This window comes from Crinia signifera, chromosome 7, assembly GCF_055691185.1.
Source record: "Crinia signifera chromosome 7, ASM5569118v1, whole genome shotgun sequence".
NCBI lineage: Eukaryota > Metazoa > Chordata > Amphibia > Anura > Myobatrachidae > Crinia > Crinia signifera.
Window position 1 is genome coordinate 124,285,966 of NC_139223.1, and position 144,179 is coordinate 124,430,144.

The 144,179-nt window shown below is 43.6% G+C and overlaps 4 protein-coding genes across 10 annotated transcripts; 2 read left to right on the forward strand and 2 right to left on the reverse strand.

Annotated features, from left to right (window-relative positions):
* The first annotated feature begins 692 nt into the window (after positions 1–692).
* Positions 693–65,268, forward strand: PLCD4 (phospholipase C delta 4). Of its 2 annotated transcripts, XM_083153712.1 has the most exons (17): positions 693–794; positions 25,389–25,526; positions 30,133–30,211; positions 30,470–30,628; positions 41,421–41,649; positions 43,328–43,457; positions 47,064–47,295; positions 47,763–47,964; positions 48,830–48,974; positions 51,345–51,497; positions 53,490–53,654; positions 54,895–55,051; positions 57,063–57,179; positions 57,767–57,945; positions 58,440–58,575; positions 60,737–60,886; positions 64,779–65,268. In XM_083153712.1, the coding sequence occupies exons 3-17, from the start codon at positions 30,190–30,192 to the stop codon at positions 64,892–64,894; spliced, it is 2,292 nt and encodes a 763-aa protein (XP_083009838.1). In that variant the 5' UTR covers positions 693–794; positions 25,389–25,526; positions 30,133–30,189; the 3' UTR covers positions 64,895–65,268. The 2 variants fall into 2 exon arrangements, with proteins under 2 accessions (XP_083009838.1, XP_083009839.1); XM_083153713.1 differs by lacking the exon at positions 51,345–51,497.
* Positions 65,269–71,089: 5,821 nt separating this feature from the next.
* On the reverse strand, positions 71,090–90,767 carry ZNF142 (zinc finger protein 142). 5 transcript variants are annotated; one of them, XM_083153717.1, is made up of 9 exons: positions 90,533–90,767; positions 86,646–86,956; positions 85,955–86,563; positions 83,910–84,089; positions 82,572–83,390; positions 80,565–80,742; positions 76,964–80,096; positions 73,548–73,653; positions 71,090–72,250 (listed from the first exon to the last, which is right to left on the reverse strand). In XM_083153717.1, exons 2-9 carry the CDS (start codon positions 86,893–86,895, stop codon positions 71,778–71,780), a joined length of 5,748 nt encoding a protein of 1,915 aa, XP_083009843.1. In that variant the 5' UTR covers positions 86,896–86,956; positions 90,533–90,767; the 3' UTR covers positions 71,090–71,777. The 5 variants fall into 5 exon arrangements, with proteins under 5 accessions (XP_083009843.1, XP_083009844.1, XP_083009842.1 ...); XM_083153718.1 differs by having other exon boundaries at positions 90,529–90,767; XM_083153716.1 differs by having other exon boundaries at positions 90,432–90,767.
* Positions 90,589–103,694, forward strand: BCS1L (BCS1 ubiquinol-cytochrome c reductase complex chaperone). 2 transcript variants are annotated; one of them, XM_083153720.1, is made up of 8 exons: positions 90,589–90,884; positions 91,335–91,697; positions 94,758–94,897; positions 96,549–96,743; positions 99,747–99,810; positions 99,990–100,159; positions 101,807–101,924; positions 102,725–103,694. In XM_083153720.1, the coding sequence occupies exons 2-8, from the start codon at positions 91,378–91,380 to the stop codon at positions 102,975–102,977; spliced, it is 1,260 nt and encodes a 419-aa protein (XP_083009846.1). In that variant the 5' UTR covers positions 90,589–90,884; positions 91,335–91,377; the 3' UTR covers positions 102,978–103,694. The 2 variants fall into 2 exon arrangements, with proteins under 2 accessions (XP_083009846.1, XP_083009847.1); XM_083153721.1 differs by lacking the exon at positions 90,589–90,884 and having other exon boundaries at positions 90,902–91,697.
* A 635-nt stretch (positions 103,695–104,329) lies between these two features.
* Positions 104,330–141,010, reverse strand: LOC146020525 (sterol 26-hydroxylase, mitochondrial-like). The gene is made up of 9 exons (XM_083153722.1): positions 140,703–141,010; positions 138,102–138,292; positions 134,368–134,567; positions 128,883–129,080; positions 125,079–125,242; positions 122,746–122,912; positions 112,785–112,866; positions 111,215–111,415; positions 104,330–105,629 (listed from the first exon to the last, which is right to left on the reverse strand). Exons 1-9 carry the CDS (start codon positions 140,907–140,909, stop codon positions 105,513–105,515), a joined length of 1,527 nt encoding a protein of 508 aa, XP_083009848.1. The 5' UTR covers positions 140,910–141,010; the 3' UTR covers positions 104,330–105,512.
* Positions 141,011–144,179: the final 3,169 nt, after the last annotated feature.

Genomic DNA, 144,179 nt, shown 5'->3' on the forward strand with positions numbered 1-144,179 from the left:
GGCATAATGTCTGTAATGTGCATTACAGTGTGTGTGGCATAATGTGTGAGGGGATTTACGATGTGGGGCATAAGTGTAATAAGCATTATGTTGTGGGGCATAGCGTGTAAGGGGCATTATGATGTGTGGCATATTGTCTAATGAGCATTACTGTATATGCAGAAAGGCCACACGTCTTGCAGCAATGCCATGCCCTTGCAGTGAGGCCGCACACCCTTTTTGGTATGGGCATGATGCCATAGGTACGTACAAATTCTTTTTTTTTTTTACTGTTCACATTGTGAGCCAAATTGCCAATTAGTAAAATGTGTGTACCAAAACAGTTACGCCACTGTTCAGGTGGAAATGCGAATTCCGGTTTGATTGGTCAAACTATATAAATATGACCAAAGTTGAATTGTTCTTAAAGAAAATCCTCAGTAAATTGATGTACAGTATACAGAAAAACAGAAAAGCAACACTATCTGAAAATAATACTGATTCAATATTATTAGCATTATTATTATTATTACTGCTGCTACTACCTTCACCCTAAACAATGCGAATACCCTCCAGAGAATTACTACCTCCAGAAGATATACTGTCTGCTTCCTGGAGCATCTGACACTTGATAGTACTGTATGTCTTTAAGAATGTATAGAGGATGGGCAGGGCTGGGATGGAGCATTAATGTCCTCTCCCTCATTTACACTCACTCACACACACAGTGCACAGAGAGAAAGCCACAAGGAAAGGACCTCTCCATGCTGTACTGAGAGTCTGCTGAGCTGTCAGTGAGGATGTCCTTGGCACAGGTAGAGTACACTGGTATAAAATATCATTGCTGCTTTTATAGTGCGTAACTAGGTAATAGGGATCATGTAGTGTGTTAAGTAAATAAATAGCCCTCAGTGTATGCAGAATTATGCTCAGGTTTACACACATGTAGCTGTTGTATTTTGTACTTTTACAAGTAATTTGCCAAATTTTCACCATTATAGCACACTTGACTCACTTTGGATACTGACAAATTACTGTATCTTTTTATTGCACATTTAGTGGGAATCATGAGACTGTTTTCAGGGATGGTGCTCTATTGTGACATTATATGAATGTAATTTGTTAAATAATAATTTTTGGGATATCTTCCCTGTCCCTGATCATATAAGCATTTGTCTGTATCTGGGTTACGGCAAGATAATGAGTTTATCCAAGTTCATGATGCCCAAAGCTGGGCAGGAAAGAGCCTAAACTCCTCAGCCTGAGTTTCAGGTTCACGGGGAGATTGAGGCTCTGTTCCTTGACATAAAATCCAGCATGTCTTACAATGTAATATACCCTGCAGCAAGTCTCATGGCTTCTGGCATCTTATTACTAGATGTTGCTGTCACTGCAGAGTCTCCTCCCAGCAACTACATAATAGCATTTTATTTCTATCCCATCTGCCCAGCATCAGTATTTCCACTAATTACAAGATAATCCAATGACAGCTCCAGAACTGGGGAAATAAATGAGGCACAGTAGTGATTTTGGTAATTTGTTATGTCTGGATTATATTTCTGTAAACCACATGTGTGTATATTTTACCATGATATACTGTAGCTCCTGAACTGTTAACCTGGTCATTAGTATCCTGTGCTTATAGAGCACCATCAGCACACTGTACATAGCACTGTACAATTTGAAAGTGGTGCACAGACATTTCATGCTAAACCATTACAAAAGTGGGACGAGAGCCGGATTATTTGCTGTAGGTATTGGCAGTGCTTTTGGTGGTACACAACAGTTTGCACTAACTGGCATTTATTAGGGATTATGCTTCAGGTGCCTCAGGCACCCGAAGAATAATCCGCGAAAAAGCCGACCCACAGAGCTGCGATAACACTTGGGATCGTCAATTAATCCCGCTTACCATGTGTTATTGTACAAAAACGGGTCATTTTTCCTCAGACAAAGAAATGTTCTATTATTGGATAGCTCGATAATGACCACCAGGCTAAAATTGCGATAATAACCATTTTTTGGGGAGTGAATACTATACTGGCCTTATACTGATTCTAGAACAGAATCAATGGGAACAAATAAGTGCGTAAGGACTTGTCCTGAGTATGGAAGCTGGTATAAATCTTGTATCAACAACATGTAACCTCATTGGTGAGAACCGTTATCTGACATTTCACAGAAAAAAAATGCACTGGTATTAAATTAAAGATATGGAGGCAGCCGTGTATACCTTCCCTGACACACAAGTTATGATATTATGCGTATAAGTATTTTCATGCAACTTTGTCAAATACATAGGTGCTTAATACATAAATATAAATACATATGTGTATATGATATTACTCCTTGATTTGTATATAATATAGCCCTCTTAAATCCAATATATGTGTGTATATATATATATATATATATATATATATATATATATATAGGAAAAAAGGAGGAAGTCCTTTTGTGACGAAACATGTTGGGCAGCTTCTGAAATCCTACCTCATCACACTAAGTTAAGCCTCCTTTTATATCACATTTCACATGATACTTGTTTTATGGTTCCTCGTTTCATACATTTTTTTATGACTTTTTATGTGGTTTTTAACATATTACTGTTTTTTACCCACATAGTCAAAAAAGTTTTTTATTGTGTCATCTTATTCAATTTTTCTACCAAACGTGTTGTTCCCCTCCATTTTATAGTGGTACATCCCCCCCTTTTTTAATAGATATATTTCTTATATATGTTTTACATGTCCTGTTGGTGAAAATAAATTTTTCATACCCGTACCATCTTGCATATCCTTGTCCACTCAGTCGCCGGGTTCTTGAATTCTTTTTTCCCATACCTATACTCTAAAAGGCGGGACACCACCGCTTCCCACCAAGACCTGTGCTGACACCCCATATACCTAAGGGGAGTTAGTGTGTCAATTACCCATTTTTATTATCCGTCTCCCCTGTTCACTAGTACTTGGCGCTGAATACCCTTATCTTTTTTGTATCCATATATATATATATGCAGTGGGATGATGCGGCACTCACTTTGTAATAAACGACGCAACAATAAATTGGTCTTATTGGTCTTGTTGCGACATTTGCTACACTGTGAGTGCCGCCTCATCCCACTGCACCTATCTATGTACCGGAGGTGAGAAGGGATATACAGTAGGTAAGCACTTGGATTTTGTTCAATTGAGCTTGAAAATGGTCGATTAAAGACCAAAACGTTGCTAGACCTGTGTGTCTGTCCATTCTTTATTGCAAAGTCCTGAGAGTGCCACCATTGGATTATACTTGTATATATGTATGTATATGTGTATATATATATATATAGACTGTGGTGGGAAACACTGCACTCATACGGATTTGCTCAAAAGAAGACGCCACACAAGGGAGCGTCTGGTCCCCCCTTCTACATACATATATATATATATATATATATATGTATATATATATTGCATGGGTTCTGCACTCAATAAATTAACTAATTTTAATAAATAGTGGAGATTTAGTTCATGTATTGATCAATGCAATTAAGTCTGCAGCCCCCAGCATGGGACCCCACTTTTCTGCAGGTCCTAACACTATTGCTCAAAATTATTACAATAAACATAGCTATTACATTGTTGCAAAGCATCTAGGGAAATAGTTCAGAGTTTCCCTAGATGCTTTGCAGCAACAGGTGTGTAGTAATTGCTCCCCTTTAAAAACATAGTCTGTTGTGAGCATTAGACCAGATAGCATATACTGTATGTATATATATATATATATATATATATATATACAGTATATATATATATATAGAGAGAGAGAGAGAGAGAGAGAGAGAGAGAGAGAGAGAGAGAGAGAGAGAGAGAGAGAGAGAGAGAGAGAGAGAGTAGCCAGGCACAACCTCTGTAAATAGTTCCAATCTGGGTGCCCGCACAAATGAGTATAATATAGAGTCCAGAACGTGCAGCACTCTAATCACGGTAAACGATGCAAAGTAGCTTTATTCAACAACGTTTCAATATCGCCCAGATATTGTCAACCCGAAATGTTGGTATGTTATTTTGCTGAATACACCTGTTTGAAATCCCTACAAGAGTGCCGCTGTTTGTTTCACTTCTATATATACATATATATATATATATATATATTTATATAAGCAAAAGTTTTGAAAGATAGTCTGTTACCAACAATGGTAAGATGGCGCCCAATGGTGTGAATCCTTATTCAATATAACCTTAACACCTCAACAATAAAAAGTCCCCAAATCCTTGAGATTGTTTATTTGCATAAAAAGTATTTCGTTCATAAAAGTTGATAATATTTCACTTATGACAGACCCTACTTTGACACAGTCACGCTGCAGAGCACATCTCTTATGGTCTATTGTGTTGGAGTTTAACTAGCCCTTATACTATCTGCCAACTTTGGATGGTAATTGCAGCTATGTCATTGATTTAAAGCTCTTTCTACACGATATGGCACATCAAATTTGGATCCAGTAGTAGGAACTTTGATTTTGTCTATTATTAACACTTTAAGGGGGGTATTCATTCCTTGTCGTGCTCCCGCAGCCATCTCCCGACGGGGGAGATGGCTGCGGGGCCCTATTCAATGCTGTCTTCCCCGACAGCATTGAACAGGGTTTCTACGCAGAACAAGACCGACATCACAAGCTGTCGGGCTCATTCTGCCGAGAAAAGCCGGAAATAGGCGAGCTCCAGGCCGGAGCTCGTCTATTTCCGCCCTCATCTCGCGGCTACGCCCCTTTCTCACAGCTCGGCGGCCGGGACATTGAATCCCGACCGCCGAGCTCCAGTCGAGCAAAGCGAGAACGGGACAGGGGCACCGCTGTCGAGCTTGCTCGACAGCCGTTCCCCTGACATTGAATACCCCCCTAAGTTACCATTGTTCAATGTAAGTATAAAGATTTTTTGAAGCCATCCCATGCCAACATTACTATTGGTGGTTAACATTAAAGACGATCAATTGTACACATCACCCCCTGAGGGAAATTTTTTCTCTGATGGTGTAATGAGAGCATAAGCTTCAGAAATTGTTAAAAATTAAACATTGAAGCTCCTTGTATTGCCTCCTTGTAAACAACCTCTATGTTAATATACACACCACACTCAGAACTGAACAACACCTGATAAAGTCTTATATTGACGAAACGCGTTGGGTTCTTTGCTAATGTAAAAGTATTCCATCTATTCTTACAAGAGTTTAGCACATCATAACAGAGGATCTGTCATAAGTGAAATGTTATCAACTTTTATGAACTAAAGACTTTTTCTGAAAATAAACATTCTCAAGGATTTTGGGACTTTTTATTGTTTATGACCCTATAAGGTTATATTGAATAAGGATTCACACTATTGGGCGCCATCTCACCATTGTTGTTGTATTCTTGTAGTTTCCATGCCAATAGGAAACCGTGTGTGATAGGCTGCTTCTTTGAACATACAATATACAGTTATATATAGGTGCGCTTGAGGAGAATTGTCTTGTGTATCTCTTATATAATAGCCCAGAACTGTCAATCTGTGAGTGTGTGTATAACGCTGGGCAGAGTTGTTCACACAGTCACAGATTGAGCACCTGGAGCAGCCCCCCATATACATGTTCTGCACACATTATAGCTGCACACATTACAGCTGGAGCAGGGCACAAGACAAACATTACAGATATACATGCTTTTCAGATACATACTCCCCGGGAAGCCGCCGGAGCTCCTGTGACATTACCAGACCCGTGCCCTCTCACCCATTAGGGCCGTGTCCAGGGAGCGGAAGATGGACAAGTGAGAGCTGCCGGCATCATGTGCGGCCCACCGGCTACAGCTCCCCGAGTGTCCCCATTCTGTGCACTATGGCTTGCTGCGTCCTCCCTCAGCCCTGTCCTGGTGCGTGACCCGGCCCTTAGCTCCCGCCACCGCCGCTATTGCCGCCACTGCTACTGTCGCCCAGATCTCTCTGCCCTCTCCCTGCCCGGGAGTAGTGTAGTAGTTCTTTAAAGTAATCTATAGTTCCTTAAAGTAATCTATAGATATAAAAGGCTAACTCTCCTCACCTCTATGAGGTGAAGTACCACTACTGACCACTAGAAGCCACTGGACAAACCAAATTTCTTCTTAACAGAAAGCAAAAGCAATTTTTGCAGGGACACCGATCTGTTTCCAAATAGCTTGATATGGAGAGAGGGAGCTGCAAAGACAGAGATTGGAGGTAGGAGCAGATAGGGACTGGGGGTGGCATGGAGAGTTTATGGGTTAAAAATGTCACAGCTCAAAGTGAAAGTAAAAACCTCAAAGTGAAAGTACATTGCAGAAGACATCATTTGACAGGCTTTTAACTAGTAATTTATATAATCATTGTCCTTCATTTCCAGAATCAGTTCCATGCAAATGTTGAAAGGATTTCATGTATCTAGAACCCCACTTAATACATATCAGTAAATAACAGTTTAAGGGACCCATGTACTAAGCCTTGGAGAGAGATGAGTTTGAAAAAACTCAGGAGCCCGAGGTGTGCTCCCCACCACCAGTGCTGTGCCTAAACACGTGCAAAGGAGGCCGTGCGATCGAATGGGTCCGTCTCCGAAGAGACAGGGCCCCGTTTTTCCCCTAACCCCTCTCAACCATAAGGCCGAAGAGGGGAAAATAGGGAACGGTGGGTCCTCTTCGCCGAAGCTTAGAGAGACCCTCATTCCTCAACCCCCGAAAGGGTTAGGACGGTGGGTCCTCCGCACCCCGTGGTTTGGAGAGACCCGCTGTGGACTTCCCTCCACCTTGCGGCTCGGGGTCGTCCTCGGGGGGGCACGAAGCTCTCCCCAAAAGGCGAGAGCTTCGGCACATTGGGGAAATGGAAGGCCCGAAAGGGTCGACCACACTGCCCAAAAAAACGTGACAAACTACAAAAAAACAAGGAACGTGAAAAGTGACAAACGTGAGAGGGGGAAGAGAAATAAATAATAAAGGACCCTAGCCAGAAGGCCAGGGTGGGGGTGTGAAAAATTGTCCTACCCCATCCAAAAGGACGAGGTAAGGACGTGAAGCGCATACCTAGACGGAAAGTGCGCAGTGCTAGTGCTCAGCTTAGTATCTTAACCCTGGGAGCGGAGAAACACTGGAACTGAGTAAATTGCTCTTCCGAGGGGGGTGCAGCCCCTAAGGGAGCCTTTCGAAAAGCCCAGTGGAGTACCCATTCCCATGCCAGGGGCCGGAAAGTGCCTGCTGTTGAGACGGAGAAACACTTGGTCGGACGCTGACTGGCTGGCTGCTTGGAGTCCGAAGCTGCACTGTGCCCCCGGGGAAACTCGGGGGTGCCGAACATGCACGGGTGATCCCAAAATCACCATGCACTAGTAAGCACTAGCCTTGGAGAGAGATAAAGTACCAATCAGCCAGTAACATAGTAGTTGGGAGCTGATTGACTGTTACTTTAGCTCTCTCCGCCTTATCTCTATCCAAGAGAGACACAGTGAGAGTAAATGGGGGGAACGAAGCAGCATAAAGTGCCTTCATGGTAAATCTAATGCTGTCCATACACTAGTATGATTTTGTCACTTTTTATCGGATTCTGACAGATCGGGACGAGAAATCGAATGAAAATGGTAAAATTGCATGTGTTTAAGATCCGATTTCAATGCACTATTTACTGTATATTTATCGGATCCCGCAGCCCTTTCTGGGATGGCATACAGTACATCATATGCAAAAGGACCGCATATGATGTAATGCATGCAATTTTACCACCTAGGAAAAAGGGGTTAAAGAGGGATCTTATGCGGCTTCTGCCCTCTTAGAGTTCCCATATAGTGTACGGGGGCCTTATAGGTAGCAGTCTATGAAGCAGTGTATGCACATAGGCACCCTACTGAGGGGGCAATGGGGCAGATGTATTAAGCCTTAACAAGAGAAAAATGCAAGGGTGATAATGAGAGATAAATGTCCAGACAATCAGCTCCTTACTGACTTTTTTCAAACACAGCCTGTAACATGGCAATTAGCAGGTGATTGGCTGGACATGTATCTCTCTTTATCACCCTTGCATTTATCTCTTGTTAAGGCTTAATACATCTGCCCCAATGTCTGTTATGAGAGGAGTTGTAGCCAGATTACAGGGAGGGTAGGGCCAGCAGTGGCGTAACTACCTAATTTGCGCCCACCCATCGCAAATTTTTCGGCGCCCCCCCCCTCCCCTTCCCCTCGGCGCCCCCCCATGCCCTGACCTACCCGGCCGCATCTGTGGTCACGGTCCCGTCTCTCCTGGCGCCGGCTCCTGCTGCTATAAGGAAAAGTGACTCTTAAAAAATGACTGCCCCCATACTGCAGACAGAAAACTGTGTCAGTTTTCATTATAGCAGCAGGAGCCGGCGCCGGGAGAGACGGGACTATGACGGCAGTTAGCTTTAGCCCCGCAGACCCCCAGGGCCGGCGCCCACACTTCCTCTGCGCCTCCCTGCCATCGCCGGGGGCTGCAGCGCTATAGTTACAAGAAAAAACAAATGTTGCCAAGCAACAATACCAGGCGTTGGTCTGGGGTGCGTGTGCGAAGCAGCTACTTGAAGGGGTGAGTAATCCCTTAAAAAGATAGGTAAAGAAAGAGGAAAAAAAGTAGCGCTGATACACCAATGAACATTCACAATATTTAATATCAAGAATTAAAAACAAATAACAATAATGGTAAAACAACAGGATCCGTTCCTATGAATGCCACCGCTAATAGTGATTTGCTCCAATAATATCCAAAGGAAAATATGTAATGGGCACCAGTTAGTGGTATGCTGGTAGTGGGTGGAATTGAATAGTTACCACAGTTGCCACAGTTGGATCACCAGGAGGAATTGTTCCATTCGGAGTGCATAAACAGCACTGTCTCTCCAAAATAGGTGAAGGTGCCAGAGTCCAGTGGAATGAAATAAATGGAGTGCGCGGTTATGGTGCGGTGGGGTGGCTGGTCCGGATCCAGTAAAATAAAAGTGCTGGGTGCAATGTCCAGGGCTCCTGACGCGTTTCCCTGCAACTAGGTGCAGCTTTGTCAAAGGAATGTTCATCATGCTGGGTACCGCATCTTTGCTAATCACATATGCTGATAAGATATTGCATTACCTCCCAACTGTCACGATTTTAGAGGGACAGTCCCGATTTTCGGGTCCTGTCCCGCTGTCCCACCCGCGGCAGGCATTGTCCCGCTGCGGGGGGTGGCAGTTGGGAGACCCCCCAATCTAGTAGAATAGACGCTGTGCGCATGCGCACAGCGTCTATTCTCGTATGAAAATGAGGATGCGGCTAATTAGCATAAGCCGCACCCTCATTTGCATACGCCCCGCCCGCGCGAGTGTCCCTATTTCTTCAGGTCAAAAGTTGGGAGGTATGTGGCTGTCTTTTGCGATGTGGGTCCGATGCTGGACTTCCGGGTCTGAGAAAAACTCTGGCATTTTCACAATGTTTTACCAATGTTCTTTATCGGGCTAGCCAATATGGATCGCCCAATAAAAAGCATGAGTTCTCAGGAAAACAAACCTATTACCCGTGATCAGCAATCTCAGGTAATAGGCTATCCCTGTAAATGATGATGTGTTCCACCAATAGGTAGACCGGAGGTACTAATATATCACGCCCCTAAACACAAAAATTCTAATTTACGCAATAGGCAGTAATGAAACAGTAGAGTATGTTTTAGGGCCCCTTGCTACCACCAGTAATGAATAGGCCCCATATTATGTGTGTGTTGTGCTTATGTCCAGTCATGATGCTTCACTGAGGTAGATGGCTCTAAGAATGTGCATGGCACAATCTGTCAGCAATCTGGCAGTTGGGAAATAACATTATAGGATCTCTACATAAGACTGCTTTATTTGTAGAAATGGAAGTGTTTCATGCTACATGCTCCGGGACACAGATTATATTGATTAATACGACCATAAATCTTATTAGTGTTGCTGTTTCTTGCTGCGCCCAGAGGCAGGATGACAGGGCCCATACATTCATACACTTACAGTAATTGCTACTAACCAGGTTTCTTTTTTTTTCTGTTTTTGATGCAGGGAGTTGTCTGTTCATTATTTGATGCAGGGAGTGGTCTGTTCATTATTTGATGCAGGGAGTGGTCTGTTCATTGCACTCTGCTCAATGTCTCCGGAGGATGTATACTGTATACCATAGCTGTCTACCCTCCTGTTTTCTGCAGGAGACTCCCTGAAATAGCAGCAATCACCCTCATTAGTCTAGAAATCTCCCTCATTCCACCTAGCCCACATTACACTGTTACATTTTTGGGGAAAAGGTAATGAGATACAGGCGTTGATGAGATATCATCAGCGCCATTTCCCAGCACTTTAGCAAGCATAGTAGCTCTTACTAACTGCTTTGGGGCTCATCTACATTTGTATATAAGTCATTTTAAAAGATTCCTCTCAGATGTAGCAGTACACACCCATGCTTCTAGGTGCCACGTTCAAAATCTCTTTTCACACTCTCTCCATATATGGAGCTAGACATGCCCTTTGGGTGGAGCATGACACGCCCCCTCAATGGGGCAAAATTCTACTACCAACTATAATCTCTCTGAAACTAGTTTTCAAAAGTAGGCAAGTATGCTGTATATAGCACAGTGTCTGCACAGTGCAGACACTAACATAACCTAGTGGCTAATGCATAACCTTTTACCTTACTTATATACCTGACATACTGGGCAACACATTGTGTTGACTATTATTAATTATCCAGTTAACTAAAGCCTACCAAACTCCCACCTAATTCCACCCCCGCTCCCCCTAGTACACATATACTCCCTCTTGAAATATTTCAGTCACTAGCACACAGCTGTGTACTGGAAATGGGCATTCCAGCAGAGCCGGCCTTAGGCATAGGCAAACTAGGCAATTGCCTAGGGCATTTGGAATGCCTAGGGGCATCAGCAGCTTCTGCTGATTAAAATGATATGCAGCATGCCTATATTCTGTATGTGAGTGAAGCTGTATCTGCATATGAAATAGTGTATTCATGGAAATCACTGTAACATAGCATTCTGTATGCAGGTACAGCCACAGTCGCACACAGAATATATTCATGCCGCATATCATTTTAATAATCGGAAACTCCTTGTGTGTCCTGGTCACATAACAATGCAAATAAGACGAATTTTCAGCAAAAAATTCACCCAAAATTAGCAGAACTGGCCAGGAGCTGCATGACCTATTGAGGCAAGATGTATGAGGAAACATCTGTATCCAAGCAGAGGCAGAGGTCACAGTGTTAGCGGCTGTGCGAGTGCTGTCTTCGGGTGGGTTGCTTGTGCAATAGTGTTCGGCATATGTGTAAGGGGCATTATGTGTGTCATGTATAAATGCATTAATAATGTGCGACATATGTGTAACAGGCATTATGTGTGTCATGTGTATAAGGGCATTAATAATGTGCAACATATGTGTAATGGGCATTATGCGTGTCATGTGTATAAGGGCATTAATAATGTGCAACATATGTGTAAGGGGCATTATGTGTGTCATTATGTGTATGAAGAGCATTAATAAAGGTTGGCATAATGTGTAAGGGGCATTATGGTTATAAGGACATTAATAATGTGTGTCATGTGTAAGGGGCATTACTGTGTGGTATTATCAAGGGTGCCGAGTGAAAGGGGTAGGTGGTACAAATTGATGAGGGTTGATGGTGCTGGGAAAGGGGAGCAGGGTCAGAGGCGTAACTAGTGGCGGTGCTAGGGGCACCAGCCAAAATCTTGCCTAGAGCTTCATTTAGGCTAGGGCCGGCTCTGCATTCCAGTACACGGCTGTATGTATTCAGATGCATGGAGATGGTCCAAATAAGCACTCACAGACAATTTCTCACACTGGAGGCTATAATCAGTTGGAAAATCTGCATTTATAATAGGGTTAGTGCAAATTTCAATTGTGCATCTGATGGTGATGTCTAAAGACGCATCACAAAGTGGTTATCTGAGTTATTGCACAGCAAAAACATGGATATGCACCAGGAAGAGTAGTACATAAAGTAGCAGATATAGGTCCTGCAAAAAAACTATCCCCCCCAGCTGCAGCTTGACCCTAACCCACCTTCTAAGTGCCTAACCCTAACCAACCCTCCCTGCAGTCTAACCCTAACCTTCCTGTCCCCACAGCCTAACCCTAATCCCTACCCCCCAGTGCCAAAACCTAACCCTCCCCACATACTCACTGTTCAGGATGTCCTCTGTTGCTATTCCGGCGTCAGAATACTTATCCTTTCAGTGATCCACCACTAGTCTCCTGAAGGCATCTGGGAAGCCGGCAGAGGTATACTGAATACTGGCACCCTTACTGCCCATTGCGTACAGCCTCATATTAAGAGACATATTTTCCTACTGGAAACTGAGGATCACCGAAAACAAGCCATCCTCACCATCTAACCCCCTTGCCGGCCACTCACCCTATTCTATGTTCCGGGGGAAGGCTCAGAGGACAGCGAGGGGCATGGGAGTGGCGAGCCCACTGCATATAGTGGTGAACCATGACATTTTGACTACCTTGCTGGAAAAACCCAGTGAGGCGGAAACGGCGAGTGCGGTGGTGGTCAGTTGAATACTGACCCGCGAGCTGTAACAGCAAGCTATCGGTACTGCTCACCATCACAGCTCGACAAAGGGCATTGAATATACCCAATAGTATGTAAAAGGTGTACTTTAATATCCTATAGGAATGACCCTATCAAACCAACCTATACCTAAATTTAAGTTTTAGAGATGTGAATATGTTCTGTGCTCAAATCATTTGCTTATGTTGTAGGTGTTATGTGTTAGCTTCAAAGCAGAACAATGTGTTCCTTTCCTACTATAACTGGAGGTAGTTCCACAATGTACCTGACCAGTGAGGATATATTTATAGTCTATCTGCTATTATAAACATACATATAAATATGCCATTGTGCATTATGAAAAGTGTTGCAGAAATTAGGTCTATAAATTGATTCACTTTCTTTCAAGGCGAGGAGCAATTGTCAGTAGCACTTAGCATTTAGGTCATGTCCTAGTAAGTGCTGGGACTGAGTGTTCCACATAGAGTCAGACAAAGATTTGAGAGTCAGACAGACGTTGAATAGCAGCCTTGGGTCTCTTCAAACCTGTTAATGAGAACACAGATTATTTATATCAGCCAAATAGAGAGGCGACAAAATGATCTAAATAACCAAGCAGACATTTTCAGATTATATAAACAGCCATCAAATCTATGATGTGATGGCAAACCAGGAGAGGCGCCCAGATTATATACCAACAAACTAGGATATGTACCCATAGTATGTGCCAGCAAACCAGGAGAGTTTCCAAAGTATATACTAGAGATGAGCGGGTCCGGATCCCCGAGATAGGACAGATCCGAATATCGGGGATCCGGGCCAGATCCGAGCCGGCTCGGGAGTTCCCGCCTGAATTCCGGACCAATAACGAGGCCGAACGTCATCATCGCGCGAGAGCGGGATCTTATAAAAGACGCACGCGCGCCCCGCCATCTTCATTCCAATCTTGGAGAGGGAAGAGGGTGGTTGGGAAGCTCCGTGTGCTCCGTGCTGTGCTCTGTGCCATGTGCTCCATGCTGTGCTGTGCTCCGTGACCTGCCCTGTGCCCTCACTGCCCTGTGCTCCGTGCCATGTGCTTCATGCTGTGCTGTGCTCCGTGACCTGCCCTGTGCCCTCTCTGCCCTGTGCTGTGCTCCGTGACCTGCCCTGTGCCCTCACTGCCCTGTGCTGTGCTCCGTGACCTGCCCTGTGCCCTCACTGCCCTGTGCTGTGCTCCGTGACCTGCCCTGTGCCCTCACTGCCCTGTGCTGTGCTCCGTGACCTGCCCTGTGCCCTCACTGCCCTGTGCTGTGCTGTGCTCCGTGACCTGCCCTGTGCCCTCTATGGAAGTCCATTTATTTATATATGCAAAGTCTATCTAATTTATTCATGTCGCACGCAACCAATAAGCGAATGTCCAGAATTATAATCAATGAATATTGTTTATGAATGTAAGCAGATGAAACTGTAGTACAGATTGTACAATATAACAATACAGATATTATAATCAATATGATTAATTACTCCAGCATCCTTAAATACAATTAACCTCAGTGTTAAATAATGTGTATGTGAATACAGTGCTGGGGGGGGGCGTGGCTATGAAGCAGCAGCCATTTTAGATTAACCAAGTCTTTGTGTCCACCATTTTAGATACCGCCACAAGACACACAACGGAACCTTATTGTCGGCCATTTTGGCCAGAGCACATGTTGGTCTGCCGCATGGCATTCCGCCATTTTGTGGTAGACTATGATGAACACAACCCTGCATCAAACAACACTCACAATCCGGAATATAACTTGCACATTCAGCAAACACACTAAACCTGCAGCATACACAATTTGAATATCATTAAGCTACCATGTACTTCTCTGAGCAGAGCACCTAAATGGCACTATACAATCTATGGCCTTGCTATATCATACTCACATCACATGGCATTACACACACACCATCCGAGCACATGCTAACAACACTTGTTACATATAAGTTGGTTTTATCCGCCAGTTTATCTAGATATTCTCACTGGATATTACACAAAGCATTCACACACTTGATTTAGCACAGATGCTGGTATCCATACATGCTCACGCATAGCCAAACACATGCTTTCAAATACATGCATCCCTTTGAGCAAACACACACTTGATTACAAAGAGTCCATACAATATACTATAAAACTCTTCTACAACCACACTAGGACACACATGGGCTAGTATAAATATCACTGTTAACCGTTTACCTACACAAAGGTTATACTGTAGCCCGGATCCTGAGCACATGTTTACAATTGATTCCAGGCCTCCTTCATCCACCATGCTCAAATCAGTTGAATCACTACAGCTTATCCTTTCAAATACCAGTCTATATGTTTATCCATATTCTACCAACCGCTGCTATATGTAGCTATTGTGAAACACAATACAATCCATGATGATAGCACATGGCTGAGCACATGGCACACAGCCGATAGGCCTACACTTTATGGCCTAACAATCTTTCATGATACAGGGTTGTAAATCAATCTACCAAGCCAAACACATCCTCTCTGAACAGATCACAACACCACACTTCCAACACAATACATACCTCCATATGTCCAGGGGCAACATCCCATTGATCCTACTGATCCACAATATACTCCACTCACGATTCATAACTACAGGCTAATAACACAGCACGTTTCAACCATTAGATCTATGTATGATATATTATTACAATGCCTTATCTCAATGATCCTAGCTAATCATTGTTCACACAGGTCACTCTCAAACACAGACACAAGCTTTCTTTGTATAACTATATGTAAACATACTCTGGGCCTAAGCACATGTTAATATCCGAAAATAACTAAGAATGGAAGTTAACTGCTCCTACTTTCTAACATAATCAATGTTTCATAACCGTGGGTCCTGGTACACAATTCTAATAAGTCCTACAAGTATACATTACTCAAAGCCATGTAGTAGACGGTCACTCTTCCCGGAGAATCTAAATCCATCTTATCTTCTCTGCGTTCCAAAAGCAACTACTTGTCTGTGTTTCATTTACTATCCAAGAAGAACAACGTAATGGCTGTATAGGCATGCAGTGCATTAAACATGGATAGCTGGGTGGGTACCTGGTGAGCATGTGACACGGAGAGCCAATGACCTGGCTAGGTTTGTCAGCTTAGCTGAAATAATATCCCTGTCAGGGGGAGGAGTCTTCCTCTTTTCCTGAAGGTTCTGGTGAGTAGGAGTGTTTCTTCTTCTCTCTCATTCCCTGTGGTAAAAGAAAGGCAAATTTTTCACTTTTTGTGGTAAAAAGTTTGCTAAAAGTTAATAGTGATGCCCCGCTCAACCCCCCAGCGGCCCAGGCGCTCCATTCGGCTGCCTGCCCGTTTCGCCACCTCAGGGGCGGCGGGTGAGGAGGCCGCAGGTCCAGCTGAAGTGGCTGCTGATCCACCGGCAGGGCGTCAGGGCCGTGGGACGAGGCGCGCGGTGGCTAGCGGTCAAACAGGACCAGCCACAGGCGCGGCTTCTGATCCCTCTGCGGCGCTGTCTGGGCCTGCCGGGCGGGCGGCGCACGGCGGTGTCGCGTCAGGAGGACGCGCCCGTCGCGTCACCGGGCGGGGACCGCGGTCTGCACCCGCTGCTCGGTCCGTGTCAGGACACGGAGCAGCGGCAGCACGGGGAACGCCGCGCGCGAGGGGGGAGCGCCCGTCGACGAACGCTGCACGGGGGGCCGCGGCTGCGGCCTACCCGTCAGCGGGGTGTAGTCACGGGCGGGGGCGAGGGAGAGCTAGGGGCGCGCGCCGTGAAGCGCACGCCAGGCCGTTTGTGAATGAGCCCCCAGCTCCTCAGGGCGGCGGCAGTCGCCCTGTTAGTGCTGGGGGTAGGGGGCATCAGGATACAGATCACAGAGAGTTGTATGAGGTGCAGGAGGACTGTGACGCAGGGGATTATAATTTTGAGACACCAGCCCCTGACCCGGAAACCCCGTTTTATGGTTTTAAGCCATCATGGGAGCGTCAAGGAACTCGTGCCCAGGAAAGAGGTAGTGGGCAAGTTAATTCCGGTGGCAGAGGGGGAACAGCATCCCGTGGCGGACGCCATGGGGTGTCAGAGGGCAACAGGTCCCGTGGTGGGAAAGGATCCTCTGCCCCAGGGTTTGACCCTTCCTTGCTCTCAGCTGCGCTGGCCTCTGTTGCCGGGGCCCTGGCACCATTAGTAGATGAGGATGACGGGGAGGCCCGTGCCTCCGGATCGGGTCATCGGGGGTCAGGGGGCGCTAGGGGCCAAGCCATCCCTGGGTGTGCTGAATTTGTGAGGGCATTCAGGGACTTAGGTCACTCTGTACCAAAAGCTAGTAAGGGTAGAGATAAAAAAGGGGGGCAAACTAACCCTGGGCCCAGCAGGCGCGGGCTCGCGCATGAGGGGCCCGAGCGGCCCTCCAGGCCGTTGTTTAATGTCTCCTCAGATGTCGACGAGGAGGTATTGGTCGACGACGAGAGGGACAGGGCCGAAGGGGCTACGGGATCTGATGATGATGACACCTGGGAGGATCCGGCTGGAGTGACAGGTGAGGACTCCTCTGATGAGGGGACTGAGGCGGGGGCGTATTCCTCAACAGTGGGGTCAGGCTCTAGTCATGATTCTTCATCGTCATCCTCCTCTTCGGCTGGCGGCTCTGACGCGGGCAGTAAGAAGAAGGCCCGAAAAAGGGCGGCCAAATACGCTAAAAAGGAGGCGGGCCGTCAAGGCCGCAGCAGCAAGCGTAGACGCACTGCTGCTCTATCCCGCAGGGAGAGGAAGCGTAGGAACCTCCCCAGCGTGGTTCACTGCGATTATACGGCAGTGTTGAGAGGCCTTAGGGAAAGTTGCAGGATTAAGATTCAAAAAGGGGATTTTGTTGATCTGTTTAGTCTCACCGATGATTCAAAGAAGGCTTTTAAGGCGGCTAAAGCGAAAGGGGGGATTGGGGCAGAAACATATAGGTCATTTGATAACTGGCTATCTGGGTTTTGTGTTTTTTCGGCATGCTACTTAGAGGATAGGCCCGAGGAACACATGAATATCATTAGGTATATTCATATGGTCCACGATATGTACAGGTCCTATGGGGGCGTGGCTTGGAGGACTTACGATGAGCAATTTAGGCGTAAGCAGGACTGCTTGCACTTAATAGATTTCGGCTGCAAGGATGTCGAGGTATGGATGGGGCTGACCAGGGCAAGTAATGAAATGGGTGAGGGATCGAGGCCAGGTAACACAGCCTCCACCCCTGCCCCTACCCCTCAGCGTCCATCAGTTGAGGTTGCCGTCCCTAAGCGTTTCCAAGCGGGTAGCAGGCCTTTCACGCCGAGCTCGGCGAAGGGTAAGTGCTACGCATTCAATAACTCTTCCTGCTCCCTGGGGCAACGCTGCCGTTACAAGCACGTGTGCATCAATTGCTCAGGTAGTCATCCGGCAACTAGCTGCTTTCGCGGAGGCCGCCCCTCCAGGGGAGGGGCGGTTGGCCCGGCAGCAGCTAAGCCCCATCCCTCAGGAAATGCTCGCTAGAGCGCCCACCCCAGTGCTGGTGGACTCCATGGCTGCTTGGCTCCACCAGTATCCGGACAGGGAGGCGGCTGCCTTTTTGTTTGAGGGGTTTATCAGTGGTTTCCGCATTCCTATTCAAGGAGAGGTTCGTGGGGGTTCTTTTAGAAACTTAAAATCTGCCAGCGAGTTCCCAGACATTTTGCGTGAGAAAGTTGCCAAGGAGTTGCAGTTAGGTAGCATGTCCGGACCCTTCCCTTCACCTCCCCTGGCAAACATGGTTATTTCACCTGTGGGGGTGGTTCCTAAGAAGGTGGCAGGTAAATTCAGGCTAATCCAACACCTATCTTATCCTGTGGGTTTTTCAGTTAATGACGCCATTCCCGAGGAACTCTCATCGGTGGTCTATGAGTCTTTCGATGACGCTCTCTCATTGGTCAGGTTTTACGGCCGCGATGCTCTGATGGCAAAGATCGACATAGAATCGGCCTTCAGGCTCCTGCCATTGCACCCCGATGCATTTAGGCTGATGGGCTTCCGCATAGGGGATGATTACTTCGTCGACAGATGTCTGCCGATGGGGTGCTCAGTCTCCTGTGCATTTTTTGAGAGGTTCAGCACCTTCTTGCATTGGTGTGTTGAGAAATCAGTCAAGGTGCGCGGGATCGCGCACTATTTGGATGATTTCCTTTGTGTCGGCCCCTCAGGTTCCAGTCAGTGCTCTGTGCTGCTGTCAACCGTTCGTTCTCTTTTTAGGCAATTCGGGGTGCCAATTGCTGAAGAGAAAACGGAGGGGCCTGTAACATGTCTGTCGTTTCTGGGGATCCAGATAGACACAGTCATGGGCCATTGCTGTTTACCACAGGATAAAATAGCTAAGCTTAGGGATGCGATTGCAGACTGTTGCGCGTCACGCAAAGTGACTCTGAGACAAGCTCAGTCGCTCCTCGGTCAGCTTAATTTCGCGTGCCGCGTCATTCCTATGGGTAGGCTATTCTGTCGCAAGCTGGAGAGGTCCACGGCCGGGGTCAAGAAGGCGCACCACTTTGTGCGGCTATCCACGGAAATTAAGCGGGACCTAAAGGTATGGTCGGAATTTTTACAAGATTTCAATGGTACCCGAATATGGTTGGCCCCGGTAGTGGACAACTCCAGAGTGCAACTATTCACCGACGCTGCAGGCTCAACTGGTTTTGGTTGTTTCCTTAATGGCAGCTGGTGCGCTCAGCCTTGGCCGACCTCTTGGTTCGACAGGGGCCTTACCAGGGATATGCTGCTCCTGGAGCTATTCCCCATCATGGTTGCCATGGAAGTGTGGGGGGCACGGTTGGCCAATCGCAGCTTACTTTTCTGGTGCGATAACTTCAGTGTAGTGCATGCCATCAACAATCAGAAGGCTAAGTCCCTCCTGGTTCTGCGCTTATTAGCCCAGCTGTCCTTGCAATGCTTGCGTTACAACATCATGTTCAAGGCTAGACACGTGCCAGGCACGGAAAATGAGGTTGCGGACGCATTATCTCGTTTTCAGTGGGAGAGATTCAGGGAGCTGGAACCAAATGCTGATCTTGTCGGGGTCGCGTGCCCACTTTATGTTTGGCAGGTCATCGAGCCGGACTGGAGGGCCTAGCCGAATTGTCCGTAGCGCCGGCTACCCTTAGGACATACAGGCAGGCATGGTCGGAGTGGGAATCCTTCTCTGGAGGGTCTGCGCAGCAAGGTAGGCGGGGCCAGAATCTACTGCTTTCCTTCCTTTGGCAGCTGTATAGTGCGGGAAAATCCAGAGCGATAGCGGGGCGTTACTTGTCCGGGATATCCTTATTTGCGCAGCTTAAGGGTTTTCCTGACGTTACGAAAGGATTTTTAGTTCGCAAAGCAATGAAAGGTTGGCTAAGGGCGGCTCCCGCGGCTCCGGATTGTAGGCGCCCTATTGTTATCTCCATGCTTCCTTCCTTGATGGTTAGTGTTTATAGCTGTGCTGAGTCCGCGTTTGAGGCTCTGTTATTTAGGCTAGCGTTTACCATGGCGTTTCATGGAGCCTTTAGAATTTTAGAGCTTGTTGCTCCTTCTAAATTCAAGGAGGCAACTTTGCTGGCAGCTGACATTCGCATAGAGGAAAGGGCTCTTTGGTGTAGAATTAGGCGCTCTAAAACCGATCAATTAGCTAGAGGGGCATGGGTGTCAATGCCCCCGGCGGTACCAGATACAATCTGCCCGGTGGCCCTGGCCACACAATACGCTCAAGTAAGACCAGAGCGGGACGGTTCATGGCTGCTTCACTATGATGGGCTTCCTCTGACCAGGTACCAGTTTAACTGGATGTTGCGGAAATGTCTGGTCACCATGGGTTTGTCGCCGAGGGACTTTGGCACCCATTCCTTTAGAATAGGCGCAGCAACATCCGCCGCTAGGGCTGGATGGCAGGTTCAGGACATAAAGGCGTTAGGTAGATGGCGCTCTTCAAGCTACAGGAAATACATCCGTCCACACCTGATGCCTTGACTCCGTGAATGTATGGTTTCCAGCTGATTGGTTGTACTCCTGTGTTCCCCCCCCTCCTCCCGTTTCCTACTCGGGGATTAGCTACGCTCTGTTGTTGGGCCAGCGTCCGGAGTTTTTCACGCTTTTTGCCTGATCTGACGGACTGAATTCGGCTTAATCTGATTCGGCTAATTCGGCTTCAATTAAGAGTCCCTCAGCAGGTCCAGACGTTTTTTCCTCCGGCCGAGTAATCCGTTGTTTACCTATATCCCCCTCCACTACCCTTCCCTCCCCGGTTCGTCTCTTACCTTCTGTGTCTAGGAGTTGCTTCAATTGTGATTGAAGCATTGCTTTGCACTAAATTCGTGCACCAATTCATACATTTTTCTTTTGGCAGACCCTCTTAATATGTCCTACAGTTCTTGTCCCACAAAAACGTAATTTTAATACCCTCTACGATTCTTTCTTCATAGGTGTGGGCAGCGACAAACGGAAGGTGTGGATAGTGGGCCACTCTTTTATATTCTGGGCGGCTAAGATGGTGGCATCTGGTGGCGGACCAAGCTTGCAATGCGGCCGCCTAGTGCGTTGGTTAGGAGTGAGGGGTATGTCCTGGCGTGAGCTAAGGTCTACCCTTTTGAAGTACGTGAGGTCATTTGGAATCCCCGAAATATTAGCAATCCATCTGGGGGGCAATGACTTAGGAAAAATGTCCCAATTAGAACTGAGAGCCTTGATCATCGCCGACTTGGCTGCCATTAAATTAGCCTTGCCTTCATGCACCTTAATATGGTCATTCATAGTCCCTCGTTTGTGCTGGAGAGGTGCGAGGGACTGTAGAGCAATAGACGAATCCAGTAAGAAGTTGAACTCAGCAGTAGCCCGCTGGGTTCTGGAGGCGGGTGGTGCGGTGGTTCCACACGAACGTATCAGGTTCGGCCATCAACATCTGTACCGTCCTGATGGGGTACACCTGACCAGAGACGGTCTGTGCATCTTTATCGAGGGTCTGTTAGTCGTAGTGGAGTCACTCATTTAAGGGGTGGCTGGGCGTGGGTCTAGGAGCCCCCGCTCTGGCGGGAAAGAACGGCAAGTTCATAAATTTAAAGCGTTAGTAAGTTAGGTTTGCTGCGTAGTTTGCATTATTTCGGTGCACTTGGCTCTCATTGGCTTAGGCCTTAGCTATATCACCCGCCCGGGGATAGCGAGCCCACCCGGCCGGGTGGGCAGTCAATGCTGTAGTCTAAGTGGATACCGCCTGTTGCATTAGGCTGAACTGCGTAGGCTAGTTGGGGTGGAGTTAAATAATAGCCGTTCTTTCTTTGCCACCATTTAATTAATTTAATTAATTCAATTTAATAAATCCAAATAAAAAATTAGCTTAAAATTACTTTCAAATAAACTCAGCTAACAAGTCTTCTGCCAAACCTAAGTCTCCGTGTCTTTATTTCTTAGTTATATAAGTTAGTGTTAAGCTTATAGATGGTACATGCAAAGGTCACACACATCCGCTATTACAATGTTTAGAACAACGTAATGGCTGTATAGGCATGCAGTGCATTAAACATGGATAGCTGGGTGGGTACCTGGTGAGCATGTGACACGGAGAGCCAATGACCTGGCTAGGTTTGTCAGCTTAGCTGAAATAATATCCCTGTCAGGGGGAGGAGTCTTCCTCTTTTCCTGAAGGTTCCCCGCCCGCCCTTCCCAAGTTATGGTCTATTAGGGTGGGTTTTTTCTTTAAGCGCGTTAGCTGTTAGGCGGGAAAGAACGGCAAGTTCATAAATTTAAAGCGTTAGTAAGTTAGGTTTGCTGCGTAGTTTGCATTATTTCGGTGCGCTTGGCTCTCATTGGCTTAGGCCTTAGCTATATCACCCGCCCGGGGATAGCGAGCCCACCCGGCCGGGTGGGCAGTCAATGCTGTAGTCTAAGTGGATACCGCCTGTTGCATTAGGCTGAACTGCGTAGGCTAGTTGGGGTGGAGTTAAATAATAGCCGTTCTTTCTTTGCCACCATTTAATTAATTTAATTAATTCAATTTAATAAATCCAAATCAAAAATTAGCTTAAAATTACTTTCAAATAAACTCAGCTAACAAGTCTTCTGCCAAACCTAAGTCTCCGTGTCTTTATTTCTTAGTTATATAAGTTAGTGTTAAGCTTATAGATGGTACATGCAAAGGTCACACACATCCGCTATTACAATGTTTAAACTTTCTAGGGGGAGGGGTTGATCCTATTGTCTTTTCAGGAACCATTCATCACATTCTATCAATAGCCTATAGACACGCCCCTTTGTTTGCTGTATCCTGTATGGTTCACTGGTGTTTGTGAATGTTAATGACTTCATCTCTAATGCTGGTTTTTCTGTGATTACTCTAATGTGAACTTATAATTTGTTATAACATGTGAGTGCAACTTGATATGAAATTCTAATAACTGTCATCTGACAGCCAATATAATTCCACACATTTAGAGACTAATCATGGCATGTGTGCTGGAATGTGTAACTTGATATGCAATATTTCCTGGTTTATGTGATAAAGATTATTTATCTCTGACTATATTAATGTTATGGGCATGGTTAAAATTATAATTATGGAAATTATATGCTGGGAAAAATTAGGCATTGACACCTCACTGCCCTGTGCTGTGCTGTGCTCCGTGACCTGTCCTGTGCCCTCACTGCCCTGTGTTGTAGACTTGAGAGTCAGTGACTGTTTATAGGCCTGAGCCCTGTAGTGTGATTTAACTAACTAGGTGCTGCAGTGCTCACACACAGGGGCTGCAGTGTCCACTGTCCAGGGGCTGTCCTGTGGCCCGTGCCCTGTTGTGATTTATTTAGCCCTAAGCCCTGTGTTGTGATTTATTTAGCCCTGAACCCTGTGTTTTTTGTGATTTAACTAACTAACTCAGTGCTGCAGTGCTCACAAGCAGGGGCTGCAGTGCTGCTGAGTAGTACACTGTGTACAGGGGCTGCAGTAATACAAGGGGCTGTGTCCAGTGTGACGGCCTATATCTTATCCATTGTCCAGTGTCACGAGTCACTCACGACATATATCCTGTGTCCTGTCCTGTGTGATGACTGACGACATATCCTGTGTCCAGTGTGACGACATCTATCCAGTGTCCAGTGTGACGACAATATATCCTGTGTCCAGTCTCACAAGTCACAACATATATCCTGTGTCCAGTGTGACATGTAATGTGTGCCGGCATATATCCTGTGTCCAGCGTGACATATATCCATTGTCCAGTGTGACGACATATATCCAGTGTCCAGTGTGACGACATATATCCTGTGTCCAGTGTGACGACATATATCCTGTGTCCAGTGTGACAACATATATCCAGTGGCCAGTGTGACGGCTGTGTCCAGTGTACAAGAGCTGTGTCCAGAGGCTGTGTCCATTGTCCAGGGGCTGTGTCCAGGGTGACGGGCTGTGTCCAGTGTACAAGAGCTGTATCCAGAGGCTGTGTCCATTGTCCAGGGGCTGTGTCCAGGGTGACGGGCTGTGTCCAGTGTCCAGGGGCAGTGTCCAGGGGCTGTGTCCAGGGGCAGTGTCCAGTGTCCAAGGGGCTGTATCCAGTGTGACAGGCTGTGTCCAGTGTAAAGTAAGAAAAATAAATAAAAGTAATAAATAAAATAAAAAAACATTTTTGGAGGATGATGGAGGAGGAAATAGTGGGAGATCAGCAACCTGATAGAAGTGCTGAAGCTTCTACCACCAGTCATGACAAGGCCGATACCTCTTTGTATTTGCTCTTTGGAGCATTTCTCTTTTTTTGGGATAGTTTATTAAACTGCCACCCTGTCTGCCCCTGCAGTGCCGCTCTGCCAGGTTGGAAGTGTAAGGTCCACATGTACAGTATGTGATGCCGACTGCTGTCGCTTAGCTTAGTCATCCAGCTACCTCGGTATACCCTTTTGGCCCAACTACAGTAAATGAAAACTATTTTGTAAGCTGTTAAGTGATCAAAATTGACTAGGAATGAGTGGAAACTAATGTTATTGAGGTTAATAATACTTTAGGGGCAAAAACAGGCCCAAATTCTGTTATTTTAGCCATTTTTAGCATTTTTTCATAAAAATCCAGATCCAAAACCAAAACCCACAAGGGTGGTTTTGCCAAAACCAATCCAGATCCAAAGCACGAAGGAAGATCCAGATCCAAAACCAAAACCCGAAAAAGTGGCCGCCGCACATCTCTAGTATATACCAGCAATCCAGAAGAGGTGCCCAGATTATATAACAGCAGTACAGGATACAACTAGCAAATCAGGATCATAAAGGGGGTTATTTTGGTTCACTCTTTCTGATAAATTCCTTCTTAGATAGACAAAACCATGTGCACTGCAGGGGGACAGATGTAAAATGTGCAGAGATAATTGGATTTGGGTGAGTTATTTTGTTTCTGTGCAGGGAAAATACTGGCTGCTTTATTTTTACACTGCAATATAGATCTCACTTTGAAGTAAAACCCCACCCAAATCTAAATCTCTCTGCACATGTTACATTTGCCCCACCTGCAGTGCACATGGTTGTGTCCATCTAAGAAGGAACTTGTCAGAAAGAGTGAACCAAAATAACCCCCAAAGTCACAGGATTACTTTAGTGGATACTTTAAATGCTATGAAATTCCATGTTTATTTGTTTATTCATCCATCATTTAAGGCAAATGGAGGCCTGTTTTCCTCCTGATGATACAATTACAGGAGCCTGTTATAGTGGAATGTCAGCAATGGGTCCATTATCTATTAGTAGTAATTATGTTAGATCTCCTGTCCTAGTGGCCCCTTGGTGAACACCTACTGTATATCGCAGTTTTCCCGATCACATTGTATCAAGCTGTTTGTTTTTCATCTTGTCAGGTGGTGAGGCTGAAACTGGAGCCTTCTTTCCACTAGACCGACTATGTTACTGTGTAACCTTGTAACTGTACAACGAGCCCATCAATCAGCGAATCGGGGTATTCCCTAAATTCACTCTCGTCAAGATCCCTGCCGGATGTGAGTTTTCCATCTCCTACTTGTTATTGTGTTTACAGTGCTGGTATATATCTCCTTCCAAGGAAGCCACATTCTACCAAGGTCCATCCTAATTAAATGATAGGGAAAGGTAGATGTGATGCAGAAAGCTCATTAAGCTTCTGTTTATTAGAGCGTTGGATACATGATCCAGACGGAGTCCTGATACCTGGGAGGAAGCCAGCTCCCCTTTCTATCAGGTCAGTACGCTGCAAAGAATTGTATTATCAGTAGAAAGTAAAGGCAGTTACACCACTTACAATGTAGACAGAATACTAATAGAACTAGGACACAGAGCTGGTTGTACGGCTTATATGAGCCTGACCTGTATTTTATGCTTAAAAGACTATTAACCTTTTGTCAAAACATCAGCCCAAGTAACTGAACCTACATTAGTAGAAAGTATCCAGATGATCCAGCAACCCCCACAATTAATCTTTGGCCTAGATTAACCTTTTATCGAGCATTGTAATCCGCATCCAGGTAGGAATTATTATTAATGCCGGTCTTCTATACTTAGGGGAACGCTGTGTGGTTGGGAAATGAAACATGAAGCTTCCGCTAGTAATATCTGTCATATGATAAAGAAGTTACAGTGCATTAAATGAGTTGCCTTTTAAATCAGAATGTCTATTTTGTTTGATTTCTGCCTATTAAAATAATAATTAAAAAAATATATGTATGTTTTATAATGATCAAAATCACCAACATGGAGCACCTAATTTTTGCCCTTAATTGTACCATATAGCAAAAAGTGATGCAATATTGATTTATTTCTTTTATAATGCTATATACAGTACATGACATCTGGATACATTTCACATTCAGCAAAGGCCAACTCTGCTGTTAGGAAAGCCTTAGTGGTTGCCCAAGGCCTTAGGTTGTCCCCACAGCACCCCATAAACTCCCCCAGCACACGCACACTGAGTGCCGCTCGTCACTGATATGGAGGAGGAGCAGCTGGCAGCCTATTACATTATGTGCTGTCTCTTTCATGTCTGTGATTGGCTGCTGGGAGTGAGGCAATGGGACTATGATGTTACAGGCCATCTGCTTAGGAAATGTGTCAGTGTGGGGGGAGAAGCACAATAAGGTCAGTGCCTCTATGGCGCACCAAAGTTTCTGTCAGCACTGCCTTCTTCCAATTCATTATTTAGCCTCCGCAGGAGTGACAATAGAACTGGTAATACTTCCCTATCAGAAAGAGGGCTCAGTGAGATATATCAAATCTGGGTCTTACATATCATAAAGCACAACAACCTTGGGGTTGTAGGTGACAGCATGACCTATGGCTTATTACTGGTTTAAAACAGAGGAAAAAGTGGATGAGGGGTGTTGCTGTATGTTTTGGGGACTGTTTCACAGTATCCATCTTGCAAAACAATGTACGATGGTGTTTCCAGATATTGTGATGTGGGCATGAACCTTGTAATTCTTTTGGCACATAGAGAAGTTTATCGTGTCCATCAAAAAGTTTTATTTTGTGAAATAACACCCCCCCACACACACACACACACATACCTACTAGTGGGAATGCAGTGTTCCTATAAATGGAAGCTATACCTTGTCTTTGCTTATTACTAAGACTTTGCTAAGGCCTTCGATACAGTGCCTCATGAGAGGTTGATCCAAAAAATGGGGGAGATGGGTCTAGGAAATATCATATGTACCTGGGTGATGAACTGGCTGCAGAAAAAGGAACAGAGAGTAGTGAATGGTTCATTTTCAAATTGGGTTGCAGTATGACGTTGTGTACCATAGGGTTTTGTGCTGGGTCCACTTCCCTTCAATATATGTATTATATATAGAGGATGGGCTACTAAGTAAAGTGTCCATTTTCGTGGATGACACTAAATTGTGCAGGGTTGTTAAATCAAATTAGGATTTGTCTGCCTTACAGAGAGAATAAAGCAAACTTGAGGATTGGGCAGACAAATGGAAAATGCAGTTTGTGTCATACACCTCGGGAACAGAAATCAGCGTGCAACCTTTAAACTAAATGGGGTAGAACTAGGTGAATAACTAATGGAAAAGGACCTAGGGGTAAACATTGACAATCAACTTGGCTGTAGTGCTTAGTGTCAAAGAGCAGCAGAAAAGGCAAATAGGATACTAGCTTGTATAAAAAAGGTATAGAGGCAAGGGACGACACAGTAATATTACTGTTATATAAAGCATTGGTGAGGCCTCTGGGCATTTCTGGGCACCTCACCGTAAAAATAATATTAAATTGGAAAAAGTACAGATAAGAGCAACTAAACAGATCGGGGGTCCAGTGTCCTTGAGCTACGAGGAGAGGCCAGGTTGGGAATATTTATGCTGGAGAAAGGTTGTTTAAAGTTGGCCATACATCAGGACAGCCAGCATCAGATCCGAGTCAGCTAACGGTTTCTCCGGCAGCTTCCCAGACACACGGTAGATCTAATGTGTGTGTAATTTGTGTGTGTGTAAGATCTGCCACTTCCCGCATACTAGTCGTTAGCAGCATCTTCAGATATTGCATGTAGCACATAATATCTGATGATCAACCTCACGACTCCTGGGCACGCGCATAGTACCAAAACACCTCATGATGTGCACTCAAAACACACACAATGCATAACACGATCCATCAAAATTGTGCTTTTGGGCCTGATATTCTGATGTATTGACAGATTAAGAGGGGACATGATCAATATCTACAGGGGTCAGTAAAGGGAACTGTTGGGAGCTCTGTTTACTTATAGGACTATACATAGCACACGCGTTGAGATTGCAGGAGAGGAGATTCTTTTCTGTCAGGCAGTTAAAGTTTGGAATTCTCTGCTAAAAGAAGTAGTGTTGGGAGACGCAATAAATACATTAAAGAGAAGGCTAGACAAATGTCTATTGGACAAAAACATAAAGGGATACAACTCTCAGGGTAATGCACATTAGGGGGACCGGTCAGTGATACATTGGTCACTAAAAAAGTGGATGTCTAGCTTAAAATGAGTGATTTAATTTACCTATATTTAATATAGGTTGAACTTGATGGACAATTGTCTTTTTTCGACTTCACTACCTATGTAACTATATATATTACCATGTAACTATAATGACTTAGTCCTTTAGAGCTCACTGCTGGGAGTGTGCATCTGCTCCTGCAGACATATACATCCCTATACAAACCCTGTCCCACTGCATGTATCTGCAAAAAAGTTACATTCAAACTCCATACTTATATATTCATTATATAAGAGGTGTGAGCTTCTCCCAAGCCTGGACATGGGAACATCTGCGGTCATTAGGGGATTATGTTTTCATAAATCATAAGAGTGTGGAAACATTATGACTGTACTTATGATAATATATATTTTAATATATAGATAATAGATAATATAGTGTTTTTTTTCTAAATCCTTTTGGTATTATTAGCACAATTTAGGTAGAGAAGCAATAATGCCCATATTACTATTGCTGTCTGGCTTATAGACAGCATTATGTAATATGGGCATGATAGGTAAGATTTCCACCCTTTACATCAGAGAGAATTACCGTATTTGCCGGCGTATAAGACGACTGGGCGTATAAGACGACCCCCCAATATTTCCACTCAAAGGGGGGTATTCAATCGCCGTCGAGCATCTCCCGTGGGGGAGATGCTCGACGGGCCCTATTCAATGCTGTCTTCCCCGACAGCATTGAACAGGGTTTCCTGGCAGAACGAGCCCGACATCTCTAGCTGTCGGACTCGTTCTGCCGAGAACAGCCGGGAAGTGACGAGCTGCCGGCTGCATCTCGTCACTTCCCGGCCGCAACTCGCGGCCACGCCCCCTTCTCATCCCGCTGCAGGCGGGACATTGAATCCCGCCTGTATGTTCTCGGTCGAGCTGACCGAGAACGGGACTGGGTCACGGCAGGCGAGCAAGCTCGTCTGCCATGACCCGAAGATTGAATACCCCCCAGAATATAGAGTTTGTTATATAAGCGCACCCGGCGTATAAGACGACCCTCCCACTTGGAGGCATGTTTTTCAGGGGAAAAAAGTAGTCTTATACGCCAGCAAATATAGTAGTTTAAAAAAAATTCAATGTACATCTTTAATCTCATTTAAATTCCATCTAAATATATAGTTTATGTGAGTACAATACTATGGACACGAAAACCCCTATACCACATGTAATAAGGAATTCCCAAAACAACCCATTGTGAAATCGTTCACTTCATTAATGACATTTAGTGGTCAATCTTGCTATTAGAAATTCATTTTCTGATGTTAATCATCACGGCAGCAGGCCATCTTTACAGCAGCCAGATTTCGTGCAAATGTGTTTGTGCCCCATAGGCCCGTGAGCAATTTTGAGTGAATTCAGGCTGAAACCAGTCTGCAGATTGCGCATAATTGGGTGCTGTTGCTGGTGTTTAAATGCTGCAGCAATAGAACCTTTGCAAATAATAGGATCAACCCTTTAGTGTCTCCTTTAAAGGAAACAGCTTTACATCAGCAGTTGACAAAAATTATTTGTTTTAAAGGTAAATATACACTTTATTCACATATGTTTTTTTGTAGGCAGAAACTCTTTTCACAATACAGGTATATGTTTTTTTTCTTGTATATGTTCTACAGGCTCATGTACTTTTAAGTTGCCTTCAGATGCCGGGAACATTGTAGGTAAAAGACATCATGACCTCTCCACGCTCCGCTCGTAAGTAACAGGAATGATCATATACTGTAAGGGGACATAAAGGGACAGTTGGGTAGATGTATGAAGAATGGAGAAGTGTGCCATATTGCTATGTACCATTTTATAGATTACACTCGATTAATTGCACTTTTGAACTGATTAATTGCCATGGCAAACCTCCAAACGGATCATTATTTCATACATCTACCCAAGTATTAGAGGGAGGGGCATGTCTCTTTATGTATGGTGGTCATGACTGGGTTTGATTGGTCTCTGCAGGCCTGCAGCTGGATGAGAACCTGCAGCTCATGCAGGCCGGGTCTGTGATGAGAAAAGTCAAGTCTCGCAGCTGGAAAAAACAAAGGTACTTCAAACTCCAGGAGGACTGTATGACAATCTGGTATAAGTCCAAAAAGACGGGCAACACTAAGTCTACATGTAAGTGGTGTGAAATGCAATGTAGAATAAATTGTATATACTGTACATAAATAATATGTATCTTCTACAGGTAGCGATTATAAGACTGCAAAAGTGGATCAGTGGAGAAGTTGCCCATAGCAAACAATTAGCTTAGGTAGCATTTATCAAGTTCATTCTATAAAATTATGGGTAGAAGCTGGTTTGTTGCTATGGGCAACCTCTTAATTGGTTCCACTTCCCCACTCTTTATACTGTGTGGTACATCACCTCCTTAATATTGGATCTCACTGTCTATAAAGTAAGCCCTGCAAAGCATTTTGTACTCGTGATCTCAGTTTGTTATACAGCAAATGGAATAAAAAATAAGGTGGGAATTGTGATCCAATGGATAATAGCCTGATGCATACACAGGCATTTATAGTTGTCCAAATGACACTATACAGCATGCAATTGCTCTCCATAGGGATCAATCCATTTTACATTCCCCAATAATTTTTCTATTTCCATGCACTTACTGGAGTCTTCCAGAGAACCCACACTAAGTAGACTATTTACGAGGCTGGCTTGAAAAAAAGTTTTTTATTTTTGAACACATTTGAACACTTTTTTGTACATGATAACTCAGTTTATTTTCTATGTAATGCACTCTTCACTTTTCAACGTAGCCCCATCCCTTTCCACGCATGTGCGCCAATGCTTGATGAGTCATGCAAACCCATTAGAGAAGAAAGCTGGTGGTTGTCAACACGAGGACCAAAAAACAGTTTTCACCTCGTTCCTTATTTGAACTTCTCCACATCAACTTTTTCTGCATGAATTAATCTTTTATACAACAGTCTTCCACTTTTAGACACCCAGCCGCCTTACTTAGCTAATTAATGTGGTCCCTCCTCTGTTATAGATGGTTGTAATTCATCAGTAATTTTACTGACAGATAAAGTACAAAGAGATTTCCAACCACCCATCATTAAAAATATATTGTATTAAAAGTGTACCTTGTTCTTGTTTTCTAGACATTAACTTGCTGCATAAAGTATGATACAAAACATTTTAGACACTTAGGGGCAGATGTACTAAGCCTTCAAACACAGCCTATAACATGGCAGTTAGGAACTGGGAGTTATCAGTTTATCACCTCGCAACGATGTGAGGGGATGTTATGAAAACACTGGATGTTCCCGCAGTAGGCAAAATAATTTCATGGCCGCCTACCATCAAATTATTTCTTCTGGGCTTGCAAACATAAGTCAGTGGAGACAGGGCAGGCGGCTGATGTCATGTGATGTCAACCACCTGCACCGGCACAATGCGTCATGGGAACGCCCAGCGCTTGCATGGGGATGCCCATCAAATGCTGGGCATTCCCATGTCAAAGCGCCAACACTGCCCCCATCCGCACCCCCCTCCTTTGCAAGTGCCAAGGCACAAAGATCGGTCCCCCAAGCGAGCACTCGGGGGGACCAATCTAATTAGAATCAGGGCCTATGTGTATAAGGGCATCACTAATGTGTGGCATAATGTGTAAAGAGCATTACTGTGTGGTATTATGTATATAAGGTGCAATTATGAGTGGTGTAAAATATATAAAGGGCACTACTGTGATGTAATGTGAATAAACAGCAATATGGTGTGGTGTAATGTGAATAAAGAGAAATATGTAGTGTAGTATAATGTCAAGAAGGGGCAATACAGTGTAATGTGAATAAGGAGCAATATGGTATGGTGTAATGTGCATTATGAGCAATACGGTGTGGTGTCATTTGAATAAGGAGCAATATAGCATGATGTTATGTGAAAAAGGAGAAATACGATGTACTATAATGTAAATAAGGAGCAATACAGTGTGGTATAATTTGAATGAGAAGCAATAGGTTATGGTGTAATGGGAATAAGGAGCAATAGGTTGTGGTGTAATGTGAATAAGGAGCAATAGATTGTGGTGTAATGTATTAGGAGAAATAAGATGTGGTTTGATGTGAATAAGAAGCAATAGGTTATGGTGTAATGTTATTACACCATATAAAGACCAATACACCATATTAACACCATGAATACAGGAGCAACACAGTGTTGTGTAATGTGAATAAGGAGAACTACAATGTGGGGTAATATGAATGAGAAATACTGTGTGGGCAATATGGTTTGGTGTAATATAAAAAGGATAAATAAGGTATGGTGTTATGTAAATAATGGTCACTACTGTGGTGCATAACTTGAATAAAGGACTATTGTGTTATGTAATGGGAAAAAGGGACATTACCATGTGATATAATGTGAATACAGTTGCGTTACTGTGTGTCGTAATTTGAATTGGGGGTACTATGTTGTGGCACTGTCCTTATTTCAAATATAGGGGCGGGGTCACCAATGCTCTTGCTGGCACAGGGGACCAAAATGAGGATTGGTATGGGTGATGGATGTTGCTGGCTGCTACTGTGATCTGTGCTGTTGCTTCCTGTGCCGGGAGAGGATTGTTAAGTCAAAGGCAGAAGTAATGGCAAGGCTGGGAGGTACCAGCCAAAATCTTGCCTAGGGCATTAAATTGGTTATGGTTAGCTCTGCCAGTAATTGTTATATATTAGGCCTTGAGGAGAGCAGTGGCATCACTACATGATTCCTGCAGGCTGCACCCAGGTACTACCCGCCAAGGAGAGACACCAACATGCCGGCTCCTGCACAGTGGCATCAAGCAGGTTCGGAACTGTAATGCTGGCTTCATACTAATCGATATATCATTAGATTTATATAGTCAATGATATTGTGTGTATATTGTCCATAGTATGGTCAATATGCACAGGCCGTGGGTCTTTAACGTTCCCCCCTGTCATCCAAGGGCGTAACTACCACAGGTGCATGGGGTGCAGCTGCTATGGGGCCCAGAGCATAAAGGGACCCACTTTGCCTGTTAAAGTATCATGTGCTGTATACATTTTTTCACCATTAGGTGATAAATAGGGGCCCTTAAAAAACTTTTGGTATGGGGCCCACATCTATCTAGTTACGCCAGTTTCATCTGTATATGCAGCTTAATCTGACAATACCATCAGCGACTGCATGTACAGAGCAGGTGGTGAGTGACGTCACTGACCAATATTGTGAACGATATTGCCCAGTGTGGGCAATTGACAGTTAGGAAGTAGCTGACTGATACTTTATTTCTCTCCAAAGAGAACATAGAACCCTTACCAATATAGCCCAATCTTCAAAGATGTAATAGCCTAAATTAAATGTTGAAAGGATCCTTGGCTAATTCTTCTAAAATTCCCAGCAGTTAGTTTGATTGCAATGCTTTTTAATTTTCATGATTATGGCTTTTTTGGATGAAGTTTACTATGCTCATTACACTGATTGTCCTCAGTGGTGAAAGTGTGATCTGTTTTCTGCCAACTGAATTTGCATTGCAATTTTCCCATTAGACCCAAACATTGAAACTTCAGCAGTGGGCCCTGGGTACTGAATGTAAAGTTTCTCAGAGATGCTGGCCTGAGTTCCCTGTATTTCCAGTAATCAGGCTTCTGGAGAGGAGGCGCTTAGCCAGATCTAGGGCTGAGGTCAGCAGGGTTAATGCATTACAGCAGGCCATCATCAGTCTGATTCGCTTTAATGCCAGCTTTGGTTTTCCAGGGAAGTCAGACACATCTTTTGTGATAGACCGCAGCTTTATATCTATTTATGGACATATTGATCTAGTTATCTCTTGTCTTAAGTTTTTTTTAATTTACATGATAGCTGGGTCTTGTACTCCAGCAGAGTCATAGGACTTGAGGGAGAAATGTAATACCTGTAATGATCCCGTCTAGGGGAAGTTACCCTCATGCTTTCTCTCTGTTTAATAGTTTTAATTACAAAACACATAATATGCCTAGAGGAAATAAGATTATTTTAATGCAGTAGTTCCCAAACTGTGTGCCGTGGCTCCCTGGGATGCCTCGGGACACTTGCAGGGGTGTCACTGGTTGGTGGTCCAGGACCAAATCAAATCATTTATAATCAATTATCCATTGGTTCCCAAACTGTGAACCGTGGCTCCCTGGGGTGCCTCGGGACACTTGCAGGGGTGCCACGAGTTGGTGGTCCAGAACCAATTCTAATTATTTATGGTCAATTATTTAGGGACAAAACCAGTGCTGGCGGCTGCCAATCGTAAGATATGTGTACAAACCGAAGCAAATCCTGCCCTTTACCACATAACTGAACCTAAGACACACAATCCATTTAATTTCATGGTACTTGTTTCCTAGCCCGGCGCCCATCGTATGCCATCGCATACCACTAATTAAGGTATGCGATGGGATGCGATGGGACCCGATTTTCAGGTCCTAAGAGCCGCACTTTACAATTTTAATATTGCGTCACATCGCAGCAAGCGCAGCGAGCCCGCGAGGGGCGGTGGTACGCATCCTCCGACCTTTTCATACCGCCACTATCCACGTTGGGGTGGAGTTGATTTTATATAGTGTGGCAAGCGCAGCTCGCCACCGAGCCCGAAGCGTGGTGAGCGCAGCGAGTCCTGCGAGGGGACGCGGAATACATGTGAAGTAATCCGCGTCCCCTCACCATGCTTCGGGCTCGGTGGCCGTTTCTCGACAATATACAGCCATTTTCACTGACATGCCCCCTTTTTGATACTCGACAGGCGAAATATTGAATTCCCCATCCCCAACTCCCTTTCACAGTAGGCCACACTGGGGAGCTCCTGTGCCCACGAGTACAGAATGCGTATCAGCTTCACAAATGGCAGACGGCAACCAGGGTACCAGGCAACCAGGGTGAGATTTTCTTCCGCAAGCATACGTATGTAAAGTGGGCGCCCAACTAACATATAAGTACCATCTGAAGTTTTCTGTTTGAAAATTAGATTTATTTTTTTATACAAATGTTACTGTATTTGAGTTTTTTAAGACATTTCATTCTGTAAGCATTTAATCTACGTACAGGGTATAGCCCTATTGGGTACATTATGCACAAAGTGCTCTCTCTCACTGTGATATTCCCTCCCGAGAGGATCGGCCATTAGCACTAAGTAGTAGGAGGAACCCTGCCAGAATACAAGTTACAAGGGCAAATGTACTCTAGCCTTGAACAGCGGATAAAACAGAGAGATAAAGTAGCAGCCAGCTAGCTCATAATTGCCATGTTACAGGCTGTAATAAAAATAAAGGACGGGAGCTGATTGGTTGGTACTTTATCTCTATCCATTTATTACTTTACAATACTTAGTACCTCTGGCCCACAAACAGATGGAAAATAGTGCAGAACCCTATCCAATGTCATCCACTTTAAATGACCATAAGTACTTACAGTATCATTTACTATGAAAAGTTTAGTTCCCATGATGCTCTTTTCTCTTTCCCCCATTTGTGCATTAAGTATTTATTTAGTGACATACGTTTGTAGTGAATTTGATACATTTTTCTTATGAATAATGATTGGGTCAACGAATTGCTGCCTCTGCTATGTGAAGTCCAGAGGAACACATTCATCTGAGTCATAGGGGTACATATACAAAGATGGGATGTTGCCCATAGCAATCAATCAGATTCTATTTCTTATTTATATAGCAACTTCTAGATAATATATAGAATCTGGTTGCTAGCTGCCACGTTACAGGCTATGCTTGAAAGTAAGGAGCTAGTTGGCTGTTGCAGATCCCTCTCCACTTTTTTAAGCTTGGTGCATTTGGCCCATTGTATGAACATCTTGCGTAAGCTCCACAACTAGCTTCTATGAAAACACAAAATATGACCCTGCAGCCCCACTATCATCTGTATTCTCTTCTCTCTTTATATCAGCGATTTTCATCTGATGTGCTGCAGCACACTAGTGTGCCGAGAGCGGTTACCAGGTGTGCCGCGCCATCTACCAGTAGCCGCCCACCTAAAATTTCATACTTGGCTACCGCTGCTATCATTACACGCCTGTCGCTGCCACCCACCTGGCACATGACTAGCGAGGCAGCTCCTGCAGCACTGGGTGTTTCCAAAGTGCCTGTCTGCGCACCGCCGCAGCTCCTTTGTCCGCCACTACTCCTCTGTCTGCCACTGCCCCTCTGTCCGCCACTGTTCGTACATACTTATATATAATTGCTCTGGGGGACTGTGTGAGGAATTACCTGAGAGGGGGAGCAGTGTGTGGAATTATTGTGGGGGCAGCATGTGGAATTACTGTGGGGGCAGCGAGTGGCAATATGTGGAATTAATTAGGGGGGGGCAATGTGTGGAATTACTTTAGGTCAATGTGTTAGATTAATGTGGGTAAAATTTGTATTACTTTGGGGGCCATTGTGTTTGTGTTAATTTGGGTGCCGGTATGTTTTGTAACTGTGGGGGCCAATGTGTGTGTGTGTGTTGTTTTTCCTTGTGGAGGGACTGATGGTGTCCCTTGGCAATATTAGTATTGTCCGGTGTGCTGCAAGTTGAAAAAGGTGGAAAATCACTGCTCTACATACTTTAATAATAATAATAATAATAATAATAATAATAATAATAATAATAATAATAATAATTCAATAGCTCATATAGTTCTTATTTGTCTAGTTTCCATCAGTAACCCTCTTGTGTAAACTCCACAACTAGCTACTATGAAAATACAACATACTGTATGAACCTGTTTTGTACAGTACATTCCACAATTAGCTTCCATAATTACACAACGTATGACCCTCTTTATTTGTCCGACACTGTTATACTGACAGGGTGTAAATACAGATAGTCAATCTCCCGACAGGTACCTAATACCGACAGTTGAAATGCAGATACACAATATACCGTTCGCCATGCTTTGGGCACACTATTATATTCTCCCTCTGGGATGGTAAATTATGACTGAAAAGGTGGGGGGTCACGGGGTGACCAGAGAAAAGGAAGAACAACAAGGCTTTTTGGGGCACACTTTGACTAATGATGATGAAGAAATTTAAAACGTAACTTTTACTAAATAATGTATGCTAAAAATTGGGTACGTATCGACAATTAATAAATTAATGATTTAGACAACAATCAAGAATAAGAAAGAATTTCTTTGTCATGTGACGGTCACAATTTCGTCTGCGAAATTGTCAAATATGGGGATAAGGCTCCACGGTTCCTCAGTTGAGGTTATCAAGATTAAGTAGATCTCAAATAGTTACAATGCTTGTTATAATAACATATAATTGATTAGGAGGAGCCTGCAGGTCAAGGACGCTTTGACACTCAACCCCTGCTGGTTGAATATATTATCGTTCCCGGTGATCAATATATGATAAGTGTAAAGATAGAGTGCTACCTCCGTCTCCCAAAATGGTACTGGCCAGACCATTCACTGCTTAGCTTCTGAGTGCGAGATGGTATTCAGGCGGACCAGTGATGTGTGGCCGTATTGAACCAAGGATGAGAGTACCACAGTGTCTCTAGTCGGAAGCCAAGATGTGCTTCTGCTTTTTGTCCGGTAAAATCCAAATGGACCTGTTGCAGTCACGCATTGCAGGGAAATTCGGAAGTACTTGGACAAATTAGAGAATCACAGAAAATAAGTGATTAAGAGGTACAGAGGTGGATAACCAGGACTCTCCTTCTGCTATCTGCCATCAACCTAGGGAGTCAAATGACAGGTGAGAGTGATAAGGGTCATGGATGGATCCAGCCAGAAAAAGAGAATATACTCCAAAAAGTGTATAGGAATGTACCCTGATCTCCGATGGGGAGCAGTACAGATGGTGTCGGAACTGATATATCTGAACACCGGTCTGTGCTAAAGGGAGAGTTTGCTGGGTGATAATAGTTGGTCCACAAATAGATGATAATAAACGGGTGACCAGTAACTCTTAGCTGTTAGATATCAAACATGGGGGAGACATTTCTTGTCAATATTGTGCAACAGATCCAATATGCATTGCATCAGAAATAATCTACCAATGATGGTGCAAGTTATAAATTTGGCAGGTATATATCAACTATGCAAATGAGAAAGAAAGAATTTTGTTACAATAAGGTATTTAGATGTGCTATCAAACGTTGGTAAATCACATGAAACAAATAAGTACAGTACTAAATGCACATAATCCCAAATTGTATTTTGCAGATTGTATGGTGTGTAGGTAAACCAAATCTAGTCCACCAAAATAAATTATTGGTGAGAGAAAACTTCAGTGTTTAACCTATAAGAAATAGGAGACCCACTTTATAATACATATCTTAAGTCAACCCCCACACACATGAAGGGAGCCCTTTTAAAGACTGTAATGATGACTGCAATCTCATGTGAGGTGATTTGCAGCTGAGGCAACAGAATATCATATAACAGCCCCTAAACACAAACAGCACACTTTGTGAAGAGTATAATAGTCACTTGTGCTCATATACAGGGTAATTGGCAGCTAGAGCAGCTAAATGACACGAGGCAAACACCATACATATGCAGGGCACTTTGTTACACACAAAATGAATGACCCTGAGATATCAAAAAATGATCTGCAATGAATGTATGGTAAGAAAGAAATCAGCCCTCATGCATATCAGCTGGGAGCGGGGCTGGTGGGTGAGCGCCGGCAACAGGGACCGATTCCATGCTGCCTGAGCCTGTGATGACAGGGGCAGTCCGCGGTCTCCAGGTCCGGTTGACCAGTGGTGTTACCTGAGGGTAGTTCGGCTTGAATGCCGAGAGTCTCGTTATGTGGATGGGTGCCGCTGCTTGTCAGCTGGGAGCGGGGCTGGTGGGTGGACGCCGGCAACAAGGACCGATTCCACGCTGCCTGGGCCTGTGATGACAGGGGCAGTCCGCGGTCTCCAGGTCCGGTTGACCAGCGGTGTTACCTGAGGGCGGTTTGGCTTGGATGCCGGGAGTCTCCTTCTGTGACTAGTTGCCACTGAGACGCAGCGGTATGCTGTTTCGGATGCTGGGATGCACAGCTGATCTGACAGCTGATCCGGGAACGGCAGGGGGGATGTGTCAGGGGTGTGCACTTCACACGTGTTTCGCCTGGGGCGTGTCATGTGTGAACAAGCCCCAGGCGACACACGTGTACCTCTTAATCACTTATTTTCTGTGACTCTCTCATTTGTCCAAGTACTTCCGAATTTCCCTGCAATGTGTGACTGCAACAGGTCCATTTGGATTTAACCGGACAAAAAGCAGAAGCACATCTTGACTTCCTACTAGAGACACTGTGGTACTCTCATCCTTGGTTCAATACTGCCACACATCACTGGTCCGCCTGAATACCATCTCGCACTCAGAAGCTAAGCAGTGAATGGTCTGGTCAGTACCATTTTGGGAGACCATTTGGGAATACCAGTAGCTGTAAAATAATCTGGACAGCAGATAAATCTCTGTCTGACGGAGGTAGCACTCTATCTTACACTTATCATATATTGATCACCGGGAACGATAATATATTCAACCAGCAGGGGTTGAGAGTCAAAGCGTCCTTGACCTGCAGGCTCCTCCTAATCAATTATATGTAATTATAACAAGCATTGAAACTATTTGAGATCCACTTAATGTTGATAACCTCAACTGAGGAGCCTTATCCCCATGTTTGACCATTTCGCCGATGAAATTGTGACCGTCACATGACAAAGAAATTCTTTCTTATTCTTGATTGTTGTCTAAATCATTAATTTATTAATTGTCGATACGTACCCATTTTTTAGCATACATTATTTAGTAAAAGTTACATTTTAAATTCATTAGTCAAAGTGTGCCCAAAAAAGCCTTGTTGTTCTTCCTTTTCTCTGGTCACCCCGTGACCCCCTACCTTTTCAGTTCTAACGCTGAACACTTTTGGGAGCACCACCAACCAGATACCACTATTTGATTTACTATTGGTGGTAGTTATGTTGGTTCAATCAATTAATTTTTGTACGTGAATATTAATTTATCATAGTTTTCCAGTGCCACTCCCGACCCATATTGTACCAAATATGGTACATTATGAACAAATCTGCTTTTGTGAAAAAATCATGAAAAACTGTATTTGTTATTATTTGTTTCATTATTTTGGCTGTCTGCATTATGATTCGTCAGTGTTTTGTACTTGTCCATGTTTTCATTGTCAGTATTATGATGTTGTTGGCATTTAGATTGTTGATGTTTTGTACCTGTGGGGAATTTGTCCGTCGACATTTAGTTGTAGGGATTCTTTGAACCCGTATTTCGACAGTCTACTATGAAAATATAATGTATGAACCTTTTGTGTACACTCCACAACTAGCTTCTATGGATACACAACATATGACCCTCTTGTGTATATGCCACAACTAGATACTAGGAAAATATAACATATAAATCTTTTGTGTACACTCCACAACTATCATCTATGAATACACGATATATGAACCTCATATGTGCACTCCGCTACTATGAATACACATCATGCTATATGACCCTGTTGTGTATACTCAACAACAAGCTTCTAGGAAAACACAATGTATCAACATCCTGTGTACACTCCACAAGTAGCATATGTGACAACACAATATATGAAAATCATATATACATTCCAAAACTGGCTTCTTTGAATACACAACATATGATCCTCTTGTGTATGCTTCATATTGATCTTCTATCAAAATACAACATATGACCCACTTGTGTACACTACACACCTAGTTTCTATGAATACACACCATATGACCCTCTTGTGTACACTGCACTATTAGCTTCTATTAATACAAACCATAACACCCTATTGTGTACACTCTACTGCTAGCTTCTATGAGTACACATCATATACAACACATGACCCTCACCATATCTGTGTACCATCATCTGTATTCTGTTCTCTTTCTACATTCTTTTCAAGAGCTCATATATTGGTTACTTCATCTAGTTTCCATCAGTGACATTGAAACCGTACGGGAAGGACATCAGTCAGAGATTCTGCAGAGCCTCGCAGATGAGTTTGAACCTGAGCTTTGCTTTACCATTGTATTCTATGGTCGGAGGGGTAACCTTGACCTTGTCGCAAGTACCCCAGAGGAGGCCCAATGCTGGATCCAAGGCTTAGACAAACTCATAGAAACAGTGACCAACATGGACCAGAAGGAACTCCTCGATCAGTATCTTTTCAATGTGTAAATACGATTAAATATGTATCTAATGTTCTGTGACCATGCAGGCTACACCTGCTACAATACCTGCCAACATTCAAGGGGTTAAACCATGGTTTAAAAAATGAACCATGTATCTGGCTATGCATATTCCATATGTATGTGCACCAATGACCAATGTCAGCAAGTCCTATCCTGCATGAGCTCCAAAACTATGGAGGAGATCACTGGTGTGTTATTGATCATAGGGGCATTTGCTACAGATTTCCCCTAATATACCTTCTCTAAAGGAATAGAAAAACTTTAGATGGATTGCAATAAAGTCCCATTGATTGGATGTGAGCTGACCATGTAGAGTATCCATTCTTTAGAAGATATCTTTAGCCAGGTATGACACAGCTGTCTGTTATTGCTGTGTTTTAATATGTCAAAATGTAGCAAGACATTTTCTATCTCTCCAGGTATACAGTATGTAAGTTTATCTATGTCAAATGTAAGATATTGGTGTACAAATAGAGAGAACTCTCTAGTGGCCCCAGAATCACCTATTTTTAAAAATGCTAGTATTAAGTTGTGGAGAGCAGGAGCGTAACTTCCAGAGGCAATGGAGGCAATGGAAATTCCTGCCTCCGGGCTCCAAGCCCTAATTGGGCATCTGCTGGTTCACAGTGGGGTCCAAGTGTTACCGTAGCTCTTCCAATGGAGCTTTGTGGTGCACTCCCTGCTGCTGCACAGCTAATCAGTTCTGTCCCATGAGCCCAGGTAACATCTGCAATAGGAGAGAGGACAGCTCCTTCCTGGTACTGCTCAGCCTGCACTGCAGTCCACCCTCTGCTGCTGCTGGACTGTGAGATGCGACCCACCGGTGAATGCTGATTCATGCTGCAAATGGCTGAATCTTGTGAGTCTGACCCTGATCCACCGGCCATTGCAACACCTTTTTTAAGGTGCAACTGTGATGAACTTACATCTCTGGTAGGGAGGATGCACAGATAAGCTGGGTGCTAAATCTAGTGTCTGGTGGGGCGGAAATAGCCAAGAGGTCACCAGTTGGACATTGCTGCTCTTGATCTAAGCAGGGGTATAAGTTCATACTAGCAAGTAGGATGCAAGATATTTGTTAGTGCCCAACCGTTTCCAGGCACCAAGATGGCAGGGGGTACTAACTACTGGCTCATCTACTGAGTGGGATATTGTCCTCATTTGTGGCTGCCTCTGACCCCTGTACAGTTACAGGTAAGAGGGAGCTTTAGTGTGGAGTGTGCACACAAGAGGAAGTATCTCCCTATAGGTGTTGGCCTCTGTGGGAGAGGCCCTTTCTCTTGCAGCTCACATTCATATTCACCCTCTATATTCACATCCACCACCCCAGCAGCACCCAGAGAGGGAAGGGCATAGCACATGTCCTCTGAGCTCCCTGCTTATTCCTTCTCTGGGGCAAATAAAGCAGAACCGGGTGCAATGTAGAAGGTCAATTTGCTCCATGTGAAGGCGGTCGCCTTCACATGGAGGTGACCACCTTCCATTGTCTCCTGTATTTACGTCCTTGGATCTAAGGTAGGAAACATTTAGCTCCCAAGCTGCTGGGTAACTACAACTCCAGACATGTCTTTCTGCAGCACCTTAAGAGCAGATCTTTGCTTAATGTTGCTCTAAACAAAGGGTTTTACCTTGACTGGCCACTCAGATGGATCTGTGACTGGTTCATAAAGGCCGACAAGAACAGAGATGGGAGGATGAATTTTAAGGAGGTCCAGGATCTGTTGAAAATGATGAACGTGGATATGAATGAAAATCATGCGTTTCGGCTCTTCCAGGTGATTTATGCATTATATACATATTATTTAAGGTGGTTTGTTGACAGCGTCATTAAATAGCACCCAATAGCATATGTCTACCCAAATTTACATTACAGGAGTCATTCTATAAAAGTGTAGAAGAGAACAAGTGATTTTCTAATAAGGATAATATAGTGGGTATCTGTGGGTTTGCATTTAATGAATATGTGGTTTAAAAAGCTATTTTATTCTCAGCACCGAGAGTGATTTATGCATTTAATTAAACAGTAATATTGCAAACATATTCTTTATCTTAAACTAATGGATTTGTAACAGTCCATTTGGTTTATTAATTAATAGCTTTGCTTTTACTGTAATAATCTTTGCACATATTTTAGTTATTTGTGCAAAAAAAAAGATAAATAAATCCAATTTTATAGCATAAACCGTTAAATATTTTCTCATTTTTGGGGCTTTATAAAGTCATTTTTATTGAACTAAAGTCATTAAAAAGCAGAAATGTAGGTTATAAACATAAATTGATGGGGATTGTAGTACTCCCAGTTATACAGAGACTGTCAGGCTGACATACATCGACTCAATAGTAAAGTGTCCTTGGAAATTATTTTTAAATGTTGGCAGCAACACACCTGAGTACATGTGAGCATAAAGTCATCGGCCCCTGTCACACCTATTTTGGTCAAGTATGCTCCAGTGCTGCAGTGCTCTCTGGAGATTGAAATAAATAAACTTATTCAAACAGACTGTACAAATAATGCATAACAAGGTCACTTTAAAAAGGCATTCACTACCATATAATTTCACTGTACAGTTATTGGCACATGTTACAAAACCATGCCTGTCCCAAGTAGCTGTTAATATGGGCATATGTTTATTGCTGTGGTGCTGTGCTCATGTTATCATTTAACATATGTTTTATTGAAATAGCCAACAAGAGAGTAACAATAATGCGATTAGTAACATGCAGTACAGTATCCACATACATATCGGTACTTATTTCACAACCTAAAATATTCCCAACTGACTGACGCAGATGGCTATTGTTTTTTTTAACAATTTTCTGAAGAAGAATAAAGAAGGGAGAAAGTAATAAAGCAGAAGAAAGAGTAAGAGGAGGATAGGGGAGGAAGAGAGAGGGGGAAAAAAAAAAAAAAAAAAAAAAAAAAGGGGAGGGGGGGTAGGAGTTTAGGAATGGGACTACCTAAATGGTCCGAGAGCAAGTCCAGCTCACTCTAGACCAGGTAGCCGTCTTTTGTGTAACCTGTACCAGGGGTCCCAGACGCGCTGGAACTTTATAATCCTGTTACGTAGAAGGGCCGTAATATATTCCATGGAAGCTAAGTACCATATTTTATTAGTCAGCGCGATTAGTGAAGGGGCCTCCGTCTGCTTCCATTGGGTCGCGATAAGAAGCCTTGCTGCACTGAACAAATGCAAGCAAAATGCATGCTCATGTTATCATTTAGAACCAAAGTAGTAAGGTTCGAGATGATGTCAAGAATGTTTCTCAGGGGACCAAATAGAGTTGACTGCAGATGTGTTACCGGAAGGCGTGAAAGACTCACAATTTTTGGGGCAGTCACCTGCACCCTTGGAAGAGTGGCTGGATCTCTGTGTGATGTTGGACATTTAGGGTGAAATTTAATAGGATGAGAGATTCAGAAAGTGAGAGATTTGGTAAGAAATCTTCGGGTTTTCTAAAGCGGCAATCATTTACACTGCAAAAGCAAACTGGTTTTGCATTGTAAATGATTGCCGCTTCAAGAAAAACTGGAGATTTCTTACCAAATCTCTCACTTTCTGAATCTCTCATCCTATTAAATTTCACCCTTTGTGTCTGCAGGATTGAGCAGCGCGTTTAATTACATGAGTTCCCAATTCCGCCCCCCAAGAGCAGTTAGCAGCATCTCCTATCCGGGCTTCTCCCACACACGAGAAAAAGAAAGTCGGCGAGTATGGTTAAAAGTTAAATAGAGAAGAAACAGTACAGCTATATCACAAGAAAATGTAATGTGTATAGAGATGGACAAATTTATTGGTACCCTTTCAGCTCATTGAAACAATGTTGCATTCTTCCGAAAAGTGATGACATTTGAAACTAGTGTCTCATGTATTCCTTCTTTGTGCCATAAGATAAAGCACAGAAACTGTAAAAACAGATAAAATTATTGATTATTCTCCTGGACAGATTTGTTGCTACTGTTGGAAATTAAGTGTATGGGCACAGGGGATACATAGGCACACACTTGTAGGTTAAACTAGATGGACGCAAGTCTTTATTCAGCCTCACCTACTATGTAACTATAGGCCTTATTCTAGTTCACTCTTTCTGACAAAATCCTTCTTAGATGGAAAAAAACCATGTGCACTGCAGGGGGGCAGATGTTACTTGTGCAGAGAGAATTAGATTCGGGTGGGGTTTTACTTTAAAGTGAGATCTACAGTATATTGCAATGTAAACATAATGTAGTCAGTATTTTCCCTGCACAGAAACAAAATAACTCATCCAAAGCTAATTCTTTCTGCACATTTTACATCTTCCCCCCTGCAGCGCACATGGTTTTGTCCATCTAAGAAGGATTCTTTCAGAAAGAGTAAACTAGAATAAGGTCCATTGTGAGCTACAGAAATTGATTGATTGCATTGATTGGCTCTAAAGTTTGTGCAACAAAATATTAGATTAGTGGTTCTCAAACTCGGTCCTCAGGACTCCACACAGTTCACAGTTTCCAGGTCACCCGACAGGTGAACCCATTACTGACTGACACATTTTAAAAGATCCACAGGTGGAGCTAGTTATTTCATTTGTCTGTGAGGAGACCTACAAAACATGCGCTGGGTGGAATCTTGAGGACTGAGTTTGAGAACCTGTAATCTAGAGCAGTGGTTCTCAAAGTCGGTCCTCATGACCCTACACAGTTCATGTTTCCCAGGTCACCTGACAGGTGCACTCATTACTGACTAACACATTTTAAAAGATCAACAGGTGGAGCTAATTATTTCACTTGTCTGTGAGAAGACATGCAAAACGTACTGTGTGGTGTCCCGAGGACCGACTTTAAGAACCTGTGTATTATATTAAGGGTCCCATCAGTTTTGTCCATGCCATTTTGTTTAATTTTATAGAATATATTAAATATGAAATAACAATGCTGGATGCCAAGTTTTTATGTCAATTTCAAGTTATTTCAGCGAAAAAGATGGCCATGTAAGTGTACCAACAAATTTGTCCACATCTGTGTATTAAAACTTTTTGGTCTGTATGATAATTCTTATATGTCCATATTGTCTTTCTTTGGCAGCTTGGCATTTTAGGTAAAATAAACAATATATAGATAATTACAATATACAGTATACTGTTCTGCTGCTATCACGTGTTATGGCACCATGATTGATAGGTGTCATTAATAAGTGTCCACAAGTTGAAAGGCTGAAATATTTGCTTATGTTACGACATTTCCAATGTTAGTCATCCTTTCTCTGGTGGTCACATAATGCATCATACAGGAATATGCTGCGCTATATAAGAAACTGTTAATAAATAAATACATTGATAGAGCTGGTGACAACATACATCACAGAAGAATATTTACTATACTTACATGCACAGTTTTATGTCCTCAGATGGCAGATAAATCAGAGTCCAGCACCTTGGAGGGAGATGAGTTTGTGCTATTTTACAAAGCTCTGACGCAACGTGATGAGGTCCTTAAAATATTCCAGGATTTCTCAAAAGATGGCAAGAAGCTAACACTTCTGGAGTTTGTAGACTTTCTACGTCAGGAGCAGCTGGAAGAAGACAATACAGAGGAATTTGCAATGGACCTTATTGCTCGATATGAACCATCAGAAACTGGTAAGATGACACAAGACAGACTTAATAGCATTGTAGGCCCAGGGCAAAGCCAGTAATTTGGGGCCCCTCCACACCCATGCACAGAAAAAATGTAAACAAAAAGAAAAATCCTAACATTCCCCCACTGTGGTGCTGCACCATCTCTCCATCTGCTTCTGTACAGTGACTGGCTGGCAGTACTCTGATTGGTGGATAGCTCTAGCCATTGACCAATAAGCATGCTTACAGAAATTTACTGTTTGACTGCAGGCTGGAAACAGGAAGAAATTGCTTCCTGGCTGCTCTGTTTGTGTGTGATTCCCAATTATTTGGAGTTACATGAGCTATATACAAATATTTTGCAGATGTTGAAGGCGTACAGAATCATTTATGCTAATTTGCAAATGTCACCTTTGCATCTTATGTACAGTAAGTCCCTAATTTGAGTTTAAATGATTAATATAACTGACAACTTTTGTGACTTGTAGCAAAGAAGCTTCATGCTCTGAGCATTGATGGTTTCCTGACATATCTGTGCTCTTCTGAGGGTTCCATCTTCAATGTGAACCATGAACTTCTCTACCAAGATATGACCCAGCCCCTGTGCCACTATTTTATCTCTTCATCCCATAACACCTACCTTATGGAGGACCAGCTGCGAGGGCAGAGCAGCGTGGAGGGATACATCAGGTGAATGACTGGTCTTCAAAAGTATCATTTTGCTTAAGAGTACTCAGGGCCAGTGATAGACAGTGTGTAACCCTGAGAAGAAATGACTGCCCAGTAACAGCTGCAGCTCTTTATAATTTCACATACCACATGGTGTAGCTCATTGTAAAGCTACATTGCACAGATCCCATTGCCAGCTATATTAATTACGTCCTAATGCATGAAAACACCATTACACATACTCAATGGTAGGCCACCTTTCCCTCCACTGAATTTAAAGAGATTCGTCATTAAAAATGATAATCCCAGGCTATTACACATCATGCATGCAAGTATCCCCCACTGCCATTGGAGCTGACTTGCTCTGTGTTCACTGAACCAGTGCCCACTTCATACGTTTCTGCAGCCAATTGTGGTGTATCTCCGTTTCAGTTATAGTACCTGCTAGCAGGAGAGTGCCAATATCAGTATGGGTTGCATCATGCCAGGGGGGAACATATGGGTTTTCCCATGCTTAGAGGTGGAAGGCACAATCAACAGAAGCTAACAATAATATACTGTATTTCCTTTATATTAAAAGATGCTGAGGCTTGTGCCCTCAAATACCAACATATACAGCATTAATCCACCATAATCTGTGTCTAACAGCATGAGATATACTGGCTGCTATAAAAACCCACATTATAATAGAAATAATCCACAAAAGGTCAGTTAATATATGTCATGTCATTTAACATTAGTTGATGATTAATGTACTGCAGAGGGAGAAATAATGTCTTAGATGTCATTTACCTGACGGCTTGTATGCATAGTTTGAATATAGTACAACCTTTAGGGTGTGAGGTTCTGGTGGGCTGACTATAGTGTTACATTGTACCTCATACAGGGCACTAAAGAGAGGATGCCGGTGTGTGGAGGTGGACATCTGGGATGGCCCCAATGGAGAACCAATTGTGTACCACGGCCATACTTTCACTTCCAAAATCTTCTTCAAAGATGTTATATCAGCCATCAACAAGTATGCATTCAGGGTGTGTAATTTATATTGAAATGAGCCATTTTCTATGTCGTGGGGGGCCAGGAATAATGATAAAATATTGCAAGTCATTATTGTTGTATTTTATTTTTATGATACTTTGTGATCACTAAAATAGGTTTTAAAATGTAAAAAAGAATGTTTCAGGACAGAAAGGTAAGCGGTAATATAAATAAGTACTACAGTATTTATGGCATCAGACTTGTGTTGTCTTGTGACGCTGCAGTGCAGCTGGAAGTACATTTACATCACAGGACAGCCTCACATATGTGTACTTTGGGCCATACCCATGCGCAGTCTATCGATAATCAGCCACCGTGTAAATTCATGGCCATGCAATCAGGTCTGAATTATCCCCATTTACCTGTGACAGCATTGACTACATTAGTTTGGGAAAGTATACACTATACTGTATATTACAGTAAGCAATGTCCAATGTTAGTATATACTGTACATTGTACATAATAATAAGTATACACTAGTATAATACTAGTATAATAAATATACACAAAAAAAATGTATCTGAAAACTAAAACTATGCATTGTTCAGTGACAGTATACATTACTTATTGTCTGGCGGCAATAATCTGTAGGCATTGCCAGATGTCAATATACACTGTACATTGGCGGTTATGCAGACCTGACCAGTCCTCTGGTAATTTGCAATCCAATAGCCGCCGTCCCGCCAAAGTGAAATCCCGCCCTATGCAAGGCTGCGAATAACTTCCAAAAATCCATTCGCAACTCAATCACCATCTAATTATTTTATTAGTGTGTGCGTAACCCAGGACTAACGGTGCAATAGAAACAGGCTGATCGGGGCCAGAGCCAATGTCATACGACTTCCCTGAAAGTGCTTGGGCACTCCTGCATTCTCCCTGACACTCCCAGGAACAGCCAGGTGACACCCAAAAACACCGGCTTCCTGTCAATCAACTTGCAAAAAGTCAGCGATTAAATAAAGATGCTGGATTTTAGTGCTTGAATGCCTCGCGCATGCGTACTGGGAGCTGTACGATAATAATAATAATTAGCAGTTATTGGATTATCGCCTGGCCTGCAAATTCACAGCACTGCGAACAGCTCTGAATAACCGCCATTGTCCAGTAATACACTATAAATTGTCTGATGACCGTACATTGTCGAGCAATAGTGTAATAGGTGGACATTAGTATACATTGGGCCCTATTCTGATTGACACGCAGGGGAGCAATTTTTCGCGACTGCGCGACCACACACAATACTGTGGGTGTGGGGCAGCGGGCCAAGGATTCGCCCATGGGAAAGCCAAGTGTTTCATGGGTATTCTTATTGTAATTCCTTGATGGCAGTGGGGCGGACAGATGATGTCAGCGGATGTCAGCTGCCCGCCCGCTTACCACACAGGTCACCCGTGGATCTGAGATACCACAGAGTTGTTTCAGATCTGCGAGCACTGGAGAACTCATTTGATGGTCGTTGACCATCGAATGATTTCTCCCCCGCACCCAAAGCTACAAATGGATGTTAATGCGAAAAATCCATTCACATGCCTGCGGGGGATCGCAGCATGTGAGTAGGGGGGGGGGGGGGTGCATGGCTGCAAAATTCTCAGCCTTGCAAGTCAACCAGAATAACCTCCACTATACATTTTCTGGTGGCAGTATACACTATATATTGGGGGGGAAATAGCGGTGGGGCTCTATTCAATGCTGTTTTCTCCGACAACATTGAACAGGGATCTCAGCAGAACGGGTCAGGCTGGGAATTGCAGAGCTTTCGGCCGCAGCTCCTCAATTTCCGGCCATTTCTCACGGCGCACCCCTTTTTCGGCACTCGGCAGGCGGGATATTGAATCCCACCTGCAAAGCTGACGTCGAGCCAGCCAAGAACGGGACCGGGTCATGGCTGTCGGGCTAGCCGGATAGTCGTGACGCCGGATTGAATACACCCTTGGTCAGGTGTGTGCTTCACTCAATGACCATTTTCCCAGGTGTCTTCAGTGACTCCGCTGAGGTGACAGTAAATGCTGTGGGATTCCTGTCAGACCTGTGCTGCTTCAGTCTGTCTCTGTGTACAGTGGAGTTGTAGCCAATTGATGTTAGATATCCTGGGAATTAAGCCAGATCTCCCTACCCCAGACACAGAGTCTCCTTCACTGACACTGACATTGCAACTTATCTACGAACCTGCAGCTCAGACTGGGGAAAGCTAATACATCTTCCCAATTAATATTACATTGGCTCCTTAAAAGTGAAATACAGTAAATGAACAGGTGGTGAAAAATAATCTGAGGAGTCAGAAGATTCCTGTAGCAGGGACACAAGTGTAATACGACATGGGAGATCTGCTCTAGTACTCAGGGGTTTTGGCGCTGAGTCCACAGGTATCTGAGTATCCGGTCACTCTGTCTTTGGAGAACCACTGCAGCGTGGAACAGCAAGATACAATGGCTCAACACTTGAAAAGCATTCTGGGAGAGAAGCTTGTGACCAGCACAATAGATGGCCGGATCCCTGTCTCTTTACCCTCCCCTGAGGTATTTGCAGCTTTTACTGAATTTCAGTCCATCTAAACCAGGCATGTCCAAACTGTGGCCTTCCAGCTCTTGTGAAACTACAAGTCCCATCATGCCTTGCCACAGTTTTTCTATTAGGGAATGCTACAACTGTGGCAAAGCATGCTGGGATGTGTAGTTTCACAACAGCTGGAGGGCCACAGTTTAGACATGTCTGATCTCTAAACTGTATAATATCTCTTTTTTGTGTTATTGCTTTTACAGTACTTCCCCATGCAACCAGTTCGGCGAGAAATGAAAGCCTCCATCTACCCACTTTGGTGCCCATTTATGAATTGCATTCAATGTATACTGTAGAATGTAATGGCGTGGCCTGGATTGTCCACACATTGCATTCAAGGTGCAAGCATGCCCTGTGCTCTTGAAAGACGCCACCTCAGCCTTATTTTAGTGATTACAGATTATTCATTACTGTCCATAGAGCATGGGACAGTGGGAACGATAGCTAGCTAGACAGACAATTATTATATCGACACCAGAAGGTCGACATGCAATAGTTCAACAGGGTCATTAGGATGGCAGCAGGTAGACAGTGACTAAGGTCAACATGGTTAAAAAGTGGACTTAGCCACTAGGTCGACATACAAGAGGTCAACACAAAAAGGTCAAATGGGTTTTTTGATTGTTACGAGTTACGGGAACAGTTAGTGAAAGGAAAAGGCTATGGGAGGATCGGTTAGGTTTATGGAGTAGGGAGATGGTTAGGCTACAAGACGGTCGGTTAGGGTTGGGTGGTATGGGAACTGTTAGTGAAAGGGTTAGGCTATGGAAGGATCGGTTAGGTTTATGCAGTAGGGAGATGGTTAGGCTATGAGAAAGGAGGTTAGGGTTGGGTGGTAGGGGAACTGTTAGTGAAAGGGTTAGGCTATGGAAGGAGCGGTTAGGTTTATGCAGTAGGGAGATGGTTAGGCTATGAGAAAGGAGGTTAGGGTTGGGTGGTAGGGGAACTGTTAGTGAAAGGGTTAGGCTATGGAAGGAGCGGTTAGGTTTATGCAGTAGGGAGATGGTTAGGCTATGAGAAAGGAGGTTAGGGTTGGGTGGTAGGGGAACTGTTAGTAAAAGGGTTAGGCTATGGAAGGAGCGGTTAGGTTTATAGAGTAGGGAGATGGTTAGGCTACAAGACAGGCGGTTAGGGTTGGGTGGTACGGAACCTGTTAGTGAAAGGGTTAGGCTATGGGAGGAGCGGTTAGGATTATGCAGTAGGGATACGGTTATGCTACGAGAGGGTAGGTTAGGTTTGGGTGGTAGGGGAACTGTTAATGAAACGGTTAGGCTCAAATAACAACCTTTTGTATGTGATGCTTTTAACCTTGTCCACCCTTTAAATCTGTCAATCGTAGTCACTGTCTACCTATTGATTGTCAACCTATTGACCCTATTGCATGTTCTGGTGTTTGACAGTCCATCTAAACACTTTCTGTCCTTTTACCCACACCCAGTGCAATATCAAGGTGCACAACAGGCCTCAGTAATATATATATAATCTACTTATCAATTATTTAGCACCTTCTAGAAGATAATAGATAGTATCTGATTGGTTGCCCATAGCAACATCTCATCTGAAATAGTGCTCCCATCTTAGTCAATTTCCCCCATAATATCTAGATATCACAGATGACATAAAAATACATTGAAAAAGTAAACACACACACAAAATGAATGATTGTGATACATGTTGAGGTATTATTATGTCAGAAGGAGGACCACTACTGAACGCTTTAAGGTTATACAATCCGGTGAGGTGAAATGATTTCCTCAAAATGTCTTTCAAATAATTGGATAGGGTACGTACATATACAGAAGCCAGACTTCATCATTCAGTCATCATTCTATCATTATTTAAAAATGTTTCCTCCCAATCCATGGAAAACACATACGAGATGTAAGAGCTGAATAATAACGGTTTTATGGAGTGCTGTTCTGTATTATCCGTTTGTCATGTGTTGTCCCCAGGAATTGCGTAAGAAAATTATTTTAAAAGGGAAGAGGATTGGGAGATTGCGGGATTGTTTAGAGGAGCGTCCTGAAGATTCATATTTGGGAGAAATTTCTGAGGAAGATGATGGTGGTGACATGGATGAAGATAACTTTCGTAATGAAGATAAAAGAAGGTCCAAGGCAGGTCCTAAGTTCCTTTTGCATTGCATTATCACCAGCCATAACAAGCACTTGTGGGGTAACTAAAGGCTCTGGCTCCAGAGCATCTGTGCATAGCTGGAGTTAGATCCAGTCTGGCTGCACTGTTCACCCCAGCATTGCCCATTTCAGTGAGTCTGTAGTATAAACCAGGGTTGCCTACCCTCCCGGAATGGCCGGGAGGGTCCTGAAAATCGGGTCCCCCTCCCGGTCCCCCGGAAAGGTGGGCAAACCTCCCGGTTTCTGGGGGACCCCCGCTCCCCCCCCTGATCGCGGCTAAAACTCCCCCGCCGCACCATTTAAATAACCCGATATACTTATCTCCGATGAGGGGGCGGGGGCTAAAGTGTCATAATCGCGTCATTTTAGTCCCGCCCCCTCCACGGAGATGTGCAAAACGGATTCTTTTCAAGCATGGGGCGGGGCTTAATGAGGTCACGTTCAAGCCCCGCCCCCACGAACTCCTGCTGAATGTCTCCTCTCCGGGCTTCTCCCGGAGAGGAGATTTAAAAAATCGGCAACCCTGGTATAAACAGGGGAATGGATGGGTCCCAATGAATATTGCATGGCACAGAAACTCCTGTGCCCTACCCCACCTCTCCGGAAAGACATGCTTTGCACAGAGACCTCTGAGTCATTCCCCTCCTTTGCTCAGTATGAAGTCACCATTCCTCACTGACCTTTTTTCTACAGTAAAAATGCTTGATGCATGCTGGTGCTTTCCTGGCTGACAGCTGTAAAATGGGCAGGGATCTATCAGACACCTTAGTCTTAGTGATGCTAGCTACATATGGCCACAAACGGGATGCAGTTTAAATCCCGGCGGTTGGGATCCCGGCCTTCAAAATCCCGACGCCGGAATCCCGAACGCCGAAATCCCGACACTTTCTCCCCCCGTGGGTGTCCACGACACCCTCGGAGGGAGAATAAATTAGTGTGCCGAGTGTAGCGAGGCACCGGGCCTGCTGCGTGGCGAGCGCAGCAAGCCCGCAAGGGGGGGCGATCCACGTCCCCCCTTGTCGGGATTTTGGCGTTCGGGATTCCGGCGTCGGGATTTTGAACGCCAGGATCCCGACCGCCGGGCTTTTCATGCCGAATCCCCACAAACAGGTTCCCTACATGAGTCACCTAATACTGTTACTGTACTTACACCACTGTACATCAGCATATACAGTCAGTAAAAGTATTATATTCATTCTGAAGTCTCTTTCTCCTTTTGCAGAAGACCAAAGATCGCCTCTCCCAGGAGTTATCTGACTGCATTATCTACTGTAAGAGTGTCCCCTTTGAGAGCTTCAAGCACTCAAGAGCACACTACAAAGTGTATGAGATGTCTTCCTTTACGGAGTATAAGGCTCGGAAGCTGGTCAAAGAGCCAGGTGAGCTGGTCTGTCAATGGGTGATACAACTTTAACCCGAAAGGATCTTTATAGGTTATAGACAAAGGGTGTATTCAATCCTAGGCTGTTTATACTCAGTGTTCTGGCTGTTGAGTGTTGGACAGTGAGTGTGTCGGTGAAAACGATAATCCACTGCCGTATCCAACAAAACAGATCCGACTTGTTTTAAATGCCTTAGATCAGTGGTTCTCAACCTCGGTCCTCAGGGCCCCCAACAGTTTACCTTTTTCCATGTCTCCACTCTCCACACAGAATCACAAGTGAAATAATTAGCTCCACCTGTGATATTTTAAAATTTGTCAGTGAATAATGAGTGCAGCTGCCGGGTGACCTGGAAAATGTGCACTGTTGGACTGAGGTTGAGAACCACTGCCTTAGATTGACACATGAAAAAGATCAACATGGCTTTAGGTCGACATAGTCATTAGGTCAACGCAAGCATTAGCTCGACATTGGAAAGGTCGACAGTCAAAAGGTTGACATGGGTTTTTAAAAAAAATTTTTATCTGAATGTCGATATAGTGGATATGGACACCGAAAAAGTGTACCAAGTCCCCTCTCATGGCTCGCTGCATTCGCCATGCTCTGGGGATGGTGCCTCGCTATGCTCGCCATTATATTCTCCATCCACATCCTAGTAGATGGTGGGGCATGAAATACGGCCTGACGTCACATGTCGGTTCAACAAAAAATGTGAAAAGCCCATGTTGACTTTCCCAATGTTGACCTAATGCTTGTGTCGGCCTAATGACCCTGTCAACCTAAATCCATGTCAACCTTTTTCATGTGTTGGCCTAAGGCATGTTGACCTTATGACTGTCGACCTAGTGACCGTGTACCATTTGAATGGGCAATATATCAGCCAGTATGTACCCAGCAAAAGACCTCCCCCCAGTGCCTAATCCTAACCCCATGATTTACCATTGGTATGTACAGGGCCGGTGCTAGGCACCAGAGCGCCCCAGGCGGGGAGGGGGGGGGGGGGCGCCCCGACACTCAATTACTTACCCGCTCCAGGGGGGCTGCCTTCTGGGTCCAGTGATGCGGCGCACGGTGCTGGGATGTTCCGGGGGGCTTGCCGTGCGATGCGGTGCTGGCCGTCGGGACTCTCCCCGGGGAGGGGAGGTGGGGTGTCCATCGCTATGATGTTCCAGGAGGGGGGGTGTTGCCGAGCGATGCGGCGCTGTCCGCCGCGACTCTCCCCAGGGAGGGGAGGGGGTGTCTGGCGCCGTGGGAGGGGGTGTCTGTGCTGGTGGGGGATGCGGGTCGCAGCAACACAACACTCCCCAGGGAGGGGGCGGCTTGCTGGGTGATGCGGCACTGGGGGACCAGCTCCAAACTGCCGCCCTCCAGCGGCCGGCGCCCTAGGCAAATGTCTAAGGCTGCCTAGTGGTGGCGCCGGCCCTGGGTATGTATTCCGACTGCCAGGATCATGACCGCATCCCCTATCACTATCACAAGAAATCATATTCTAATTTTCTTTTTAAATGTTTTACTATGCTAACTAATGAAAGAGACACTGTTATTTACATTACTGTAAGATACACTGGGCCAGAAGCACTAAGCTTCAAAAGTGATAAAATAGAGAGTGATAAACAACCAACCAATCAGCTCCTGCCTGACATTTTTTCTAACACTGTCCGTGACATGACAGGTAGGAGCTGATTGGCTGGCTGCTTATCACTTTCCATTTGATCACTTTTGAACTGCATCTGGCTCAGTATACCTACAGATAGGTAGTCATGCTAAATGTCTACACAGAGGTACATCACCATTTTTTGGCAGAGCAATGTTTCTGCAGGAGTAGGGATGGAAACGTTAGCAGACACAGAGTACAACATTTACTTTGCTTGACAATTCTTTTAACAATATATAAAATAAAAATACACAACCTTTCTACTTGCATTCTACTTTAGTTGCACAGGTCCATGTCTATACATTAATACTTCTGTAAAGATTTATTTTATTTTACTTGCTGTTATTCTTGTAGGTAACGACTTTGTCAGACATAACGCTTGGCAGCTGACACGTGTTTACCCCACTGGGCTGCGGACAGACTCCTCCAATTACAACCCTAAAGACATGTGGAACGTTGGGTGCCAAATGGGTAAAGTAGGATTTATTGTCAGTTTCTGGGACCTAAATATGTGGAGCTTACAATCACTGGGGCAGATGTATTAAGCTTTAACAAGAGATAAATGCAAGGGTGATAAGGAGAGATAAATGTCCAGCCAAACACCTCCTAACTGACTAATTTCAAACACAGCCTGTAACATGGCAGTTAGCAGGTGATTGGCTGGACATTTATCTCTCCTTATCACTGTTGGATTTATCTCTTGTTAAAGCTTAATACATCTGCCACTATATTCCCTACCACATGTACACACACACACACAGACATTCTAGGGTTAATTTTGTTGGAAGCCAGTTAACCTACCAGTATTTTTTTGGATTGTGGGAGGAAACCGGAGTACCCGGATGAAAACCCACGCAAGCACGGGGAAAACATACAAACTGCACAGTTAGGGCCTTGGTGGGAACCAAACCCATGACCTCAGTGCTGTGAGGTAGTAATGCTAACCATTACGCTGTCCGGGCTGCCCATATGCTGCTGTATATGTTCAATAAGGGGGAGATAGACCCAACTATGGGCAATTCATATGTATTCAAACTCTCTCTCCTTTGACTTGTTAGTGGCGCTGAATTTCCAGACAGCAGGGGTAGAGATGGATCTCAATGACGGACTGTTCCAGCAGAACGCTCGCTCTGGTTACGTCCTAAAGCCTCTGTTCATGAGAAATGTGGAAACCAATTTCAATCCTGACCTGCCACAAGACACTGATGGATATTCCCCAGTACACCTCTCCATACAGGTAGCACATGTTATATAATGCTTCCAGGTTCTAAATACTGATTCTATTTTGAAAAATAACTTGAAAAGCATTTTAAAGAATAATCTGAATCATGGAAATAGCCATTTATAGGGGAATCCACTACTACTGGAGCCTAAGAAGGACAAAAAGGGTAAAACAGCGCTGCTCTCATCACTAGAGATGCAGATCTGTTCTTATAGAGGCTTTAGCGGGATACTGGTGCTGCATTCTGCAGTATTATGGGCCTGCTGCCATATTGTAGGCAAACCCTGATTCATACTGTATGCATTGTTAAACATTTGGTGTCACTAAAGAATAATTTTCCAGTGGGTTTTGAAGGTTGTAAATAACTCTTACCATGATGGGTTAAATCACGTTTTTAATGTTTCATACATATATATCATACTATTATTGTGACACTTGATGTATTGGTGGTTTAGCATGTTGTTCCCTAGCTGGCTTTATTTGTAACATTGAAATATAATTGTGTGCAGGTGATCAGTGCCCAGCAATTGCCTAAAGTTGAAAACAGTAAAGAGGGCTCAATCGTAGATCCCCTGGTACGAGTGGAAATCTTTGGGGTTCCCATCGACCAATCAAAGCAGGAGACAAAGTATATAGATAATAATGGTAAGTTATGTTACATTAATGTTCTCATACCGTTAAAAAGATTGTCACCTAGTCTCCCAGCCTTCTAATCATATCTCCCAATATTGGGGAGGTGGTAAGAGGCCTTGCGCCACACCCTGTCTTCGACAATCTAGAGAGGCATGTCCTCCCTGAGCTGCTGGGCTACCCCTAGGGTCTTCCCAGCACTGATGAGATGTCTGCATCTATTCACCGGCCGTTTTGCTATACTGCTTTGCCTTACTAAGCAAAGCAGCAATGAGAATGTGCTCTCCCCACTCACCCACATGTGTAGGACAGTGGAACATTACACCTTTTCATTGATGCCTCCCAACCTCCTTCCAAGTCTCCAGCTTCTGTATTCTTCAGTCCTGCCCACTCTCCCACTTTGTGTCTGACCGTCTTCCCTGCTCTTGAAAATTCTCACTATGGACCTATTATGGTTATTATGGTTATAACTTATTGTGTTAACAGGTGTGAGCAGATGAATAGCTTAAACAGGGTATTGATTTATAAATCAGGTAAAATCATTATTGCCTACTTTTGAAAACTAGTTTCAGGGAGATTATATTTGGTAGTAGAATTTTTCATGGGGCCCCATTGAGGGGGCGTGTCATGCTCCACCCAAAGGGCGTGTCTAATTCCATATATGGAGAGAGTGTGAAAAGAGATTGTAAACGTGGCACCTAGAAGCGTGGCTGTGCACTGCTACATCTGAGAGGAATCTTTTAAAATGACTTATATCTAAATGTAGATGAGCCCCAAAGCAGTTAGTAAGAGCTACTATACTTGCTAAAGTGCTGGAGGACGGTGCTAATGATTTAATGTAAATTTTTCTGTCTCTCATTCCTTTTTCCCCCCAATATGTAACAGTGTAATGTGGGATAGGGGAAATGAAAGAGATTGCAGGAGAATTGTTGATCTGGCCAAAGTACAGTATGTTGTTTATTTAAACCTGACTTGTGCTTATGCCCAAAATTTTAAATTCTGCAAGCAAAATGTATTTTATTTGCAGGACACTGCTGCATAAGGCGCACAGATAGAAGTTTCACAATATAGGGGGAATTTTATTGAAAATGAGTGAGTTCTCCCAGCAGCTTGCTCCAGGGCAGACGTACACTCACAAAGGACTGGGTCACTCTTACACACACAGACAATGAAGCTGGCCATACATGACTGCAATGTATAGCAGCAGTGTATGGCCATCAGACCCCCCCTTGTGCCGCCCCGAGACCTTTCCAGGTGTCAGGATTGCATGATATACATCACATGGGTTCTTTTCACATGCAATATATTTATTTATTACCAGTTATTTATATAGCGCACACATATTCCGCAGCGCTTTACAGAGAATATTTGAACATTCACATCAGTCCCTGCCCCAGTGGAACTTACAATCTATGTTCCCTACCACATGTACACGCACACAGAGACATTCTAGGGTTAATTTGTTTGGAGCCAATTAACCTACCAGTATATTTTTGGATTGTGGGAGGAAACCGGAGCACCCGGAGTAAACCCACGCAAGTATGGGAAGAATATACAAACTCTGCACAGTTAGGCCCATGGTACAGTATATCTCATGGCTGCGACCCCATTTCCTGTCGCCTGGAGGGATCCGAGTCAGAGGTTGGAACTGCTTGCAGATCCGACCTCCCTATCCCATCCGAATCACGGGACCCTGCATCAGATCGAATATCAAACACATCTGATTTAGGTGGATTTCTCAGCCCAAGTAGTCGGGATCGGGTCTAATAAGGCCAAATCGGACTAGTATATTGGGGTCTTTATGCACACACACACACACTACATACTAACTGCTGCTGCCGAAAACCCGGTTCCCGCCACAATGTAGAAGATGACACTTCGGAAGGTAATTTTTTATTAACTAACTAAGCTACTTGGAATCCTTCGTTTCAAGTTGTGCCACTGGGGTGCAAGAGCAAGTCCTAGTGAAAATCAGACTCACTTTGGAGGTGCATGTGTAAAAACACAACCTCCCATTTTCAGTCCTGTAGTCGAATAGTAAAACCCCATGGCTGCGGGAAAAATCCTACTCCGCTGGGTGTTTTTTTTTAATTTCCCATCAATAATTGAATCTGCCCCTTAGAAGTTAACCTGGTCTGTGATACTCTGCATTAAAATTATTTATTTTAATTCACAGGATTTAACCCTATGTGGTATGAAACATTGCAATTTAAGATCCATGTCCCTGAACTGGCCCTCGTAAGGTTTGTGGTAGAAGATTATGACAAGACCACAAGAAATGATTTTATAGGACAGTATACTCTTCCATTCAAGAGTATCAAATCAGGTGAGCACATGTATTTGTATGATAGGAAGAATGAAAGAAACATTTAAACCTGATATTAAAAACATTTTACACAAAGAAGGAATTACAGTCTTAAGTATGTTTCAGTAGAAACAAAGGCTATACAAGAGGTGTGAATGGTAGAAGGTTGTGGGTTTAAAAGTCTGTAGTCTCTAGGGAAAGACTGCACAGATGGAGCCGCTCTCAGCCAGCCAGCCTGCCAGCTCGCTATATCGCAGTTTCTGGCAGTGCTGGCGGACGATGGGGGCAGGGATGAGCGATTGTTTTACTCACTCGCACGTCCCACTATACAGTTCTTCAGCTGGGCAGGTGGGGCTTTGGTGCCTGCTTGTCAGGGGAGGGGGCTTCAGTGCAGGCTTCAGGGAGCGGTAAAGAGAATGGAGCACAGAGAAAAAGAGAAAGGGGAGCACAATGTGGGATGTGGAGGGAGAAGGGGAGCACAGTGTCGGTGTGGAGGGAGAAAGGGAGCACAGTGTGTGGTGTGGAGAGGGAAGGGGAGCATAGTGTGGGATGTGGTGGGAGAAGGGGAGCACAGTGTCGATGTGGAGGGAGAAAGGGAGCACAGTGTGGGATGTGGAGAGGGAAGGGGAGCACAGTGTGGGATGTGGTGGGAGAAGGGGAGCACAGTGTCGATGTGGAGGGAGAAGGGGAGCACAGTGTGGGATGAGGAACGAGAATGGGGGCAGAGTGTAGGTGTGGAGGGAGAAGGGGAGCACCGTGTTAAGAGGGAAGGAGAGCACAGTGTGGGATGTGGAGGGAGAAGGGGAGCATCATGTTGAGAGGGAAGGGGGAGCACAGTGTGGGATGAGGAGGGAGAAGGAGAGCACATTGTCGGTGTGGAGGGAAAAGGGGAGCACAGTGTGGGTGTGGAGGAAGAAAGGGGCATAGTGTGGGATGTAAAGGTATCAAATTGTAGGATGTGGATAGGGGAAGGAGAGCACAATGTGTTATATGGAGGGTGAAGGGGAGCACAGTGTGGTATGTGGAGGGAGAAGGGGATCACAGTGTAGTATGTGGAAGGAGAGCACAGTGTGGGATGTGGAGGGAGAAGGGGTGCACAGTGTGGGGTGTGGAGGGAGAAGTGGAGCACAGTGTGGGGTGTGGAGGGAGAAGGCAAGCACAGTGTGGGGTGTGGAGGGGGAAGGGGAGCACAGTGTGGTATGTGGAGGGAGAAGGGGAGCACAGTGTAGTATGTGGAAGGAGAGCACAGTGTGGTTTGTGGAGGGAGAAGGGGTGCACAGTGTGGGGTGTGGAGGGGGAAGGGGAGCACAGTGTGGTATGTGGAGGGAGAAGAAGTGCGCAGTGTGGGGTGTGGAGGGGGAAGAGGAGCACAGTGTGATATGTGGAGGGAGAAGGAGTGCGCAGTGTGGGGTGTGGAGGGGGAAGAAGTGCGCAGTGTGGGGTGTGGTGCTTTATTAGGATTTATAGAAAATCATAACATGGTGCTAAATGGAAAATATTCTGAGTATTGAACAATTGGCATTGACCGGGTGCTGGTAGCGCAGGATGTGCGTGTGCCACAAAGTGCACTGTAGTTATACTAATGTGCAGATAATTCAATTACAGTTAGATATGGATCTCATTTAGTCAGACCACAAACCCTACCTTTTCTATAGTGTGTGAGCAGCATTGTTAACTGTAGAAACATCATCCATTGTTCCCTGGACGCTGAAGAGAGAACAATGCTAATGTACCTTTTTACTGAACAGAAAAGTCTGGTGTGCAGTGTTTCAATACTTTATAAATTCTCTTGTTAAATTTAAATCTAAAATTTACGGGTGTGATATACAGTAATAGATCTAGAGGGTTTAGTTAGCCAGTCAATAGGTCAACCCCCATATGGTCGGCATTGAAAAGGTTGGTACTTGTGTGTTATCAGGGCGCCCGGCTATGCTACGTTTTTAATGTAGACTAAGCTACGTTGTCAGCGTAGCCAGCGCCGTGATAAGACAGGAGGCAGCACTGGGAGCAGGGTGGTTTATACTTACCCTCCTCCAGACGGCGATCCCCGATGACTCCCTTGCGGCAGCGACGGTCACTCCCCAGCGGCAGCGTTCAGTCCCCCTCCTCCGGCACTCGCAGTGGATGCTGTATGCAATTCAGCCACGCTTCAGGCTCGGTGTCTCGCTGCGCTCACCACACTTTATGAGATCAACCAACTCCACGCCGACATGGATACTGGGGGTATGACGTGGATAGTGGGGATATTAAGCATTGTGTATTTTTAGGGCTTCAGAGCCACTTCCGTAATTTATGTAGCCAGCATAGTGCTGTATTGGTATTCTGAATACACCACTACGTAATGGGCGCCCTGATAATACACAAGCACCAAAAGGTCAATAGTAAAAATATATCTAAGGTCAACAGGTGAAAAGGTCAACAAGCAAAACTGTATTATCATGTTGCCCTTTTAAAGCCCTTTTATCTTCCTTTTGTTCTTATTTACCTTATGCACAGCCAATCTTTATCTGTTGACATTTGACCTCATTGACCGATTGCATGTCGACCATGATGGGGTTGACTGTCTTGCTAGACACTGTGGGGTAAATTTACTGAGATAGGAGTTCTATTGAAGATGGGATGTTGCCCATAGCAACCTGTCAGATTGTACCTATTATCTATTAGAAGGGGCTAAACAAACAAGAAGAAATGAAATGAAAATGACTAAGATTGAATGGGTCCGAATGCACATATTCGTACCCATTCGATCTAAAATACAGCTAGTAAATTAGCATCAGCTACTTTACTATAAGCTGAATTTGGCTGATTAGCTGTAATTATATACGGGAAGCTCAGCCGAATTCTGGTGTACGAATGAATATACCATTTTCCAGGCGTATTTTTCTGAAGCCTGCGCGGATTACTGACAATAATAACCCCCCCCCATTACAAAAATACAGGGGACAAAAAAAGATGGGGGCCCCTGTGTTTTTATGACCAGCACTGGGCTCCAACAACCAGCAGTGTCATGCTTTAGCCAGGGGAACCTATATGTACTAGTTGCCCTGGCCAAAGCATGACACCCTGGGGCTGTCCCCAGCGTCCCTGGATGGTGGACATGGGGCAGATGGAATGACATCAGGAAAAAAACGGAGAATACGGCTGCTGAGTAAATTAGCCGTATTCTCCAGTCATATTTTCATGAAGATTAAGGAAGATACCGGTCGTACCGCGGTTTGGCCATAATCAGCATTCTTAGTAAATTTCCCCCATTGAAACTTATCGGGCAGGTTATTTAAGGATCACGTGAGGACTGACTATTGAGCATCTAGGGCGGGATGTATCAACATACATTGCCGCCCTTCGCACGGCAGCCGCTGCGATGCTACCGCATATGTACTTACATATGCGGCCAGCATCGGGCTGCGGTAACGGAGACCCTCGCAATACCTGTGATGTGGGCTGCGGGGGTCTCCGTCACCTCCCGGCGGCTGCCAGTGTCCCCCTGCGTCTCCTCCTCCCCCCTGAAGCCGGATGTCCTCCCGGCTGTGACACCAGGAGGAGGAGGAGGCTAAAGGAGGACGGGAGGGGGGGGGGGCGGCGCGCGGACGGCGTACGGCGAAAGAAGCCCATAGGCTTCTATAGCGAAAACGGGGCGAACCGGTGATGATACATAGGAAAATGCGTTAAAACGGGGGTTTTACCGCATTTTCCCTTTAGTACATCCCGCCCCTACTCTCTAGCTTTGAAGGGTACTCAGATAAGGGGTGGGGCCTAAAGACTTATACAGTGAGCTGTCCAGATAATTCTGCATTAAAACATAGCTTGTGACATGCAAACTGGTAAATAATAATACAAATCTGTGCAGCATAGGAAGTACAGTTTTAGGTTTAAATCACTACAGTGACCAATGGTTATATTGTGTTTCACACAGGTTACCGCCATATTCATCTCCTCTCCAAGGATGGCACCAAGATTCCACCAGCCACTGTGTTTGTTTACATCCGTATTACAGAGACAGCAAATCCTGCTGAGGAACCACAGGGTTAAAGGCTTGGACCCTACTTGATTACCTCTAGCCGCCCACTTTATGCACAGCCGCAGCGTCAGTCCTAAAAGCCTGGCTTTTTTGCTGTTTGTCTGGCTGTATTTTGCACGTCCCTGCACACTGATTTGTTTATATAGATGTATAAATATATATTTCATTATTTTTTACATATTTATTGTACAGGTGTATATTGTGGTGCTATTCTATATAAAATGTTACTTTGCTGATTAGCATAGCAAGCGTTACTGCTGTAACCCAAGCTGTGTACAATGTGGCAGTGCTGCCCCCTGCAGCATGAACAGTGTTACTGATTACAATACCATGAAATGTTGGGAGAAACCCACTGAGGAGTAATAATAATAAACAGTATTCTAGAGCTCGCTATTTTGTAGTGGGGTGTTATTTTGTACCATACATTTCCTAATGTGCCTAATAACAAAATTCTACACACAGTACAAGGTATGCTGGAGGTCATAGGTGCTGATTTATGTTTTTGCTGGTGGGTGCTCAAGCCAAAAATATAGGGGAGTGGCTTCATGGGGGAAGGGGCGTGGCCTCAAAATTATACCAATTTATATAACAGCACAGTTGTCTCCAATATTCAAATTGCGGCAGCAGAGTTCCCTTTTTTACAGATTACAGCAGCAGAGTCCCCCTTTTTACACATTACGGCCAAATACATAAATGCCCCCACAGTACCAAGTACATAAATGCCCCCACAGTACCAAGTACATAAATGCCCCCACAATGCCAAATACATAAACCCCCCCCCCCCCCCGTGCAGGTACATGAATGCTACTCAGTCGCACAGCACGCAATACTCAGTGGCACGCCCAAAGCACGCACATGCTAGCTGGCCCCCGTCCGCATATTACTCCGCGGACGGAATACAATCTTCCCGCCATCCTGGCATACTATTGCCAGGTGGCAGGTCCGGCAATGCGGGTACTGCAGCTGCAAATTAGCAAGTTAATATGGCGGCCCAGCAGCAGGACTCAGACCCGTGGGTGCTCATCAATTTCCGTGGGTGCTCGGGCCCTTGTGCACCCACAGAAACGGCACCTATGCCGGAGGTACTATATATTCTTGAAATATCTAGCTTGACAATAGCGCCGCATCACTATCACTATGGGGTATATACGCAGCAATTTGTTTTGTATTTCTAAGCGAGTCAGATCACTTAGAAATGGGGTGCAAATCGCCCTGTGTGTATTCCCCATAAGACCGAGGGACCACAGCAGGAATCTCCGATCCCTGCTGTGATCCCTCCTGCAGCCACATACCCCATAGGTTTCTATGCAATGTGATCCTGGGTGGTAGATTTTTGGTATGGAGCCTTTGACCTCATTGCCACATTTACAATTGCTGTTAGATTGCTAAAGTAAAAGCATATTTCAAATCCAACTAAATCAGATGCCTTACTATAATATCCCCGAGGCTAATCTTGCCTTGTTCTGTACTACTGTATGTATTTAGATAGCTACCTCCTGGCTTGTGGCCCTTTCATACTACCATTCCCACTCAGCATAGAGCTGGGTGATAGATGTCAGTGGAGGTGGGTCCGGTGCCTATGCTGGGAAATGTGAGCATTAATTGCAGTGAACGGACCCAGGTTAGCCGGGATGCAGTCAAAATCCTGACGGTCAAACTACCGACAAGGTCAAAATACTGACATATAGAATGTCGACAGGTGAAAAAGTCAACATGAGTTTCAGTCGGCAGGTTGCGAAGTTGACGGGTTTTTTCAGTTTCTTGACCCGACATGTGCCGACAGGCGGTATTTCATGCCCTACCATCGACTAGGGCGTGGTGGGAGAATAATATAGTGTGCCGAGCGCAGCGAGACACCATGCCCGAAGCTTCGCGAGCGATGCAAGGGGCTGCGGTTGACTTCCATCTGTGTCCATGTCGACTGTGTCGACATTCGGATAAAAAAAACTGTTAAAAAACCCATGTCGACCGAAAGTAATGTTGACTTTTTCACCTGTCAGCATTCTATATGTCGGTATTTTGACTTGTCTGGATTTTAAATGTCGGTATTTTGACCGTCGGGATTTCATACCGAATCCGGTTAGCCATTTACACTGCACTGTGAGCCAGGTTGAACCCAGTCACAGATCTTCTGTACATTCCTCCATGCTCACGACCATGCCATCTTATCATTATAGGTGCCCACACACTAGAACGATTTTTGGGCCGATTGGCCGATTTTCGATAAATCGGCCGATGCTCGCTCCTGTGGATCTTTTGCTAAATCTTCTGATCTTACGTGCTGCACAAAAGATCAGAAGATTTAACAAAAGATCCATAGGAACGCACACGGGATCTTAAGAAAAATCTTTGGTAAAGATGTGCACTTGCCTGAAATCTTTTGTCCAGATCGGACAAAAGATTTGAAGGCTAATTTATGCGCACATCTTATGATCGCAGATCTTTCTAGTGTGTGGGCACCTTCAGATCCATCTGACAAATTAGGTGCTGCACCAAAAATCTGATCTGAAGCTGTTGGGGGTTTAGAATAGGTCTGACCAGATGTATCTGAAGTGAATAGAGTGAAAATTTAGCCCAGGGTCAGATCAGATTCCTGTTTGAGTTCTGAAGAGATTCGTAGCTTCATATATATCTGCATAGTGAAGGTGCCCACACACTAGAAAGATCTGCGATCTTAAGATGTGTGTATAAATTAGAATTGAAATCTTTTGTCCGTCCTGAACAAAAGATTTCAGGCAAGCGCACATCTTTACCAAAGATTTTTCTTAAGATCCCATGTGCGTTCTTATGGATCTTTTGTTAAATCTTCTGATCTTTCATGCAGCATGTAAGATCAGAAGATTTAGCAAAAGATGCCGATTATCGGACCGATTATCAGTAAACATTGGATGATATATCGGTCAATTCATCAGAAATCTGGCAATCTACAAAAAAATCGTTCTAGTGTGTGGGGGCACCTTCAGACATAAGGTGCCCACACACTAGAAAGATCTGCGATCGTAAGATGTGCGCATAAATTAGCCTTGAAATCTTTTGTCCGTCCTGGACAAAAGATTTCAGGCAAGCGCACATCTTTACCACAAAGATTTTTCTTAAGATCCCGTTTGCGTTCCTATGGATCTTTTGTTAAATCTTATGATCTTTCGTGCAGCACGTAAGATCAGAAGATTCAGCTAAAGATCCACGGGAGCGCGCATCGGACTGATATCGGCCGATTTTTGACCGATTATCGGTAAACACCGGACGATATAGCAGCCGATTTATCATTTTAGTGTGTGGGCACCTTTAGCAAAAGATCCACAGGAGCGCGAATTGGACAGATATCAGCCGATATATTGGAAATCGGCAAAAAAATCATTCTAGTGTGTGGGCAACTATAGACAAGTCATCAGATCTAGCACACTGAAGGCTTTTGATCCCAATACCGCATCAGGATATAATCTGTATCGAATGAAGCGAACACGGTTTGATTAGTGTAATTTTCAATTCGATTTGGACTATATAGTCCAAATCAAATTGAAAATGATACTGAATTGCACTATGTGTACACAGCATAACCCTTGTCCGCATGGTTGTCACAGGATATTACTTAACAAAATATGCTGGCTCTATATAAATGTTAAGTATATTCTTCAAAAACCAGGTTCCCCCTATTTCAATGTTCACTGAATTGTTTACAGTATATGTGAAACGGCTTTCAAACCCATGCACAGTCATTCAATGGTGGATTTTCATAAAAGATGAACTGCAGGGGAAAAAAAGCATTATCTACTGCAGCACATTAGACAATGAAATCATATTGCTAAATAATACAAAACAATTAACAGAAATCAGCTCTCAAAATGGAACGTATGCCAAGAATTCCCTAAACAATTGTTTAGGCATGGAGTACTAAATTTGCAAATAGCATACATGAGCTCTGAGCGAGAGCAACCAATGAGATGCTGTACAGCATTATAAAGAAAGGAATTGTCCTGGCTGGTTGCTAGCTGTTGCAGCATTTCTAAAGGTACAGAGTGCTTTGAGGCCTACCTGTACCAGTATAGATACACCCAAGGGTGGATATAGACTGTGGGGTAATACAATTGTGAAATTTCTCACCACTATAAACAACAGGGTACATATGTCTCCTTAGTAAATGAGAGGGGGAGTGGCTCACATTCGTCTTACATAGGATTGTGTAGATCAGGCATGTCCAACGTTGGCCCTCCAGATGTTGTGAAACTACACATCCCAGCATGCTTTGCCACAGTTTTGCTATTAGAGAAAACTATTGCAAAGCATGCTTGGATGTGTAGTTTCACAACATCTGGAGGGCCAACGTTGGACATGCCTGGTGTAGATGTAGGCCTATTAAAGTTTATTTTATCCCCACAGAAGAAAATGCTCAAATGGACGTTATTCCATATAAGGTAAAACCTCTGGTGAATGGATGATTGATGGTGTGCTTACACAAAGCTTAAATGTGGTTCCATATGTTAAAAACATTTAACAGGTATCTTTATACGTCAATCAAACCAGTACCATCACCAAAAAGTGACATACATGTGAGGGATGCTCACACTGGCTTACATTCATGCGGAAGGGATCAAGCACATCAAGGGATCAAGCACATCAAGGGATCTTTAGTTCCTCCATATGATATATGTAGGAAAATCACATAGAAACGTCCATGGTGCAGTATGGTAAAGATGTTTAATGTAACAATGAAAATGTAAAAGTGAGGATAAACCCCATACCATATACCATGTCAGACTTTTACAGCATACGAATGATGAAAGATGGAACTCGGGTGCTCATAAGTGCTGAAAAAATCCTCTGCCTTCCAATTCACCATGGTCAATAATTCATCTGTTCTTAATGTGCGTTCCTTGGGGAATGTGCCAGAGCGGTTTGAAAATAGCCTCTACTCATTATCCCAGTTTTTGGCTCCTCCCATTTTCAACATAATATCTCCCATGCACACAGCCCATCCTGCTGCACATGGCAGGGAGCCCACGCCTTTCCCACAGATATCTGCCCCCTGCCCAAATCCACCACTTACCCACAAATAACCAGATCGTGGGGCAGATAAGACATGGCATCACACGCTGGCGGCAGGAAGGAGCAGCATCCGGCTCTTAGTGGGGGAGAGGGTGGCAGCCCGGAGAGTGAGGGGAGAGACCAGCAGCAGCTACTCCTCCTTCTGAAGCCGCTAGCAGCAGCAATCCTCCCCATTGCCCGGCGCTCTGTCTGCCCTGCCAGTGACATCACTACGCAGCCAAAACTGCATGATGTCCTGGCTGACAGAAGTGTTTTTATAGAATGGGGGGGGTCGTTGACACTTGCAGTGCGGTCCGTTTAAGTTTAAGGGGTTACATGCAGAGACTTCCGAAATTTGCCTAATAGTGTTTTTTTGCAAATTGTTTTTTTTAGATGTCCACCACTATAGAGCGACCAAAAGCAGCAATTCGATTGTTCTGCCATTTGGGCCCGATCACCTGATGGACACACATTTCGGTTTGCAGCTTTCAGAAGTGGCAAGCAGAAACATGCAGAAAGTGTCCCATTTTGGCACCCAAAAAAGACTTTTTGAATGACCAGCATCTTAGCACCTAAAGAGCATGTGCGCCTTATCAGAGCAACAATTTAAGGTACTCTTTACCTATTCTCAACTCCACGCCGACGTGGATAGTGGGGGTATGAAAAGGTCGTAGGATGCGTACCGCCGCCCCTTGCGGGCTCGCTACGCTTCGGGTTCACGTTGATCGTGGGGTGGCGTTAACAATTTGGGGGGCCATTTCACACTTTAGGGTGCCTATTTGGCCTCTGTGGCCCATTTAACATTGTTTCCTATGTAAAAATCGGGTCAATTGAGGCATTGAACAGAAAAATCGGGTCAATTGAGACATTTAACATTGTTCCCTATGGGAAATCGCGTCGATTTTTTAGTGCATTCAATGCCCGCGATGGGCGCCGTGCTAGGTAAAGAGTACCCAATTTAATTACTCGGATGGATTTTGGCTGCCCAAAAAACATTGGAACTGTTCCCATTATGTTTTTTTTTTGGAGAAATATGTACTTATTCAGGTACAATATTTTGAAAATGTTATTTTCAGCACACACATTAAGATGCGGTGTGATGACTGCAGAAAACTTTATGACATTAGTCAATGTGAAAAGTTCATTTAGAAAAAAAACTAAATGAAACACAAAAACACTGGACGTAAAACATTTCCCAAACAGAACTTTATTGTTTTTTTGCGGATAACATTTTGTTGACCTTTGCTGGTCTAATTTTCCCAATAAACAGTCAGTGGGAGAAGAAATATTTGGACTTCTTTATTATGAAACCTTCGGCAGTTTGGAGAACCAAGGCTGCCGCATCCTGTGCTCTAGTTTTCAGCTGACAGAACATACTTCTACAGGGCAATTATTAAATTACACAAACAAAATATGAAGATGCCTGAAAGAATGTTATATAGCAGTTTACCAATAGTCAATACTGTTTACTGCGGTGGCCAAATAAGTGTCATTTCTACTAAATGTAAAAAAAAAAAAAAAAGACACCTTAGAAATAAATATAGGTATATTTAAATATAAGTATATTCAGCAAACATGCTAGAAGTTATCTAATTAATTTAGACACACACATTACATTTAAGATAATTCAACATCAGTAATTTTTCAGCTGATCTGTAAAAACAGAAAATTCATCCAGAAATATTGGTGGCAGCTATGAGCCACTTGTCAAAGCTATGGTTCTGAGAGCCGCACCTATGGTGCCAAACATTTCTAGATGACATACTCGGTAGGCATTTTGTAATGCCAGTACCTTACGTCTATTGCAAATCAGTCTTTAAATGACAGGTTATAAATTGTTATTCACCTACAACAGTTAAATATATATATTTTTTAAGCTAAGGGTGTTTTTGGAGCTAAATTTTGCTGGTCACAATCTGGAGCTTGCTGAAACACTGTATCATGGCCCAGGACCGAGAATACATTTGGCTCCTTCCCTACACCTTTTGCGAGGTCCTGATGATTGGGATGATGCCGCTGTATATGCTTAACAACTTGGAACCTCTGCTTGGCCCTATAGGAGCAGTAGTGGCAGAAAAAAGGCTGCTGGTTTGTGTGGGTGAGGTAATGATGGCGCAAACCAGCAGCCCAGCGGAAGCCACGCTGGCAGATGTTGCAGACATATGGCTTTTCCTCGCTATGTTTCTTTAGATGTGTTTTCAGCAGAAAGCGAGTCTTAAATGCCTTGCCGCACTGCTCACAGATAAAGGAGCGGACATCTCTGTGACGGGTCTCCCGATGTACGCGGAGAGCATCGGCTCTGTTTGTGCAGTAATCACATTCCTCACATTGGTATGGCTTCAGACCTGAAAGTAGAGAAATATTGGACAAATAATGTATTTGGTTATAGGTATTCCTCTGACTTTGAATAAAACCACTGTACTTTATGGCCCTTTGGGATTGACGCGGTCACACTGGCAGGCACTGTGCTAACCTTGGGCTTCCAAGTGCAGGAATAACAGATCACCCCATAGTCAGACTGTGCTAAAGGAAAGGTTGTCTTTAACTTGGAGCAAGAATAAAAAACTTTTTAGTAGCCCTGCTGTCCTACGGGAGGGGTTACCCAGCACGGTCCCCCCAAAAAAGAATGTGTAACGGAAAAAAAGATGTACAGAGAGGTGCATTGTTCAAATAATCCTGCAAAGTGTATAATGGACACAGGAAACGGTGAAGGTGGAGCAGCAAACATGCAATGTGAGAGATGCAGAAGCGTGAAAATATACATTTAGGCATAGCCAACCCCATTTAGTAATACGCTAACTGCCTGGTAGACCTAGTATAAACAGTGCTACAGACTCAGACCAACAGAACACAAATACAGATGTAAAATCCCCTGCCAGATAAAGAAGGGGAGGAGAACAAGCCCGATACCACAAGAGGGAAGCTGTCATTCTGATGAGGATTAGTGTAGGCTAGGGAATGCGCAACTAAGCTGTAGATATGGAGCCTCCGCTCTGCAATGGTGGCTCCCTCAGAAGCAGAGACGCTGTGTTGGTGGGAAGTTCTGCCATGCTTTCATTGGAAACGGGAATGCACTCAGTAGCGGGCAGGATGTCCACTTGGTGAGGCAGCCTATTCTAGAGCAGGAACTGCCGTGCACTTGCACTGACCCTGCGCCTCCCTGCGCAATCGTATGTATGGGACTGGAGCGGTACACTATAAATATTTTTTTTACAATACCGCTCTATCCCAGAATGGACCCTACTTATGCTACCGCAAGCCTCCAGTGAGCAGTGGAGTGCCAGAGAACACTGTGCTCAGGAAGCCCAAACAAGACACTTTGTCAGGTTCCTCTGGAGCCAGCCCATATAGTAGGCAGTCTTGTAGCACGGAGTCTGGCCAGAAGGAATGCAAACAAAAATTAAAACAAAAGCTATTCAAACAGTGCAGGTTCCACCGGGTCAAGTGGAGTACAGGAGGTTGGGGGGGGGGGGGGGGGGGGGCAAAACCCAAATCAATTGTCCAGTGTCAGACTCTATGCTCCGCTGTCTATACCATAGTGTAATTTCAGTGTCCCCCATGAAGGAAGGAGAAAATCTACATCTTAGACAAGCTATGGTCTCAGCAGCTGGGTGAATACAAGCACAGTGCTGCATCCTTTACCTGTGTGTTTGGTCATGTGATATTTCAGCTGATTCACCCATTTGCATTTGTATCCACATTCCGGGCACAGGTAGTTCTTCTCATCTTTATGGATTCGCATGTGATACTAAGCAGAGAAAGTGCAATGTTATAGCATGATACGTAAAGCTGCTGTTGGACATTAGTATGTTTTAAATAAAATAATTGATAAAAGCTAAGTTTTAAATACACAGTGAAGCCTTATTAGTCGAACCTGACATTGTAAAGATTTACAAGCATACATAAACAAGAAAGAGGGAACATGGAAGCAGAGCAATTTGTGGGAGAGGGAAGAGCAGAGAGGTGACAAAAGACCTCTACCTTACATCACTAACCGTGCATCATGTTCCCCTGAATTACAAACACAATATATTATATTGATATAGTCAGGGCTATTTTTCAGCAGGCTCCAGCAGGAACTGCGGCCCTTATTCTAGTTCACTCTGTCAAAATATTTCTTAGATGGACAAAACCATGTGCACTGCAGGTGAGGCAGGTGTAAAACCCCACCCAAATCTAATTATCTCTGCACAAGTAACACCTGCCTCACCTGCAGTGCACATGGTTTTGTCCATCTAAGAAATATTTTGACAGAAAGAGTGAACTAGAATAAGGGCCTCAGTTCCTGCTGGAGCCTACTGAAAAATAGCCCTGGATATATTTATTTGTGTTGGTTATTTGTGTGTGTGTGTCCACATAAACCTATCCTCAAATTGCACCAAAAAGCCCTGTCTAACGTACTATAGCCTTTGTTACCTAGCAGTGCCAAAATACTTATCCTAAGCACATAGTACACTATGGACCGGATTCAGACTCGGTTGCAGTTTTTCAAAACTGCAACTGCCCAGAGCTAGGCTGTAGAGGAGGGGGGGGGCATTGCACAGCACAGTGCAGGACTGCCCCATTCGTCAAGTCACTCCTTGCGATGTGCTAAATGGCAAGTGTTTCGCTACACAGCAAAGCGCTCACACATTACTGTATGCGAAGCCAGGCGCAGGCAGACCATGTTTTACAGAGCCGCAGCTGTCCGGACTGCTCACTCAAAATGCTTGGTCGACACCCACCCCATATGTTTGTCGGAGCACTACGCCGCCAGCTTTGATAGCAGTTTCAGTATCGTTATGCTTTATCTTCAGCTTTATATAAATTTCTATGTTTTCCACCATAAGTCCTCAAGGACCCCTACCAATACATGTTTTACCGATCTCCTCAGTACCACAGTTGAAATAATTAGCTCATCCTGTGGATCTACTGATAATGGGTCAGCCAGTAATGAATAAAGCCTGTGCAACAACTAGGAGATCTGTACAACTTTCACGGTTAGCAGTCCCTGAGTTCTGGAGTTGGGGAATACTGCAGACACTATAAGCAGATGTAACCTGGGTACATACCAGATGACACAAACGATGCAATGTAGTCCACAACTTCCCTTGAATGACTAGACAAATTATATAGTATGTACACAATGTGCAATCTTACAATAGATTGTGTCAGTGGCCACCTTCAGGAGTATACTTTCGGGGCGGTATGTAGTGCCGACCTAAAGCTTTGACTAACAACTAACGAGAGTGCGCGATAGTGCATACACATTGAATAGACAATGTGGAGGATTTATCGTTCCGATTCACCCCTGAACGTCATATTGTTCAGAAATACGTCTAGCTAGCTTAAGATGCAAAATTAAGGAAAGAGTAACAAAATGAAAGATACAATCTGCAATATGGCAATCACTGACCAGGGGTCACACCAAGCATATCGTGCCATAGAATGCACAAAGGATATGTGTATGAGCACAAATCTGTAAATGAGCCCAACAGTTGTAAAATAATAAAAGGGAAATGTGGAAATTAATGTTGGGTGCCTTAGGGGGCAATTCAGTTTACCCCATAGCCGCCACTAACAGAGCAATTGAATTATTGGGCGAGTGCCACGTGGCGACACATTTCTGCTTGCTACCTATTCAGATGGCAAACAATTGTGAAAATAATGCAAAAAGTTTTGGCATCGTGGCCAGTAGCAGTTGGAAGTTATCTGCTATATGCGCCTTTAGGGCCGTGACAATAAGCATCTGGGCAACAAATTAATTGCTGTCAATTATTGTGGCTGTTAAAACATAGAACCATCTCCTTAAAAAGTGCAATTAGAAGGGTCTATAACATTAAATTTTTAACCTTTCCACCACACACATTTCCAGTTAGACTTGCAATCCCACAAATTGCAGACCCATTGTGGTGGACAAGTTCCAAAAACAGAATGTGGACAAACATTTATAAACTTTCCTAGGTATGCTGAACCTGGGACCAGGGACCCCAGCCCGTGACTGTCTAGTAGGGTGGATTCCAGAACGACTCCTGCAAATTACGCCTAAATTGACACTCACCACCATCCACTGGTATGATCTACCAACTTTATTGACTGATGCTGATATTATTTTGCTAATTTTATTGTGCAGAACCTATTTTATTTACATACTTTTTACTAAGAAAAGGTTTACTTTAATTAAAATCTTTTATGTGGTAAAGCACGACCATCGAGGTTTTTTTTGCCATATTTCTGCAGAAACATTTATAAAAAGGCTCTTAGCATTTTAATGGGTGCTTTCACAGAAATAATTGCAGCCTCATAGGTAATAAGTGCACTGAAATCTCTTAAGATTTGTTTCAAAAACCTTTTTCCAGAAACAATAGCACATTATTTTTACTACATACTAGCGTACATCATTTTTATACTATTCTCACTCTATAATTTAAAACAATGTGTTTTGGGGAAATGTGCACCGTACAGTGGAATGTCCTTGTATTCCTGAATGCAGATCATCGGCTATGAAACATCTAAAGCTAGCCATACACTAGAATGACCTGTATATGACCTAATTAAGAGTGATCAAATGAGCGATCGTATGTGCTTGAAAAGCGGACAGATCAGATGTCTGATCGGATCTGAGAATCGACCTCTCGACTTGTGGGACCGCACATCGAACTGATATATTCACAATCCATCGCAAGGCCCATACAAAATTGTATATTCATACAAGATATCGCTCTATTGTTTGGCCAGCTTAACACGTCACCTCCACACTTTCATTTGAGAGGCTGGAAAGTGGGTATTGGTGGCAGTGTGGGGCTGGGGGGCAGTACGTTGAAGTCTTGCCTAGGCTGCCGAGTAGCCTTACACCGGCCCTCTCTGTAAGAACTGGTTAAGTTATAGAAGTAGACATGTCAGTAATGCCATAGAAATATACTGCAGTATTGTATATGTTAAGATGTGAATTTATTAACCTATACTGGTACGTGTAAATTATGTATATATTGTCCAGTACAAATTCTGTTTTCAGTGGTCACAACCTGGCTGTTCCCAATCTCTATGTTCTCAGTGATGAAATAAAAAAGGATTCTTACTTTAAGACGTGAAGGATCCGCACAAGCGTACGTGCAGAGGTGACACTTATACGGCTTCTCACCCGTGTGGATTCGGCTATGCCAGGTGATTTTCTGCTTGTTCCTGGTGCTATACTCACAGTCTGAGCACTTGTACACACGTGTTGCTCCATGGCTTTTGACGTGATGGTCATAGACTAGTTGATGATGACAGGAAAATGAGCAAAAAGGACAGCGCAAAGGCCCCTCTTCTCCCTCTGCACCATGAAGCGCTGAAGTTTCATGTTCCTCTGCGTAATGATTCACGAGCTGCTGACGGTCTTTAGCTGCATATTGGCATTGTTGACAATGGTGAGAAAAGTGAGATTTGCGGTGCTCCTCCATGTCCTGCCTGCGAGAGAAAGTCTCCTTGCAGATACTGCATTCTAACTGTAGATGCAGTTTCTGAACGTGGCAACGAAGAGTGGCCTGGCTGTGGCAGGAAAAGGGGCATTGGGAACATTCATGAATTGCTTTCTCCTGGTGTTTCCTCAGACTGTGCTGCTTCAGTGCAGCCTCAGAACTGAAAGAGGACTGGCAAACAGTGCATGGGAAGGCAGGTTCACCACTATGGCAACTGCCCATGTGCCGAGCAATATCATTCTGACTGTAACCACTAAAATCACAAAGTTTGCAAAAGTGAGTTGGCTGTTTCTCGTGAACTCTTTTTTGATGAAGCCTGAGTTTAGAGTTTGTGCCGAAAGTCCGACTACAGGTATTGCAGGATATGCGCCCAATTCCAGTGTGCAGAGATTCATGAGCTTCCAGGCGGTAACGCCTGGTGGTGCTGAAATCACAGTATCGGCAGCGGTGAGGTTTTACTCCTTCATGGCGGATCCACTCGTGCTGCTTCAGACAACGTTGCTGCTTGCAGGTGAAGTCACAATGTTTGCACTGGAGCTGTGTTTTATTCCTAGAATATTTCTTGTGAAGTTCTCGGTGACGTTCTAGAGCTGCTTTTGACATACACCTAAAAGAACACAAGGAGCACTGGAGCTCTCCTTCCTTTAAACATCCTTTTTTATTGTGTGTTTTCATTGCTCGTTCTTGAGTACATGTAAAAGGACAAGTGGGACAAGAAAGTCTACAGGTGCCATGCAAGTCATTTACTGCTTTGATAATATCGCTATTGCTTCCTTGAAATTCATTGTCTGTATTTTGGCTCTCCTCATCTACAGAGATCTCTGATACATGTCCATTTTCCTGACTGCTCTCCAGTCCTTTGTGCTTTTCCTGTTGATGTTTCCTCATGGCTGCCTCAGATCGCAAGACTGAAGGACAAAGAGCACATGGAACCATCCTCAACTCCCGGCAGTTCTCATTCACGTGACAGCTGATAGTACATTCTCTAGTGCATGAGTATGAGCAAAACATACAGCGGAACTTTCCTTCTTCAAATCGGTACTTCTGACTTTCCACTGGTCCCAAGTCAGTATTTCTATGGTCCTCTGATACAGTAGATGATAACACAGTGTCTGTTTCCTCATTATCTAGTATTCGGTCAGGAATGCTTTCCTTAAATTGTTCCTGAACAAAGTCCTGACATAAGGATATTTGTACTGTGGATTCTAGACCGTTTGCGGAAATTTGGGATTTTTCAGTAGCAGAAATGACTTCTTCTGCAGATATGTTGTTAAGGGGATTATCTCCTAAATCTCTCTCGATATCTTGACTCAAAATCTCAACTGAAGTCTTTGCCTTAAGGTAAGCCCTTTTCTTTTTACGTGTCGCTGGACATTTCTTAAGCATGTGGGTATTGAGTCCTCTCTGTTGTTTAAAGCTGGCTCCGCATTTCTCACACACTAAAGAAGGTTTTCGCCTGTGGCAGCCAGATTTGGCATGTTGGTCAATACATCCTTTTTTCTTGGTAATATAAGAGCACTTCTCACATCTGTAAACCTGACTCTTTGACTGGACTACCAACATCTGAACTCTGCCTTCAAGAACAAGAGTCTCAGCTTGTTCCTTGTCCTGCTTTCTCAAAGCTTTCAGAATGGACTCTGGTCTGCTGCTTTCATCTGCTTGGTCTAGAGAGATGGAAGAGGTTTCTATTTCCTGAATGTTGCTTTCAACAAGACCACTAGATTCACATACTATGGTCAACTGTACGCCACCCTTCACCACATCTGCCCAGGACTCCTGTACTTCTACTGGTATGTCTCCAGGGTGGAGTTCTAAATTAGCATTCATGGGTACCTCCTCACATTTCTCTTGGTTGTACTGGACTGTTATATAATTCTCAATCTTCTCTTGATCGTCAGTCTGAGTGTCCGCTTCCTCCTCGTAGTCCTGTCCACAATTCACATGGTCTTCAACTGTCAAAGTCTCAGAAAAACAGAGAATCTCACCGCCTGTAGGAAGAGTCTCTTCGCAATTAACCAAAGTCTCTACAGAGGTCTCTTTGACCAAAAGTTCATTAGATGCAGACAACTCAAGTTGAACTGGAAAGTCTTCCATCTCTATGCTGCAGGTTTCAACTGGTTCCAGTGTAATTGCAGCCAATAACGATTCATCGGTCACTGAAATATTGTTATCTCCTGCCGGCTCCATAAGATCTTTAACTTGTAAACATTCAGTGGTCTGTTCATCCATGTTTTCCTGCACTTGACTATCTAACTCCCCAGGATTACCATTCTTTGCCTGTGTATCAACAGAGGAAGACTGTTTAATAGGAACGGCCACATCCACTTTGTAAGGAAACAGCAGGTCAGCATGGTTGATCTGCTTCTGTTTGGTGGCATACTTTTCCAGCCATTCCTGATCACCTGGAACGTACCCATGTGACTTGCGTTTGTGGAAGAAGAGGCTGGTGTTGCTGAAAGTGCGGAAGGAGCAGAGCGCACAGCGGAACTCTCTGTGCTTGGTGTGTTTACCATTCTCGTGGTTGCGCAAGGTTTGTTTGTACTTTGTCTGATAGCTGCAGTGCTGACACTGGTACATGGGTATCTGGAAGGACTGTGAATGCTTGGCTTGCATGTGTTTCTGGAGCTCACTCTTGCGCTTGCAACCAAATCCACAGATCTCACAGTTGAGAGTCTTTCCCTGGTGTCGGAGCTTGTGGCTGCTCAACTGGTCTGCACGGTGACAACGGTACGAACACTGATTGCAGTGGTATCTGGTGAATAGGAGACAGGGGACATGTACATCATGTGTGCAAGGAAAAATATCAAATGAATATAGATGAATTATTATTAAGTAGATGTTTTCTTTTCTGCAATTCAGACAATTTTTTATTTTGTAACTAATCTAATTTTATCGACTTGGATCCATAAATCAACAGTAAAACATACATGCAACAGTACTGGCAGATTAAGCTCCAATCAACACCATGTCTGAATAGCTTCAACACTTCGTACCGCCTATGCTGTCTATCTCCATCCCCAGTCATGCTATAATGATTGCTTACGTAGTATGGAGACCTTCATGAAGAAGAACCCAGACAAAAGAAATAAACTCTAAACTTTAGGGCGCTATAACAAAGACTTCTCTGACATACATCTGACGCTGCAGCATAGAATATATTAATATTCTACAGTTGATAAAATAACATAACATATATATATGTCTGCTTTAATACACTGACCTGAGGTCTCCGCTGTGTTTGCGCATGTGCACATTCAGATAGTGTTTCCATTTAGTGATGTACCCGCATTCTGTGCACATATAGTTCTTGTCCGTCGAGTGAGTTAACATGTGTTTAGAGAGGTAACTGATGTCTCGGCACATGAAATCACACTGGCTGCATTTATGTGGTTTCTCACCTGAGATGGAGACAGAAGAATAGGGAGTTTGATTCGGACCAGTGTACTACATAAAATATTTCCATTATTACAACTTACATAAGGTATAGTATATATATATCCACTTCACTATTATGAATGAGATTCCATGCCTTATTGCAGTGGTTCCCAACCCTGGTCCTCAAGTACCCCCAACAGTGCACGTTTTCCAGGTCACCCCACAGGTGCACCCATTATTCAGGCACATTTGAAAAGATCCACAGGTGGAGCTAATTATAGCACTTGTGATTATGTGTGGAGACCTGCAAAACATGCACTGTTGGGGATACTTGAGGACCAGGGTTGGGAACCACTGCCTTATTGGATAGCTAATTGAATAGCAAAAGTCTGTTTATGGTGCATCTTTTGTATATTTTGTGTTTACTTAGATTGTCATGGATTTATTACAAACTAATAACAGGCCGTTGGGCCTCTTTTTGGGTTATTTGGTGGAAGGGTATATTTCCAGTATCTATGAAAATACCAGCTTGACATATTGGATGTTCCAAGGACAGAACACATCTATGTACATTCTACAATAACACTACTCATCTAAAAAAATGGTTTTGATTCTCACAATCCCAAACTAGTCTTCACTCTAGGTGCAGGGTGCTGATATGCCAGGATGGCATATTTACATTTTGAAGAGTAAAATGACTCTCCACAGTAGCTGCAGCGATATATCACATCTAACATTTTTGCCTTCCAAAATGAAAATAAGCCCACCTCACTGATGAGTCCCTGCACCTAGAGTTAACCAGGGCTGTGGAGTCGGAGTCCGAGTCGAGGAGTCGGAGCAAATTTCGAGTACCTGGGGTCGGAGTCGGCAAAAAATGCACCGACTCCGACAATTATAATTAATGACTTCTCTACTGTAAGAATAATAACCAATGCATGCAGTGCCTCACGTAACCGCAAAACGAACACGTTAAGTGACCATGAAAAAGCATGCTTTTCATGTGCTTCACTATATGGCACGCAACGCACAATTCGGAGCACCAATACTTATAAATGTATTCTCCCTTGTAGTTTACAACTTATTTCCAACGTTCAATAAGGTTTTTAATACCTCGAAAAATTCATTCAACCATACGCACAACATCTTTTTACGCGGATGAAGATCTTGTTTCATGCGCAGGGTTGTTTGTTTACCTTGGCTAAGCCATTCCTTACGCTGGTTCATATTGATGTACAGGCACCATTTTTCGACGCCAGTAACGATTCGGTAAAGAAATCGTTCCTTGTGTCCGTGAATTGAACGGTGACGAGCAAGCAAACCAGCTCACAAACATTGTGTTTGTCCTTTGCTTAAACTGTTCAATACAGTAGACTGTTGGCTTCCCAGCCTCTAGTTTCTGTAGTTATAATATGTATGTTGCCTTTCTTTCCTTCAAGGAATGTATCAAATACATTCGCATATTAATACAGAGGAGTCGGAGTCGAGGTCAGCCGTATGAGGGGTCGGAGTCGGACCATTTATCTATCGACTCCACAGCCCTGGAGTTAACACCACGAACACCTCCCAAAAATACTCAACCGTGACTGAGCTGCACTTACGCTATATTATAATGTATACACACACACAAGCAAAATCAAACACAGATCAATCACTGCGAAATTCCTCCTGTATTGACTGCACTAATGCTGGACAGGAGGATATAGAGAAAGTAAGCTTCCTTTCTTGACACATCTTTTCTGCTCCATCTATCAGAAAGAATAACTATAAACTCAAGAATTCAACCATTTGTGTTTCTGAGCACACATTACCCATGAAATAATATATTTCGGACTAGATAATGCTATCCTGTTACCGGTGTGTAATAAAATGTGCCGTATCAGGACCCTCTTGTGTGCAGTGGCAAAGTCACAGTCCTGACATCGGTGAATCTTCTCATTGGCATGCATCTTGCCCACATGGTCAGCATATTCCACTGGATTAAAGCTTTTATACGGACAGAAGCGGCACACCAGCTCTTCTGCACCTGGATGCCCACGCTTCTTGTGCTTGCGGAAAGCATGTTTATTGGAGCAAACAAATTCACATTCCTGGCAGTGGAAGGCATAGTGGTTCTTTCGGTGCAGTTCCATCTCCTCACGGTTCTTGAAGAGCAGTGAGCAGGCATGGTACCTGCACTCTACTGCCTGGATTGCATGCAGTTCCTTCAGGTGTCGGAGGAAGTCTTTACGATCAGACAAAGCTTGATCACAGCCCTGCTCAAAACACAACAGCATCTTCGGTTCAGATTTGTGCCCCTTCATGTGATCCTTCAGAGCTTGGCTAAGTTTAAAGGTCTCCTGGCATACTGGGCAGGAGTATGTGTCAGAGTAGAAATTAGACACCCCCTCATGGATGCTTGCCATGTGACGATTAAGGGAATTCTTCTCCACAGAACTGTAGTCACACAGTGAGCAGCGATGCACCTTCTCACCAGCCTCTCTCATCATATGGATCTTCAACTTATTACGGCTGGTGAAAAACTTGCAACAGTTTGGGCACTGGAGGTTCGGGTCTGGGAAGTGTAGATGAAGGTGGTCGGCCAAATGGGTCCTTTTTTTAAAGCAGCGCTTACACTCTGGACACATGTGGGTCTTAAACAGATGCTCTTTGCCATTCTCAACAGCCACTTCACCTAAAGGGAGAGCCAGAGAAAGATCACACATTATATATGTATCTTCCAAGGAATCACACTGGACGTTACAACAGTAGTTTGCAAATTAAACTGGATTATCAGAATAAAATATTGTTTCACAATTAATTTTGCAGTTTAAATAATTATAATAATAAAAATTATATAAAATCAACTCCATGTGTAGTGGATAGCGGGGTTGTGAACAGGTCAAAAATCGCTTAGGATCGCATCGGATATATCGGGCGCCGTGAAACTACACAAGTACCGAAAAAACTATAATTGCAATAAAATTTATAGCTAAACATACAAACATACTTTATTACTGTGCATTAGCACTTTTACCATAGTAAATTGTAATTATTGTAATAACAGTTGTAGTTGAATCTTTTTATTATTTCCCCCCAAAAAATAAAAAATAATTGACCCAGAACAATTGAAGTGAATGGATAGAGTGAAATCCATTGTGCATGCTGGGATTTACTATAGTTTTTAAACAACATGGGACATCACCAATGGTACCTTTAAACAAAGAATCCTTGTTTTTGCCAGTACGAATGACCGGTTGTCTCTTTGCACTTTTCTTTCCAACATGATCACTTTCACTTTCCTCCTCTCTGCTCTTCTCTGAATTTTCCATGTCTTTTTTCCGAGTCGATATTTTCTTCCGTTTTCTGCTTGCGAGAACGGATATGGAACCAACTTGATAAAAAGAAAAATATTTTTCCATATTATACATATATCATTTTATGATTAATACATAAAAGAAAATCCACAGCCAATAAAGCCGGAGGTGTTCGTAAGAATGTAAAATGATATAAATAAAGACAACATTTTAAATGATGGTACTTGTTTCCTAGCGCAGCGCCCTCTAAGCAATTCGCTTAGTGGGCTATTCTGCGTAGTGAAATCGCATCGCATGGGCCATTTTAGAGCCGTGCGATGCGATTTTTCTATATAATTTATTCACTGCTCTCTCAGCCCCGGGCCTTCGCATCGCATCTGCTGCAAAATCGCATGCGATCGAATGTCATTTTATAGGGTGTGAGATGCCATGACGTTAGGTATACAATCATATGATTGTATGTCCCAAAAAATAGGTTTAACGCACCCACCCCCACTATCCACGACAACCCGAAGCGTAGCGAGCGGCAGCGGAACGCGTCCTCCGACATTTTCATTCCCCCGCTATCCACTTTGGCGTGGAGTTGATTTTATATAGTGTGGCGAGTGCATCCCTTAGCGTGGCGAGCCCAGCGGAATACATGTAAAGTAATCCGCGCCCGCTCGCCACACTATGTAAAATCAACTCCACACTGACGTGGATAGTGGGGTAATGAAAAAGTCGGAGGATGCGTTCCGCCGCCGCTCGCCACGCTTCGGGGTGGCGTGGATAGTGGGGGGGTGCGTTAAACCTATTTTTGGGACATACAATCATATTATTGTATACCTAATGTCATGGCATCGCACACCCTATATGCGATTTTGCGGGACATGCGATGCGATATTGTGGTGTAAAATAAAAATATAAAAAATTACATGAAAAAAATTGCATCGCATGCCGCTATAATGGCCCATGCGATGCGATTTCCCTATGGTGCCGTACGTAGAAAATCTGGGCGCCGTGCTAGGAAACAAGTACCTATATCATAAATATATATATATATATCTAACAGATCCACGTGGGACCGGCACTCGACGGACTTGAAATCAGAAGTTGATACCCATACTGGCTTTGCAACGTTTCAAACTTTTTAATTAAGTTCTTCCTCAGGCAGCGTACAGACTGTACGCTGCCTGAGGAAGAACTTAATTAAAAAGTTCGAAACGTTGCAAAGCCAGTATGGGTATCAGCTTCTGATTTCAAGTCCGTCGAGTGCCGGTCCCACGTGGATCTGTTATATGCTGTATTTCTGACAAGGCACCCCGGCACGGGAATCTTTGTTTGGAGAGAGTGCCTGCTAATCGGGAATATATATATATATATATATATATATATATATATATATATATATATATATATATATATATATATATATATATATATATATATATATATATATATATATATATATATATATATATAAACACACAGCTGCTAGTTCCAAATAGGGCTAGTGATAATGCTCAGCCAAAAAAACATGAATCCTACTAATAAATATATGACAAACTAGTAAGTCCGCTTGAAGCAAATGCTTTAAAAAAGCTGGATGTAGTTTCACTCACTGCTAACAGATGGCAGTGTTTCAGAGCCACACGGACACTAGACAGATGATATAAAACATTAAATCATATAGATGTATAACAGATCTTTCCATATATTATATATATTTTTCCATAATAAATAAGTATGCCTTGACAACATTTAGTTTTACTATCATATCAGTCTAATTAGACTAGTTTTACTTGTAGGGCTGTAGTTCGTTAAAGTTTATTCTAAAAAAAAAAAAAGCAAGACATAACACAAAAAGTTTAAATGTAAAACTTTTCTTGCAATTCCTTACATTTTATTTGTTTTTACCTGGAAAAAGGCAATATGAATGTAGAAGCAACACATGTGTACTTACTAGACTGGGGTATGTTCTGACCTGAATTCTCCCTTGTTGGATCTGGCTGTTTGAATTCAGACTTTTCTAGAGCTAAATGTGTTAGTCCTTGAGCAGAATGAGACTTCACATGCTGACAGAACACTTTTGTGTTGGAGCTGACAAAGTCACAATGGTTACAGTGAAATGGAAAATGGTTGCGAAAGTGTTGGGACATCTCTTCACGGTTTGGGAATAGCAGGCGGCAGGTGCGGTGAGAACAAGTCACCAGTGACAACTTATGCTCACGCCTCAGATGAGACTGAAATCTCTTGAAGTCTTGTGCAGTGAATGAGCATCCACCCTGCCAGCACTTCAAGTCTTGAGGTTGAGAAGGGTGGCTTTTGAAATGTTCCTTTAGTTCAGGTGGCGTTTTGAAATCCTTACGGCAAATAGGACAAAAGAAGGCATCCTTTTCCACTTCAGAAGAGTTTTCCTCTTGCCCTATGATAACCTGGTCCTTCATGGTGATGACTGACTCACTACAGGAATTACTAGGATATTCTGGTGTCTCAGAGTCTGCAAGCTGACAGTAGGTGTCCTCAGATAACAGGTTGGCTTCCGGAAATGCTAAAACACTGTCCAACTTACCTATATAGACAAAGTGAATAGTTAATAAAGGACTGACTGAAACCACAACATAAAAGCAAACATTAGAACATGAACCACTTGCCAGAATTATCAGTACATTCCATTTCAAAAGACCTGGACTCTGGCTGTTCAGCTGCTCTCAGAGAATTATCATTCATTGGGTAGGTCCCCTCAACTTGGATGCAGCTTGAATCAGCTCTGTTCTCCTCGGAAGTGGCTTCCTTTATTGTGTCATCCATTTGATTCTCTGTACCAGGGACCGTTGGTAGCAGCGACTTTTCACATGACTTTCCTGCCCAACCGCGTGAACTCTCAGGTTCAACTTCTGACATTTTTCATAGTGCGGAGGCTGCATGCTCTGATGTGACCTTTCTGCAGCCTGATGTTCACCATCTGCAACGAAACAGGGGGAAAAAAATATTTAAACATCAATTCTGGGAACTAATATAAAGGCATTCCCTGAAAGAAAAAGAATGCATTCAGTCATATTTAATGCTACAATAGCATTTCAATAATAAAAAAAAAAACCCTGTCCTTCATTTAAGCAAATATATAGTAACAGAACATGCTAATCTACTATTTTTGCAATCAGTGAGGATGATTCAGATCCAATCGCTGTAGAACAACAACATTCAGTACATTGTTCATGGATTAGAAACATACAGTACTGTGCATTACGGGTCTCGGGTCGTTGAACTTAGTATGGCTACAGATGTAAGTTGATTGACAGTCTGTAGCTGCCTGGAAGCGGCGATGGCCTTCATTTTGTTTGAGAGCTGAAGCCAGGGTCTTCTTCATCCAACAAAGATTTCCTGGCCTCAGTGACTGCCAGCCTCCATAACCTTACTGGGACACTGGTGGGCAAGCACATATATTCAGCCAAATTTATACTAACAACCACTTTTGATATTCAATTGTGACATATATTGTCATTTTGAGTAGTAATGATTGCAAAGTGCACCTGCATCTTTTGTGTGTTTAATACTCTAAGCAAGTAAAGGGGTAAATATCCTATTTATAGATGACATAATTGTTTTTCTGTTACCAAATATGCTATAAGTAAAACATTAACAGTTTAACCAGGACAGGAAATGTCACATAATATAATCATGTGAAACATTAAAATGAAAAGTAACTTATTAGACAGATCAATGAGATGACTCACTTGACTGTTTTCACACATAAAAAGCACATCAGGTTCATGTCTGTACCTTTTACTTTACAGAATACAGAATGCATATCAACTAGCTGCAATGCAGCATATGTAAATGGGTACAAAATGCTGGCAGTCAGGATCCTAATATGTGTCTTCTAATCCACCCTTCCCACAGCCTAACCCTAAATTGAACGCTAAACTATTGGCATTAAAAGAAATGGGGATTATGCTGTCTGTATTCTGACTGGATGTGGATTATTAGATAGACTAGATTTAGGTTGGCTATATTAACCCCTCATTCACAGTGCTGTATAATAGGTCAGTTTATGCATAAAAACATTACAATCCAGTAGGATTGTAGACATAATGGTGCATAGGGAGCAGCTGATGTTCCACTAAGGGAAAGCCACATGCCAGACCATGGAAGCGGTACATCTGTCAGAACAGACTTAGGTCTACAGTCATTCGGTCGACCCCGGAAGGTCGACTGTCCTCAAGGTCGACAGTCATTATGTCGACATGAGTTTTTCACTGTTTTGACCCGAATGTTGACACAGTCGACATGGACACAGTTGTAGTCGAACCGCTGCGCTCGGCACACTATTTTGTTCTCCCACCACGCCCTAGTGGATGGTAGGGCATGAAATACCGCCTGTCGGCACATGTCGGCTCAAAAAACAGTGAAAAACTCATGTCGACCTAATGACTGTCGACCTAAAACCATGTCAACCTTGGCCCATGTCGACCTTAAGTCAGTCGACCTTCCGGGGTCGACCTAATGACTGTCGACCTAAGTCTGGTCTGACAGATGACCGTTTCCCAGACCATTCTCTAAGGAAGAGACATCTTGTCTAGGGCCCAATAAGGACAAAGGGCCAGATTCTCTAAGCTTTCAAAGTGATAAAATGGAGAGTGATAAACAGCCAGCCAATCAGCTCCTACCTGCCATGTCACAGACTGTGTTTGAAAAATGTCAGACAGGAGCTGATTCGCTGGCTGTTTATCACTCTCCCTTTTTATCACTTTTGAAGCTAAAGGTGCGTACACACGGGGGCGATTTCAGCACATATTGCTGGAAATATGGTCGCTGAGCGACCATATTGCCAGTGATTTGTTTGTGCTATCGGCGATAAATCGCCAGGTGCGCGCTCCCGTGTGCAGTCCCTGATGGTCGCTGGTCGTAGGAGCTTGCTCCTGCGATCAGCTGTTTCCCTTCCTCTTCCCCCGGCAGAGTCTCCTGTCCATCAGCGACCATCTCTGGTCGCTGATGGACAGGAGACACTGAGCAATATATTGCTGAGCAATATATCTCCCCAGTGTGTACAGGGCTTTAGAGAATCTGGCCCAGGATCTATCGGTTTGGGGCCCCCCTCCTTCTAACCATCCACAGCACTATATTATTGCCAGCTGATTGCAGTCAGCATCGATAGAGTACCTTGGTGTTTGCACAGTCTACCGATAAATGCTCAGCTGTGTGAACATTGGCATTGCGTACAAATCTGAATAAGGCTCTCGTCTTTTGGAAGTAGGCTTAATACCTGTGTCACATTTCAAGTAAACTGACTGCCCACATACAGTGTAAGAAACCATTTTGTATGTCCAAATATTTTTTTCAAAGAAAATCAAAGGTTCATGTGATGTCATGAAGTCACGCAAAGCTCCTCTGAGAACCTTTTGGATGGTCAGAATATGTTTATGTGGCCCCTTGGGACCTGCTGGACCTTAGGCAATGCCTAGTTTGCCTTGTGGAAAATCCTCCTCTGCACTAAAGCAACACCAGACAAACCACTACAGCAACGCAAGATGAACCAAATGAAACAAATTTTTAATTGACTGGTTTCCAAACGCCGTACTCAAGTACCCCTAACAGGTCATGTTTTGCAAGTCACCTGTGGATTTTTTTAGATGTGACAGTTGGTAATACACCGTGCCCCTGTCGGTGACCTGTAGAACATAAACTGTTAGGCATCCTTAAGGACTGAGTTTGGGAACCACTGCTCTAGGGCAGCACCAGACACCGTTGTAAGGCAGGGGCTTCAAACCGCAGTCCCCTAGGCATGCTAACTGTGCAGGTTTTAGCCATACCTGGGAACAGGTGACTCAATTCTTCCCTCCGTTATTTTGATTTAATCATCTATGCTTAAGCAGTGATATCACCAAAACCTGAATTGCTAGTGTGAGTTTTGGACCTATGTTGGAAAACATTGCTCTATGTTAATGCCAGACGAACTGTTTCTCAAACTCAGTCCTCAGGAACCCACACAGTGCATGTTTTGCAGGTCTCCTCACAGAATCACAAGTGAAATAATTAGCTCCGCCTGTGGATCTTTTAAAATGTGTCTGAGTAATGAATGCACCTGCCAGGTGACCTGAAAAACGTGAACTGTGTGGGGTCTGGAGGATCAAGTTTGAGAACCCCTGTTCTATGGCAGTGGTCCTCAATGCACTACAACAATCCAGGTTTTATGGCTATTCTTGCATATTCACATATGGTATAATCAAGCTGACTGAGGTACAAATTAAATCACCTCTGCCTAAGCCTGGATAGCCAAAAAACTGTGTGCATTGAGAACTACTGCTCCAGTGCTATGCAAGACAACCCTAATAAATCACCAATGCAAAGACAGTTATATCTAAAGCCAGGCAACACTAAAGGAGAAAGCAAAGCAATCCACAAGGGAACGGAAAACGGGGATTACCAAAGGGGATTACCAAACAGTCTGACCCCGGCACAGAAGACCACTTGTCTCAGAGGAGACGCATCCCCGATTCTGTAGGCTGTAACCTGGGTAACCATCACAACTGATACCTACAGGCCGCAGGACATGTCTGGGTAACGTCCTTGGGCACGTTTGGTGAAGATTACCACTGCGGCTCCAGGGCACAGACTGCTTGGGGTTTACTTGCCCAAACTTGGGAACCCCAGCTAAGGCAAATACTGTAACCAAAGGAGAGATCCCGTGCTTGGAACGCAGCAGGAAACAAGTCTTGAAACGCAACCGGATGTGACTGCCGTCAAGCGTCTCTGGCTGGGAGTGAGGCGTGGAATACATCCGGAAGTACCGTAGAAGCGAGGCGCTGAACGCACTGTAGTGGAAGTATTTTACAGTTTACTCTAACCTCTATTTTTCACGGTTGTAACAGTGAGACTGTTTCGAGGAGTGGGTGAGTGGGGACCTCGGCAGGCAGGCACACTAACCTCATAATCTACTACACAGTGTGTGATCCTGATGGACAAACACGTGTTCCAGAAAAGTCATGTCCTGATGCCCCGTATTTGATATAGGTTATGCGGTATTTTCCCTTATAGATGCATCCAATATAACACGTGGGCACTGTAGATATTTGTGGCCCACCCCGGCTTATAACTTAATGGTAGTTTATCTTTCTCCTTACTTCAATAAAATAGCTCCCTGTGTATCCAGGATAAATATGACATTTGGCCATTGCCTAATAGTCTTGAAATTGTGGGCAATCATATTGTAAATAACCTGACACATATAACTTGCATTTCACTTTATTATTCACTTTATTATTACATTCTGCACATCAGGATGAGCACTTCAGCTATTGCAGGTTTCTTGACACTTAAGAGATAATATTCCCATTTTTCAGACAGAATGCAGCAGGGAAAATAAGACCGACATCATATACGGAAATGCCATTTTCTGACTTTTTAGCAGCCCTTAAAGACAACCCTTACTTTGGTGCAGGGTTTGGTCTGGTAGGTGTTGGGACCGCACTGGCATTGGCCCGCAAAGGTGCCCAGATTGGTGCAGTTGCCTTTAGGAGACACTATATGATCACGCTTGAGGTGCCAAGTAAAGACAAGAGTTATCAATGGCTGCTGAGCTGGATCTCTCACCATGCCAAGCACACACAGCATCTGAGTGTGGAGACCTCATATCTTCAGCATGAGAGTGGTCGGATCAGCACCAAATTTGACTTTGTCCCGAGCCCTGGAAATCATTTTATTTGGTAAGTGTCTCCAACTACTGCCTAAGGCAGGCATGTCCAAACTGTGGCCCTCCATCTGTTGTAAAACTACACATCCCAGCATGCCTTGCCATAGATTTAGCATTCCCTAATAGCAAAACTGTGGCAAGGCATGATGGGACTTGTCCTTTCACAACAGCTGGAGGGCCATAGTTTGGACACGCTTGGCCTAAGGAAATCCATTAAATGTATTAATTTTCGAATGTCACAGACCTGGTGTTTGATACAATTGTTCCATTGCACAAATCTAAATCATATACCAGAACAATGAAAATCTTTCTCCCTGATGAACATGTGGCTGAAAACCACAGGGGGGGGGGGGGGGAGAGGATAGTAGAATGTTGCAAAATGTCTCAAGGTCATGTATCCCTCATTACATGGAAGACATCTGAAGTGCACAATCTCTGCTTACCGCCTAGCAACATGTGTGCCCCTTTGTGCTTTCATATTATTTCCACAAGCTTTTACTGTATCTCTCCTGAGGATATTTTAAGGGTACTTTCAATGGCTTTTGAGCGTACTATTGTTTTTCTTTTTCCTTTACTAGATATATATTAGAGAATCCTACGGTTTTTTGAATACATGATGACAAATATGTATTTGTCAATACTGTGAAAAAGTCACAGTATTGAAGAAACAGTGGTTGGGAACAATTTGTTAAGGTGAAACATCTACATAAGAGTGTATTCCCAAGGGTAAAGTATGGACTGTAGCTTTTGATGCGTTTTACATAATATAACCAAATAAGATGTTGGGTAATTTATTTATTTTATTTATTAACAGTTTCTTGTATAGCGCGCACATATTCTGCAGCGCTTTACAGAGAATATTTGAACATTCACATCAGTCCCTGCCCCAGTGGAGCTTACACTCTATATTCCCTACCACATATACAAGCACATACATTCACGCTAGGGTTAATTTGTTGTTGTTGGGAGCTAGTTAACCTATCAGTATATTTTTGGATTGTGGGAGGAAACCGTAGTACCCGGAGGAAACCTACGCAAGCACGGAGAGAATATACAAACTCCACACAGTTAGGGCCATGATGTGAATTGAACCCATGGCCTCAGTGCTATAGTGTTCATTTTAGCACCCGCTATCTTTGAAAACCCATGCGGTGCCTCTTCCATGTCTGGGGTGTTGCTGTCTGCTGTAACGCTTGCAATACAGTGTGCGCTGAATATCAGCACTGATATGCAAACCAGACCTGTGCTAGAAACACCACAGCAGGCAGGGAAGAGGAACTGCATGGGTTTTCAAAGATGGCGGGTACTGGAAGGAAGTAATGTTAACCAATACACCAATAAGTCCTTTATAAATATGGGGAAGATATATGAAAAATATACATGGTTATGAAAGATCCTCAAAATCTCCTCTAAAAATGCCAGCTTCGTTCACAGGGAATGTTCTTTTAGTATTAATAAATACAAATACAGCCAAGCCATTTCATTGAAGTTCAGTTGAATATTGCACCCAAAAAAAGAACAGTCGCTGTGAGCGATACTGGCATTTTTAGCTGATATTTTGAGAATCTCTCACAGCAACCTTGGCACTGAAAGGGTTAAGTAAAAAGGAAGCCAATGTAACCACATTGTATTATTATATATAACAGGAATATATCAAAGTGAAACTGGCATGTTCAGTTTAAAGCAATTTAGGGTGATATCCTATTAGCCCCAATGCTGTTTTAGCTGATAAAATGGGCGGATATCGCATTTAGTGAATGATGGTCATTCTCACGGTATCCAATCAGCTGCCAAAATGGACCCACGATCCAGTGAAAATACGGGAATAAGTCTCCGATCCCATGTGTTATCGCGGCTCTGGCTGCTGTTTATTGGGGATAATACCAATTAACAGCGGGTATTGTGGGAAAAGGATCACCGTTATCGGGCTAGTAGGATATCCCCCATAACCTGTAAAAGCAGTATAGCTCATAACAAAAATACCTCAATGTAAATATATTGAGAACTCTAACCTTGTATTTATGAGAACAAAATCCTGAAAGCACACCACTGCCTAACTCCCCCTTCTAATGCTGGGTACACACCAGGACGACTAGGGCCCGATCCCCTCAATCTAGATCCAATTCCGACCAATTGGATGTAGATTGTGTGGTGATTGGGCCCTTTTCTGTCCTAGTGTGGACCGATACCGATCCGATGCGCGGTCCCGCGGGTCGGTCGGTCATTATTGAGATCCTACCTGCTGCAGGTAGTATCTCAATGACGACCATACAGCCGGGTGCGGGTCGCCATTGGATCGGACCCGCTCACGGTGCACATCGTGAGCGGGTCGTGCCCCCCCCCGCGTCACCGTGAGCGGGTCGGACGAGACACTGACGACCCGCTCACGATGTGCATCGTGAGCGGGTCGTCCTGGTGTGTACCCTACATAAGTGCCTAACTCCAACCTGAAGCCTAATCCTAAATCCCCCCAACCTGTAACCCGCATACTTGTCATTGGGCATCCCGGCAGTGGCGATTTCAGCACCGTCATCCTAATTGATGTCTTGAGTCTGGCGCTGGTCTTTCAGCGGTAGTTGGGATGTTGGCATCAGTATCCTGAAGATCCTGGCTACTGCATATTATGTAATGCAGCATGGTTACACTTGTTTACTTTTTATGTCTGTCAGTAGGTAATTTCCATGTGTAAATCTGGGCAGTGATTATCTGTTATATTAGCCACTCATTCGATACATGATGGACCACTGTTGCAATTGTATTGGGTATACCTTCAATTCATGTTTTGGGAGAGCAGGTGGAGCTTCCCATCTGTTGTGTGATGGACAACACCATTTATTTAGATTGTAAAGATATATGGTTTTGGCATATGACGTATCATGCAGTGTGTACGGCAATGCTATTTAAGTCAGGTCTATCCAAGTTTACCCACTACACATGTTCATGAGTGGAACCTATTCAAATGATAATAAAATACAACAGAGTCTTACTGTAAAGTGCACAAATCTCTCTGAGTAAAATCCACCTTTGCTGTCTGAGGTTTGTCTCATTGGGTTTTTCTATTTACCACCTTTAGGTACCGCAAAAAATGGATTCGCATAGAGAGGAACCGCGAGAAGCAGATGATCGACCTGCATACAGGAACTCCCTGGGAGTCTGTCACTTTCACCGCAATAGGGAACAAGCGTGACATTTTCTTCAGTATTCTGCAGGAAGGTATGATGGAGTCAGCCAGTCTTCTTACGTGCTCATAACCTGCTGGTAACACTGGGTCCTCTGATAATTGTTCTAATAAACAATAGCCCCAAGACCCATACAACTTAGTTTCAAATGTCAGTGTTTGCATGTGTAATGTTCTCCCCACGCTTTATTTTTGGGCGGTCAGTCCTGCAACCCAACACATTTACATGGGCAAAGGTTGCGATTCACTTTGCTGCCACTGCCAATAACTTAGAGAACTGTGCTGCAGGCAGGGCCTGTTTACATTTTGTGCATCTAATCTCGTAATTGGAAGCAAACATCTCCTGGAGATCTCTGTCTGCCGCTGATGAAGCAAGAAGATAGACAGTGGTAGAAGACAGAAGATGAGAACTGGAGAGTTCTGCAACTGGCTCAGAACGGAACAAAGTTCCCCACTGCACTCCATTAGTAATGTCTCCATAATGAACCCGTGGGCTGCATAAATGCGATTAATATTTTTAGGGAAGTTATTTTTATAATCATAGCCACACCTTTATTTCATCATATAAACATAATTAATGTAAAAGTACTTAATTATATGGCAGTAAATTATATATAAGGATACAAGTGGCGATGTGAATATGAATTGCAAATTGATTATAACATTTGAAATTTGTAGCCGCAGTTGTCATCAGTCCTCAAGTACCACCAACGGGCCATGTTTTCTAGATTTCTTTAATCATGCGGTATCCGGACTCATGATAGTTTGACTCTAGATCAGTTGTTCTCAACCTCCATCCTCAAGAACCCCCCACACCGTTCACGTTTTCCAGGTCACCCCCCAGCATGTGCACAGGTGCACTCATTACTCACCGACACATTTTAAATGATCCACATGTGGAGCTAATTATTTCACTCGTGATTCGTTGAGGAGACATGAAAAACATGCACTGTGTGGGTCCTAAGGACCGAGGTTGAGAACCACTGCTCTATGTTGACAGGGTCATAAGGTCGACAATGAAAAAGTCGACATGAAACAGGTCGACATGCATTTTTTTTAACAAAATTTTGAGCAGACGTGCCGACAGGCGGTATTTCATACCCTACCATCCACTACAGCGTGGAGGGAGAATATAATAGTGTGCTGAGCACAGAGAGAAACATGGAATCAAGGTGCATACACACTGAGCGATTTTCTCCCATCCAATCGATTTTCGTTGGGGTGGATGGGACGCTATGGAAAATTGTCCACTCAGCTGGTAATACCAGGAGATGTACAGCGGTGGCCGGCAATACACACTGGGCGGCTGTTGAGCTGTAAGCAGCTAAAATCATCAAAAGTGAGCTGTTTCATCTCAAAATCCCCCATTATGTATGGGCCTTAAGACAGCAGATGAGAACCTCTTTGCCCATCTAGTCTTCCAATAACACATGTACATGCACACACTTACACACTAGGGTTAATTTTTTTGCCTGGAGCCAAATGGTTTACTAGTATGTTTTTGGATTGTGGGCGAAAACCACAATAGCCAGAGGAAACCCACACAAGTACAAGGAGCATATACAAGCTCCACACAGTTACAGCTGGTTTGGGAATTAAACCAATGACCTCCGTGCTAACCATTACTATATCTGTACTGACCCACTTTTTTATTCCAGGCTTATTCTTTTGTTTTCTCTTGAACAGCTAGAGAATTGGCACTGCGTCAGCAAGAGGGGAAGACCATCATGTATAGCGCCATGGGCTCAGAATGGCGTCCATTCGGATTCCCTCGCCGCAGGCGTCCCCTGAGCTCTGTAGTGCTAGAAGAGGGGATTTCGGATCAGATTGTTCAGGATGTGAAAGGATTCATTGACAATCCCAAGTGGTACAGTGACAGAGGCAAGGACCCATTTTTATTTCTTTTTTTTTTTGTCTGTGTACAGTATCTTGCTAGGTGTACACAACACTTAACTTAGGTATTCCTTTCTCTGACAATTACTAAGGATTGGCCCAGGATGTATCCTACCCTGGCTAGCACCTGCTTCCATATAATTCAAAACCACCTGACATAAATATAGGCCACCCGGACATTTGGTAACTATAAGATAGGGGGGAAATGCGAGTACGAGTTTGTAAAAGTGCGAAATTTTTGTTTGTTTTCCTTCAGTTTATAAAGTGTCAGTATATATATATATATATATATATATATATATATATATATATATATATATATATATATATATATATATATATATATATATATATATATATATATATATATATATATATATATATATATATATATATATATATATATATATATAAATGACAATTGTATCCGGCACTCCCTGTTGCTGATGGGTGAAGCTGCCCTGGTGCCTTCCTATGAGCAGGATATCACCTGCCCTGAAATATGGGAAGCAGAGACGGGCGGCACTCAGGTATAAGTAAACAAAAATCAAGAGGGTTTATTGGTGCATACAGGCAACGTTTCGGGGCTGCGCCCCTTTCTCAAGCCAAACGACAACAAGCTTGTTGTCGTTTGGCTTGAGAAAGGGGCGCAGCCCCGAAACGTTGCCTGTATGCACCAATAAACCATCTTGGTTTTTGTTTACTTATACCTGAGTGCCGCCCGTCTCTGCTTCCCATATATATATATATATATATATATATATATATATATATATATATATATACACAATTGGTCAGTTATGCCTTACAGGGAAAAAAAAGCTGCATTAAATCTAGTAGCAAAATTGTTGCAAAATCTGAACTTTTTGAAACCTTTATCCTATTACATTCGACATAGGGCGGTATTCAATGAGCCTGATTCGCCAGGTTTTTATGGCGAATTTGTGCTGTTTGGCGAATTTCTGTCAAAAACGGTGAATCACCCTATTCAATGACCACATGGCGAATACATTTGAAGGTTTTTTTCGCCATGATTCACCGAGTAGCAATCGCTATCTTTTTATGGTGAAGTGGAATGTGAACTTTTAAAATAAAGTGTTTTGTTTTTTACATTTGGTATAAAAAAATCAGGAATTTTATTCTGAGGAGGGGCATGCTATTTTTATTCATGTGCTGTAAGCACATGAATATATATTTAATTTTAAAAATAATATTTTTTTTTTTATTTTTTTTTTACACAGCAGCCAGCAGGTGGCGCCAGAGCGGAGCCGCTCATTACATATTCATATATTCACTGCACGATCATTACGATCCTGTGTAGTGAATATACGCTCGCCTGCTGGCACCCCCGGGGGGGCAGCCTGTGCTGCCTGGCACCCGGGGAGCACACCTAACCCCCCACAAAGGTCTGGGCTAGGCAGAGAGACTACCATCTCTCTGCCTGGCACCGTCCTGAGGCTCCCTGCGGCAATCGCCGCAGGAGCTCATATTCGCCAGTCAGGGGCTTGCTGCCCCTGACTCGTTGAATACCGGAGCCCGCCGGCTCCGGAACGTGGCGAATGTGCAGCGAATCCAAAAAAGGATTCGCTGCACCTCGCAGGTATTCACATTGAATACCGCCCATAGAGTAAAGGATCCTTTTGAGAGAGCTGTGGCCATGCTTTATAAAAGCGCCTTGATTTGCAGGAACCTCAATGAAGTCATCAGTGGTGTTTCTTGTATAGAAAAGTGGTAGAACGTGATTTATAATCTGAATGTTTGACTGTCTAGCAAAGGGATGACCATCCGTGGTTAACAACTGATTGATGGTGGAGCCTGAGGTCAAACTGTTCTCCAACATTGATGGCAGTTGTGGTGTTTATTTTTTTTCTCCCATCCTGCGCAGGAAGCGCGGCACCACTGCTGTGTATTTGTGTGCAGCAACTGTGTGAAATTATGCAAAAGGAGCAGGAGACGTCTCAAGTAAAAAGACACCCATTGTAGGCTCCTTTGATCTACTGCTGCATCTGAAAACGCAGCATTGAATCTACTGCATGAACATAAGACATCTGTGTAACCCTCATGTTACTAAGGATGTGTGGCAACATTTGCTGCTAGGGCCAGTGAAACTACTACCTAGGATGAAATGTCCACCATGTTTATGGAACACTCCCAATCACCACCCGCAAATGCCAGCACCTTTTCATTCATGCTGTGGTGTTTGTCGCACTGCAAGCAATGTTGCAGGACCAGAGCTGTGCATTTGCAAATAATTAAACATTGGAGATTTCTGTATATCAGGTACAAAGTCCGGCCCCCTGCACAATATTTAATCACCTTACCTGATAGGCCTACCACTTAACTCTATTCCAGCCTTGCACAACCCAACCGCTTCCTTTATCTCTGATTGGCCTACTGCCTGCAGTGTGATACCCTTTGATGGAGTCCATGGTCTACTGTGGTTTTGATATGAATGGTCGACAATGTCTAGATTGACAGTCACTAGGTCAACCACTATTGGTTAACAGACTGATGCATTAAGTCGACATGGAAAAGGTTGACATGACTTTTGTGTGTGTCTAGGTCTTAGTGTACCATATCTCCTCACATTTGGTTTCCATGCTTCGGTCTGGCTGCGCTCGCCACACTAGTCTAATCTACCTCTATGCCCAATGAGATGGTAAAGTATAAACAAGTTAGTTTTTTTGGAAACAATCATAAAAAACCCTTATGTCGACCTTTTTCCATGTCAACCATGTTGTCCTTCTCATGCGATACCACCTACCGTCAATAGGATAGGATCTTCACATTGATCTAAACCATTCATCAATGGTGGATCATTCAATGGCAATTCCTAATCTGACACCTCTGCCTTTGCACAGCCTCCTAACACATGCATTCACACGAAGAAGAAAACACAAAAGTGAATATAGTTTAATAAAAAATAAAAAAATCTGTGCACATAACCAAATTTTTCTCTCTTTACTCATTCGTCCTGTATAATTTACCTAGGCATCCCATACAGAAGAGGATACCTTCTACATGGCCCACCCGGGTGTGGAAAGAGCAGCTTTATGTAAGTATTACTTTAGGAGGAAAGGGAATAATAGATCAAATAGAAATACCATGGGGGTAAGCGTAACGCTGGGCAGAGATGCAGCATCTGATAAAGTGCTTGGGGTATCTTTAGCTCTAGGATGATGGTGCCTGCATTGTACACTGCTCTGTTACCTATCATTAGATTTGCTTTCTCAGCACAGCCCTGGCTGGGGAGCTGGAATACAGCATCTGCTTGATGAGCCTGAGCGACAACAGTCTATCTGATGACCGCCTCAATCATCTCCTGAGTGTGGCCCCTCAGCAGAGCATCATACTTTTAGAAGATGTGGATGCTGCGTTTATCAGTCGTGATCTGGCCAAGGAGAGTGAGTATCAACAGAGGAGTCTGTCTAATCTGCTTAACTTCCCCCAAGTATAATGATGAGGATGTTACTTCTATATCACTCCTTCTCCAATAGGACCCAAGGTGCATACTTTGTATTCTGCATTGTAATATTCCTTTCAGTATTTGCACATAAGGGCCCCTCTGTAGTCGTCTCTATGGGAACTAATATTTTGAGCATGATCATCCGTTCCATACCAGGACATTGCAAACTGCAGCATTGCTAGTTTTCCCTTCGGCCTATAGAGATATGCAGGAAAACTAGTGATGCTCAGGGTACTGCGTATGATAAGGGCGTAGCCACACATCCCCATAACGACCAGCCCCACATCACAATGCCCCTGTAACTCATATACTGTAACTGTACCTTTTGCTATCATTATTTTGCCTTTTTCTTGTAAAACTCTCCTTTTCTTTTATTAATACATTTGGCATTTCTCAGTTAGTGTCTTATTGCCTTTTTTTGGTCACGACACCTAGGACCAGATGCACAAAGCTTCAAAAGTGATAAAAAGGAGAGTGATAAACAGCCAACCAATCAGCTCCTGTCTGACATTTTTCAACCTCAGTCTGTGACATGACAGGTAGGAGCTGATTGGTTGGTTGTTTATCACTCTCCATTTTATCACTTTTTGAAGCTTCATGCATCTGGCCCCTAATGTGATATTGTGGTGTGTTGCCATTGTGGTAGCATTTTAGAAGTTCATTGTGTACAGTTAGAAGCTGGTTGGTTTCCTATGGCTCACTTCTCCACCCTTTTCACTGCTTCATACATCTCCTTAGACTGGTGGATTACTCTTTTTCTCAGAGATGCAGAGCATAATGTTGTAGGGACCAAGTTTGAAAAAAGTGTAGGTTTACTGCTAGAATTGTGCTAGTTTCAAATCGTTGTATGTAATAGACTGCAAGAACATGCTAACTCGCAACAATCAGGGTAACCTGTGCAGCAGCACCCTGTGGGTAAAAGTAAATAAATTGTTAAAAAAATGCGGGAAATGTGTTGGATTCCCCCACATGCATAACCAGCCACAGGCTCTTTGATACCCCTTTCACATCGCCGACACGTTTTAAAAACCGGTATTTTAAAACGGTAATTAAAACGGGTCAGAGCCTTAACATTGCCGCAGATTACCGTTTTAAATACCGGTTAAGTCTCATTCAACATAGCAGTCAAACCGTTTCAAGCCAGAGTGTCAACATTGCCTGTCATTTTAAAGGGGACAGCCTATCACTGCTCTGTAGCTTGTGTTGTTTGCCTGAAATACCGTTTCAGACACATTGTACACATTCACATTGCTCAAAAAACGGCAAGGAACCGTGTAGGACTCTGCTTTTTACACGGTTCGAAATACCAGTTAACTTTAAACGGTAAATCGGCTCTGGTGCATTCACAGTGCAGGCTTAAACGTTTTAAAATGAAAAAAAATCGGCAATTTACCGTTTTAAAAGTGCGATGTGAAAGGGGTATGAGTCAGCCCTCGTTCAATAAATAGAAGGAACTAAGCATCGGGTCCCCTGTATTTTTAGAACCGGCATATTTACATTTTACCCATAGACTGTTCTAAGTCTGTACTGGAATTATCATAAAGAAGTTAATTTCCTGTATAAGTTTCTCTCCTCCTTTCCACAGATCCAACTGCATATCAGGGAATGGGGCGGCTGACCTTCAGTGGGTTGTTAAACGCCTTGGATGGGGTGGCTTCCACTGAGGCTCGAATAGTTTTTATGACTACCAATCACATTGACAGGTAGGAAAGAGACGAGCAGGATGAGTACTGTGTAGAAAAGATATGTGGGGTATATGGTTGTGCTCCAATTCACTGCTGCCTGGGGTATGTAAGCAGCGGTGTTCCCTGCACCCAAGGGTAAAAGTCAGAGTAGTAGTTGCAAATAAAAACCCATGTGCCCTGCATTTCTTTATAAGACACATTTGTTTATAAAACATGGGGTAATAATCATAAAAGCAAGGTTGGTGAAAGACCAGGTATAAAATAAATTCCAAAGCTGTGTATATGGACATAAAGTGTACCCTCAATCGGTGGTGAGTGTCAAAGGGGATGGAAAGGTAAATAGGGAGTTCCAGACTCCTCCCTATTTATTGACACTTACATGCTTGGCAGTTCGATATATCGAAGGTGATGGTTGCAGCTCTCAAGTTCACAGTGTGCCAGAGTGATGTACCAACACGTTTCGGTCTCTGTGGCCCTTTTTCAAGAATGCATCCATGAAACTCCCTATTTAATGCTTTATGTCCGTAAATACAGTTTGGGGATTTATTTTATACCTTTCCTTTCACCAAACTTGTTTTTATGATTTATAAAATGTCTTTTTTTGAAGAAACGCAGGGCGCCAGGGGTTTGTTTGCAGCTACTTCTCTAAGGATGAGCACCTTGTTTTTTATTCAACATGTAGTCTAAAAACAAGGCAACATCCTGTTTCTTAATGTAATGCAATGTTCTTTATGACCTAGTTACATCATTGTATGTTGTGTCTGTATATATGCTGTATTACTGGTAATGGATTTATATCTCTCTATGTGGGCTTTTAGGTTGGACCCAGCATTGATCCGACCTGGTCGCGTTGATGTAAAGCAATATATAGGATACTGCACCCACTGGCAACTGGCACAGATGTTTTTGCGGTTCTACCCAGACCAGCCCATTTCATCAGCACAGGAATTTGCAAATTCAGCCCTGACCTCTTTTGAAAGGATCAGTGCAGCCCAGGTTCAGGGTCACTTTATGATGCACAAAAATGACCCCAGGGTGGCCATAGAGAACATTCACTGCCTAGCTCTCTAGCTGGCAGGATAAACAGGATAATAGAATATCCACCCTACTACAGATTTGTATAGCCTAAAATGTCCCTAGACAACTGTCTATATGGTGCATCTAACTCCTTGATGGCTAACCTTGACACTCTAGCTGTTGTTGAACTACTCATCCCAGCATGCTCTGCATCAGATTTAGCATGGGCAAATAGCAAAACTGAAGCAGAGCATGCTGGGATGTGTAGTTCAACAACAGCTGGAGTGTCAAGGTTCGCCATCAATGATCTAACTGAACCACCCTCCATTTCTTAGTGTTCTCTGATTGGTTGGATCTCTGCTGGACAATTAACCGCATCATATAAATTGATGGAGCTGACAATAGCACCTCGGAAGGTATACTTTTAGATGTATTTAAGTTGACATTTTCCAATTTATGTAATTGGAAAAACAAGTATTTATTACTGAATAATTTTCATGATTCCCCAACACTTTACAATGTTGTCATGTTACTAATTAATAATAGATTATTGTCAGACTATATTTCTGTGCATGGATTAAAATGCCAATAACTGGTAGTAACAAATTACTGCACTGTCAGGTTTGTGTTGTAAAGAATGTAACTTGTCCGTAAAGCAGTTTGAAAAAAAGAAAAAAAATATCTGCTAAGGAGCAATGAACCGGAATTACCTCACAATGAGGTTTGACTTCTAAAAGGGGATATTGTTAAATAAAATCCCATTTATTTTTATTATGACTCTGACTGTTTTGTGACACTCCTTGGCTAACATGAATCTAGTGTTCATTCTAGAACCCGCCATCTTTGAAAACCCTTGCAGTTCCTGTTCCCTGCCTGGGGTGTCGCTGCCTGCTGTGGTGTTTTTCTAGCACAGGTCTGGTTTGCATATCAGTGCTGATATACAGGCCACACTGTGCTAGATGCACTACAGCAGACCGTGACATCCCAGGCAAGGAACAGGAACTGCATGGGTTTTCAAAGATAGCGGGTGCTAGAATGAACACTATGAATCTATATTCAAGTTACTTTTATTTAAACTATAGCTCAGCTGTTCCCAAACTTTTTGAATCCTGGCACCCTAGAGTTTGAGAATTATTTTGCGGTGCCCCAAATTAAAATAAAAAGTAGAAAATAAAATTAAGTAGATAGTGTTTATATGTCATCCTTAGGGTTAATTAATTAGAGGTGGAGAGGCTGTGCTTCTGTTTGCACACCTATAATATGATTGGTAGCCACAAGCACTAGTTTTGTCTATAACATTGACCATAACAATTTTTAATTGGTCCTGGACTACCAACTAAGGGCACCCCTGTAAGTGTTTCGAGACACCCCAGAGTGCCACAGCATAAGACAGATAAAAGGATTATAAAAAAAAATCTGTTTTTATTAAACTTTGTAACATTTTAAAAACAATCAATTGTTTTTAGTAAACATGGTATACTTTAAAGCTGGGGTAGCCAACTTCAGTCCTCGAGAGCTACCAACAGTTTTCCAGGTCTCCTCACAGAATCGCAAGTGAAGTAATTAGCTCCACCTGTGGATCTTTTAAAATGTGTCAGTAAATAACGAGTGCACCTGTGCAGCAGCTAGGTTGTCTGGAAAATGTGAACTGTTGGTAGCTCTGGAGGACTGGAGTTGGCTACCACTGCTTTAAAGTATATGACACATAGCCACCAATAGAACATCAGGACCCAAACTATACCACCAAGAACAATTACCACATACTACAGTGATTTAGAAGACATCAATGTTACAAGATATAGAATGCTTTGATTTTCTTACCGCAGCACAAATTCTACATATCGTATTCACCATATTGATACATTTTTACAGTATTTGGCCCTTCACATTAATAACAATCAACATACTGTATATTACTGGGGTGTGGAATTCTCTCATGGTGTTTCTACACCCCGGAAAGTATGATTATAAGCACAGTGTGGCTGTGAGAGCTGCTCTGCAATTGGGATGTCTCTTTATTGAAGAGGTTACCCGGTTGCCATTTTATAATTCTCTGTAAGCTCTGTTTTTTGTTGTTGTTGTTCAGGCTGTATTTATTCACATTGTTCTCTTTCCCCCTCCCCTCCCCTCCCTGTTACATGAATTACACTGCAGGTGTACAGGGTGAGAGCATTATTTACCCTATACTTTATCTCTGCACTCCATCACGCTGCAAATCTTTAATGGAGATTCTTATAGCTCAATAATTCTTACACGGTTTACCGGTATTATCCTCTCCCTCCTTAGGGGCAGATGCACCAAGCTCCAAAAAGTGATCAACAACTAGCCAATCATCCCCCAACTGCCTCACTATTGGCATTGTTTGAAAAATGACAGTTAGAGGCTGGCTGTTTATCACTCTCCACTTTATCACTTTTTGACACCTGGTGCATCTGCCCCATAGTCATTGATCTGACAGTACCAGTCCCATAACAGAGAGGTTTGGTTTCTGTGAATACACAGGACTTCTGCCGACTGAATCATCACTTTCCTCCTTCTGTCGAATTTCCGATGAAATTCACTTATCCAAATATTTTTTTCATACGTTAGTTACTGACGATCAATAAACTGCAAGTTTATCGGTTTATCTGCAACAAGGATTGTACGGTTTTTAGTGCCCACTTCTCCCATCTCAGGGTCTGGAATCACCTGGAATGTTTTTATTAGCTGTAGATTGAAAGAAAGAATCACATTCATATTTAGACAAACAAAAAAGTAGCATAAATATTCAGAAATATACTTTGCATATGTCGTTTATTTATCATTTATAATGTATTATTTTAAGAAAAGTTTATCGATTTTCTTTAAAACACTGCAGTGCCAACTTAAATACCACAGTCCCTACTTTTCCCCCACCTATGCAGTTAAATCGTGTACGTTTTCCTGTGCAGTGAAGTAGGAGGTAAATTAAGAGAAATAGATTCTTGGATTTGCCATTAATTCCATTGCTCTCAATCTATTTTGAAAGACTAACCTTGGGGTGCAGAGGTAACTGGTTTAGAAGTAGGTGCTCTAAGTAAACAAAATTTTGTTTGCATAATGTCTCTTCCACCAATCAGAGCTTTGTTTTTGGATGAGCAAAGCCCCGTAGGATAGGATGGTGTAGAACATAGACAATCCAACAAACCAGGATACGTAAACATTAATAGAAAAAAAAAGGCATAGGAATGCAGTGTCCTTTATTCAGAGAAATGAAATTAACAGTAAATCCAAAAATCACCATTAATCATTCTTCCAGTGGGGAGACACTATTGACTTTAGGAATTTTCCAAAGCTGCCCCTTAATGAGTTGTTAGAAATGTTATCTTAAACCAGTGTTTTGTCATAGATATAAAGCGGGACACTGCTAGATGTTCCTACTTTCTAGATTAATTTCTATAACAGAACTGTCCATACCATTTAGGAACATAGGTCCTGGGTTAAGACCCTATGCAAAGGCTTTCCCTCAGAAGTTCACCTGGCACCCACTCTATAGATCGGTCACTAATAGTGGTTTTATACCACACAGGTGTACATGAGAAAATAAATTCCTAAAGGGACATATCTGAATAGGAAGCATTGTGATTTTGTGACAGCTCATTTTGTGACATAGCTCATATTAACAGTTCAGTGCATTGATTTCAATACCTGAAATTGTGTGCACACCTACATGCCACCTCCCCTCTCCCCTTTGTCCTGAGCTGCGCAATAGCATACCTTTTTAATATTCACATTTGTGAGAATGTTGGCCACCTTCAGACATAGTGGCACCACAAGTCCCTTTCTCACCCCCTAGTGAGTGCAGTCTTCCACAACATATATGTCTTTGCCAAGCTAAATATCTTGATTGTATCCTTAATCACCAAACGGTGACACATTTAGTGGTTCATGTATGCCACAGCAATTGTGTTAGCAAGATCTATGGTAATACTGGACCAATCCCAATTGGAAATGGAGCAACCCTATTAATCAATTTAAATGAGAAATGAGTGGTCAGATTCAGGATGCACACTTTATGTTCAGTCATCAAGGGCACAGAGCAAGAGAAACCACTATCACCTATGGATATAAAATATCCATGGAGTTCAGAGTTTGCAGTCTGGAAATTGCCGCTCATTTTACGTTTTTCAAAACCTTAATTTGGAGAGAATAGCAGCTCTTCATCCTTTGTCCTTGCAGTCGGTCTATCCTGTTCTAGGGCATAGGCAGCCAAACACATTGAAATGCAAAACTTCTAGAGCTCTTTTGGACTATCTGAACTAAAGGTGCATACACACGGTAAGATTTCTCTTTCTATTTGACCCCTATCCGCTCTGGGTCTGGATCTGGGTTGGTTACAGTGTTCACATTAGATTTTGAGTATGTAGTACAGATCTGTACTATATAGCCTTGCCTGCCAAGGCTATTTTTCTAATCGATTTACACTTAATGGAAGCGCTCATTGGGATCAAATCTGCATCGAATGAAAACCATTCGATGCCCATTCGACTTTGCTTCTATAAGCAAATTTGAATAGAAAAATAATGCATATCTCACTGAATGTTGACGTGGGGTTAGGTCGACAGGGTCAATAGGTTGACACAAGCATTAGGTCAACTTGGGGAAGGTAGACAGTCAAAAGGTCGACATGGGGTTTTTCACTTTTTTTTTCTGAGCTGGCATGAATTTTGAAATTTTTTGAGTTCCATGCCCTACCATCCACTAGAACGTGGTGGGAGAAAAAAATAGTAAGCCCAGCGTAGCAAGGCACTATGTCCAAATCATGGCGAGAGCAGCAGTGCACTTTTTTAGTGTCCATGTCGACTGTGTCGACATTCGGGTAAAAAAAGTGTGGTACTTATGTAATATCTGGGCTCCCGTTTTTCTTATGAGACCGCGTCCCCTCGCGGGGCTCGCCACGCTTCGGGCACGGTGGCTCGCTGCGCTCGCCACACTATATAAAATCAACTCCATGCGTAGTTGGATAGTAGGGGTATGAAAAAATGGGGTGCATTTAACATGGAAGCCCAGATAATACATAAGTACCAAAAGTGTCCCACCTTTTGACTGTCGACCTTCCCCATATTGACCTTATGCTTGTTGACCTAACCACATGTCAACCTGCAGTGGTCGACATAATGACTGTTGACCTAATGCTTGTATATCCTATGATCCATAGCTCAAACATTGACTGTTGCCCCTCTTCTAGACTTTAGCTCATCTGAAGCTGTACATAGGGCATCTAGTTGCAAACTACCACTATGTATTTTTGCCTAATGTTTGGAAGAGGCAAAATACAAAACCAGTTTTCCCCAGAAGCCTAAGAAGTAGTTCCTTTTTTCTAAAAGAAAAAGAGCATAATAAACACAATCTAGTAAAAAAAACAAAAAACTTGGAGCATTGCCCCTGGGCCTGAATTTAAGTTAATATAACTGAAGTGTATGAGGAAGATTATATCATTCACATGTCTGCAAAATAATGTGGTGTAAAAGTGTGTGTACGTGTGTGTGTGTGTTTATGTGCTATATATGACTGACAACCAGTAAATATTTCACGTTTTTTCAAGTCCTAGAGCAGGGGTGGCCAACCAGACACAAAGAGCCAAAAAATATGTTTAGGGATGCCGAAGAGCCAATTTCAGGCACATACATACATTTATACACCGCCACCCTCATATATGCATACATTTACACTGCCACCCTCATACATACAGTAAATACACCGCCACCCTCATGCATACAGTACATACACTGCCACCCTCATCCATCCTTCCATACACTGCCTCCTTTATACAAGCATACATCTATCCATACATACACTGTCTCTCTTATATACATCCATCCACTTCTCTAATGCTACACATATATTCAAACTCTACCGCTCCCCCCCAACGCAGCTCTATTGTGGCTCCATATATGTATTGAAATTCTCACCTCCCCCCTAACACAACCCTAGGCTGCAGCACAAGGCCATCTACCTAGGGTAACTTACTGATGACTGCTGCCCCTTCGTATCTCCCTGCTTATGGCCACAGCTCTTCAACTAAACTGGAATCTCTGTTGCTGCTGGTTGGCTCAGCGGTTGTGCTGCATCTGCTGTACACTACACTTCCCACAAGGAACATGCAGCGCGACCGCCAAGTCGGCACAGTGTGCACAGGAACATTTTAAAGCCGGGCGGGGAGGAGGGTGCCGCTGGCCGCACGCTGCGCAGGGATGGGGAGGCGACGCCAGATGTCCATCATATATGGGGAGGGTAGGGGAGGGGCGGTGGGACTAGTACGCACTGCAGACGCTTACTGTGTGGGGAGGCATGGGCTGCCCGGTCCCTGCGCGACGGGGGTGATTGATGGAGCCGCAGCTTATTCAGGAAAGAGCCGCATGCAGCTCGAGAGCCGCGGGTTGGCCACCCCTGTCCTAGAGTGACGTTTCTCATTTCTGTGTGTGTGTGTGTGAGTGAAGATGGTTAGTTGGGGATGGCCAGAGCCTTGGGCACTGTTTCAAATCAATATGCGTTGGAGTTATACATAAATACACACACATTTAGCCAAGCGGCAGAATAAAATGTTTTGTAATTTTAGTAGTATTTACAGTCCACAAAGTCCAATGGCAAGGTGCTGCTCACCAATGATCTACTACAGACATCACGCTGTCCATAGCAGAGTTTCCTCTGCCATGTTTGTCTCTTGTGGGAACCACCTCCAACTATTGGCTTCCACATGACCATTGCCCTGACACTTTCATAGATGCAGGATATGGCAACCATCTTTGACTACTGCAAGCCAAATATCTACCGGTATAGGGAGCAACTATTGATTCTTTCAGAGTGCGATACACCTCAACAGTCTACTGGACTTCACAGACCTACACTTACCTCATTCGAAACAACATAAGAAGCATGAGTGATAATAGCATAACAGAAGCAAATATTCTCCACAACGCACATAAATATCAATATAAAAAAAAACACTGAACAACTGAAAATACTGTGCCCTTTTTCTATGGGTCCAAATTTAAAAACCGGTAACTGACTGGCGAAGAGGATACAGGATGCAAACAAGTTTTTAAGAGTGCACTCTCTACATCCTGAAGTTAACAAGTGCATCCAGTTTGGATGAATGAAAAATCTATTTTTTATTGGAATGTAATGATCAGAAATTACTAATTTCTAGGCCAGTGTTTAGTGCCAGGAAAAAGTTGAATGAAGTTGGCTAAGGTCAGATTTTTTTCTGTAACTTGGCCAATGTAATGGATTGTGTCTTCAATGCTCTGATTGCAAATTGGGTCTGATAGCCTCATGAATTTATAAGGTGCCCATACACGGTGCGATGATCGCACTCGTTATGGGCTGGATCGCAATGCGATCTGAGGACAGTACAAAAAGGATGTGCAGCACATACTTTTTGTACTGTGCAATGAGATGCCCCGTATATGGGCACCTTTAGACACAGAAGCCTTTAACTTTTTCAGATCAACTGGAATACATTTGATAACAGTTGCAGAGAAGGATCTCATGTTACCTGAGTTAGGAAGTCACAAGAGCACTCTAGAAAGTTGGACATAAATTGTGCTGGGGTTTTTTTTTTGGTGGGGGGGGGGTTGTATCTGGCAATATTGAAAATCAATTTTAAGTACACAGTTAGAGCACATTTGCAACAAATAAACTTTTTTAAAATAATTTTTAACCTTAAAAATAAAAAAATATACTTTGATCACTAAAAAATAGATCATGTGTACTGTACATGTCATTGTTGAACATTTTTCATACAAAAATGTGTCATCGCTATATGAATAGTAGGCACAAGCAGCTTCTGTTGATTAAAATGATATGAAACATGTATTCTGTAATTGCAGCTGTATCTGCATACAAGATGTCATGTCAGAGTTTTCCTGCCAAACACTGGAACATAATTCGGTATGCAGATACAGCTGCAATTAAACACAAAATATATGTATGCTGCATATTGTAATCAACAGAAGCTTATGCAGCCAATTCCATCCCTTTTTGAATACAAAAAGTGCAAAAATTACATGTAAAGTACATGAGTTATTTTGAGAAATCAAAGTATTTTGGGGCTGATTGTAAGGTTAGAAATTATTTTAAGAATAAGCATTTGTTCTAAATCTGCTGTAATTCTGTACTTTTCATTGATTTTAAACATTAACCCTTTGAGTGTCAACATCTCTGTGAGAGATGTACAACATATCTGCTGAAAAATGCCAGCGTCTCTACATTTGTTATATAAATTCAAATATTCACTTGGCAATAAAAGGGTTAACATATAAAACACTCACCTGTGACAGTAATAAATGCATCTCTAGCTCAGCCACTCTGCGACCTAAACAACCTCTGACGCCAAATCCAAAGGGTATGGAGCTGAAGGGATGATGTTTTTTCCCCAAACTCCGTAGCCACCTCTGGGGAAGAAACCTGTCCGGTTCTGGGAAATGAGTCTCATCTCGGGACATCACATAGTGACATAAGACGAACAGTGTCTAAAATTAAGATATAGATTTGGAAAGATGTTTAGTTCTTTTGTTCTTAAAGGATAGTATAATTCCTCTTGCTGGCTAATGGGTTTGAAATAAAAGAGACATTTAGGGTGGCATTTAATAGGATGTGATTTTTACTTAGTAAGGTTCTGAAATCTCACCAAATGTTTTCAAATCTCAAATTATTTGAAGAAATCAACAATATAATGGAATGCGAAATGAGTCATGAAAAATGTGAAAATTTTAGTCATGAAAATGTGCAAAATAATCTGTTAGACATGGTACAGTAATTGCAGTTTAAAAAAAAATAAAACAGAGTGGGGTCCCCCCTGGTCTGGTCCGCCCATAACCAGCCCCAGGCTCAAAGAACTGGTCCTAGAAATTCAGGGGGAAAAAAAGGATTGCCAGGATTTCTGAAACCAGCACCAGTCTCAAGGCCCGGTCCTGGTTTCCAAAATAATGCAACAGCCAGGGGAAACTTTTTATGCAAGTTCTCCCGGCTAAAGCATTCATCCCTGTGGCTGCTCAGCCTGGGCAGGGACACTGGACGAGTGCCCGGGCTGAAGCTGCGGACTGTCCCCGATGCCCCTGCGGTGATGGGCACTGGGCTGATAAATGGTTGATAATAGATTAAACTATTTTGTAATGTAGAACTACAAGTCCCAGCATGCAGTGTAGGCTTCCCACCAGCCAATAAGGAGCGGCTGTATTGTGTGAATTTTCGCTGCAAAAAGTGTGATTTTTTTTTACCGTAATTCGCATCCTATTACTTTGACGATTTTCGGAAAACGTGCAAATTGGGCTGTTATTTGAAATGGCTCATCCTATTAAATGTCACCCTGACTGTAAATTTCTGGGTGGCTGGTGCTGCGCTCTACCTTAGTTGATTTGCAAAATTATGTGAAAGCTACACAGTATAAGTCTCATGCATTATCTAATTTATTCAAAACATAAAATCACAATAAATGCATGTATATATCAAATAGATATGTTGCAACTAAATTACAAATGATGATCCTGAAAATATAAAATATAAATTGCGTATACAATTGTGTAGGTGATTTTGTAGAAATAAAGTCCTTTTGGTTTGGGTACTGGTATAACAGTGCCAGTTGGTGGTACGTTTCTGAGTGCTCAGTCAATGGCTGTAGCCGCGTCCTGACTGTAAATGCCTCACCCACGTTATATACCAACAAACCTCTTTATAGCTTCTGCTAATTATGGAGCTTCAGGATCCACGATTGACTCTTTTTGCCAACATGTTCTCTCTGATAAGTCCGTATTACTAGTAACATTCCTGCTGATAGTGGCATGATTCCCACAAACACCATTCTTTATAAACATTCTGTGTAAATTAAACATAAATACTTACATTTTTGGGGAAAGTGTAGTCCCCCAGGACCACTTCTTTGTCCACTATTACCCTGCCATTTATTGGAACCACTGGGTACAAACTGGATTAAAACAAAATATAGGAGTAGAGTGATGTTAGGTCAGATTTCTAAATGCTATTAGTACAGATGTTCCCAACCACCATTGCAGTCCAGGTTTTAAGAATAGCCATGCTTAAATATAGATGGTTAAAACAAATGACAAGTACTAATTAAGTCACCTGTACTTAAACATGGATGTCCTTAAACTCTGAACTGCAATGGCAGAGTTTGGGAACTCTGTATTAGTCAATACTTACATTTGTGTTCTGCATTAAAATAATCTACACACCCATTTTGAAGGCTTATCATTAGAATGTAGCCTAACAATTACCTCATGTATATAAAGGCTCTTATACACTTGTAGACGGAATGGGATCATTGGAAAGACATACATTAGGTCAACATGGGTTAGGGTGACAGGTCATTGTGTCAACATGGGAAAGGACAACAGTCTAAGGTCGACATGGGGTTTTCGTATTTTTTGGCCTGAATGTCAATATAGTCGACATGGACACTAATAAAGTGCACTGCATCCCCTCCCATAGGTCGCTGCACTCACCATGCTTCAGGCGCAATATTTTATTCTCCCACCACACCCTACTGGATGGTAGGGCACTTGATGTGCCATGCAATTTATCAAATATAAAAAATGCCATAGGGCAGCTGCAAGGGAAGTTGAACATTAAAATGAATGGATGGCCGCTAATTGGTTGAGAGAGCCAGTTCAGCAGCCTCCCATTGATTTGAATGGGAGCTTTGGCAGGGGCGGGTGGGCAGGAGATTTCAAAACTCCTATTTAAATGAGTGGACGGCCGCTGATTAATTTGAATGAGAGTTTTGAAAACTCCTGGCTGCCCGCCTCAGTGCAGCCTCTTCCCATGAGGATACAAAGCGTTTCTCCTGCCCGGTGCTTCCCCGTTCTGCAGACTATAGGTGTCTGCCAGTGGTGGCACAGCTGGCACACACCTACGGACCTGCTCGGATGCGATACATCGCAGTTGCTAAAAAGTACCCACGATCCACCACTGATGTGTCTAATTGTTTTGGTCTGCCTGTCCGGCCTCCGACCCGATCCGTCGAAATCTGATGAAATTGGCCCAAATTGGACAAGTGTATGCGGGCCTTAAGACACTTTCAGTCAAGCTGCCTCAGTGATATCACAGATTCTTTACAATTGATTAGTTTGAGAGTGGTTTGTCCCACAAAATGGCTGCCTTTACTCTCCTGGACATTACTAGACAATACATGTGTCTCACCTTAATTATGGCCTAAATATGGTGCCTTTGAACACCCCAGTCTTGTGATGCTTCATTTATTTAGTGAACACATTTTTGTAAAGAAAATAAAGTGTTACTGTGATCTGGAACAGTTTCCAGATGTTTATTGCAATATTTTGCTATCTTGCTTATTTGAAGCTTCCATTTTGGCAGCTGTTAGTGCTTTTAGTTATTTTATTTATTTAGCATTTTGGTAGACACCATGCTCCCACAGCAATTGCGCTCCTGTCAGGCTCCCTTTCAGTGAGTGTTAGAAAGGTCATTGTGGTGGCTATCACTGTGACTAACATCATTTCTGAAGAGGTGACTACAACGCAAGGGGAGCCCCTTTCAAAAAGCACTGTTCTGGCAATAAGAAGATACCATTCGACTGAACTATTGTGGACCAGTATGCTGTAAATACCGGTATGTACATTTAGAAAGATTCAGAGATGCCAGGTGTTTCCAATGTGCACAGGCAACGGGATGCGGTCAAGATCCCGGCGGTCGAAATACTGAGGCCAGGATCCCAACCACAACACTCCTGACATATTCTCCCTGTATGGGTGTCCACAACACCCATAGAGGGAGGTTAAATCAGTGTGCCGAGCGCAGTGAGCCCGCAAGGGGCGAAGTTATGCTCGCCCACCCGGTGGGATTGTGTTGGTCAACAGCTAAAGTCAACTTTATGGAAAACCAGGATTCTGCATTTCCTTCACAGAAGAAGAAAATATTCAGGTTTTTTTGGACCTAGAGATTCTACCTCCTTTTAAGAAAAGGAAGCACTTTGGGGGGATAGAGGTTTCTTAATTTTTTTATTTTACAGATAGTGGAGAAAATCTTCCAAAGGTTGATATACCAGTGGCAAAATTATCACTTGGGCAGAACACTTTCAATGCTCCATTTCCCCAGGAGAATGGTCTCTGCATCTGGTGGTATTTATATAGCTGGTGGATAATTGGTATCAGCCAGAGATATACTTTAAGGTTTTATAACACCACCTGAATTCTTCTCCTCATTGGCATCCATGGGATACTCAGTTTTTCCCCAGCAGCTGGCCCAACTTCCAATACTACCTCATATGATAAGGCCAAGAGGGTAGTGATTCCAATGATCCTTAATGCTTCATATTGACCAAGAGGACCTTTGCATATAAGCAGGTTGAAAATTGTTGTCTGTCCCTGCGAGAATATTAAAGAACTGTACTTATGTAGTATCTGGACGCCCGATTATCGCATCGCATCCGACCAAATCGCATGCGATGCGATGGACCCGATTTTCCATTGGATTCATTTCCCCACTATCCAACTACGCATGGAGTTGGATCTAAACCTGTGGCGAACCACCGAGCCCGAAGTGTGGCGAGCCCCGCGAGGGGACGCGGATTCGTTAAAATGTATTCCGCATCCCCACGCTTCGGGCTCGGTGGCTCGCTACGCTCGCCACAGGTTTATATCCAACACCATGCGTAGTTGGATAGTGGGGAAATGAAAAGGACCCTTTTTCCCATAGAATCCTATGTTAAAATGGACTCAGTCCATTTTAACATTGAATCCTATGGTAAAATTGGGTCCATTGCATCGCATGCGATTTGGTCGCATGCGATGGACCCGATTTTTTAATCGGGCATCCAGATACTACATAAGTACCTAAAGAACATTACTGTGTCAGGTCCTTTGACAGCTGGGTTTAATGCATTGACTAGTGAAGTCAGTATAGGTTAACCAATAGGCTAATAAGACTGCAGCATAGGGTGCCAGGACTAGGAGGGGGTGCCTAATTTATTACATGCTTGTTTGCTGTCACCCGTCCCAATGTACTGTGGGGGGGGGGGTAGTGCTAAACTGCTAGATGGCTGTGCCAATGTAACACTGATGGAACCATTACATTATGTACATTTTGCTACTACTGCCAGCTAGGCAGCCTAAAGCCAAAGTCTCCTTCGTACGAGACAAGCATTAGATCCTACATGCCAGTTGTATAACCTTCATCATGGGCATGCACATGGGCAGTATGACTAGCAAGTCTCTGAGCACCCATACACGTGTTTAGCAGCATTATAAGGGGAGCTACATGTGTATTAGTCTAGTCTAGGGCACCTGGAATGGGTGTGGTATGACCTCCCGATAGACAATCATTAGACTAACATTGGTATCCCAACTGCCGGGACACTGACGGGGGTGAGCACTACGAAGCCCCTTGTGGACTCGCTGGCTTGCCACACTGCAGACTCGGTGGCTTGCTGCACTCACCACAGGTTCTATTCTCCCTGTTTGGGATCGTGGATGTCAGGCATTTAACAATCGGGATTACGACATAGGTCTACTGACCGCCGGATTCCCAACTGTCGGGAGGCCATCTGCCACTCCATGGAACCTTTAAATAGGGCCCTGGTTGAAGCCATGATTATTGGGGTTTATCAGTTGTCCTTAATTCTAGTGTTTTAGACCTGCTTAAAAGGGGTTGCTTACATATAACCCACTCCACTGTTCCTCCCATTGCACTGTGGGACCTTCATTGTTGTTGCCCAGCTGCCAACTTCCAAAGAGCTGACTTAACGTTATAACTTGGAGGGTGGCTTTCTCTTTTTTTTTTTTTGTGTCAACCTGATTTGTGTCTGAATGGGATACGGTCATTAGGTCGACACCACTAGGTTGACATGGGTCTAGGTCGACAGGTCATTAGGTCGACACGAAGAAAAACAAGTGTGTATTACCAAATTACTATTGGACTCCAAATGGGCAAACAATCTTTGGGGGAGGACAGTTTATGAACTCACTATCTGGGATTTCTGCTACTGCTCCGTGCTGCAAACAAAGTGGTCCCCATGTCCTTAGTTGTAGTACTTGTAAAGCCCCAGTTTGTACCAATGTCCACTTTTTGGGTCCTGGTTCAGGTATCCATATGAAGGATTGGCTCTTTAATCCACAACCACAATGGGAAGAAGAAAGTGGTGGTGCTGTAGCCTGACGAGCTTCGCTGGGTAACACCCAGCTTTTTCAAAGCTTTTTCAGTTGGAGCTAGTGAACTGGTGTCTGCTCATAACTACCATGTATATAACTACCCTGTGAATGCTCTAGATTTTACTGTTCCTTCCTTACTGGATTATGCCTCCATCATAGTTCCTGAAAGTGTAGTTATTGGGGTTTATCAGTTGTCCTTAATTCTAGTGTTTTAGAACTGCTTAAAAGGGGTTGCTTACATATAACCCACTCCACTCCATTAGGTCGACATGGGCTAGGTCGACAATCAAAAGGTCAACATGGGGTTTTTCACAGTTTTTTGTGCCGACAGACAGTATTCCATGCCCTACCATCCACTAGGGCAGGGGTGGGCAACTATTTTTGCTGGGGGGCCGCTTACCAAAACCAGAAAATATTCGAGGGCCGCACACATATCTTGTATATACAATACAAATCACACATGTGTGTGCGTATGTATGTATGTGTGTGTGTGTATATATATATATATATATATATATATATACACATACACACACACACACACACTGTGTGGGTGTGTGTGTATGTATATTATTTATATATATATATATATTATGTACAGACATATGTATATATGTACACTGTGTTTCAGGGAGCCTGGGATGGGACGCGGAGACACTTTAATACTGTTGCCATTTATACCTGCCTAATGCGCACAGAATTTCTTTAAGCCTGGGAGGGGATGCGGTGACACAGTTAATGTACTGCTGCTGTCGCCGCCGCCGTTAATGCCCGTCTCTGTCTGCATGCCGCGCACAGCATTACTGGGAGCGTGGGAGGGGACGCGGTGACGCCAACTAATGGCGTGGAGGCGGCTGCCAGGTCATAACGTCCCCTCCCACGCTCCCAGTAATGCTGTGCGCGGCAGGCACAGATTACCAGCGACGGCAGCGAAAACACAGATATCTGGCAATGACAAGTGGCTATAGTCGGGCCGCTTGTCATAGTAAAATATGTCAGTTCAGCGGGCCAGACTAAAGCGTCTCGCGGGCCGCATCCGGCCCGCGGGACGCCTGTTGCCCACCACTGCACTAGGGTGTGGTAGGAGAATAAAATAGCGTGCCAAATGCAGCGAGGCACCATGCCCGAAGCATTGCAAACTGTGTCCATGTTGACTATGTTGACATTCAGGTAAAAAAACAGTGAAAACCCCCATGTCGATCTTTTGACTGTTGACCTAGCCCATGTCGACCTAATGCACTGTCGACATTGACCCATGTCGACCTTGCTGCCTGTCAACCTAGTGGTTTCGACCCAATGCTTGTCGACCTAGTTGTTGTAGGCGGTAGCAGTGGCAAACGCAGGATTTTCAGAAGGGGGTTTCCAGAGGGGCGGAGCAAAGCACGGAGATGGACACTTAGGTGACCCAGTATATGCCGGGTCAATTAAAGTATTATAGATAGACCAAATGTATATAAATAATAATAATAAAAAAAATATATATATATATATATATCTCATATATTTAGCCAGATCTGTCAGTCAAAGCAGTGTGGCAAACGGTGGGCGGGGTTTCACGGGTGATTGACAGGCCCATCCACCGTCAGCCACACTGCAAAAGCAAGGCACTTCCTTCTACATGCTCTCCACAAGCACACACCCCTCCTCGCCCACCACTCCCCATGCCTGCCCACTAACTCCACCCCACGGCTGCTCACCACCCACACCCCCACCCCCAAACCCCCTCATCCCCTGGCCGCCCATAGGCCATCTCCACATCTACACCGCGCGCCCAGCCCCCCCTCATACACACTCTTACTTTGGCACCGCCCCGCCGGACATTTCGCCCGCCCCCCTTCTGCCTCAGACCTGACAGCGGTCCCCGGCTACGGCAGCAAAAAAAAACACATTTAGCCCGCCCCCCCGACACATCGCCCGCCCCCCTTCTGCGTCCATCTGGGCCGTATGTATTGTCGTGTCCTGGGCCTGACTTTGTGTGCCGGGTTGTGCAGGAGATGGACAGTAGAACTTGGCTGTCAGGATGCGTGCGGCTGCTGGTGCCAGCGCTTAAAGTCTCCGGGAGCAGCAGCTAAAGCCTGCGCGCCTCCTGACAGCCGAGCTCTGCTGCCAGTCTCCTGCACGACCCGGCCGCCATGCACACAACGCCTCAGAGTCCTGACTGGTGAGCTTTATTGCCGGTCTCCCGCATGATCAACAAGGCCGGTGGGGGAAGGGGGGTCCAAAGGGGACAGTTTAGCCGCTCACCTCCACCGCTCAGCCGTCAGCCCAGTGCTCAGCCCCCTCTCGCTCAGGTCTCCGGCCACACTGCTCACAGCTGGCTGCGGGAGGGAGGCAGGCACAGAGAACGCTTCATGCCCGGCTGCTCTTCACTATAGCACCCTAAGCTCCTTTTATTGACAGGTGCCCTTTTGTGTGTCGCTGCTGGCAGGCTGAGCCTGCTGTCCTCAGGGAGCAGCCTGCCACAATAAACTAGGGAAAAGGTAACTGTGTATGCTGAGGGGTGACAGTGCATGTATGTATGTATAAGAGCGTCAGTGCATGTATGTATGAATGACAGCATCAGTGCATGTATGTATATATAAGAGCATCAGTGTATGTATGTATGAATGAGAGCGTCAGTGAATGTATGTATGAATGAGAGTGTCAGTGTATATATCTATGTATAAGAGCATGTATGTTTGCATGAATAAGAGTGTCAGTGTATGTATGAATGAATAAATTACACTATATCTCACACTCATATATATTTCGACTTCTAATGGGGCGAAGCCCCTCACAACGGTGTGAAGAGCGCCCGGAGGGCGCGATGAATCACCTAATATATATATATTATATATATATATATATATATTAGAGTTGCAGACCGGCTCTCCATTTAAGATAAATAGGTTAAATGTTTACCTGGGTGCCCTCCTCTTGAATGCAGTCCAGTGGCTGCAAGCAATGTAGTAACCGGTGTTGAGGCAGCACTCCCACGGATTTCCAAGAAATAACCACAAGCAAACGGGTTTTGTAAGATTGTAAGAAAATTGCCTGTGGGTAATTGAAACGTTGATCTTACAAAACCCGTTTGCTTGTGGTTATTTCTTGGAAATCCGTGGGAGTGCTGCCTCAACACCGGTTACTATATATATATATATATATATATATATATATATATATATATATACATACAGAAGCGTCAACAGCAGTGTAGACCCTTGGGCATAGCAATGTATTGGGGCACCTACTGATCCTCCAGCGGTAGGGGTGGGGGAAGCTTTGATGTCCCCCGGGTGGTAGGGAGTATTATATCAACCGCTCAGCATGTAGGGCCTGGATCAGTAATTTCCACTTATTACACCTTTACTGCACAGATGGTGGGAGATGGGGTGGGAGAATGGGGCATTGGGCTGAATGAAGGGGCCCTGATACATAACTTCCAGGGTGGTAGAGGATGTTTAATATGCAGAGGAGGGGTGTATAGTAGAGTGGGCTTATTATTCATAATTTTCTGGTGGGAGGACCACTTGCTTGACTGCAGATATCTCCAGTTCCCAGAAATAGATTTCTTAGATTTTAATGGAATTAAAAACTAGAGAATCCCACCTACCAAATGGTTTTGGGGACTAGGGGATCAGATTTCAGGAGGCAGAGCAATCTGCCAATGAGTATATAAAACTACGGGTTGGGATCATTTGGTCTATTGCATTATGGTCGAAAGTCATTAGGTCGAATCCATTAGGTCGACATGCTAAAAGGTCGACATGACTCTAGGTCGACATGGGAAAAGGTCGACATGATTCTAGGTCGAAAGGTCATTAGTTCGACAGGTCATTAGTTCGACAAGGTCATTAGTTCGACATTGTCTATGTCGACATTCACAAGGTCGACATGGGGTTTTTCACTGTTTTTTTACCTGAATGTCAACACAGTCGACATGGACACAGTTTAAAGTGCACTGCATCCCCTCGCATCGCTCGCTGCGCTCGCGATGCGTCGGGCACGGTGCCTCGCTACGCTCGGCACACTATTTTATTCTCCCACCACGCCCTAGTGGATGGTAGGGCATGAAATACCGCCTGTCGGCACATGTTGGCTCAAAAAACAGTGAAAAACTCCATGTCGACCTTGTGAATGTCGACATAGACAATGTCGAACTAATGACCTGTCGAACTAATGACCTTTCGAACTAGAATCATGTCGACCTTTTCCCATGTCGACCTAGAGTCATGTCGACCTTTTAGCATGTCGACCTAATGGATTCGACCTAATGACTGTCGACCATAATGCAGTAGACCAAATGACCGCATCCCAAAACTACATACCAGGTGTGTGGAGCTGGAGCAGTAACCAGCTGCTTGAAGGCTGATATCTCTGGTTCTGGGAACAGTAGAGACAAGCTGCTAGTGTCCCTCAAAGGGGGAGAATCCCAGCTTTTGGAATATACCCTCAGAAAAACTCTACGTCAAACAGAACCTGAAATATCTGACTGGGAAGAGCAATTAACAGGTTTGGATGGGGACCACTGCTTTGAAGTCAGATATCTCTGGTTCCCAAGGGCCGATTTTTAAAATTTTTGTACCCATGGAAAGAGGAGACCCTCAGCTTTCAGCTTAGGACCCTTAGACTCCTGGAGGGGTTTCTGGGTACTCAGAAACCCCCCCTGCGTGCGCTACTGGGTAGACCTAACAACCCACACCCATCTGAATTTGGGGCATTGTATAAACTTCATATTGATTATGCAGCATTATGTACAATCTAAGGTAGGTTTCCAATTTAATCAATAAATAGTTTTCCAAGTCGCTAAACAGATTGAATAAAACACTTATTTTAATGATAGTATCAAAAATCCTATATAACAGTATGTATATTAATGGTTTTCTTATTCAATTAAGTTTGAAAGAAAATCTAATTCTTTCTATAGAAAAGTTTTTATGTTTGGGCTATAGCAGCTCATGTAAACCCATCAAAGAACTCCCTTCATGCTTTACTCTAGCACCAGAAATTTGTCTGTTGGGCCAAAGACTATGAGCCTACTGTACAGGCAGAGGTGCTCACGGGGAGGGAATGGGGGCATATATTACCACCATTTTCTGAGATGGGCCATGCCAAGGCCTGGGAAACGGTTAAACTTGGGCTGCAGCCGCAGAGGGGACACTGAGACTGATGGGCACGATTTTCCTCCTAAACTGTGATCACAAATGCAGCCTGGAAGGGGTTGGCATGACCTGCTCCTAAATTTGCATTGCTTAAGGATCGCATATACTAAGATGCTACAAGCAGCTTAGCATATGCGATCCTTACTGAATTAGGCCCTACTGTATATACAGACATTTAGAAATGTGTCCAGCCGCATTGACCCTCCGACATGTCGCATGGAAGCACATGGAACCACCTCTAGGTGCATGCATGGAAAATGCACCCATGCCTCATTGAAAATATATTAGCCGGCAGCACCAAATGGGCACTAGCGACAATATTGCAGCCACGATGAACATGACCATCTGTATCAGCCATGTTACACTTCTACATAATAAAATAAAATATTTGAGAGCCAAAATTACTCATTTAAAATCATATGAATTGGATTTTGTAAGTCTATTTGTGAGGTATAACCAATCTTTCTAGTATCTAAGTGTTATTACCTGTACTATATTTTTATCATATGAAATAATTTTTACTTTAAGACACTTATTTACCGCAGGGTTTCTTTAATCACTGCCTTAAGCAGCGGCATCCTAGAAATATCTTCAAAAGAGGGAACTTTTTTGCCAGGAATAACCTCCATCACCTCATCGTACAGGGAGAGCTGAATCTCAGGATGTTTCGCTAGTAGGTGTAGAGCCCACGCTAATGTATTCGCTGACTGGTGAGAATGAAAAGAAAGGATTTTAAACATTATTCTAAGATCCAACGTTACTAATTAAATATAACTCACCAGTTTTTCCTGCTCACCCTACTCAGTGAGGCCAGCTTCACTCTTATAATGTTTCCCTTGGATTTTATATATCCTTACCAGAATGTAACTAGGACACGTAAGCCCCATACACACATGGTGATCCAGCCTCCGTGCTGAGTGACGGGTTTAAGTCCGATCGTTCAGCGCCCATCGTGGTACACCAGCATGTGTGCTGAGCGATCTGTGCAGCGCCGGAATTTGCCTATTGTTTAAAGGCAAAGCAACGTGGGCCGTGATCCAGCAGGAAAAACAATGCAAGCACTGTGATTCCCTGTGGGCGATGGCGACACACATGGTACCACGCACCACCGTTGCCCGGGGCTATACACATTTAGCAATTAGTGCTCCATGACTTATGGGGCCCACACACGTAGCGATTTTGTGTCATTTTCTAAGTGAACTGACTTAGAAAACCCTTCATCACTCAAAGGGGCCATAGCAACGTGCAGTCCTGCACGTCGCTATCGCTGGGTGATAAATCTAGTCAATCTGGCCCTGACAGATTGCAAGCACAAAGCGCTGACACATCGCTGTGCGGTGCTGTGTGCTGAGGGATCTAGCATCACTCAGAACGCTCTGCAACATTGCCACATGTGTGGGCCCCTTAAGTGATCTAGTCAGATCACTAAGAAATGGGGTAAAAATTGTCGCCGTGTGTATGCACTTTTAGTTCAGTTTCACTATAAACCTAAATGATAACAAAACCGCAAAAACAATCCAAGCATAAATAACAATAAATAAACAATGAACAACAAAAGATGTTACATGAAAAGCTCAGATCTATTAAGGGCTGTACACACGGTGCGATGTGCTTTCTATTTGATCCCGATCATATTACATGGTGCCGTTTACACATTCGATTTAGACAATATAGTATAGATCTGTATTATATAGTCTCGCCAGCTCAGTTTATTTTTCAAACCAATTGTGATGCCGCAGAGATCGAATTGAAATCATATACATTCTATTTCCGTTCGATTTAGTTTCTATTCGATTCTGCGGTACTTGTGGAGTATCACGGCTCCCATCGTATGGCATCGTATGCCATATGTAGTGGCATACGATGCGATACGATTTTTACCGATTTTTGAGCATTTTTGCTCAAAAATCGTATGCGATCGCATCGGATGCCATACGATGGCATCCGATGCGATGCGATGGCACCGGATTTTGCACTGAAATGCATCAGAATGCATTGAAATGTGTATTAAACTTGTGAAATGCCCCCAAATGCCATTTTTCATAGTGCACCACCCCCACTATCAACGTCAACCCGAAGCGTGGCGAGCGCAGTGAGCCCGCGAGGGGCGGTGGTACGCGTCCTACGACCTTTTCATACCCCCACTATCCACGTCGGCGTGGAGTTGAGAATAGAAAGTGTGGCGAGCGCAACGAGCCACCGAGCCCGAAGCGTGGCGAGCGGACGCGGATACCTGTGAAGCCCGCGAGGGGACGCGTATAGCTGTGAAGGTATCCGCGTCCCCTCGCGGGGCTCGCTGCGCTCGCCACGCTTCGGGCTCGGTGGCTCGCTGCGCTCGCCACACTTTCTATTCTCAACTCCACGCCGACGTGAATAGTGGGGGTATGAAAAGGTCGTAGGACGCGTACCACCGCCCCTCGCGGGCTCACTGCGCTCGCCACGCTTCGGGTTGACGTTGATAGTGGGGGTGGTGCACTATGAAAAATGGCATTTGGGGGCATTTCACAAGTTTAATACACATTTCAATGCATTCTGATGCATTTCAGTGCAAAATCGGGTGCCATCGCATCGCATGCGATTTGATGGTATGCGATGCGATTTTTAGCATACAATCAGCATACGATGAAGGTCGTGGGAGCCGTGATACTCCACAAGTACCGATTCTGCTTATATAAACAAAATTGAACAGAAAAATAGTCTATATATTGATTCGTGTGTACGCCCTATTAGACACTATATTTTACTTTTTTCATATGAATGAACTACCAGTACCCATACTGCCTTGCTTTAGTGCATGGAGTTCAATTGCTGTGCCAGTTTTCCTTTAAATAAGGTCTGGGCTGAGATAGAACAGGAAGGTGTGCAACATGTACCGTGTCCACTCCTGCTAGGAGGATCTCTGGCATAACCCCATATACATCCTTCAAGTCCAGCTTCTCACTGGTGAGAAGGTGTGTGAGATACGCGCCACCCTGGTCATCTCCTCTCTGCAAACGTCCTTCGATGTCCTCCAGTTTCATATCAATTAACTTTTTCCCTAGAGATCAAATAAATTGTGGTTATTCTACAAATGCAGAAATTCTGTATAAAAAAATGTTGATCTACTTTTTACTGGTCCCATTGACAGAATAAATCTTTTTGTGTTGTTAAAAGGGATACATGCAGATATAATCCTGACTTTCGGCAACGAGAGTACACAGCCACCGCTGCCCACTACTACTGTGTATTCGTACAGGACAGCAGGTATTTTTCAGTGCGCCCTGAGACCACGGGCTCCCCCAAGCCAGAGCTGGGGCTGCCACACCATAGTTAAGCCACTGGTCAGATAAGTATACTTGCCTTCTCCCTGCCTTCCTCCACCCCCACCCCCACTGTCCAATCCTAATCCTCCCTGCAAATACTTAATTCTCATACCCTGCTGACTAACCCCCTTCCCCATAGCCTACCTCTAAGTCCCCATTACTTGGGATTCTGGTGCCAGCATTCTCATTGATGTCAGCATTTCAGTCTATTCACAAAAGTTCAGATGTCGTTGTAACATTTTTACCTACCAAAAATAGTCTTCTCAAAGAAATATCATAAAAAAATGTAATATTAAACAGGATGCATTTACCATTCCGGCAGCTGGTATGTAGGCAATCACAATACTGGCACTGGCCTCCTGACTACTGTCAGGAGACCAGTGTCAGTATTGTGATTGCCTACATTCCAGCTGCTGGAATGGTAAATGCATCCTGGGGCAGATGTATCATAGCAGCGCTTATCGCGCCGCTATGATACTTCCTGCTTCGCCTCAATAGCGAGGCGAAGCAGGAAGGGACATCGACAAGATGTATTAACATCTTGTCTGCCGAAGCGGGGGAGCGTTAACTCCCCCCTCCGGCGATGTCCCTTTCTGGAGATAGCGCATCAGTTAATACTGATGCGCTATCTCCTGTCCCCCGGCCGGCCGCACTGGGCATGCGCGGGATCTCGCTGTTCACGCGAGATCCCCAGCGCAGCCCACAGCTGACAGCAGGGACAGCGCTGTCCCTGCTGTTTAGATAGGGCTTCGCCAGCCTGATGCTGGCAAAGCCAAACCCGGCTTCGTGCGGAACGGTCAGCGATGCTGACCGTTCATACATTCGGCCTGCTATCATTTTGATAGCAGCGCCGATATGGACAGGGGCGCATAGCGCCCCTGTCCATTACCGCATCCTGGCTCCTTCATACATGGGGGAGAAGCGGTATCAGTGCACATAACGTGCGCTGATACCCCTTCTCCCCCATAACGACGGATCATACATCTGCCCCCCTGTGTAATATTACATTTTTTGATGATATTTCTTTAAGAAGACTATTTTTGGTAGGTAAAAATGTTACAACTACATCTGATCTTTTGTGAATAAGACTAAAAACACATGGCCGACTTAACAGCATTGTAGGCCCCGGGCAAAGCAATGCATTTGGGGCCCCTCCATACCCATTCATGGGAAAACCTTTATACAAAAAAATAGTAATATGACCCACCTTTGGTCCCGTCTCCACTTACTTCCATACAGTGAATGGCTGTCAGCACACTGTCACATTGGTGGATAGCACCAGTCATCCACCTTAAAAAAATTCACTGTTTGGCTGGCGGTTGGTAGAGAATGCTGGACTTTGATTGGTGGATGGCTCCAGCCATCCACCAATCAGCATGCTGACAGTCATTCACTGTCTTGCTGCAGGCTGAGAAGCAGGAAAATAATTCTGCAGAATTCACTCCGGGTATGGATCATTGTACGGACAAGCATTTGGTCGACATCCATCAAGTTCGACAGTCAAAAGGTCGACATGGGGTTTTTCGCATTTTTTGTCCCGATTGTTGAAAAGGACACTAAAAAAGTGCACCGCGTCCGCTATTTTATTCTCCCTCCATGCCCTAGTGGATGGTAGGGCATGAAATACCACTTAATTGGAAAAATATATTTTTTGATAGACACAATAGCGCTATCCCAGTGCGGACACCACAATGGTATGGTAGGATAATACTTCCCTTCCTTTAATATAGGGCTTCTTTGATCTTCTCGGACTTTGGTTACTTGGGTTGATGTAATTTTTCTCCCGGTAAGATCATATGAGAAAAAGACAGAAATAAACGTTGTCTGGTATGCTTATTATCTATTTTTCAAAATCATGTAGTGAGGTTCAAAGTAGATGCATACCTCACTTACATAATTATGGGTAGAATAACACATATAAAGGTATCTTTCATTTAAGGTGGGTAGCGTACCCGTACTCACGGTGTGACGGTGTGTTCAACTCGTATAAAGGTATCTTTTCCAGCCTTCACTTCCAAAAGATTTTATTGATAAAACAATATATAAAATATGGTGCAGGGTAGTGGCAGATAACTGAGGTGGCTGATTAAATAACAAAACAGTACCCCGATCCGGACGAGATACAGCTGTTCCAAAAATCAGGCACTCTGCAGTTACTACCTTCCGTCCTCACCTACAGGGTATTAAAATCGATGACAGGCTCTCAGACCAACATGTTTCGGGACAAAGTGTCCCTTTTTCAAGGGACCTTGAAAAAGGGACACTTTGTCCCGAAACATGTTGGTCTGAGAGCCTGTCATCGATTTTAATACCCTGTAGGTGAGGACGGAAGGTAGTAACTGCAGAGTGCCTGATTTTTGGAACAGCTGTATCTCGTCCGGATCGGGGTACTGTTTTGTTATTTAATCAGCCACCTCAGTTATCTGCCACTACCCTGCACCATATTTTATATATTGTTTTATCAATAAAATCTTTTGGAAGTCAAGGCTGGAAAAGATACCTTTATACGAGTTGAACACACCGTCACACCGTGAGTACGGGTACGCTACCCACCTTAAATGAAAGATACCTTTATATGTGTTATTCTACCCATAATTATGTAAGTGAGGTATGCATCTACTTTGAACCTCACTACATGATTTTGAAAAATAGATAATAAGCATACCAGACAACGTTTATTTCTGTCTTTTTCTCATATGATCTTACCGGGAGAAAAATTACATCAACCCAAGTAACCAAAGTCCGAGAAGATCAAAGAAGCCCTATATTAAAGGAAGGGAAGTATTATCCTACCATACCATTGTGGTGTCCGCACTGGGATAGCGCTATTGTGTCTATCAAAAAATATATTTTTCCAATTTAGTTGTTTTAGGTCCTCAAAGGTTTGGCCTATTGATATACCCCAGCTGCCATCCCCAAAGAGCGCCCGAGATAGAGCCCAAATCCTCTTTTCTCCAATGAAATACCACTTGTTGGCACATATCTGCTCAAAAAACTTAAAAACCCTGTGTCAACCTTTTGACTGTCAACCTAGCCCATGTTGACCTAATGCATGTGTTGGCTTAATGACCCTGTCGACCTAACCCCATATTGACCTTTAGTGATTGACCTAATGATTGTCGACCTTCTTCTTGTCGACCTAGTGACCGTATACCATTCTCTCCTTCCTCCCAAGAAGCTCAGGGGGCAGATGCCCACAACCCAATCTGCTCCAGCTCAAAGTCCCCTAGAATTGGGGGGCCCTTGGACAGCTGCCCATTGGGCCCATACGTTAAGATGGCCCTGTTTAAAAACCTGTTCTAATTGGTTGCAGCACAATCATAGAGATTGGATGTTCCATTGGGCCATAAGGTAACGAGCCTGGGTGCTACTCACCATAGGTGAAGATTGTATCCCAGGACTTTATAAACCGTCCCTGGTACGGTAGCCAAGTGCTAGCCCACTTAGGAAGCTTTTCAACCACAATTTCATTCTCCAACATAACAGAAATGGCTTTGATGAATTTCTGGGTCTCCTCTGGAATCTGACGGTCCAGGCATCCGAGTCGAGTTTCAAACAGGATAATGCAGATGCCTAAACACAGGTTTAAACCACATTGAATATTCATTTAGAAATAACCAACATGAAAATTTGGTTAACCTAGTTGGTAAAGCACTACATATTTGTAGTGGTATTTATATGATAACAGATGCCTGTATGTATGGCACACTCACTTCAATATACATAAGGGAAGCATTGGGGCAGGGGAAATTCCTTGTTCTCCTGTTACTTGGGTGGAGGGATCACAGTGTTGGAAATCCTGATTCTCTGATGCTGACCAAACAGTTATCAGACTGGGAACACTGTTCTAGACAAATTGTTTTTTGTATACTCTACAGACTGTTCTTAATGACCAATGATTCCTGATTTTATCAGAAAGAACTTGATCTAAAATAGCATCAGATTCTGGTATCTTTATTTTTCTCTTATTCCCTTCTATTGCGACTAATTCATCTATGATCAAATGTATCTTTATGAACAATTACCTCCCACCTGTCCTCTTACCTTTCTGCTAACTTCTGCCGGCCTACTGTATATATATATTTAGCCACAAATCTTTCCTTATTTACCCATGTATTTCTGTATTTCTTTATTACCTACAGTGAGCTGTCTCCCTGCTTTTCTAACGCTCATTCCATTTCTGCTAATTCTCTCCATGTTCATTTTCTGACACACTTGTTTTTTTACTTCCTCCTCTACATCTGTATTCAGCACACCTCCTGATAAGGCGTCTGTTCAGTGGATTCCCTTTCATGAGCATTAGGGCCTCATTAATCCCAGCTGGCTTTTCTATAGATCCCATTGGAAGCTACTATTGGCCACATTGGGGTAGGCACCGCACCACTACAAGGCATGGACAAACCAGTAAAAAAATATTTACTCTGCGTTACTCTTGAATAAAGGCCTGACATGTAGAACTATCCCACAAATTAAATGTTAAAGATAAATATTCTACCTGTCAGTCCTTATAGTTAAGATGTGCACTTCGTAAATTTTTGGTTGATACTGTTGAATCATTTTTACGAATGATGCCACTGGCATATTTCTATCTCTGCTGCTTAAAGATAGATGTACTATATTATTGTCTGTTTGATTACTAGGAAAATATATATAGACAGCACTTAGATTTTTTTTTTGAGCTATAAATGAAGTTTAGGTTATTCTAATGCCAGAGACAGACTTAAGCCCCGGGGGATATATATCGCTGGGGGATATATCGCTCAGTGTCCCGTTTGCATCAGTGACCAGAGACGGTCGCTGATGAAAAAGAAACTGCCGGGAGAGCCCAAGAGTGGAAATCAGGTGGTCACAGGAGCATGTTCCTGCGACCAGCGATCACTACGGGGGAGAAAACGGGAGCGCGCATCCGGCGATATATCGCCGGTGCACACTCCCATTGTGGGCAACATGGTCGCTCAGCGACCATATTTCCCGAGATATTAGACAAAATCGCCCCCGTGTGTACACAGCCAAACTATGTACATGGCCTTCATAGTTGTTGATAATATCACTATAATATATCTAATTCTCTCTGCACAAGTTACATCTGCCCCATCTGCAGTGCACATGGTTCTGTCCATTTGAGAATGAATTTGCCTTTGCAAGTGAACCAGAATAAAGGCCCTTATGTTATAGTCATTAATTGCTGGCAGTGGGGAAATTTTAGCTTTGTAATCACTATTTTTTTTTTTTATTGAATTTTTATTGAGTTTTCAATAAAGTATAAACACATTAATAGCATCGAACAGTATGCATGTTAATAAAACAAAACAAAAACTGAAACTGAAAGAAAGAAAGGGAAAAATAAAAAGACATACAAAATATGGAAGGGGAGGGGGTGGGGGGATACTCCAGACATTTGTAATCATAGGTTATATGGGTATAGAGAGGCGACTCTTATCAGTTACATGCTTCATAGGAGATTGGTTCTGTAAGGGGGTTCACCGATCAATAGGAGTCACAGGGTTTGGATAGTAAAATAGAGCGCCTGAGCTAATCAGCTTCCTATGTAATTGGACAAGTCTAGAGGTTGTGTTGATGAAGGTTGGATTCTAGGGTTTGGTGTCGGCTTCTGGGAAAGCCAATACTCAGTCCATTTATACCATTTTATCAGAGGGTTCGAGGCTGATGAAGAATAGGTAATCCCAGCTATTTCGAATTCGCAGTGCATTTGTACATCCAATTCGATCATATCTAAAGTTGGTACAAAGGGGGTGCGCCAATGTCGTGCTATCATGAGTTTCGTGGCCACCAAGATGTGGCCCATTACATAACGGTCATTGGTGGACATGTCGCCACGGTAAACATGGAGCATAGCTAATAATGGGTTTGGGGTAATTGGAGAGTCCGTTCATTTAGATATGGTGTTGAAGACGGCCATCCACAAGTTTGTAATCACTATTTTAAAGCAGCAAATTGTTCTACGGTAAAACTTGGATGGCCGCTTTATTCTAGCTGCTATGTCGCCTACTGTAATGTTTGTTGTAAGTGTGTTTGTAGGTGTATGAGGATTTATATAGCTACATTCATAGTTCATAGTTCATTCAACTTCCTTATCTCTACAGCTGGCAAAGAGGGTAGCAGAAGTGACTGATCTGTTCATCATTATCTTTACACTGGTATTGATTTAATATTGTGCCTTGGGTGGCACCAGGCACCGGATTCTCCACGTTGGAAGAACATTCTACTGTATGTTTAATTAGTACATAATATACTGCTTTTGCATTACTGACTTTTTATTTTTATTGTGAACCTTTCATGTGGGGTTGACTCAAGTCATTGATAACATCTGTTATCTACTGTTTTAATGATCAGTTTATACTGGCTGGAAAACGAATATGCTGTTTTTGTATTAAGATTTGATATGACATAAGAGTTATACAGCGGTTAAACATGTAGTAAAGAGAATGAAACCATTACACCTGAAGTCACTGCTTTAGAAGGACACAATACAACACTCCTGTGAGTTATGTTATTCTCTGCATCATGTTCCTGCTGTATAATGCCCTGCCTGGATGCTGCTGCGCTGCTACCTATTGTATTGTTAACATTGATAGTATGTCCGGTCTGGTCATAGTATCTTTTACTAACTGCTTTGGGGCTCATCTACATTTGTATATAAGTCATTTTAAAATGTTCCTCTCAGAGGTAGCAGTACACACCCACGCTTCTAGGTGCCAAATTCACAATCTCTTTTCACAATCTCTCCATATATGGAATTAGACATGCCCTTTGGTTGGAGCATGACACGCCCCCTCAATGGGGCGCTGTGCAAAATTCTATTACCAACTATAATCTCCCTGAAAATAGTTTCCAAAAGTAGGCAAGTATGAGTCTGGTACTAATAGATGTTATCACTTATATCTTCCTGCAGTACTACGCTACCTATACCTCACAACTTTAAGAGGTGGAGTATTGGGTGCTATTGCCCCTGCAGGGGGGAGATCCTATCACCACCACCACCCCCCTCCATTGTCATTTTGGGGGCATGCCCAGAACTCCCTGAGCAAGTGGACAGCCTATGTGTGTAGGGCCCATGCACTGTTATGGGCCCTACACACATAGTGATCTAGCTATGCTACTGTAGGTCGGGCAGTGCTGCACTGCTGTCGCTCAGCACACATCGTTGACAGCCCACACACAGAGCGAGCTGTCAGTGCTGTGCGAGCTGACAGTGGCAGTGTGGGTTATTTTAGTTCACTCTTTCTGACAAAATCCTTCAAAAGCTGTGTACACACGGGGGCGATAGGGGCTGAAATAGCTGGAAATATGGTCGCAGGCGACAATATTGCCAGTGATGGGAGTGTGCCCCGGAGATAAATTGCCGGGTGCGCGCTCCCGTTTTCAGCCCCGTTCTAATCGCTGGTCGCAGGAGCTGGTTGCACCGCCGGCAGAGGTTCCCTTTCATCAGCGAAAATCTCTGGTCGCTGATAAAAAAAAGGAGAAACTGAGCAATATATTGATCAGCCATATATTGCTAGCAATATATAGCTGAGCAATATATCTCCTCCGTGTGAACGGGGCTTATGATGGACAAAACCATGTGCACTGATGTAACATGTGCAGAGAGAGTTAGATTTGGGTCGGGTTTGTACCTCAAATATATCTACAGTATATTGCAGTGAAAAAATAAAGCATCCAGTATTTACCCTGCACAGAAACAATAAAACACCCAGATCTAACTTTCTTTGCACATGTTACATCAGCCCCACCTGCAGTGCATATGTTTTTTTCCATTAGAGTGTTTGTGCCTTTGCAAGCTGTCATTTTACAGGTTGATTACCCCGTATCTGAATATCCATTATCCGAATTATTCTGAAAACCATACTTTCCAGAAAGTGAAAAAAAATATATTTTTTTGCTAAAAACTCACTGTGGACATTTGTAACAGCCCTACTGAGGACATGATATGTAACAGCACTACTGAGGACATGATATGTAACAGCACTACTGGGGACATGATATGTAACTGGCGCTACTGGGGACAGGATATGTAACTGGCACTACTGAGGACATGATATGTAACTGGCACTATATTTGTACAAGAAAATGATTGCTTGGCATTCAAATTCAATATCTGAGATAGTACACAAATTTTATTTCATGTTTTGAAACCTTGTGTTTTGAACAAATGAAATATTTTTGTGTGTATTTCATGTGGTTGATGTGTTTATACAGCATAAATGCAAGATACTTCAAAATACATCAATGAAATATTAAAATATTCTGAAATAAGGAATAATACGCTATCCAAAATTCTCCTGGTCCCGAGCATTTTGGATAAGGGATACTCAACCTGTATTAGCACAGTCTGTAAAATGAGATGAGACGAAGAATGATTGGAACGTTATCTCTCTTCACTTTCTCTCCAAGATTTGATAAATCTCCCGCAAACTGTTTGTCTCATTACTCTATGGCCCTTATTCAGATCTTGTCACAGTACAATTTTGTTCGCCAAATGGGCAAAACCATGTGCACTGCAGGTGGGGCAGATATAACATGTGCAGAGAGAGTTACATTTGTGTGAGCTATTTTCTTTCTGTGTAGGGTAAATACTGGCTGCATTATTTTGACACAGCAATTTAGATTTCAGTTTCAACAAACCCCACCCAAATGTAACTCTCTCTGCACTTGTTACATCTGCCCCACCTGCACATTTTGAGAACAAATTTGTACTGCAATCAGATCTGAATAAGGGCCTATGCCTCATTTCTGAATGCTATTTTGTTTGTCCCTCAGGTCATAAGCTGAATTCTTATGCTAAACACTTATATAAACGATGTATATCTATAGCGCCTGAATAAAAAGGTTTGTAACTTACTTTCAAAAGCAAATTTGTGCATCATGCTGGTAACATTTTGAATCACAAAACCCGATGGACTCTCTGCTCTCAGCTCTCTTATTCTGCTCACTAGATCGGGGATAACCTCGTTTAGAGAATCCGTATAGCATGCTGCGTCTGTGGGTTTCAGCATCTTGGGGTTGAGTATAGAGCGCAGCTTTTGCCAGCGATGGCCCTGTCTATAAATAATAATGGCATCAGGTTCAGCATTGATCTATCTATACAGTACATAGTTTTGAATAAATTACTGCAAGTACTTGTACAAATTAGTAGCTATTGGCACAACACCATCCATAAGTGTACGTCTAGGTGATTATGTTAAGGACCAGAGGCATGTACAGATTGATGAGCGGCCTCATTTGTTACAATTTTACAGTATGGATTGTTGTTAGAATTAGGGGTACAGGGTGATCATCCTTAGGACTGGTTCTTGCATTGTAGCACTGAAATCTGCTACAGATTGAGATCTATTGATATTAGCAATGATAGATATTATAGCCACATAGGTGCTATACACAGTGACTGTAATGCCCCATACCACATGGTGTGGTTCAAGGTCACTATATAATCAAAATCAAATTGAAATGAAATAAAAATTGAACGGTTCTCAGACTCATTCGATTCCTATTCTAAGCCAATGTGCGCTCTCTTTCAGTCTATATTGAAAAGAAAAATAGACTGTGCAGGCAAGACTACGGCCCGTATTCTGCGAGGGGGTTAAACGGCTCCCCCTATTCTACGATCTGGGGAAATCCTCGCTGTCAGAGTCCGGGACATCCGGCGGCCACCTCAGATGCTGTGCCTAGCTAGTCCTTCCTGAGGAGGCGTATCTAAGGTGGAGCAAGCAGGCCCTTGTCCCATAGTAGTGTTAGAGACTTGTTCGATAGAGGTCACCTGGGTGCGGTGGACAAGCCTGTAATAATGGCCATCATTATGCTAAGAACCTCTGAAATGCAATACAGCAATATTATTAATAGGTTTAGCATTTATATTTAGTGGGCACCTGCAATCTCCTCCTCCTGCTTGCTGCACTACAGGTCTCAGCAGGTAGCACCTCATATGTCCAGGATGTGCAGTCTAGGGCCCCTCCCCCCAGGATCAAGAAGGTCACCTGACAGTAGGGGGAGTCACCATCGGCCAGAGCGGCATACTGCCGGGTGCCTCTGCTTCTAATGCTCCCAGTACACGCTGGAGGCCGCGTGTCTATAGTTCAGCTGCTGCTAGGAAACAGGGGCTTGGCCTCATGATTATAGGCCATGCAGGTAAATGTTGAATTTGTCCTTTTTGGAGATATTGATAAGAAGTAGGGACTAATGAGAAAGGCACCTTTCTCTCCTCTCTAGTACTTATGCACCCTGTGTGCCTGCCTCCTCACTCTTCTGATGCCCCTTTACCCTGACCCCTGTGTTCCCACCTCCTTACCCTCACCCTGTATGCTGCCACCTCACTTTGACCTCTCTGCTGCCCCCTTACCCTGACCCCTGCGTGCCTGCCCCTTTACCCACACCCTGTCTGCCTGCTACTTCAACCATCTGATGCCCCTTTACCCTGACCCCTGTATTCCTGCACCCTTACCCTGTGTGTCTGTTACTTTATCAATCTGCTGTCCCCTTACTATGACCCCTGTATTCCTGCACCTCCACCCTAAACCCTCACCTCTGTGTGCCTGCCACCTCACCCCTCTGTTGCCTCTTACCCTTGTCCCTGTGTACCTGTCCCCTTACCCTCACCCTCACTTACCCTTGCCCCTTTTTCCCTTTCCACCTCATCCTTCTGCTGCCTATTACCCTCATCCCTGTGTACCTGCCCCCTTCCCCTCACCCCTGTGTGCCTGTCACCTCACCCCTGTGCTGCTCCCTTACCCTCACCATGTGCTTTATTGACCCGCTGTGTTTCCTCTCACCCTGTGCATGGGCTTATTAGCTGGATATTGCAGAATTTGTAGGTATCATAGTGATATAGTGCGTGTATGTAGCATGGCAATGTAGTTTAGTGATATAATGTGGGGATGTGGTGTTGGTAGCATTTGGGGAGGTATTGCATGGATATGCAGTGTGAGCAGGTAGCAGAGTGATGTAGTGTGGGGAGGTAAATATGAAGGAATGCAGTGTGGGAATGTGATATAGTGTTGGAAGGTAGTGCCATGATATTTGTAGTACTGTATGTCACCAGTGCGGTACTGATTACACTACCTCTAACGGCACACAATAGGCCTTCCCTAAATTTCAGCTCCAGGCCCATGAGTATCTTAATCTGTCACTGGTGACTTTCCTAGCAGGTGCCGCCCCCTAGGCAAGCAAATTTATCAGGAAGAAGTGAAGCAAACTGTTCCAGATTGACCAACTCTGCCAGCCAGGCAGAATAATCTTGATCCTGCTGCAGCAATTTAACTGCAAGGTTGGCCAGATTCTGGGCCCAGGAATCTTAGGCCAAGTGTCCAAGGTTACAATCCTTTCAAAAGTGGTAAGCAAGACCTCTTGCATACCCTCCAACATGACCCATCCCATTAGGTACAAAATGCTCTGTTCCTGGACTTCCCTGCCAGTGACAGTTACAGATGTGAGCCTACAGCACAGTCCAATATTCAAAGAGGGGGGGTCACATCAACTCTCAGTGATGTTTGGGATGGCAGTAGGTGTGGCTCCCCTTTTTGAATATTGGACTGTGCTGCAGGCTCACATCTGTAACTGTCACTGGCAGGGAAGTCCAGGAACAGAGCATTTAGTACCTAATGGAATGGGTCATGTTGGAGGGTATGCTCTTGCATTTTGGGAAGTACTGGCGCATTATCTAATGCATGCTGCTGCTTAAAGAAGCCTCCAAACATGGCCTCCATGGTGGTCTGTTTAGAATCCTCTGCACAAGAGACACAATGTAGTGGGTAAGTTCCAGATGGGTGCAGAATGACTGACCAGCAGTCGGGATTGTGACAGTCATTACATCGACGTCGAAATCCCGACTGCTAAAACCCCGACAGATGGGCAGCAGCTATTCTCCCTCGTGGGGGTCCATGACCCCCATAGAGGGAGAATAGAATAGCTGGTGAGCGTAGCGAGCCATTGTGCCCACAAGGGGCTTCGTTGCGCTTGCCCCTCTCCCCCTGACTAACTTATCTAATCAGGTTTTTATATCTTAGCTGGCTTTTGTTCAGGAAAGGCCGTGGTTCCACCCTGAGCTACAGGAGGTTATCTCTTTACTAGAATGTGAGAGAGACCCCTCTGCCACAGCATTCTACATATTACTTTGTTCCACGCCATCCTCCATAATGATGGTATTGCACCACGAAACTATGCTGCCAAACAGGCCCCACATGAACAAGCCTTAACAAGCCTTAAAATTAACACTATTCATGGCCACAAAATGACAGCGCGCTGGTGATGCAGCATTGTAGGTCACATGTACACCAAGAGGAACTGGAGTGTAACAAGGTTCTCTCACCTAAGCAAAGGTCAGTAAGGGCATGCTTCGTATCTAGGGGCTATGCAGACTTTGTATATTTTTATATTTTCGTGCACATTTCTTTTGAGAAAAGTATGTCAAATTCAGTTGCAATATATAGCAGGCCCATGATTATATTATTATTATTTAACTAGCAATTTGTGTGTACAGTAATCTAAGCCATTAAATATATCATTTATTTACCCACTGCAAGAATTTGGCAGCTCTTGTGATGCAGTGATGACCCCTTACCCGGTTCTGTAATGGATACTCACTCAGTCAATGGTCCATAAGAATGTCCCCTGAGATCCCGGTGTTGTTTCCACAGAAGCATGTCAGCTCTCATTGGGTATTTCCCTTCTTGTTTTAACAGGGCCTCTAGGATCTCAGGGCAGGCTATATTAACCATCTGGTAATGCCCAACAGTAGCTTTCCATATAGGTCCATACTTCTTTTTTTCTTTTGCCTAAAATATAAGATAATTCATATCAGTCTGGGCACAAAATCAAGCAATTGTAGAAAACAAGCCTAGAGATGGGCATATGAGAGCTAAAGCACCCAGGTGGCAGCGGTATTCCGTTACTCACATCACCCATGGAGCACTTCTGCTAGGCACAGTGTTGTAAGCACCATCCCCACATGGGACTGGATGTAATTGGCATTCACTTTCCAGCTGTGTAAGAGTGCAACAGGTGCAGAATGTCCCAGAAGGGGGATTTCATTTACATATTTCATTACACATATAACAATTGCCAATGGTGACATCACTATGACAGTTGTAGCCTAGGCAGCAGAGGAATGAAAGATAATAGGTTATACATCATGTATGCACAATAGTATGTAAAAACGTCATTGGTTGCTGTAGGTCCTTCTCCATCTGTATTCCAATTATTATATACAAGTAGCTATTGCCAGTCTCGTCTGTGTTTAGCTCAGTGTTGCAATGTATTGATTTCCTGACTCTTCTCAATGACTTCTTCTATTCTAAAAATAATATGGTATTATGGGGTTTATTCTGGTTGACTCGTAAGGCTGCCGAGCTGCCCACCCTCCCTCGCAGCGCAGGTTCACCCGCACTGGCTGCAAATGGATATTTAACATAAACATCTATTCACAGGCTCTGGGGACCCACCCCCATCAGTCGATGGTCGCTGACCATCAAATTATGGCGAAGGCCCACGCATATGTAAGGTTGCTCTGAGCAACGTTACATATTCGTGCCCGCTCGGGGGGATGTAGGCGGGCAGCTGACATGCTCTCATTACCATGAGAACACCCGGCGCATGCACATGTGCAGAAATGCGTATGTGCACAGCCCGACCATTGTCGGGCCGCGAACGTATCAACTAGAATAGGTTCCCATGTCTATATTTCTCCTTAGCAACTTGGCTTATGCTGTACAAAGTAAATTCAACATACAAGTACAGCAGGGTGACAACAAATATGCAGGGCCATCTCTACCCTTAGGGGATGCCTCTCAGTCTGACTCACAAAGTTAAGCATGACTCTGAAATTGTCATCCTTATTGAACTTCATGCAAATGGCAGGTGTGGAATCTCTAAGAAACCAGCTCCACACTTTCACCTGATGTTCTGGAATGTTGGTATTGGTGTGTGGGTGGTGGTGGGAGCAGTACGCTGAAGTTTTGCCTATGGTGCCAAAACCATTTGTACCAGCCCTGCAAATATGTTTACTAGATCTAAAATGAATGCCCAGGTTAGGACAGTTCACTCAGGGCAATGTGTAGTATCAAAGCTTTGTAGCCAATAACAATTGAGAAATAAAAAAGCAAACAGTCCAGCTCAAGATCAGATAACCAGGAACGGTAAATTGATCATCAGAGACAGGGGCAATATTTATCGTGCTCCGGGTAACTGGGACAACTGACACCGCTGATCAGAGACTTATTATTTTCAAAAAAGAAGAAAACAACAGTCTGTACAAGTACTAATGCTGGAATGTCAGCTTTACTGAGTGGGTTCAGATTTCACAAAGAATGAAAAACTTTCAGAAATTCTTGAGAGGTAAGTTTACTAATCTTCTTGTCTAACCTGATTTTAGGTTTGTTGTGTTATTCACAGCATGAAATTTAAATGTTTGAAACAGCCTGTACTATAGACCATCTGTACTGATAAATATCAATACTGTATTCCATACAGTATCCAGTGTATAAAAAGAACAATTTTCGGGGCTCTTACTGCTCCCCCAGACTACTGTACTGACTCCAATGACCTGCAGAGAGGGAGATTTTGGATTACATTTGGAAACCCCCCTCTAAAAATCCTCCGTTTGCCACTGTCACTGCTCACTAAATTGAAATGACCCCATACGATAGAGTACATACTGTAGGTGTGGGTCTTTTGAATAAGTAATAAATAAGTAATAGATATGTATAAAGTGAAGAGGCTTCTGAATGTTGTTAGTGAGTCCAATACTAACATGAACTTGGAGCACTGGACAATTCTTTAGCAACAGGTTAGCAAAAACATCCTGCTTTGTAAATACACTCTGATATACAGTATATACAGTATAATAGTATATATAATATATGCACACACGACACACATCTCCATGTAAAAGAACAAATACAATGGAAGCTTCCAGGATAGTTCACATTTATTCTACAAGTGCTATATGTAGTAGAGTGCAATCTATTCTTACCATTAAACAGCTCGTTCAAGAATTGACCATATAGTAATTTTCACTACACCTTAAAGTTAAATCAGCTTAATAAGACAGGACAGGCAAGTTCTTGCAGCTTGGAATGAATAAAGTGTTTCTAAGGCTGTCTCTGTGGCTGGAATTTGCTGTGTAATTTATTTTCAGAAGAATCAGTGTTCTAGGTTAGTAATATAATGACTTTGTTGCATACTCACCTGCAGCTTATGCATTTGAAACAAGTATCCTTTTAGAAACAGCCAATACAGGGAATCCAGCTGGCTAGGACCAGCTAAGTCTTCAATGGTCTTCAGTCTGCTCCCATGACCAACATCTCCAGCAATCCCCAGAGAAGCCTTGTACCTCACTGCACCCAGCCTGCCTGGTGACTGCACCAAGGAGCGGGTTATCTTTCCCAACATCATCCAGCAGACCTGTCACTGAGTACCAGCAGATCTCCCACTGAGGTGACTGGTATATGCAGCGCAGGATAACTCTGCTAACTCAGAACTCTGCAGGAACATTGTGTTCCTAATGAGTGACTTCTATGATACAGTAGAGGAAGGGAGGGTGTAAACAGTACAGCGTGCCTGTGATTAGCAGCTGGGTCCTAGCACCCTCCTATATAATTGAACAACACCTTGTAGTAAGCAATGGGTACATTTACTTATGGTCATTTTGTGTTTTGGGAGATTGTTTTTTGCAAATCAGAAATTGTCATAAGTCAAACCTGGCAAGAAACAAAAGCTAACAAAAAATAAAACCTTTAGAACAAATTAGAACATCAGACTTTTTCAGTCTCCTGACAAATGATCCAGCCAGCTTGCTGCAGCATTTGGCCAATAGTGTGAGCTTTGAGGTGGTTAAAACTGACTGGAATCGATTGGAAATTAATTGTACTTAATATTTTCAGGTCCATATTACATGGCTTTAGCTGTTTTTATTCATTTAAAATAAACCTAAAACCAAAAGCATAGTAGTACTCAACTAATAAGTAAGATTCCCACTTTGTCTCAAAGAAGAGATATTACTGCTTAGTGAGTTGGACCACATAGGGTAATACTAGTAACCCGCCATGGCTTTGCGAGGTAGCTATTTTATATTTAGGGTGATAGAGGGCTTGCATCAATTTTTCTGAAGGACCAGATGATACAGTATGTGTGTGTGTGTATGTGTAATGTTCATAGGCGTGCACAGCCCGTTTTATTAGAGGGTGCACCATTGGAGGGGTGTGTCTATCACCGCCTACTGGACGTGTCTATCACCACCTACTGGGCATCAATTCAAACTAAATAGATGGTGACTTATTTATGTATATGGACTTCAGAATGAATCATTTCCGCCCCCCCCCCCCCCCCCCACAATAGAAAGAAACAGACCAGGGTGTGCCACAGATGCGCATCAAAAATGTACACCATAATGCCCATTACACATTATGCTATACACCATTATGCCCATTACACCTCATACTGTGATGCCCATTACACATTATACCACATACTGTAATAGCTATCTCATATTATGCCACATAAGTGCTGGCCGGAGAGCAGGGACAGCGCCCAGGCAGCCCGCCCAATTTCCCTTGATACATTGCATCCAGCCCTTCTGCATGCAATGTATCACATGCGATCCCCACACCATGCTGCTGGGAGAGGGCACCTAAAATCCCCCCCCCCCATGGTTTGATAAACTGACCCCACAAAGCATAGTCAGGCAGCTTCCTCCTGCATCCACTGCATCTATCAATACCTGCTGCTGGGAGTCTGCTCAGCCTCTGCTGTCTGCGGTAAAGCCTACAGCCGCTATGTATGGTGCTGGGAGCCACTTGCCTCATCATCACTGCGCAGCTGTTCTAAAGAAAAAGTGTGCCGCATCGCCGCGCAGGAAGTAAGTGTGTGGTGTGGACGGGTCAGGCAGGCACCTGTTGATGGCCAACGTGATGAGCGCAGTCTGCTTCGGAGTTCCAGGTTCAGTAACAATGACAAGTTCAGCCGCTAGGTGGGGGCGGGCAGCCTGGTGGACGTCATGCCCTGGCTGCAGCGCTTCCTCAACCCCATCTGGAACGCGTTACTGTTCCCCGCTCTGGCCAGTGATCCTGCGCGCAGGCGGCTCAGCTCAGAAGCATGACCAGAGCCACCGCTGCCATTGGACACCCCACTTCGCCAATAAAGATGGCACTGCGTGCAAGCATGAGGTGGGTCATTAGGAGGTGCTTGTGCACCCCTGGCACCCCCCGTGTGCACGCCTATGATAATGTTACACCTAGGCCCTTATTCAGATCTGATCGCAGTACAAATTTGTTCTCAAAATTGGCAAAACCATGTGCACTGCAGATGGGGCAGATGTAACATGTATAGAGACAGTTAAATTGGGGTGTGGTGTCTTGAAACTGAAATCTAAATTGCAGTGTAAAAATAATGCAGCCAATATTTACCCTGCACAGAAACAAAATAACTCACACAAATCTAACTCTACATGTTACATGTGCCCCACCTGCAGTGCATATGGTTTTGCACATATTGAGTATAAATTTGTACTGCGATCAGATCTGATTAAGGGCCTATATTTTGAGAAAGGGCATGTGAGCCCCAAAATGTTGGTTTATTATGTATGCTTTTTTTTAAAATTTGTGTTTATTGGAATAGATACATATTATTGACACAGCGTAAATACCGAACATGAAACAGGTTAAGTCATTTTCTTCCATCACAGTGTCATACATTTCGCAAACATTAACATGAGATTGATATTTGGTATATAAAATGAGGATATATGTTGTACCTTATAGGGTTTTCATCTATACATAGTCTCTACATCTAAAAAGGTGCTGAACCATTGGCAAGTGTTTCCATGATGTACCAAGTTGTTAATCTTATTGCTTTGCGAATATTTTCTTTAGTAGAGGGAGGTAGTATTAGTATATAAGGGAGCCATATAGAGAAAAACTTAGCTGAACGCGACTCCGCATCCAGTGAGCATTCCGTCCAGTCCATTTGAAATAGGAACAGTAGTCGAGGCATCATTAGGGAGATGGGTATATTTTCTTTTTGTATCCATTGGGATAATATCGTTTTCTTTGGAACGGCTGCTATGCGGGCCAATAGCATTTTTGTTCCCTTAGACATAGGTGGGGTTTGGGGTTCTATATGATTCCAAAAAGCCCACTCTATTGTTCTGGTAAAAGGTATATTCAAACTAGTATTGACGTATTCTTGGACTAGTGTCCAGAGTGATTGTACCACTGTACAGGACCACAAGCAATGTACAATATCTGCGTCCGGGCTCCCACATTTAAAACATAGAGAGTTATCTGAGATCCCTGTGAGGAGCCGCAATCTGGGGGTGTAATAGGCCCTATGGAGTTTCTTCACATTCATTTCAGCATATGAGGAGGAGACCAATTGTTTGTTAAGCAAGTTGGTCAGTTGAATAATTTTTTTGAGGGTCATATTTGGAAAGGAATTCTTCCATTTTGCTAGCCCTGTCTCACACTTGGTATAATCTATCTCCCGTCTTACAAAGGAGTATATTACGGATGTGGAGTAGGATGAATTAGGGCGTTGCCGTATTATGTTATCCAGAGGAAAATTTATCTCTGTGGATTGTAAACGGGTTAATATGTGTGTAACAAAACTACGCATTTGGAAGTAGGCGAATAAAGGGAAATTTATAGTAGGGTATTTGTCTTTCAGTTG

Coding starts and splice junctions, on each gene's coding strand:
- BCS1L (XM_083153720.1), top strand. CDS start 91,378: ATGCCATTTTCTGACTTTTTAGCAGCCCTTAAAGACAACCCTTACTTT. Junction 91,698..94,757: donor CCTGGAAATCATTTTATTTG/GTAAGTGTCTCC, acceptor TACCACCTTTAG/GTACCGCAAAAAATGGATTC. Junction 99,811..99,989: donor TGTGGAAAGAGCAGCTTTAT/GTAAGTATTACT, acceptor TTGCTTTCTCAG/CACAGCCCTGGCTGGGGAGC.
- ZNF142 (XM_083153717.1), bottom strand. CDS start 86,895: ATGTCAGAAGTTGAACCTGAGAGTTCACGCGGTTGGGCAGGAAAGTCA. Junction 86,564..86,645: donor GGAATGTACTGATAATTCTG/GCAAGTGGTTCA, acceptor TTGTCTATATAG/GTAAGTTGGACAGTGTTTTA. Junction 84,090..85,954: donor TCAGAACATACCCCAGTCTA/GTAAGTACACAT, acceptor CTTTTTATCAAG/TTGGTTCCATATCCGTTCTC.
- PLCD4 (XM_083153712.1), top strand. CDS start 30,190: ATGACCTCTCCACGCTCCGCTC. Junction 41,650..43,327: donor CAGAAGGAACTCCTCGATCA/GTATCTTTTCAA, acceptor CTGGCCACTCAG/ATGGATCTGTGACTGGTTCA. Junction 60,887..64,778: donor ATTCAAGAGTATCAAATCAG/GTGAGCACATGT, acceptor TGTTTCACACAG/GTTACCGCCATATTCATCTC.
- LOC146020525 (XM_083153722.1), bottom strand. CDS start 140,909: ATGATGTTGGGAAAGATAACCCGCTCCTTGGTGCAGTCACCAGGCAGG. Junction 122,913..125,078: donor TCCTAGCAGGAGTGGACACG/GTACATGTTGCA, acceptor CATTCTCACCAG/TCAGCGAATACATTAGCGTG. Junction 111,416..112,784: donor ACTACACTTTCCCCAAAAAT/GTAAGTATTTAT, acceptor TCTTAATTTTAG/ACACTGTTCGTCTTATGTCA.